We start from the raw sequence: 120,000 nt of genomic DNA, 5'->3' as shown, positions 1-120,000 counted from the left end.
CATATACATATATACATATATATATATACATATACACATATACATATATATACATATACACACACATATAATATACACATATATAATACATACACACACATATAATATACACATATATAATATATACATATATAATTATACACACACATATGCAATATATACATATACACACACATCATATAATATACACACATATATAATATATACATATACACACATATGCAATATATACACATATATAATACATACATACACACACACACACACACACACACACACACACACACTATACACACATATCTAATACATATATAATATATACACACATATATAATATAATATACACATATATAATATATACATATATATACACACACACACAGACACACACACAGTATTTGCTCAATTTTAAGATGACTAAAAGGAGGACCCTACAGGGAAAAAGTTTTACCAGTAAATATTAATTCATGTTAAGTATTTTTTCACATTTAATAAAAGCTATGATTGAGAAAAATATTTATTTATTTTTTATTTATACTTTCCAGGGAAGCGATAACTCCTCTTGCCGAAGCATAATTAACCTGTAATCCTTTCTTATTCAGCTACATCAAACAATGGCTTGGAATACAACAACATTATCTCCTTACGTCAACACAACCTTAACGAATGGAACTTACCCAACAATCTCCACAACCGGTATATTAAGCGTTTTTCTGCTCCTTATCACGTTTCTGTTTGGGCTGCTCATGAACAGTCTTTACCTTTGGGTCCTTGGGTTCCGAATGAGCAAAAGCGTCAACTCTACCTGGTTCTTCCATTTTACTTTGGCCAATTTGATTTATACTCTGGTCATACCCTTCGTGGCAGTTTATGTTCTCTGGTCTCCCCACTGGATACTTGGACTTTTCTTCTGTAAGCTCATCAATACGTTGCTCTCAGTTGGTATGTACGGCTCCAGCTTTCTTCTAACAGTGATCAGCTGTGACCGCTACATGTTGGTTTTCCACCCAGTTTGGTATAGAAGACATATGAAGCCACGTTATGCCACGGTCGCCTGTCTCTTTCTATGGTGTTTTGCCTGTCTGTGCAGCTCCCCTTACCTTGTGCTCCGTCAGCTACGTCAAGAAAACGCCACCACTCTCTGTTACAATGACTACTCTCTGCTCGGGAAATCATACGGCCAACAGCTCCAGGGCAGGAGAAGTATATTCGCCTTCCGTATTCTTGTGGGCTACCTGCTTCCTCTATTTACCATCTCGTTTTGTTACATCAAAATAGCTCTCAAAATGAAGAAGGAGAAACTGTCCAGGTCCAACAAGCCATTTGCGATAATCCTGATGGCGATTTCCTCCTTTTTTGTTTGCTGGTTACCATACCATGCGTGGTACGCGATGACCATTGAAAAATGGAAGTTCAGTACGAACACCCGTAGCGCTCTTTTAGTCTTAAGCATTGGTTTCATTTGCTTCAACTCCTGTTTCACCCCTGTACTTTACCTCTTCGTTGTGGAGAGCTTCAAGAAAGTCTTCAAAAAGTCTATACTGTCCCTCATTGAGTCTGCCCTTAACCAAGCCTTTGTGTCTTTGAAGAGCATGGAAGAAAAGGTAGTGCCACATACGTCATCCATGGTCAGGGAGGACAACCACTGAGCAAGCATCTGGAAAGGAACTTTCAACCGAGGAGATACATGGGCCTAGTCTTCTTATAATTACATCTCGTCGCATAGTCTTTGGCAAGGCAAGGCAAGAACAAACCACTTGCATCAAAAGTGGTCATCAAAGCGAAGGATTTCCTGCTCCGAGATATCTCAGCATGATATTCTATTCATTCCTATATATATATATATATCATGGAGGTCTCGTTATAGAAGTAGCCTGCGGAAACCCTAAAAAGATGGACTGAAGATGGCCCAAGGACATTAAGCTATAATAAAGATGGACGGATTGGTTTCAGCTCATAGAAAAATTGGTAAGCTGTTAAAAAATATATATATATATAAAAAATAAACCTGTATTTCTGTATTTTCGCATATTATGACACATTTGAGTGTTTGCTGGAATAAAGATGCGCCTACATGTCCCATAAGCATGTGCTAGTATGTAAAGCATACTATATGTATTAAGTGCTTACATATCAACTGTGCAAGAAGAAGGGAGAAATCCGCACACAGGATAAAGTATATTATAAACAAAAAAAAGTTTAAACAAAATGCAGTTTAGTTTAAAAAAAATAAATAATTATGGTACAATTTCAATTAATGAAATTAATTGATGAGATCTAAAGACAAAATATGGCAAAATTTGTTTTAACCAATTTTCTGTCCCCCCCCCCCAACGTATGCTTGATCCAATCAACAACAGCCAGCAACTTATCCATGGTGGGGAGAAATAATCATACAGCGCTCAAGAGCAGGAAATCAAGATGGCCGCCGCTCTGATATCCCGTATATTATATATTACGTATTCTATATCTACGAACGCCGTTAGAGATTTAGTTTATGTTGCAGGAAAATGTTTGGATTTGGAGAAATTCAGAGATCCGCTTTAAGCTTATTTCGAGGGGGGAAGCAGAATTTAAGAAAATACAGTTAAATTGGACACTTTTTAAAATGTTAGAGTGTCCCTCATCTTCCCGACACGGAAACAGGAAACCAGAGGTGGATTTTACTTTGGGGGGAAAAAAATAAAACAAAAAAAAATTATTATTTTCTCTTTTGTTAAGGCAGAAAAAAAGGGAACTGGGTACTTGATACACTTGAACAGGGTGCCATATGGGACTCCATTCTGATGTAAAATAGAGTTATTTTGGGAAATGTAGACCTTGAGAATATAATAAGACTCCAGATTACTCATTGTGTGCGAATCTCCATTACGCTCCATTGAGACATCTCCCGGGGATGCACTAAAAGCTCCTGGATTATATTTATTTAGGATCCGCATTTAAGCTTCGATGAGACCTCACTAAAGCCCCACTATATAAAAAAAAAAAAAAAGGGATTTTGAATTAATTTCCCGTTGATATTTATAGAGGAAAGCGTTTGGTTCCCACAGAAGGATGATAGTCTGTTGGCAGAGTATAAATGCTGTAATAGCCCGTTAATAGCAGAGCCCCCAGCAGAGTAGGAATGACAATATATTATATATATAATATAATATAATATAAAGCTCGGATCCTTTCGCTTAGGTCCCGACTGCCCCACATATTCCGAATTATCTTCACATTATTATCCCAAACCTTTCACCGCAGCCGTTGATTCTGTGTTGATATTAAGGAACTCTCTGGGTTTCACCCGGAGTCTCCAGGTCACCAAAGAGAATCTCCGGGTCGCGGGAACGGCGTTGCCAAATGCCCCATTCCCCGCCCACTTCTCATTTTACAGTGTGCGGGGCTAGCTCTGCACACAATGTCATTGGACAGCCCACCGACACCAGCAGGACCGCCCACCGACACCAGCAGGACAGCCCACACGGTTACTCCATAGGCTTTCATTAGTCAGAGTGTGTCGCTGGGTGATTAAGACTGAGCCATTCTATTGTTCCCCACAGGCAGTATGATAAGGAGTCAGGGGGGTTAGTAGATCGGGGATCAGATAACAGAGCGAGAACTCAAACAAAACGGCTGATATGCATCTGCCTGAAAACATGTTTTGGGACAAAAACTACAACTGGGGTTAAAAAGGAAAACAGAGTAATATTTTTAAAAATGTATTTTTAATCTGATACTGGATTCTTCCTTTGACGTTGTACGGATCGGTAACTCGTCGGTTGCAGAGTTTCAAAATTATTCTGGTTTCCTTTTTTTTTTTGGGGGGGGGTTATCTCCCAATCATCAGCGGATAGAATGTGCTCGCATCAAACCCTCAGTTGTTTATTAAGTCATCCTGCATCTCGGCACAAAAATCAACCCCTATGTGGTTTCACAACATTTTAAAAAGGTGAGAAATATTGCAACATCTTTTAACACATTACAGTTTAAAAAAAAAGCCACTAAACCAATAGTTAAAAGAAAAAAAAAAAACTTTAGTATATGTTTTTTGGCTTTTACAATTAAAATATAAGAAATACAGAAAGTTGGTCATCTATAGTTATTTTTACACTATTCCTATTCATGCTAAAGGTCAGGAGGTCAGGCAGCCTGAAATAGAATTGATGCGAGTTACTTTGTTAAAAAAAAACTAAATTAGAAGATCCCTAAATTATATTTGGCCTCCAACCTATAGATGACTACGCAAATTAAAAAAAAAAACAACAAAAAAACACCATGTTATGAGACATGCACTACCTACACTCACCACTAGATGGCAGCTGTGCAGCTCTGCCGTCCAGAGGCAAAATACAGGCAGACAATCCTTCTCAAGAAGAGACACAAGGTCACCTCTACCTAGCGCCTCGTGCAGAGTTACCCCAGAATAGGGGGCAAGTTATTGCTTTTGTGTTACAAAAAACATAATGTGACCAAAAACACCTCAAGGCTCCAGAACGCAACCAACCACGGAAACTCATGTTGGACACAGGTCCTTCTGTGAAGTTTTCTATGGCATTTTCCAACATTTTTAGAACACGAGCAAACAATTCCTCATTTCTCCAAATAAGAGCCTTGCCCAATCATATTATACATTTCTGTTTCCATTAACTTTATTGCAGTTTCTTTTTTTTTTTTGTAAGTATGTAAGAATAAAGATCTCCTCAACGCGCTCAGGACTCTACATTTCGATAACACGCTGTGCGGTGGGATCTTAAATGCCGACATCTCAAAGAAGCTTCGTAAAACATGAAATATTTAGTAGACCTCGTGAAAAAGCAGCGCCTTTGAGCTTTTTTTCGTTATTTCCAGAAGTATAAACGGTTTGGATTAGCAGCGCGGCGGTTCTCCAAGTTTTGACATTTTGTGTAAATTTTAAAAAAGAATTTGAGAACTTGGAGGAGTTATTACTGGGGACTAAAAGAAAGAGTAAAAAAAAAGATAAGAAGAGGAATATAAGAGAGACTAAATGTGTTATAGAGAGGTAAAGTTGTACCTCATAAATCCTCAAGTTTATTATAGTTGGTTGTTGAGGATCTGAGGGCCAAGTTCTCCCAGTCCGAACAGGACATCGACTCAAAGCCTTGGACCAAAGATGACCATGAGAGGTCAACATTCTTGTTCCTCTAAAGTATTATGGTAGCCTGCCTGAAGGAACATACTTATTTGGAGCCTTGGCCATACCCAAGGAGAGCGATAAGAGATCAAGTAACTGCCAGCTCTGGGATTCTGACCCCCAAACGTTCTATGAGCCCCACCATGCCCCCTTAACCAATAGTCCTTAAGACCCTGGTTTCCCACCATAGCTTTAGAGCCTATTAGTTGATTCTTTAGACTTGATGGTGCTGGCTTTGGGTGGCCCCTACTGGTAAGGGGACCTCCTCTCAATGCAGGGGACCTTAATTACGCCAGTGGCTTGTTTTTACAACATGAGAGCACAAAAACAAATTATTTTTTTTAAAATTAAAAACATCAGAAAATTGGAGACTTCCACCAAAACTATTTTTGACCGGGTCTTCCAATTTCTGTTCTTTTGCTTAGAAAACGATTGCACCGTTGGTTTCTCAGCAAATATTTCTTAGAACGGCTCGGGTGTCTTGTAATCATCTGCGTTATCTGCTGGTAGATTGGGTCACAAGGACCTGCTGGAACAGCTCAGTCATTACCTGTCCGGTGTTGCCTGGCAGCGCGATACAGACTGAAATAACAAGGGATCCGTCAGATACGTTTATAGCGTAAACAGCAGGGTGGGTTCTGAAGGGAACATGCGTTGGGGTGGAAATAGAGAAAACAAAAAAAAAAGGAGCACGGAAAAAGAAGAAGAGGAGAAGAATAATGTTTTGGAGGACCCTTAGGGTCAATCACTGTTCCAGGTTGGAATCCAAAAGCATTGATGTATAGATTTTAGACGATGGACAACATTCTGTACTGCGGAACGATCAAAAGTCTCTTTCATCAGAAAAAAAGTACATTGGAAAATAAAATACTCCAAATAAATAACACTAAATAACCATCGCGGAAGCAGGTAAACGCCTACAATCACCAAGCCTTCCAGACGCCGTAGACCTTCGCGATCCGTGGATTCCTCGTCACCAGCACAGAGAAGTCATTTACGTCAAATCGGAATACCGCCATTTTTCCTACATTTTTAGGATTACTTACGCCCCAAAGTAATAATAAATAATAAAATGTATGTTCTTCGTCTCGTCGACCGAGGCGGACGGTCCAATGTTTGAGTTTCACTAATAATTAGAAAGTATTTTGAGTTTCTATCCCGTCGATATTTCACGGATTGATTTGTCCGAATATCCCGAGTAACGCCGTTACAATAAGGTGACGAAAAGAAACGGATTTTTTAACCATCAGATTCAGCTTCGAGGACACCGACGACTTAACATTACAAAAACGTATGCGTTCCGAGGTCAAAAGGAGGGATTTTGATAAAAACCTGTTTTAATAATATTTTTTTTTCTGTTTTATATTGTCTCTCTAGTAAATAATAAGAGACAGAAAAGTGTGAAGTCCCAACATTCTTTTAATATTTAAACAAAATTCTGCTCCCTACGATCAAGAACACAGCTGTCGTTGGCCTTGTCTTAGATTCTGGAGCCCTATGCCTACCCCATGCATGTTTAAATCCCCTCACTGTATTACCCTCTACCACTTCTGCTGGGAGGCTGTTCCATTTATCTACCTCCTTGTCAGTACAGATATATATTTATCTACACTGCTGAGTACAGCTGAACTCAGTAGGACTTCACCACCAAGTCACAATCTACTCCATAAGCAGTGATAAAAAAAAAAATCCATCTTAAACAAAGAACGTGTTTTCCATCTGCATCTCACATCATAGACCAATCCTAATCGGCTCCAATCATTTTTGATGGAAAGGACAATAAATTTGGTAAACTGAATAATGTAAAAAAATTTAAAATGCAAATATTTATATTATACCGTGATGGGGTCAGAGACAGACGGAGCCGCAGAATCCGATTACTCGCATTAGGTGGCTGGGTGCCGCTTACGTCAATTATTGATATTCATATCGTGTGTGTGTGTACTCTGCTCCAGTATATGCATCAATACCAGCGCTGCATGCAAAAACACACGTCAGCTGTTATCTGAGCCCAGTCTACAACCCCCCCGACTCCTTATACTCCCTGTGGGAAGCTATAGAATGGCTGGGTCTGAATCACACAGTGGGACTCTCGGACTAATGAAAGTCTATGGAGGGACGGACTTCATTAGCATCGCCATAAAGCATCAGCTCAGTGTGGTGTTTGAGCCGGGGACCGAAGAATGGCGGCCTCAAGGTCTGCAGATAAAGGGAGTTTATTGGAGCGAAATGAGATGAAACCTAGGGGTTTATTTTAGTGTATACAGTACTTGGGAGGGGGGTATACCAGGGTATACACCCCTGGGGGTTGTTACTGTCTACAGTGCCGGGGTTTAATAATTTTATTTCCGCAGTTTTTTAATTTTTTAATCATGTTTTAAAAGAAAGCTCATCTTTTTTCTGAAAGAGGAAGCGGACGCGTCGAGGTCGAGCAGATAAAGCCCCGCGATCGCCGCGCACGGCGCTGGAATCATGCGGAACGGCTTAGCGCTAAAAGCGCATCGAGAGACGATACTAATTGGGATTAAACCTCCAGACCACCCAGCGCTACCAGTGGGGGTTTTTTGGCCGAAGGACCGGAGGAAAGAAAAAACGTATAGGCCACGTATAGGGCGCCACGCATAGGATACCACGTATAAGACGCCACATATAGGATGCCACGTACAGGGCGCCACATATAGGATGCCACGTACAGGGCGCCACGTATAGGGCGCCACGTATGAGACGCCACGTATAGGATGCCACGTATAAGACGCCACGCATAGGATACCACGTATAGGATGCCACGTACAGGGCGCCACGTATAGGATGCCACGTACAGGGCGCCACGTATATGATGCCACGTACAGGGCGCCACGTATAGGATGCCACGTACAGGGCGCCACGTATAGGATGCCACGTATAGGATGCCACGTATAGGCTGTAGATGTCCCCCCATTAACTCTTTCATCATCTATAAATAAGCACAGTAACTCTATTAAACCGTTAAGACTACGAAGGCGCGGAGAGAGCTTATAGCGGCTCTTTCTGCAGAGATGACGGAACTGAAGCGTGCGCCATTAACCCAAATCTACAGATGCTACGACCATATTACGCTCCATTAACTCTTTAATCACCACAAAACGGTACAAAGCATTATAAAACAAACTGATTGTTCTTAGTCATTATTCCACGTATAAAACGTAAATAAATCGTTAATGTAAAAGATTCAGCATTAACCCTTTCCTATATCCATGTTCAAAACGGGAATACCTTGCTTGGCACAACAATTACAATTAACCTCCTTCGACCTCATTATAAATGCGGTAGATTTTGCTTGCGCGGTCATGAACCCTACTAGAACCCTTTCATTAGCTATTATGATGTCACAACATCGCAACATTAAAAAGCTCCAACAACATTACATCAGTCCTCGCTTTCATCTTAGATTCAGGAGCCATATGTAGGTTTCAATTCATTCACTTCTGCTGGGAGGCTGTTCCACTTATCTACCACCTTTTCAGTAGAAGCAAAACTTCCTTCCATTCCATTGAAGCCTCCGACTCTCTAGTGTTACATCCAATACAGATCTTCCTTTCCCTCCAGACGTTAAGCAAGCAGTTAGTGATCTGTATAATTAATAACCAAAAAGACCGCAGATATTATCATTGACAATGGCTTCTTTCGCAACAGGAAGCTTCTTTACAGATTGCATCTCACGCTTCGAGTACTCCAGGACCGATGCAAACTCGTACGAGACTAAAAGCGCTCCTCTTTTCTTGGATAGACTCTCTTTTGTTCTTTTTAAGTAAAAATAATAATTCATCTCTTAAGAGAATATACATAAAAAGGATTTTTTTTAATGATTTCATTTATTTTTATAAGGATTCCTACTTCGGTTTTCCAAGAATCAGCAATATATAAACACACAAAATAAATAAAAAAATTGATGTATGTATGTATGTATATATATTGTAAATTCATTTCTAATTTAGGAGCCCCCCAAAAAATTAAATGTAAAAAAATATATATATTTTAAAAAAAAAAAGAAAAACAGGAAGTTGAATAATCTTATCAGCCAATAGAAAGCAAAGCCTATGTATTAAAGTGACAGAGATAATACGACTCTTACAATTTTAGCTTTCTTTCTTTGGACACGAGGGGCTTTATTACAGATCAACCTTATAATTTCATTTTCCTTGATATCATCATCTTCTCGCACAATAAAGATCCGGTTCGATTGAAAACAAATTGTACCCTTCGGCTCCCTGTAGCTCAGAACAAGGCTGGAGGACACCGTCTCCACTACCCTAGGATTTCACCATCCACGTCATGAATATACTGTACATCGTTGGCTTACTGGCCACCTCCTGACCCTTGGTGCTCATTCAACCGGAGGAGTCAAAGTTCATCGCCTGTCAGGTTTACTTGATTATTTCCCCGCCGGCCTCATAGTAAAATAAACCTGAACGGGTTCATGCTTGAAATATCAGGGAATAGACTTTCCGATACACAGTTTAAGCCGTTCGCGTCGACGTGGATACCAGCCGTCTTTCGTGTCTCGAGTATCTCATTTTTATGGAACGCCACTGGCCTGCGTGTTAAAGGAAAACGCGTCGACACAGCGAAGACAATTTATATTGTAATGTGTATTACCAACACACACACACAATACTCTCAGGCAGACTAGAAATCTCGGAAAGGCCTGCGTGGGCCACAAGCTCCATCTTCAGTTTAAGGGCCGTGATGCAGACTAGGCTAAAACGCTCGGAAACATCTTCTCCTTAAGGCTAAGTGCTTCTTCAACTTGCATTTCGCAATAAACATGATACTAAAAATATATATATATATATAAAAAAAAAATCCAATTTTCTTCTTCCCGTAAAAAGTACTTCACGTCCCCACCAACCACTAAACAGAAATGCCATCTCCTGCACACTTATCGTACGGCCATAAGCGAAGACCCTCATTCCCGTTGGCAACGAAGAAGCGACGTCTCCATGTTTACGAAGCGTCTGCTGCTCTGTCGTTTCTCTTCTCGTGCCAGGACGAGAAAGGCTGGAGTACCACGGTTTATAAACAGCCACAAAACAGTACGGTCTGTTTTCTATAACCTCTCCCGCTTTTCTCTAATTGGCGCTTTTGGCCGAAGGAGCCTTGAGGAGCTACAGACTTGAGTTATAAAAATATAACGCTAATTACCTAGCGCCTGTGCGAGTACTATATTAATCACGGGGGGGGTACGGAGGTTCACTTGATACATCGTGTATGAGTACGGCATTGAGTGTCCTTCATGTGTTGATCGATGAATGGTAATCAAAAGCACCATGTGGGGGAGGAATAACTACATTTGGACAGGTACAAATCGTGTGTCAAATTCAGTGAATTATAATGGGATTGGCAAGAAGTCTGTTCCCCGTCTTCGTTCTAGACTGAGAATCATGTATACGATATAAAAAAAAAATGGTTCACATTTTTGTCTATTTAAGGCAGATACTGCTTTTTATCTCTAAAGGCGGGAGGGCTGACAGCTTCTGGCCTGGGGGGCAGATAAAGCCAAGAGGCCACATTAGACAACACCCCCAACACACCCAGGTAACATACCCACTGGCATACACATTTACACACACACAGACATGCAACCATACACACACACCCATGCCAACAACCATACACACACTCATGCCAACAACAACCACACCATACACACACACAAACTCACTGCCCTCCATTAACTGTACCAGATTTTTCTCATCTAAAAATCACATTTTCATAAGTACCAAAATAGAACAAGCCATATTATTCTACCTCTCCCCCTTTCTGTGTGTGTGTGGGGGGAAACATTATTATTATTTGAAGTGTTTTTCAGGCTACTTTCTTTAAATGGTATTTAAGAAACACAGCTATGCCCTGGAAACGTAGAGCCTGACAAACAGCCATTGAGTTGTACCGTAGGCTGTCGCGAAAGGGGTTAATCTCATTAAGTTTGAAACGCAAGTTATTTATTATACCCGAGCACTGCGGCAATGTATAATAATATACTTTATTGTGCTGTACGACCTCCGTGCACCTGTGCTGCCGGTCTGTACCCAAAATTACCCAACTCTATAATTTACTCCGTGGCAAACAAGGAAATGATTATATATTATGGCTCCCGGGGGTAATTATCTGATGAACACACACGGAGGGTAAACAAAGCGCTCTACGGGGAAGCGCAGGTTGAATGTCTGTAGGCATCCAGTTGTTACAGACTCCAGCACCATGGGTTCCACTGCCGTGTTTTGCCGCAGACCGGTAATGCGTCCATCCCGTGTATAGGTTAGGGTACCGGTAGCGCGTGTAACACGCTCCGGCACCTGTTCGACGCGTAGAGAGCCCGGCTACAGATTGACAATTTCAATTCCTTTATATGAAGTGAATGAACGGAACATCGTGTTTGCCACGTTCAGCTGCTCCCTGAATATTAACAGTTTGTGGCGGCCGAAGCATTTCAATCACTTAATCTGTTTCTGAAGTTGAAATAGAAATGCCTTGCAGGAGGTCCGGTACGGACAGAAGAGGCTTCACAGGAGTACTCCATGTTTGAAAAAAAATGAAATATTAAACGATGAGATGATGCTGTGTAAAGGGAGCGTGCGGTGCGAGGGATCGGGCAGGAGATGTAGATGTGTGTGTCAATCGAGGATAGGAGAAGACACAATGGGTTTCCAAGCATAGATGTAGGAAACAGAGCCTGGAGACCTTGAGGCCTTTGCCATGCTGGTAACCATAAGGCCTCGTTCACTATGCCCCACTTTCCGCCATTTTGTCTCGGTGCTGGTACACGCTAGGGAGTAGAGCACTTGGTTTGCACCAACACAAACCTCCGTTGGCGTTCTTCCATGCAGCACAGTAGGCAGGACCTTAACACACAGACACAAGTTCATTCACTAAAGGTCAAGCAGTTAGTTGAATTATGGCTGTAATTCAACTAAGGACGAGTCAACCCTGACAGCGGCAGGACTATTGACAAGAAGCTCCTGTCACGTCATACTCGACACCTGCCAAGCTGCATGTGATTATCGTCACGTTAATCATTAAATTGATTGAGTTAGTCGCCTGAGTCTAGTCGGGTTGGTGGCCAAAGCGGACAAATAGAAGAGCTGATAAGATTCACATAACTCGTCGTAAGCAGGCAGTTGTTTTGACTCAAGTCAGAATATAGCGGTCAAGTAGGTCCTATCCCGACACATGATTTTCTACCCGACACATGGTATAAGGGACTATAACTGGTGCAAGCATGGTTCCTACCAGCGAGAGATGAACCAACTCTCCAAAAAAATAAAGTAGGTATGAGAGGGACTTATAAAGATGAACATTGGGAAGCCAGCACTGGTGGAGGAACATGTCATGGGACGTGAGGCTATTGTTGGCGCTCCTACACCCCTGGGTGTATTTAGATACACATTGAGGCAGAGATGTTTAGAAGTATGAGGCCAGACGCATGTTTAGAGAAGCTTCTTATCATGGATCACCCATGATCTAGGATGCGGTTGTAGGCAGTAAACCCGGCAAAGGGAGCTTTACTGATCCCTCTAACCGAACGATGACTGTTCTGCCGAGACTGAAAGCTACTCCTCCGATTAATCCCCTCCACAGTCCGCAATGTCTCTGGTGGCCATCACAAATACATCTGCATCCCTCTGAAAATGGATGCTAATTACAATTATACTAAACGTCTTAATGAGTAATTATCATGCCTCAAGCACTCATTAATTGATCCCGCAACATCTCCGGCTTCTTATTGCACCTAATTAACATTACATTTATTCTAATTTTTCCCCTTCCTACATTAGCCGTCTCCTGTTCAGTTTATCAGTTTTTATCTCTCCTTAACACTCTTCCGTACTTGTTTTTCTTTTTTTTTTTCTTCTTCCTCTTTTAAATAAGTCTCTAAGTTTCACCAAGGCCCACCATTTCTTCACAACCAAGCAAAGTACAACTTTTTACATTGATTTTTTGTTATACTTTTGGTTTAATTTACAAAGTAACAGGGCTTTTCCAAAAATGCTAAATTCAAATGCTTCTATTTAATACATTAAACTACGGTCCATACAAATGGATCAAAGATTTTCGTTGTGACATAATAACTAAGGTTGCAGTAGTTGCCCCAACAGTGGGACCTTGAATGGACAAGTCTTTAATTATTCCACCCAACTCTAGATTTCATATCTGGTAAGCTGGAAGCTTCCAGAAACGGTATAAGTAACGACAACGGACAGTCTAAATTTGCACAAAGTTTGGCGACAATCTTTTTCAGAAACAAAGTCTCCACAAGTTGAGAAGATGCGGAGTCACATTTACTTTCTCAGAGCTTTCTTCTGTAACTTAAAACCTCCGACGCGCCGAAGCCGCACGCGACGCTACAACTTGTTCCATGAATAAATCGGCTCGCTGAAAAGAATGGCAGACTTCTGAAGACGCCGTGTTCTCCGAAACCAACCCATCAATATTTATTTTCTTCTCAGGAGAGAAGATGCGCTAGGTGGGAAGGAAGAGTTAAAAAGGATATGGAGGACAATAGCTAATTTTCTATTTTGTGGAATGTACTTTAAAAGCACGAAATAAAACATAAGATCTGTAAGGTTTACCACTCATTGAAATGAACATTCCAGCTTTAAAAACAAGAATGGTCCAAATATAGACCTTCGCCAACCCATGGATCCAACTAATTACCAACTTTTGGATTGATTTTATGGATTTTTGATTATTCCTCCTCAAAACCATGTGTTTGTAGGCTTCAATTCATCTGAGGATTGACCACAAGCCAGACTCGGAGGCTCTGGGGCAGCTGGACACCAGTTAAACACCTGGAGACCCACCTTTGGTCAACCCCAACCTCAACGGGTTTTCTATCACGCGATCTACAAGTCATTGGAGTTTTCAAAAGGCGTTAAGGTTCTCAGAAGTCTTTTGAAGATCCGTATTCAAGGAATGTTGCTCCCAAATAGCAATAATGCTGCTAGTTCTCAACTTTTTATCTATATTCCTCCTTAAAAACCACGTTTTATGGGCTTCAATTCTCTCAGAAGCTCCAAGACAGCTGGACACCATTTAAAATTTGATGTTCAACACTACCGGGAGATCTACCTGTTGGTCTCCCCTACCTCGGCAGGCTCCCGATCACATAAACAACAAGCGATTGAAGTTTTCAGAAGGCAGTTTGGGTTCTCAGAAGGCTTTTGAAGATCCATATCCAAGGAATGTCTCTACCAAGCAGCAGTAATGATCTCCAGAAACTTATGCAATGGTCCCCTTTCCCAAATGTATATTGACTTAGTTCCCTTGTAGAGTTTGATTGATTTCTTTATTTATTTTTAAGGCTTTAAAAACTTTGTGGGGTATTTTAACCAAAAACCCTATATTTATAAGTAAATAGTCCTCCAGACTATCACCGTTAAGACTATGAACATCTGGGATTCCGCTCTGAGACGGTCATGTGTTTCTACTAAAGCCATCGAACATCCAGTGGTTTTTATTACCAAATATTATCAAAACAGTCTTGACAAACCCCAACGGTATATTTTATTACAAAAGAACGGGGTGGGGGGGGCATAATTACCAGTATTTTATTTTTCCAGAAATTTTCCAGGACGATTGTGTTTGAAAAACGAGCCTCAACATTTTGCAACCCATTTCATGACTCGCAAATTAGAAACATGCTGGAAACCGTTTATTTATCTTGAGTTTTTGTTACAATGACTTCCATTCCTAAACAGCCCGTGGAGATGGATCCCGCCTCGCTCATCAGGAGGGGAGAGGATTTGCCGGCAGATCGGCCCCCCTATTCTGCCCGTTTCTCCTGCTGTAAAGACTCAAACCTTCATCAGTCGCTGGTCTGGTCTTCGATTCAGGAGCCATATGCCTATCCCATGCATTTTCACTATATTAGCCTCTACCACTTCTGCTGGGAGACTGTTCCACTTATGTACTACCCCTTAAGTAAAGCTATATGTATCTATGTATAAAGAACCTTTTTGTGGGAAGCTATGTATTATAGAAGAACTTGATGAAATAACATACCCCTGGAGCTTCTGTACTTGGTTGGGTATTAGAGGGACATGGTGGACACAATGAGAAGAACAGATCCCTTTTCTTCAAACACAAATCACATCCAGAGAGAACTGCGAGACTGCGAGTCCTCAACCTTTGTGCTTTTAGCCAGCTGCTATAGATTGCAAGCTCACAAGACCAGAGCTCTCTTCTCCTTCTGCCCCAGTACGACACACCTTGTGCTCATAATATTGTCATTCTAAATTGCCTTTGATAAATATTGTAAAAGCGCCACAGAATCAGCTTTATCACTCCCATCACTCCTGTGTTCCAATGGCTCTTTATCACCCCATCACTCCTGTGTTCCAATGGCCCTTTATCACTCCCATCACTCCTGTGTCCCAATGGCCCTTTATCACTCCCATCACTCCTGTGTTCCAATGGCCCTTTATCTCTCCCATCACTCCTGGGTTCCAATGGCCATTTATCACTCCCATCACTCCTGTGTTCCAATGGCCCTTTATCACTCGTATCACTCCTGTGTTCCAATAGCCCTTTATCACTCCCATCACTCCTGTGTTCCAATGGCCCTTTATCACTCCCATCAATCCTGTGTCCCAATGGCCCTTTATCACTCCTGTGTTCCAATGGCCCTTTATCACTCCCATCACTCCTGTGTTCCAATGGCACGTTATCACTCCCATCAATCCTGTGTCCCAATGGCCCTTTATCACTCCTGTGTTCCAATGGCCCTTTATCACTCCCATCACTCCTGTGTTCCAATGGCACGTTATCACTCCCATCACTCCTGTGTTCCAATGGCACGTTGTGTTCGCTGATCCAAGTTTAAGTTTAAAAGGTTAATTGATGGTTAGAAAACCCCTTTTTGTAATTATGTTACAGACATAAAAACAGCTGAGTGACCCCAAACGTTTTGAATGACGGTGCGTGTATGAACTATAATGTGAAAATAATGTGATATAATGCATTTGCGTTTCTGTATATTTTTGTTCTATTTTTTTAAGCTCTGCTGTTCTCTGCTAACCGTCTTTTCGGATTTTTTGGGGAAGCTCCAAGAAGTAACTTTGTGTTTTTCTCCATTTGTGACACGTCTCGCTGTAACAGCGTGCAGACAAACTCCATAACCTCTCAAATATTAAATGATGTTATTCACCCGTTCAGTGCCGGGGGGGGGGGGGCATGCGACGCGTTTCGCAATAGTTTGCCTGGAAACATAAAACCGATCGGTAAACAAACAAACAAACAAACAAAGAAATGAACACAATTTTGGCGGCAGAGCCTCTCGAGTTTGAAATAAATCAAATCGGTGTAATTGCAAGCGATCGTTCCTTGTTTCCAATTTAAAGAACTTGTTTTTACAAACTCGTTGGCGGATTCGCGCGTTTCACTGGACATTTTTCATTGTTGTTTGGAAACATTTCAGCTCATTTTTTTTTGAGTGAAATGATGTTTGTTTGGCTCGGCTTTATTTGTTTTGTGGAAGAATAACCAGAAGTACATAGTTACAGTTATATAACCGTTATGACTCAAGGAGGACCAATCAGAGTCCACAGGGGGCAGATATTTATTTTTACTTATTGAGGAGGGTGGTCGATAAGTGGAACAGCCTCCCAGCAGAGGTGGTAGAGAGTAATACAGTGAGGGTATTAAACATGCATGGGATAGACATACGGCTCCTGAATCTAAGACGAGACCAACGACCGGTTAAGGTTCGAGTCCCGGTACTGGGAGTATCCGGCATTTTGCCCAATGTGCCAGATAGGCAGTCCGATCGGGTCTATAACCCGTGGATAGGGGAACAATTGCCTCCTAAGGGGGTCCAAACTCTTTTAACAGGGGCAGTCCAACTCAGGCCAGCCTGCTATGGTAGGTGGGAGCGCGGGGGGGGGGGGGTCATGTCGCAGTGCGGTACCTGTGCAAGCAATAGGCATGTATTTCCATGTACATGGGGGGGGCAGGTGCCAGGGGGCCACATGGCTTTGTTTGCCCCCCCCAGTGGAAAGGCGTCAGCCGTCGCCTGGTCCTCCAGGTGTTTGGAGTAAAGGCGGGTGGGGGGGGCAACTTTAGAAATAGTTAAAAAATGATGGAATAACTTTTATAAATCAGCCTCATATCGCGTATCAACAGCCAGCGACTGGGAACGGACGTCTCTCTTTAAGATTAAAAAAAGTTATATTTTGGGTCAGAGGATAAATTGTATTATTTTGCCTCAAAGTGAACTTTTCCTACCGACAACAGCCCTTTGTTTTGACATCAAAAAGCTCAATAAACGTTAAAATCCCATGATCTGAAACGGTCAACAAACCACAAGCGGACTTTCTTTTTTAATGAAATCCCGGATTAGAATTCAAATCTTTCATCAGACAAAAACACAAACTTTTTCAGTGTCTATGGCAACAACCTATCAGTGCCTGCCATGGTGTCACATGACAATTAAGCATTCCCTGAAAAAAATCTCAATCGTATAAAACGCAGCCTGTGGCGGGGCGCCGGTAGAATATCCGTTAATAACGCGGCCGGGCGATTCTTACATTCCTCCGACTAATCCCGGAACACGAGCGCAAATACTAACAAAACAACTCAATTCCAATCCTCAATAACAGCGGCAGAAAAACAGCCAAACGAGACGTTTTCACCCAATTTCCGTTAGTATTTTCACGAGAAAGCATCCTTTCCGTAAACCCGGCGGCGACGCGCAGACTGCAATTTACCAACATTTCAATATTTCCCCAAAAAAACTAACAAGAACGCAAAACGTGAAAATCCAAAATAGATCTCGCTGATTAAAATAAATATATCCATTATATATAAACACACACACACTAATATACATATATATACACACATATCCATCATATATAACCATATACATACATGCGGCATATATAACATAACATAATATATACACACACACATCATATATAATACACACACACACATATATATATACACACACACCCCATAGACACACATACAGCATATATAAAACATACCACATATATATAACAACAATATCTATTTATATATATATATGTGTGTGTATATATTGTTGTTATATATATGTGGTATGTTTTATATATGCTGTATGTGTGTCTATATTATATATATATATATATATATATATATATATATATACATACACACACAGCATATAACTATACATACACACATAATATCTACACACAGCAGATACAACATACATACAATGCATTATATATATCACACATACAGCATATGTAACCATGTACATACAACATATATATAAATAACATACAGCAGATAACTGTTACATACACTGCATTCTATATATCAGTATAAGTATAAAAAGGATTTGTTGCGAGTGACATCGTACCGTCTCCCAGCTGCCGATTAATTAAAATGTTTCAATGTTCTGTGGAAAGAATGTTACTCTATAGAGGTCGCCGGAGCGCTAAACGCAGCGATACAAACGATACAAAGTAACGGCGGTCCGCGGAACCCACCTTACTTCCTTCCTTGAAGACAGGTGGAGGAGTTCGGTGCCTCTCAGCTGGCCGTCCCAGCCAAGGAGGTAGTAGTCGATCTCAGCCTCGGCTCCCAGCCTGGCAGGAAAGAAACCTCCCAGCTCCTGAAGTGTGTGATCCATTCACACAGCCCAGCCCCTTTAACCCCTTCCTACCCGCTCCCTCTTCGTATTAACCACGTAGTGACATGATAAAGCTGAAGATTATTATTATTATTTCATTAGACGGGGAGGTACAGAATATCCCGGTAATGTATGTTAAGGTGACCCCGTTACCATGGCGATGTGTCACCCTAATGCGGGTGTCTTTATCAAATACGATGCGCCGGAAGATAATAAATTGTAATGGAAAAAAACATAAAGGTTGCTATTGTTCTATTGTTCAGCACTGAGATCCATCAAAGACACAATCAACCGCTTCTGCTGGGAGGCTGCTCCACTTATCCACCACCATCTCAATTAAATAAAGCTTTCTTACATTCCACCTCAGTCTCTGATCTTCTAGTTATGCCTTCTTCTGTGAAACCTAGAATTTGCCAGCAGATCGCCCCTATTCAGACCCGTCTAGTTGCTCATGCATGTTTAAATCCCCTCGCTGTATTACCCTGTACCACCTCTGCTGGGAGGCTGCTCCACTTATCCACCACCCTCTCAATTAAATAAAGCTTTCTTACATTACACCTAAGCCTTCTCCTGTGAAACCTAGAATTTGCCAGCAGATCGCCCCTATTCCGACCCCCGTCTAGTTGTACATTTTGTTGGTCTCGTCTTAGATTCAGGAGCCGTATGTCTATCCCATGCATGTTTAATCCCCTCACTGTATTACCCTCTACCACCTCTGCTGGGAGGCTGCTCCACTTATCTACCACCCTCTCAGCAAAGCATCAGCAAGCATCACAGCAAGCAGAAGCACCCAGCCCCCGATGTACACATCAATTACTGATATTAAATAATATTAAACAGTAACAACAATTATTTCAATATTTACCCAAAAGGATCAGATTCCAAATAAAATAAACAGCACCTGCCTCCTCTCCGTAACCCGCCAATAATTCACTTTCTTCTTTGCATTTCCGCCGGGGTCTATTCATCGCCCGTCGCGGCTTCTCAGAGATAACTTCATTTCGATGGATTTTATCGTTTTTTGGCTCCTTACAGTCAAACATTTCATTTAATTAAGCGCATTTTTGTTAAATTAAAATTTCTTAATTCTGGCAAAACCCTCCATTAAAATCCCCGAATAACCGACCAATCAGGGACCTCCCGAGAGAAGCACCAGCTACGAAATTCATATTAAGAAAGGGAGACTCCGGCCGCCATGACAGCTGCGCGGTCCCTTTAGATTTTCACGGTGTCCCACTTGCAAAATGTATGGGCGTATTCTGCGGAATCCCCCAAATGCATTTGCCCCTTCCCTTGCCCCCCCCGGCACGGTTTGGCCCTGCACGTGATATACCCACCACTAGTCAGCTCCAGCGCTGGCTCTGTGAATACTAGGATCCCCGACGCGCATGCTTGAAAAATGCTCCAAATGATTTCAATGGGAGCACTTTCCTGCCCCTGATTGGCTGCTGGAAACAGCAATCAGTGGCAGGGAATGTTAACTAAAAGGAGGGCAGATGCAGCAACAGGGCTGCAGCTTCTAGTCCAAGTAAGGAAGAAAGCATATTAAAGTCCTCACAGAGGCTCAGGTGGGGGGGTTGAGGACACTTAACAGTCCCTTTAATGTAACGTCCGACTTCACGGACCCCGATCGCCGCCCCACCGCCCTCACCGAGCTGTCTTCATTATGAAATATTTCCGTATGAATAAAGGAGATGGAAATCACGCTGATTTGTTTGAATTAATGAGCTTTGTGTATGCGCAAGAATGATCAATATCCCCATTCCGTGATCCCGTGAGAGATCTGCCCACCGCCGCGCCTCCTGCAGACCCCTTTCTCATTAGAGAGACGTCCGTTGGCGCGCTTTAATTGCATATTCATCCAATTAAATCGTTTAAAGCGCCTGCATTATGCTAATTTCCATACTTTTTAATAACAATTCTAAACACAATCGGGGGGCAGCCAAATCGGGCAATTATTGTCAAATATGATTTTTTTCCCCCAGATTTATAATTAACGGCTAGAATTTAAAGAGATCGTTCCATCATCTCTCTTAAATTAACTTCTCTCTCCGCTGAGTCTTACATCTCGACTCGGAAATGTCCCTGATAAGCAACAAGCTAAGAAAGGAGACGTTGGCCCCCAAAATACGTGTAAATATAATATAGAAATAAAGTAAAAAGATCGGCCCCCTTCGGCCCCCGTCTAGTCTGCCCATTTCTCCTGCTGTAAAGACTCAAACCTTAATCAGTCATTGGCCCTTGGACTCGTTGGGAGGTTAGGATTCCGCATACCTCATTCCTCATCTCGTATTGAGTAAATTGTCATGTTGTTCTTGTTTTGGGAGAAACATAACAATTTAGCCAATATGTGGATTTCTATGCGGACATCTTCCAGGGGATGTGATATGGAAAGAATGCTCGAGCGCCCAACCCTATTCTCTTAATTTTAAGAAAGTTCAGCAAAAAGTAACATTCTTCTCTTAAAGCTGCGAAAATATTCATTCTTATTTGGTCACGCATGAGGGGTCCAAATACTAGACTTGTGAAATGGGCCAAATTCTGACACAATTGTTCGGTTTATTTTTGGCCCATTCGGTTTGGCTGAAAATTCAGGAGCATCATACAGAAAGGAAATTCATTCCCTCATTCTCTCACACTCACTCATTCTCGTTCACTCTCTCACGCTGTCTTCTGGATCTTCTTCTTCATTTTTCACCATCTTCTTCTATCTCTCATCTTCTATCTGCACGGCATACAGCTAGGGGATGGGGGAAGGGGCAAATGCTTATGGGGGGATTCTGCAGAGCCCCCCTCTGTGCATTTGTAAGGAGAGCACCATGAAGATGTAAAGAGACCACACGGCTATTATATGCATAAAAGAGCATAAGATGGCTGGAGTGCCCCTTTAAGTGAATTCTTAGCTGTCAATATGATGCCACCTCTAATCCCCAGCTTCTTCACCAGTTACCCCATTTAGTTAATGGCCCCTAATAAATCCTACCGAACCAACTGCATGGAAAGAGTTATTCAAATGATTAAACCAACACTAACAGCTTCTGTTTCCTTATCTGCTGCCGTCAATAAGAAGTTAACTGTTTGCTTTTCAAACAGGAACTGATCTCCGTCGGTTCCTTGAGACTTTTTTTTTTCCAATTTCACAGGAAATACAATCGATATTAAAATAAAATAAGAGCTTTGAAACGAGGATTTGTCTTCATCTTTATTTGATAACATTAGTGGTTAACGTCAACAGTCGCTTTAGATAGTGTCTAGAACAGTGATGTCGAGAGTTCATTAGACCTGACGTTCCAGAGCAGAGGTGGACATCTTTTGTGTTATCTTCAAAAAATAAAGCGGATGTTTTAGGATGTACAGGTGGGAATTATATAAGACGACCATGTCCTCTTTGCTCTTCAATCCGAATCAACCTCATTTTTGTAATTACAGAAGCCAAATGGCCAGATTTAATTAATTCTGATTCCTTTGTTTCTTCTGGATGGAAGCCCCCATTATCCTAACCTAGAGGACAAAGACTAGAGTGGAGGTCCCTCCATTATCCTAACCTAGAGGACAAAGACTAGAGTGAAGATCCCTCCATTATCCTAACCTAGAGGACAAAGACTAGAGTGGAGGCCCCTCCATTATCATAACCTAGAGGAGAAAGACTAGAGTGGAGGTCCCTCCATTACCCTAACTTACAGGAGAAAGACTTGAGTGAAGGTCCCTCCATTATCCTAACCTAGAGGAGAAAGACTTGAGTGGAGGCCCCCATTATCCTAACCTAGAGGAGAAAGACTAAAGTCGAGGTCTCTCCATTATCCTAACTTAGAGGAGAAAGACTTGAGTGGAGGTCCATCCATTATCCTAACCTAGAGGAGAAAGACTAGATAGATATATTTTTTCATGTTAAGAAATCTCTTTGTGAGCGTTCCAGCTGTCTAGTCCTATTTCCTCGAAGTATTATTAGCGACAAGGAAAATAACCATTTCCCGTGTTACCCGAGGACACGTTCCGGACAAAGTTTTTTTTATGGTTTCCCTCATTAGTTCCTCTTTGTAATTCAGAAACTTAAATGATTTGTTTCTCTGTACCGTCTTCACCTTATCATTGCGAAATCAGGTCTAGGAGAAGCTCGCCAGGGTTTATTATACAATTAGAGAGTTCAAATGTAGACCTGTCCTGCAGGGCCGGACTGGCAATGACACTTTAAGGCGGCGGGCTCCAGATGATATCAGTGCGGCCGATGGCTGGATATGCGCGACCGCATGCTATGTTTTTAAGCTCACATAGCATGCGCTTGGGTATATCCAGCCGCACAACACAGTCGCCCATCAGCCCACTGGGCTTTTTACCTTGGTCTTCCTCGCCCTCCTCACCCTTTTCAAATTGAAAGGACAAAGATTCCGACATATAATGTCCAATGTCAACTGGGCACCATATTGGAGACATGTATTGACCTGATCACGTCAAAGTCCTGTCTACAATAAATAACCCAATCACTTCCACCGTTATCTCATTGAGTCTCCCTTAACTCTATAAGTGACCCTTTGTGTCCCGCAGTAATTGCATCCAGTAATCCACCAGCCATCTCATAACGCCCATGGTTTCCTAATTAAATGAAGCCGTCGGGTTGTCAGTGAAAGTGTAGGGTGCGATGGCTTTGTCTGGATTTGGAGATAGATTGGTAACTGGATCTAGGATTAGCGGAACCTTGACAATCACATTGAGAATTTCATCATTTGGACATCTTGCCTTCGGAGCTTAATTGTCTCAGTGTCAGGTTAGCGAGTGTGAGAGTGTTTTAACGTTCTCCCAATTCATACACTAATCCCTGGTATCAGACCATAGATCAGAGGGACAGGTGGAAGGTTCAGCATTCTGTTCTTACACGGTAACACAATGATCCAGAATACCCGAAACGTTTATGAGTAACACCTGGAATATCGGTTATGTCTCTCGTACGCTCTACTGATAATACGGGAGCGTTAAGGACAGTGTGATCAATCCCAAAGCTGGGAGATCTGTAAGTGCCCCATGTTCCCAGGCCAAGTTGCTTTACACATGTCTAAATTAACCCTTCAGAACTCAAGATTCTGAACAACGTCCATATCTTGATTGGCTATCACCAAGCGTGCCGGCCTAGGCTTGAGCACCAGACCTGTCTCAGTCCAACTCATCAGGTGTGAAGGAACCTTACATCGTGGGCTTGCCCAGCTTATGTTCAACCAGACGTTTCACCCACCTCTACCTTGGGTTATGGGAGAGTCTCATGTCCTCCCATGCTATAGGAGGTTCTTCGCATTCACTTAAAGCTCATTCCTCGTTCAGATCCCGATCTCAACGGTTTTGCGTGTAACTCTAGGCTGTAACGTAGACATTCCGTTTGACTTGAAATTCTCGACCATGGACTTTGGCTCCTGGCACTGGAAATATAATTTTTGTCCAAGATTTCTAATTACAATGGGGCGGATTAAATATTAACTCTCAGCTATTGTGTCTGAGTCAAGTTTTGATAAAATCGCCATCAGGTTCCTTTTAAGAAAGTGCTAAACTGCTTAAAATGCAATTAACCATCCCGACCACCGGACACCCCCCCATTACCCCCACCAACACACACATTTTCTCCGAAACTCTGTAAGTGTGACATTGACACATCACATATAATACACGACAAGCGTTATACATGCTACTGTTCCACTATATTCAGCCAATACTAACAATGCCTAAACAAGCTTAGGAAAACAAAGGAGAAAAAACACAGAAAATGTCCTAAATTAGCTTTTTATTATAATAAAATGAATTAAATTTTAAAGTTTTTGTTTCCAAACATAAAGGTTTATTTATTTTGTTTTAATGCAGTTTAGGTTTCTTTAGTCTTATAAAATGATAATTATGTTATTTAAACATTCGGAAGTAAATAATCAGATCAAATCTGATCCGAGCTTTTATTTGTTTTATATCCGGCATTGTATACGATTGACCCGTCTTTTTTTTAAAAAAAAAATACTTATATTATCTACTGTATCTCGATCATATTTCTTGATGTTTTAATTCCTGGCCCGTTTGTGGCCCTCCAGGACTGGTGTCGTGCCTCTCCTTATTTCATAAATCAACAAGTATTTGAAAAGTGAAAATTCTAGGAAGTTTCCATTACCATGTTTGATAAATCTATATTTTTGCTCTAGCATTTATCACGCAGGTTGTTATCACTATAAATATTACAACTGAAAACAAGAATCTCTTTCAAACATGATTTATGGTTTTAAAAACATGAAAATAAATCCATTAGGTAAAAAAAATATATATATTTTTAATTCGACTCCAAAGAATGTATCATTTCTACAAATAATTCGTGTACAACACTGCCACCAACAGCTCAAGCAAGGAACTGCACATTGAAATGTATCTCTTGTAGAAATATATTTTGTTCCATCTATCTGTCTTTTTATCTGTCTATCATTTATCTTTTCATTAGCGTTTGCTATGCAGATGATTACAAAACAATTATAGTTGTTATTACTTATACATATATATAAGTGGAGCTTGTTGTCATATAAATGGTAACCATGGACTTGGGGTTTTCCGATAAATGTTCTCGAAACTCACAAATGACATAACGGGGTGAGTCGTTACACGTTTGTCTTATTTCGGTAGACCCCCGACTTGTTCTTAAACGTATAAACCGGGAGATCATTCTCTGGAGACGGACTATGGGATCGGTGGTTGTCGTCTGCTGCCACAGGATCTTTCTGGCCAGGTTTATTGGCCGTCATTATACATGGCGAAGTCAGGGCAAGAAGGTGCCAGCACACCCCTGTAGACTGGGAAAGCAAAATCATCCCTGGGACTTTAAATCAAAAAATCACACAAAGGTAAGTATGAGGGGTGGTTGGTCACTGGCCCATCTGACCTTTGACCTGTAGGCCCTGTGGACCAGTTGGTCAATTCAGGCATGGTTTTAGGTATTCATATAACCTAAACACAGCATATTCTCTTGGGTCCACAATTGTAACAATTATTGATATGTCCACCTACCTTGATCACGTAAATGATACCAGAGCAACTTCTCTGTCCACCATTTAAAAGACTATATGAGTGTTTTTGGGTGGGGGGTTGATTTACGTAATGAAAACGTAAAATAAAATATACAGGATGTACAGTTTAAGGTTCTTTGGAAGATAGAAATTCCTTACGAGCATCATGGATGAAAAGAAACCAGTTCAGTTCCAGTGACGCTGCGGTCATGTTGATCCTTGTCCTCAATGTCCCACTTCTCCTTGAAGGTGTTTTCCAAAATAAAAGGAATTGACCTTATGAGGCTTTTCTTGAAGTCGCGTCCGATGAAGACGTAAAGGATTGGGTTGAGGCAGCTGTTGAAGAAAGCGAGGCAACAGAAGACGTGGAACACTATGAAGTCGTAAGCGATGTCCACCTTAACGTCCATCAACTCTACCAGAGGCCAAAAATGGAATGGAAACCAAGAACAGAAGAAGCCGAGTACAATGGCGGTGATAACTCGGAAAGGTCGATTCGACCCAGAGAGGCTTCTGCTCTGTCGCAACCGAACAACGATGAGCGAATAGCAAAGTACGATGATGGTGAACGGAATGACGAACATGGCCACGAACTGAGTGATAACCATAGCCTTATAGTTCAACCCATTCGTATGTTCATCAGCAAACACCGGCAAGCAGCGGTTAACGCTTTGAAAGGGATCGGGGTGAACATCGTAGAAAGAAAGGTATGGACAGCTCAGGGAAAAACACAAAATCCAGGTTACTATGGAGACGTTCCGCGCTAATCTGGGCGTGCGGTGATTTTTGGACCAAACGGGACACATTACAGAGGTGCAACGGTCAATACTGATGATGAGCAAAAACGAGATGCTGACGAAGATGTTTAGGTAAAGAACAGTAAATATGACCTTGCACATTATCTGACCAAAGGGCCAGTGTCCGTCCATGGCCCACTCGGTTATCTGGAGCGGAAAGAACATATCGAAGACGAAGTCGGTCACTCCAAGGTTCAGGAACCATATTGTGGTCACCATCCTCTTCATCTTGAACCCAGCGATCCAGATGACCAGGCCATTACCAATAATCCCCATGACGAACGTTATGCTGTAGCATATTATAGTCATTATCTTCACGAAACGGAAGGTGCCTTCACCCAAAACATCATGGCGGTGGTCCTCCGGGGGGTCTTCGCTCGTAGCGTTGACGAGGAAGTCTGCATAAATGTCGTTTATCTCCATTTCGTCAGCAACTCTGCCATATGCAAAAAAAAAACACAAACATGGTTCAAACAATATGGAAATTATTAAAGTAAAAGGTTGTGAGGTTGTAGAGACTTGTCTTGGCATTCTAGGATAGTTGGCAGTTGTGTCACTTCAGTAGGGTTAATAAAATGATAGGGGTCTCACAACAATCGAAGACCGCTCTGCTAACCAAAACTCACTCTCTTTTGGCCGTAATATTTAGCACGGTTCTAGAATATGCTTTAGTAAGCAACAATTACTGAGCGGGGTGGTGGATAAGTGGAACAGCCTTCCAGCAGAAGTGGTAGAGGATAATACAGTGGGGGGAATTAAACATGTATGGGATGGATAAGACACAGTCGGTCCCATCTAGTCTGCATGTTATTCAAACCCTGATCAGTTGTTGTTCTCGTCTTAGATTCAGGAGCTGTATGCCTATCCCTTCCATGTTCCCTCACTGCATTAACCTCTACCACCTCTGCTGGGAGGCTGTTCCATTTATCCACAATTCTCTCAGTAAAGCACAATTTCCTCATGCTACAGTTTTAAAGGAGTGAAGGTGGTGGTTAATGAAATATGGTTTTTGTATTTCTTACCATTAGGTAAATAAGTAAACAGGGAAATAAAAAGTCAGATGTTTTAAGCAGCAATGTTAGTTTCTTTATATATCAAACAAATCGAACAAAATGATCCGACAAAATGATCACTGATTACATATTTGCTTAAAAATATCTACAATTATCCCGAATCTCATCACGATTACCATGCAGCTCCATCAACAGGTAGTCAACTCCCTAACGTGAATATTATTATTATTATTATTATTATTATTATTATTGACATAAAAGTCAAGCACCTGAATGAGAGCCTTAGGAAATGAAGTGGTTAAAACCAAGATTCGCTTTCATCTCAGAGCCCAAGCGCTCCGTACCTGATCCACCCGGTAGGTCCTGCCTTGTGCCGATGCTCCTGGGAAGTGCCGTCTAACTCTGCAGGACGAGAGCCCTTCTTGTGAATCGCTCTAATCGTTAATCTTCATGATTGTGAAATGTGATTTCCCAACGACTTTAACCAAATGTGGATGTGACGGTCACTTTCAGACAGCAGTTACTCAGATAAGAGTGTATCTGATGCCTTCACACGCGGTTTCATGTGCAGCCGGCCTCGGTTTAACCATCTGTGTTCACGACCTCCATCACAAACCCCTGCTAGAAAGAACTGGAAATTAACGGGACTTTTTCCTGTCCCACCATAGAAGAATGTATCGCATCCTCAGCTGCTTCAGTCCAGTCACACCTACTCAAGTCTCTGAGGGCCTCTCATCTCATATGAATTGGCCAAAGCATAATTAAGCTTACCCGCCACGTCAAGGCACACTCTCAATAGGGTGACATTTTTTCTTTTCCCTCTCATCCTACCACCTCACCGTCTGTCCCCTTGACCCGGCACTTTCGCATCTCCTACCATCCCTCTCTAGTGTCCTTACTCCAAACCTAATCAACATCTTTAATCCTTCCTTTTCCTCTGGTGTATTTCCATCCTCATTCAAGCATGCCATCATCTCCCCCATCCTTAAGAAACCTTCCCTCGATCCCACATCCCCATCAAACTAATCAATTAGCTAATTTCCCAACAAGGTCATTATATTTGTTAAAAATTCCCTGGTCTTATTTACTTTAGACCACAACAGGTCTCAAAAGTACATTATTAAGCAGAGGCCATATGTGTGAAACACGCCATGGATGGAGTAGCTTCCCAATTTTTCACCCCAATTAAGTCTCTACTTAAATCATGGCATCGTGACTCGAGGAAACCATGGTTAATAGACTTGGGCATTCGGATTCTCACACAGGAGAAGAAATGCTTCCCTTTCCCTGCAAATCCATCTTCCTTACGCTGGTCTCTCGGAGTACTTCAGCAAAAGGGAGGAGCCATGGGGACACTCCCCATTCCTCCAATCCAGGGGAGAGGGTATGTCTGGAGGCTCCACCCCTTTGTAGAAGTGCTGTGGGAGGCCTGATTAACAGAGCTAATGCCGGGGCAAAGGAGACAGGCACACGGAAGTGGTTGGCGGAGATGGTTGGGAGACATTAAGGGTGTGAGAGAATGTGAGAGGGCGTGAGAGAGCATGAGATAGCAAGAGAGAGAATGAAGGTGAATGATAATAAATTGTGTTCCAAATGGAGAAGGTAGTAAGACGGTAAGAGAAAGAGCTTGAGAGAACGGGTGAATACGAGTATGTGGGAGAGAATGAGTGAGATAGCATAAGAGAGTGAATGAGGGTGAGTGACAACAAATTTTGTTTCCGAATGGAAAAAGCCCTCCGGATTTTGTCCAGAAGGGCAGGAAATAAAATTTGTTGTCCGAAAATGAATGGACCACAAAATGAAACAAAAAATGTGTCCGAATAGTTTTTGGTGAAACACCCCAGTAGTTCCATCTGTGGCCCAAAATATATGTAAAATATCTTGAACAGCCCCTTACGATTTTGATCAGCCCTGAACAGGCTGTGATATGCGGAAGAACCAATACTTTAAATATAAGGGTGATATCTTTATTTTAACTTGTTTTTCTTACATTGTATGTTATTTGACATTTGCATGTCGATTCATTATTAAGTACAAGAAAGATACAGAAAGCAGTAAAACAATAAACTAAAGGGAAAACAAATTCTTTTTTTCTTTATATATTCGTACATTTTCTTATGTCTAATATCACTGCTACGTTCATTCACAGCACAATGACAATGGACGACTGATCTACGAAGCTGGAAACCGCATATCGGTCACGATGAATGGCGCAGATCATGCGTTATAACTCTCCAGTTCTGTCCCCATAACCGTCTGATCACCTTGATTCTCAGAGTTACAGTCACATCTCTCCCGAAACGTGCTTTCCAGGAGAAACGGGATCGATCTTATCAAGCTCTTTTTGAAGTCGTGTCCGATGAAGACGTACAAGATGGGGTTGAGACAGCTGTTGAAATAAGCCAAGCAAATCGAAAGGTAATACACAATCAGATCTGTTTCCCAGGTGGTATCGAGGTACACAAACAGAGGGCAGAAGTGGAAAGGAAACCAACAGCAGAAGAAGCAGAAGACAATAGAAACGATAACTTTGAACGGCCGATTGGACACAGACAGATTCCTGCTTCTTCTTAGTCGAATGATAATGATGCCATAACAAACCAGGATGATGAAGAATGGAACGATGAACATGGACACAAGTCTGGTAAGGAGCATGGCCTTGTGAGAATCCACGGAATACAGAGCAAAGCAGTAGGATTTATTTGTTTCAGATTCGACAATATCAAAAACAGCAAGGTATGGAGAGCTGAGGGTCAGACACAGGAGCCAAACGATTATTGAAACTATTATGGCTAATCTGGGGCTTCGGTGGTTTTTGGACCATACTGGGCACACGACGGAGACACAACGGTCAATGCTGATGATCATCAAGAAGGAGGTACTGACAGTCATGTTTAGAAAAAGGACAGTGTTGATAACTTTACACATTATCCACCCAAAGGGCCAGTGCCCGTCCAGTGCCCATTGGGTTATAAGGAGAGGTAAGAATAGGTCAAACGTGAAGTCGGCGACTCCCAGATTCAAATACCAGATCGTGTTGACCATCCTTTTCATCTTAAATCCGGCAATCCAGATGACCAACCCGTTCCCCACCACCCCCAAGACGAACGTTATACTGTAACCTATGATAGATATGATTTTAACCAACTCTACATAATAATTATAATATGCTTCTTTCGGTGCAGGGTCAGTAGTGGCATTGTCGATGTAGGAAAGGAAAGGATCTTCTGTCGCCATTTCCAAATCCGCTCTACAACAAAAGGAAAAAGTTACCTCGATGTAACAAAGTATAAATGTAATCACACCATCGATTTAATAGCATTTAGAATGTTAAAACTCTGATACTGGTTTAGGTTGAGCATGAAACCTCCTGGATGTTGATGTAGAGAAGTCATAAGACCATTTTCAGAAGATGGCGGGATAAGCTGATGTGTCAGAATGATGGATCCTTTAAGTGTTGCCTTTTAGTAGTTACTTACTACTTTAGCTGTAACTTTGAGACCTTCCAGAATAAGGAACATCACAGCGTGACTGTATGATAGTATGATTGGGGGGGGGGACCTGCTTGATCAAAAAGTAAATATTTTACATCTACCATTTGTCCCTTTTTTTCAACAAAGTTTAATGTGCTTCTTATATATTTCCTCAGCTTCTCAGTTTATGTTTTTGAGGTTTAACCAATCCGCCTTCATTTTATCACAGTTTGCTTCACACAGAGACCACGCATTCACACAGCAACTCCTCCTTTTAGTCGGGAGAAAGGTTCATGGGTGGTAGATGTTCACACACACGGCTTTTCACATAAGACATATTCCAATTAAGTGGAACGGACTCTTGGCACCAAAGAGACAACACCTGCACAATGTTTTCAGCTCTTCTCTAACCTTCCTACAATGTCCTACATTAACATCAAACCCAACAGACAGCAAAACTACCCACACCTAGAGACACCCGTAGCTACATAGTTACCCCTTATCTCAAAGTCTGCCAACTGCCCGCCATATTACATTATTAGAAATACAATGTAGCAGCACTAACGCCACTTGGTAAACCCGATCAAGGTTAATATCTCCACCCACGGAATGTCCACGTCCTTAGAATTCCTTTTCTGCGTTCTGTTTACAAACAGTCTGTAAAGCTAAGCCAATCATATCTTACCTGCCTTATTGTCGGTCCTGAAACAAAGCGACCGTCTTCTCTCCGTCCAAGCGGTTTATTGACGACTAACTCTTTAAAAAAGGACAAATAAAACTGTTGACATCACAGGAAGAGCGAATGGCTGGTTGATCGTAGAGATCGTCTTCGGAGATACCGTAATATCTTTAACTCAATATGGACATGATAAAGACGGAGCTATTAAAGTTCTCAGGGAAGAAAATGTATCAAGTGGGTTTAAATACAAATTCAATGGAATCCAAGGAAAGACTCAACACACCCCAGATGGAGTACAGCCAACATCATTCTTTCACTATTACCATTGGGATTTATCAAGACCCTCAACAGTGACTCTTATTTTTATCCTGGAGTATTGGCTGAACATTCCTAAAAAGATTTTAAACAACTTCTGAATTTTGATAAAGAAGAATAAGCTCATGGACCGACGCCGCACTTTGTCCTTGGACTTGAGCGATAGAATGAGAAGCCAGTGATGTATGAAGGTAGCCGGAGAAGGAACGCATATCCTCACAACGCGTTGTCAAAGGCACTAAAAAGTCCAATACGGAGCAAATTGGAGGGGAGTAAAGACTCAATTAGACAAAGATCAGTTGGGTTAGATTTTAGTGGTTATGGTCAAGAAGCCCCTTATGAAGATATGTCATTTTTTGTGTTTCCAGCCCTAAAAGTAACATTTTGTTCTAATAAAACAGTCCCCACGTTTGGCATTGTATGAAATCCCTTGGGTTTCTGGTTTGATGTCCCGTGAACCTACCCCAGGGCTTACCTCCTCATCAACGTCTACTTTATTAAATATTATTCATGTATTTGAACCGTAGCGAACGGCTGTGCAATAACAGCGAGAGCAGCTCTAATGTCTCATCGTACGTTACTTAAAGATCAGAGAAACTAAGTTGCTCGCGGCCAGAAAACTCCGATAAGGAAGAAGATTCTCACGCAGCGACAGATAACGATGACCACGAGAATACCAACAAAAAATACTAAACCCAAAAATGTGGGCAGAGACAGGTTCTTCTAGATCGAAATACCCTAGAGGCAGAACACGGGGGTACATTAGTAAGGATAAGGCTGAAAACAAATAATTCCAATATAATTTTTGATCTTTATTTTAACATTATATATATATATATATATATACAGGTATCATTATCATTATCAGCCTGTTGATAACGGTTACAGACGATTACATACAAGATAGATACAGAACGCAGCACAAAAATAAACTGAAGACAAAACAATATCTTTACTTTTTTTATATATTCTGACATATTCTCATGTCTAAGATCACTGCTACATCCATTCACAGCACAATGACGATGGACGACTGAAATACGAAGCTTATCGGTCACAACGAATGGCACAGATCATGCGTTATAACTCTCCAGTTCTGTCCCCATAACCGTCTGATCACCTTGATTCTCAGAGTTTAAGTCACATCTCTCCCGAAACGTGCTTTCCAGGAGAAACGGGATCGATCTAATCAAGCTCTTTTTGAAGTCGCGTCCGATGAAGACGTACAAGATGGGGTTGAGACAGCTGTTGAAATAAGCCAAGCAAATCGATAGATAATACACAATCAGATCTGTTTCCCAGGTGGTATCAAGGTACGCAAAGTCTAACAGAGGGCAGAAGTGGAAAGGAAACCAACAGCAGAAGAAGCAGAAGACAATAGAAACGATAACTTTGAATGGTCGATTGGACACAGACAGATTCCTGCTTCTTCTTAGTCGAATGATAATGATGCCATAACAAACCAGGATGACGGAGAATGGAACGATGAACATGGACACAAGTCTGGTAAGGAGCATGGCCTTGTGCCGTACGTTATACTTCTGGTAATCCTGGGCATATACAGGAACGCAGTAGGATATATTTTCCCCGAATTCTTGTTCAACATCAAAAAAAGCAAGGTATGGAGAGCTGAGGGTCAGACACAGGAGCCAAACGATTTTTGAAACTATTATGGCTAATCTGGGGCTTCGGTGGTTTTTGGACCATATTGGGCACACGACGGAGACACAACGGTCAATACTGATGATCATCAAGAAGGAGGTACTGACAGACATGTTTAGAAAAAGAACAGTGTTTATAACTTTACACATTATCCACCCAAAGGGCCAGTGCCCGTCCATTGCCCATTCTGTTATAAGGAGAGGCAAGAGCAGGTCGAATGTGAAGTCGGCGACTCCCAGATTCAAAAACCAGATCGTGTTGACCATCCTTTTCATCTTAAATCCGGCGATCCAGATGACCAACCCGTTCCCCACCACCCCCAAGACAAACGTTATACTGTAACCTATGATAGATATGATTTTAACCAACTCTACATAATAACTATAATATGGGTCTTCCGGTGCGGGGTCAGTAGTGGCATTGTCAATGCGGGAAAGGAAAGGATCTTCTGTCGCCATTTCCAAATCCACTCTGCCGCCTGCAACAAAAGAAAAAAGTTAACTCAATGTAACAAAGTTTAAATGTAATCACACCATCGATATTAATAGCATTTAGAATCAAAATAGCATTTGATACTGGTTTAGGTTGAGCATGAAACCTCCTAGAAGTTGACGTAGAGAAGTCATAAGACCATTGTCAGAAGACGGCGGGATAAGCTGATGTGTCAGATTGATGGATCCTTTAAGCGTTGCCGTTCCTAACAGTTTAAATACTTTTATATCTTCAAGAATCACAGTGTGACAACGACTGAGGGAAACACCTGCACGATCGAACTGGTTGGACATCGGGCTGGGATGTTGGGTTGGGCAGTTGATGGAATCTGGACCTGTTTTGAAAAGTTCTCCGATTTACAACAATATACCAAAGATCATTCTTATCAAAGTAAATCTTTACCAATCCCCAGCCTTCCAGTCCATCAACAAAGTTTAATTATTTTATATATACTTTTAAGAATCTAAGACAAGAACAAGTTTAAGGTTGGGGTCTTTACAGCAGGAAAACTGGGCAGGTGGTGCTGATCTGGTGGCAGGTTCTAAGAAAGGTAACCGTTCATTTATGACATTTCTTCAAACAATTATTCCAATTTAATTCTAACGTTTTACCACCATATTATATTGTTAGAAATACAAAACCACTTGGTAAACCTGATCAAGGTTAATATCTCCATCCATGGAATGTCCATGCTCTTAGAATTCTTTTTCTGTCTTCTGTTTACAAGTTTAAAGTTAAGCCAATCATATCTTACCTGCTTTATTGTTGGTCCTGAAATAAAGCGACCGTCTTCTCCCTGTCCAAGCAGTTTATTAACGACTAACTCGTTAAAAAGGACAAATAAAACTGTTGAATTCACAGGAAGAGCGAATGGCTGGTTGATCAGAGAGATCGTCTTCGGAGATACCGTAATATCTTTAACTCAATACGGACATGATAAAGACGGAGCTACTAAAGTTCTCAGGGTAGAAAATGTATCAGGCTAATGTACAGTGGGTTTATAAACTAGGTTAATGGAATCCAGTGGAACACTCAACACACCTCACATGGAGTACAGCCAACATCTCAGCCAACACCGAGCTATTCTATTACTATTGGGATTCAGCAAGATCCCCACAACCGGAACGTCCATGCTGGGGTATTGGAGTGTGGCTGGATTAAAACAACTCATGGATGTTGATGAAGAAAAATCATTACGGGGCCGCCACACTGTCCTTGCATGTAAGGGATAGAATGAGGAGCTCGTTGTGTACAAATGTAGCAGAAGAAGGATATAAGCTTTAAGTGGAATAAGAGACAAGACATACTTCCACACAATGCATTACTGAAGGCACTCATAGGTACAATGCCGAGCACAACCACTGAGATATTTAAACAAGGCTGTGACACACGAGCCCAAACATCATCCTTCTGGTGGAGTCTCAGATCCCCCTGGGGAATTAAACAGTCCCCACATGGTATGAAATTCCTCGGCTCGCTGGTTTCATGTCGTGTGTGTGTATCCGCAGGGCTTTCCTCATAATCAGCTTTTAGGGGAGTCCTAGCAGTCACACAATAAGCATCACGGTAAAAATCCGTTTGTAGTTTTATTTTACTTTCACACCTGTTTTCATTTCTTTTATTCCGCATTAGGAATTTAGGGAAGTCAGCCAAAAAACGAATGCACATATTTATACAGTAGATTAATAAAAACAGAAAAACACTGTCATGATAATATACATATATATATATTGGGTTGATACATATACATATATATATTCGTAAAAAATGTATTGCGGTGTGAACAATAACCCAGGTTACTGAATAAAATAACAAAAAAGTAAGGGTCATAAATCCAAACTTGAACAATGTCAGGAATAATACATTTCCAAAGAAAATCTCTCTCTCTCTCTGTATATATATATATATATATTATATTTTTTCCATATATATTTATATATCATTTATTAGGCAGAGTGTATATTATATTTTATAGTATAGCTCTTTATATTGTATAGTGCAATAAAGGGGGTACAATAAGTGCAGACATATAATAAATACAGCGGACTACTATAGCTATGAGTACATTAGGAAAAAAGGCCCCTGTGCCACAGATCTTACAGCCTAAGCTTTAAAATACACGCCTCATTTGTAAATGGATGAGAAATAGGCTTTAACCGGACAGCATAAAAACTTAAAATGGCGGACCGTACTTAAAATGGCTGGGGCCAGTGGTGAGAATTTCGTGGTGCTTTTGCTCGACATCATCTACTTTTGTCAGACTTTTGTTTTCCGCGCAAGCAAATCCCTAAACGCCTCGAGTGGTATTGAGAGTCTCGGCGTACGCTTCCGCGTCATCGTGACCTTTCATCGACATACACGGCACAGCGTTGGCGTCATCAACCTCTCCAGTGTTGAGATCGATCTTTTCGCTCATGATAGTTTCCAGTTTTTCTGGTAACGACTTCAGGAAATTATCCTTAAATTCCTGGCAGAAGAAGACGTAGATGATTGGGTTGATGCAACTATTGACGTAGGCCAAGCAAATGGAAATTTCGGTCGTTAGCATGTCTACTTTCCAGTGTTTGCCACCCAGCGGTACAAATGGCCAGACGATGTACGGAAACCAACAGATGAAGAAGCAGACCACTACCGCGGTGATGACCTTGAAAGGTCGAAGAGAACTTCTCGATCTTTTGCGGTTTTTCAGTTTGTAAACTATCAGGGCATTGCAAACTAGGATAATGAAGAAGGGACCAGCGAACATGAAGACAAGTCTAAAAACTAACATAGAACTCACACGTTTTCTTTCCAAAGTGAGAAGTGTTGTCATATATCTCGGAAAACATTCTGGTAAATAGGAATCAAATGAATAAGCTGCTCTAAACCATATACTGACCACAAGAGACCCCAGCCAAAGAGCCCCGGAGATTATTTTGGCCAATCTGGGTGTCCTGTGAATTTTGGACCAAAGTGGCCAGAAGATGGACACGCAACGATCGATGCTGATGGTCGTCAGAAAAAAGATACTAGTAAGCATGTTGAAGAATAAGAAGCTTTCCGCAAGAGCGCATAAGCCTTTTCCCAAAAATGAGCCGCCTAGAACCAGCGCCCATTCTGCTATTCGGACAGTGAGCGCAATGTTACAGATTAAATCTGTTATGGCCAGGTTGAGGAACCACACGGAGCTGACGCTCTTCATCCGGAAGCCAGCAATCCAGATGACCAGGCTGTTCCCCGTTATCCCGACGAGGAAAGTCAAACTGTAGCAAACGATGCAGATTATTTGAACGGAGAAATATATGTAGAAAAATGATGAAAATGAAACATAAAATGAATCATCGTTGTAGTTATAATCCCGAAGAGTCCAGTTATAGCTGTCATAATCGAATGGAGCTGGAGTTTCCATGATGGACCTACCAAAAAAAACCCAAAAAAACAAATAGGACTTTACTTTTTTGTTCTAGATCTATAATGACGAAACACGTTTCTATTTCATGGCAGCCATAGAATTATATCGAGTTATTTCTAGCCATAAATATGGAGTTTGAAGTCAGCTTCATAACTGATCCTTCAAGGGGCATCATTTATAACCCCCCAGGAGCAATTCTCGTTGGATGTTAGTATTCCTTTTATTGAATGTAAATCAAATTAAGGCTTTTTACACAAATGGTGACTCTGGACAGACCCTTTCTATTAAAGCGTGACTGCGCCCCAGCACACAAAGAAAGCCCCGTAAAGACATGGCTGGATGAGTTTGGGGTGGAGGAACTTGACCGGCCAACATCAGTGTCTGACCTCACAAACGCTCTACTGGATGAATGGGCAACAATTCCCACAAAAACTCCCCAAAATCTCGTGGAAATCCTTCCCAGAAGAGCGGAAGCTGCTATGGCTGCAAAGGGGAACCAACTACATATTAATGTCTGTGTAATGTCTATGTACACCGTTGGTGTAATGGTCAAGTGTCCCAATACTTTTGTCCATACAGTGTATGTTTGTTGACCTTTATTTCCCAACCAAGTATTAGTAATAATTGGTTATTCCACCCCAGTACCCGAGCATAGACATTGATGGTGCACCCCATGTATTCCAAATAGACAGAAACTCGATACGAAGTCCTACCGTGATCTCTGGTACTCCACAGCGTCTTCCGCGCTTTTGTTTTTGTCTCTCGTTCGTAGATGAAGTCCTCTCTAGCAGGGTTGCTGGGACAGTAAATTTCTGTCGGATTATGCCTTTTTTTTGTTTATTTTGAACGGTGTTATCAGATAGTTGCTAATCTTAAAATGAAGTTTTCTCCTTCAGTATTCTTTTTTGGAACTATAATCTTATCACATAAATGTTCTTGGTCTCAGCTGACTTGTGCCGAGATAAATTAACCGTTGTTTCTCTAAAGCCTTTTATTTATTTTAATGCTTTAAAGACTGATTTGCCAAATAATGGTGGAATTTAGGGAAAAATTTATATATTTATAGCTTTTCATATTCATAGTGTCTCACCACTGTCCGTCCATCTGGTGGACCAGTGAGCCGCTAAGTTTGTTGCTATCTTGATAAATTAAAATGGAGAAAAATATTTAAAAATATATAATTTTTTTCCCCTTCAATTTCACAAATAAAAGTCCTAAACATGAAAACATGAGCATGATGCGTCAATTTAGCAAAACTCTAAGTAATATATATTTTTATTATATCTTTATGATATTGCAATACAACGTGTTCATTTACAGATTTAGTGGTAACTACAATTTAGAATTTTAAGTAAAATTGTTAAAGCATTTGTAAAGTTATAAATCAATAAAACTACTCATCACATGAGTTTCGATCATTTTTAAACGCATGTTCCAAAATGTAATAAATTATTCGAAAATCCATGTCAATATAAACAAAAGTATAACATAGATAAACTGCATTCTACTTTGGTTACTGTCCAACAGGCATTTCAGTGGAACAGCCTCCCAGCAGAAGTGGTAGAGAGTGGTAATACAGTGAGGGTATTAAACATGCATGGGATAGACATACGGCTCCTGAATCTAAGACGAGACCAACGACTGATTAAGGTCTTTAAAGCAGGAGAAACGGACGACTAGACTTATCTGCTGGCAAAATATTTGTTAACCAAATAAAATATTAACAACTTCTATTCTCAAATCAATGCTTCGATCTTATAAGACACAAAGCAACATTTGCCAAAATATAACCCGGCAAAAATACACTGTAATGAAAAACATATTGCATTTGGGTAATGACAAAGGCCTTTACGCACAGGTTTTTTTTTAGTAATTACATATTTTACCAGAATACCCCCAGATTTCTTTCATTGTGGAGCATTCCTGCTAAAATAAGTAAATAAGTCACAGGAAAGTTACATAAAATGTAATATGCGTTAGCTTGTCTTTGCAGAAGGTAACGTTAGTTCTTGTGACACACACAAACGGCCACCAGAGGGCACTGTTGACGTTCGTTTCTGTAGAACTCTACTAAATGAACACTTTACTACAGGATCCCACTTCTTGCCCCTGAGCCACACTACTTCCAAACACTGGATTAATTATTGTGCATTATACAGAGGCTTTGCTATTCTTAAAACAATCGAATATGTCTTGTTTAGTTTTCACAGGCACAAAATACGACCACTTTTTAACGGGTACCCAATTAACTTGGCAATTAGTCCACAAGTTTATAGTCTGTGTAAGGTAGGCACAGCATAAGGCAAAGAGAAGGTGGTTGAATAACCCAGTGCGCCACGTGAAGGTGGAAGTAGAGAAAACATTCGAGGGATCTTTAAAATCAGAGTATGGCCCAATCAGTTAGCATGTATGGATCCGTGTCTGTTCTTAAGCAGCTTCCGCATTACCTCCCTGCAAAGAACTTACTGATATTCAAACAACATGAGATTCAGAAGATGACTTTGTTTTGCTCTTGAGGTCTGTCTGCATACTATCCTCGCTGAAGGCTTTCTCAAAGATAGACTGGATCGAGGTCCTCATTTTCTCCTTGAAATCTCGACCGATAAAGACGTAGAGGAAAGGGTTAACACAGCTGTTGAGGAAGGCCAGGCTGGAGGCGAGCGGGACGCCAACTTGTAGGACCCGATCAAAATACGTAACAGAGTGAGTTACGGCATACAATTCCAAAAAGGAGAACACATGATATGGAAACCAACAGAAAAAGAAGGAGATCAAGACAGCCAGAATAACCTTGTAAGGTTTGGTAGACGTGGTCATGCGATTTCTGTAGAGACGCGACGCAATCACGCTGTAGCAAGCGATGATAACAGTGAAAGGGATGAAAAAGCCAACGATGAACCTTGTAATCACTGTAGCCCTATGTCTTAGTAGAAACAGATCATTGTATTCATCATGGAACTTGTTGTAACACCCAATGGTTCCATCTTCAAATTGATCTGTGTCTCTGAAGATGAAATATGTTAAACTGAAACATACTGCGAGAACCCAAACAATCAGGATAACGACATAAGCCAACCGAGGCGTCCTGTTGTTCTGAGCCCACACGGGAAACACCACGGAAATCCAGCGGTCTAGACTGATGACGGTAAGAATGAAGATACTTGCAAATAGGTTCAGGAAGGCAACCGCGCTGTTTAGTTTACACATGAAGGTGCCGAAGGGCCAGTGGAACCCCATGGCTGCGTAGACGATGCTTAAGGGCAAGAAGAAAGTAAAGATAAAATCGGCAATGGCCAGGTTAAGGAACCACACCACGTTGACGGTTTTCTTCATCCGGAATCCAGCGATCCAGATAACCAGACCGTTTCCTGCTGTCCCCAGCAAGAAGGCCACCGTGTAGATACACAGAGTAAAAACATTAAGGCCATGTATACCGCGGTCTCCGTCTTCATAGTCATAATAACTATAGGTGCCGGTCGGACTCACGCTGGTTATGTTCTCCATTGCCCAGACCAAATCTGCCAGAGAGAGAAGAGAAGAGAAATGGAAAATGGTTGAGAAAACGCAAATCCTTCTTAAATGAAGAATACATATTTGTATATAACCCAAGTTATGTTTTTTGGGGGGTTTATGGGGTTCCATAGATAGGATTAGCATCCATAACCACCAGATTAGCAGCCACTAGTTGCATTAATGTGCTTATCGGTCGTCCTCAATATGCAATCTTGTTGTGTAATACATGTTGCGTGTTGCGTGGACACACATGTCGTTTATCTCCTCCCGCCTAGTTCCACTTCTAGGAGATGCAGAACGAAAACATAACACAATAGCAACACAGAACGAATATTGCTGTTAAAAAAAATATATATCTTTACTGTAATAAAGATATTTAGGTGCGCTAATGACCTAATCTTTATTTCATCCGCCATAAAAATGATGCAAATGTATAGATAAAAAGACAGCTTCTCAAAATTATTGAAAAGGACTAAATTCTTAATAAATATTTGATGCATTATCTGCCTAGAAAGTGCGTAAATATCTATCTATCTATGTAGCCTATGTTCCAGATTCAATTACTGGAGATAAATTTATCTCAGGTTTTAGGAAATACATTTTCTAATAAGTAGCAACATAAAAAATATGATTAAATAACAGATACACTTTATGTCGGGTAATAAAACATAACGAAACTACTAATACTGGTGATAATGACAATTCTATTATCACCACTTACTGTTTGTTGGGTAACGGCACCTTCCTCTAAAGCCTCGTCACTCTCTGTATCGCATTGTCCTTAGCCGCTCCCGTTATAGATATATATATATACACACTCCCAATGATGACATCACAGTTTGATTTCCTAAGCATTTTCAGGAACTGCTGAGAAGTTAGTTTAAAACTCCCCAACGAGGAACCAATTGTTACCCATTTTAGGAGATCATCTCTTTTGCTGGATTATATCGCCTGAGATTGATGCACCTCTATGGTAATTGGTTAATAGATCAAATACATTGTATAACATTTCAAATGGTAGAATCTATCCCATAATTACAGATTTAGTTGATTTTACTTACTGCCATTTAGTATTTTATTAAAAATATGTTTTTGAATATATTGGGGTGTTGTCTTCATTTACCCCATAATATAATGTTTTTAGGCAGCTGCATATCAGCCGTTTGTATGATTCTCGCTCTGTTATCTGATCCCCGATCTACTAAACACCCCGACTCCTTATCATCATGCCTGTGGGAAACAACTGTGGCTCAGTCCTAATCACCAAGCTGGACTCTCTGACTAATAAAAGTCTATGGAGGAACGGACTTCATTAGCATCGCCGTAAAGCATCAGCTCAGTGTGGTGTCTGGGAAAGTCACTCAAAATATCACATGACTGACAGCAACGGCGGCTCCAGGTCTGCAGATAAAGGGGGTTTATTGGGACAAAATGGGATAAAACCAGGTTTTTGTCGCTGACCGACATTACTGTATACAGCACTGGGGGGTTATATTACTGTATACAGCGCTGGGGGTTATATTACTGTATACAGCGCTGGGGGTTATATTACTGTATACAGCGCGGGGGGTTATATTACTGTATACAGCGCTGGGGGTTATATTACTGTATACAGCACTGGGGGTTATATTACTGTATACAGAGCTGGGGGTTATATTACTGTATACAGTGCTGGGGGTTATATTACTGTATACAGCGCTGGGGGTGTTATATTACTGTATACAGCACTGGGGGGGTTATTACTGTATACAGCCCTTGGGCTTATGCTCATGGGGAAAATATTTTTCCATAGGACTTCCCCATCAAAGAGAAATATAAAGGTAAACGGCTCTTTATAACTTTACATGCAAAATGTAACTAAAATAGGTTTCTCCAGGTTTGAAATTCTAATAATAACGACCACAAGTAACACAACAGATATTTCCCTTATTGTCCGATTACACAATAAGCTGGGGATTGTGAAACACTCAGTGTACTCAGTGCTGCGTAACCAACACAAGGCTTTAGAAAGAGTGAGGAACTGTCACGGTCTCAGACCGCATCAACGTCCTCCTCTCTGTCTCACCGAGAGACACTGAGAGTGCGGTGGTGGAACAGCCTCCCAGCAGAAGTATATATTTCTTTAACATCAGCACAATTATTATGTCTTAGAACGGAGGGGCATCAGGGCAGGAAAGAGTGGCCCGGGGTCCCAGTAAGGCCATCTGCCCCCAGTAGATCGCCAAAGAGCTGCCACCGCGTCAGACGTGTCACAAGAAGAGCTGCGGTCACGCGCAGGTTAATATGTTCCCGTTACTCCCGCTAAAAACGGATCATAAGAGCGTGAAGTGAGTTTGCGGGATACTAGAAAGTTCGTGGTTCAGGCAGACTGGGCTTTGCTTTCCCACAAAATATTTTTGTCTAACCAGCTGCTTGTCGCACCCTTTCCGGTTAAACGGGACTCCCGCCACCCTTTCCCTGTCCCCGTCCTTTCATACCGTCGTATTATTGTCCTTTAGGGATTTTAATGAGATAAAATAGGGCAAAAAAAACAATATTCTATCACATACACCAAATTCTGGTGCTTTTAATCGTTGTAGGATCTCATCGACAATATGAATTTAACCCCTTAATGACAAAGCCCATACATGCATTGTTTTCAATGACCGCCCATTGTCCTTAAGGGGTTAAGGAGATTCCCTATATATTATCTCTGAACCCAAATCTTTCCCGATCACATGTCTTATTTATCATCCATAGCTTCTTAGTGATAATTTTAATACTATAAATTATATATTACATTTATATATAAATTATATTATATAAATCATGTCAAACTTCAGAAAAATATACCAAATTCCAGGAAAAAATACCTTTTTACATCATTGCCGTTACGGGTTATAAGCTGCAGTCTCACAAGCCGTCATATACAATAATAAATTATATTATTTCCTCAAAACAGGGATAATCGCAGACAAAATTCACTTCTATTCAGAATAACAAAACTCCATTGTATTTATCGCCACGTGTTGCTGGGGTCCAACTGGTCCCGGTCGATCCAAATCAAGGTTCAGGGGAAAAATTAAGAGGAAGGAAAAGTATCTTTCTTAAAATTAGGCAATTGCCATCAAATTCCAGTTGGCCAGGAGATGGTAAATATAAAAATGATTAGATAATCAAAGTAATTAAATCAGAGTAAAAATATGGTCCTAAATCTCGAAAGCCCAAAATCAATTCTTTCTCCTCCCCGGCTTTGTCTAATAAACGTTTAAAGACTTTGCTTATTACCATAATCTCCACCTATTGATTGAAATCCTCCAATCAGAATTATGGATGTTACTCATTATAATTAGAAATGTCATCGTGTATTTTTTCCCGTTATTCACTTCCGAGAGGCGCTCCGGTCCGAGGAATCATTTCCAAACATCTGGTGTTTCTCCTTGACCAGATAGGGAATCTCTAGAAGAGAATTCCTTCTCGGTTATGAATCGGTCTGAATGGTGAAGCAACCTGTGGAATTCACGTTCGGAGAGATAAGCAGTTACTACTCCCTAAAATTCCTCATACTATGGGAACTATTCATTTAAATAGGAAAGACTTGCTCAAGCTGCTATTCACATCAAAGCTTCTTTTGTTCGGACTCCATTTTGTTTTTGTTTCTTTGGCTCTGGCTCCATTTTTGTGTTTGTAGCAGACAACTTATGTGCACCATATTTGTATGAAAAAGTCTTGAAATGTGCCCTGGTGGGCCGCTGGCCATTGGTGCCCCATACCCACCACTGGAGCGGCAGACCGGGTGTTGTAGTTGGATAAGCCTGGTGGAAGATCTGGCTGTGCATATCCAGCCTCAGGCGACTGCTGGCCTTAAAGTGCCAGGGCCACTTTGTCATCACCAGTCTGGACCCTGGTCTCAAAACATTGTTTGGCCTCAACAAAGGATCTTTTCCCAGAATCTCACTGTCTAAATTCAAAAGCTCACAAGCAGGGAGTCTTTGTGTATTGCTCAGAATTTCTGCCCCAGTCTCAGGGTGAAGGGGCAGATTCTTGGGGTCACAGAGCCGACTCCTTCCTATTCTCCCCGCTGTGATCATATATAAGACTCCCGGTTGGTGCTTTTGTTATGGCTGATATCACTGCTTGATAAGTGGCCGAATTAAAGGGTTAATATTTCAAAAGCCTCGGGGTCAGCTCATTTAGAAAGTTCCCAGGTATGCCGATAACGTAACTGGCCATGTCAGAAGTATGACATGACATCATGAAACACACAAAATCTTTTTTTAACATTTTAAAAGATTTGGTAAAAACACTAAATGAATACTCATGTTAACTCATCCTATGCCAGGCGCCTGTTTCATTTGTGCTACAGGTCCAGCTAGGTCTCTAGAGTTTATAGCTGTTCTCCTTTAGAGCTTTTTTATGAATTCTGACATTTATCTAAAATGAATGACTACAAATGAAATTAAATTTCAACCGGATAATAACTTTCCTTTGAAGATATAATCTGTAAAAAATGTTTAGCTTTTTTTTCATAAATTTTCTCTATTTGTGATTTATATGTGTTTTAATCTGACGCATTCATTTCAGGGCCAAGCCATACACGGATTTGGTGCTGATTCACACAAAATACACGAGCGAGAATAATTCTAGTTGCAGCGGTAACAGCTGCGTCAACATTCAGATCTCGGGTGAAGCTGTAAGAACGCGGTGGTTAGTTTAGGGTTTTTCCCCTCCTAAACGCAGGAATGTAAAAAAAATAAAATAAAAAGTCAAAATTGCAACCTTCCCATCTGCTGTTGCTGGTAAAATATCCGACAGCGGTGACGACGACCGCTGCTAAAGAGTTCAGCCAAAATTCTATAAAAACAACCCAAAAAAAAGTTTTTTGGTAAAGCTTCAAGTAAGGCTAGTAATGGGCAGCAGGACTGTGCATCAACTACTACGAAGACCTCTCCTACTTTAAGAACATTCATACTGGAGAAGACCTGACTCTTTTGATTCAGCCGACGAGGCCCTACCACCAGGGCACCTACGCCTGTGAAATCACAGACCTGGACGATGATGTCATTGCCATAAAATTCTTTTCTGTGAACGGCAAGGTTCTTAGATTATGGACTTTGACGTCCTTTAATTTGTTTGGGTTAAAGACACAGACCATGCAATGCCCTTTTTTTTTAATTCATCCATCTCAGTAGATGGTCACCACCATCCAGTGGGACACATCGGGCAGGAGGGATTCAGTGGAGGGCAATTACATTTTAAGTGTCTTCTGAAATCTCAGCAGGAAGGAGACTGGATCTCACCAAGTCCGCTGGAGAGGGAATGGGTCAGCTTTCAGATCTTGTGGGTGGCAGACTCATGTGTGTGCCTCGTAACCTCTGAGGTGTCTTTCCCCAAAGCACTTCCCCTTTCACTTCCCCAGCAGCTCTGAGAGGCCGGAATTGGACTCAAGCAACCAATACTTGGAGGCCCTCAGTCCTACCAGAGGTTTAAAAAGTATCTATTTTGTTAGCTTGAATGCGTCACAGAGAAATGGACCAAAACATTATTTCTAAAGCTAAATGTTTTATCTTGCACCTGCCCCCCCCCAAACGGGGTATTGTATGCATTCTTTGAAAATAGCATATTTTGTCAAAATCCCGTTAACCAAGACAGAGAACAGGAACCAAGCGAGCACCGGGCGCCACCAAAAACCACCGCCTCATAATTATATCTGTCCAAACATCCGACCAGTGAATCATCGTGAATTAAGAGAATTGTTGCTTTGATACTGACAATAAAGCACGATGTTTTTTAGTATGTGGTCTCTACTGTTAACTCTTTTTTTCTGCAAAGTGCTTTCTTGGAGTTAACGTTACTCAATACGTAACAATGGCAGAAAATGTCCAACTGGCCCTTCTAAGCTGCTCTTTCTCTTTAACATTTCACATAAGGATTCTGTAGGGTATCGTTACGCATCCCAAACCTTGCTGTTACTGGTGCTGGTTGTCCCTTCCAGTGGAAAATGGGACCCATTCTGAGATACTTTGAGGTTTGAGGATGTCCTCATCTGGCTAGTACTCCATCATGGAACTGAGTTGGCTCGAGTTGCCAAAACTGATCCTGCTCTTTAGATAAAATTTTAGTAAGTAACAGAATTACTAAGAGGGCAGCGGATAAGTGGAACGGCCATTGAAGGAACTTAAACATGCATGGGGTAGCCATATGGTTCCTGAATCAAAGACGAGACCAAGGGCTGTACATCGGGAAACACGGACAGACCAGATGAGCGTTAAAGATGCCAGCAGTAAAATCCTACTTGAAATACTAAGAATCAAGAAAAAAAAAGGAGCACTGACAAAAACCTGGATAACACGTATGTTCTGAACATATCACACAATAAACAATGCGCGTGTGTTTGTTACATTTTGTTGCTTTTACACTTACTTCCTTCTTTTTGGCAGCTCAGGACACAACAGAGATCTATTTATTAACGTGCGAGCCGTGGTCCTCTCATGTCCACTATTACAATTTTTTTTTTCCTCCTTTTGTTAATGCCTGATTCAGCCAGAATTAACCATTTTTCCCCTGAATACATTGTCTCCATTATTATTATTGCTATTATTTTCTTTCGTGATATACAATGTTTCGTTCCATTTATTATTATTATTATTATTGTTATTATTGGTAGTAGTATTAGTATTATCATTATTTTCTTTCAGGATATAATCCATCATTCCAAATGATCATTATTTATAATAAGAATTGTATTTATAATCGTTTCCGCAGAGCTTCTCACAGTTTATACACTCAAAGGGTCTGACCAAACTAGAACTGATTGGATAAAGAGGGCCCGACTTGTGAGCTTACAATCTAAACCCCCTGAACATTTGGCACATTGTGCTGGTTATTTATTCCTTTTCCAGCTGGAAGGAGCTCTGAAAATATATTTTGCGGAGAAAAAGTACTTAAAATACTCTTTTCAGGACGTAATCTGAGTAAAGAGCGTGAAACTGGATATTCGAGTTTATCCACTTAAATATACAGTCTCCGCTCCTGTGCCGATTTTAACGAGTTTGTAATTAAAGCATATTTCCAGTCCTGCTGAACGTCCAAAACCTCCCCCCAAAATAATTTTTTAATGACTTAAGCGGTTGATTGCGTCATTATTTTTGCACGGACCCACCTAATTATCATGTGATGCAAAAAGCAAGCACTGATAGGCTGTTTGCCAAAGGAAAGAGACAAATCTGCTAAGGTTTATTAGCTGCATTAATGGTGGTATCGTTGTAGAACGGCACCTTTAAAGTTTCCCAACCGCAGCCAGCGAGTTCTGCTTTCGGGGAAGTTTTTACAATTCCCCTCCATCCATCAGAGGTGATAAAACCGCTGGTGATTCATCTGTTTTCAAGATAATGTCCTACAAACAAAAGGTGTTTAGGATTTTCCAGCTTCGCAGTCCTGGTACTTTTTTAGGGGTCCTTGGGTGATGCAACAGCTTTAGATGCCACCAGTGCCCAGCTTGGGTAACGGCTACCCAACATGCAGCTTTCCACCAAAAAATGTAACTACAACTCCGATAATGCTCAGCCAAAGGTTTGGTCTCTTTTTTTCTTCTCCTGAGTTGTCATCTCAGAGCTCTTGCAGCCAAAGAACAAACCCTGATTTCCTCGATTAGCCGGTGATATTCTAGAGCTTTTAGGGTGCAGCTAAGGACAGAAATGCATATTTTTGATTTCCTTTTGTTCTAGAAAAACATACTTCTAGCCCAGCCACAGCTGGAATGGGATGGCAGATCTCCCGGAGAACATCCCAGTTCTTACAACCAGAATCTGGAACGGCAGACTGGAGGACGCCGCAGCGCAGGTGCAGACAACCTACAAGTCATGCTTACACTTAAAGGAACATGTCTGGATAATTAAGACCTATGAGCATTGTGCTTATTAAAGATCGCGTTAAACCCTGCTTTGTCCTTATCTCATAGAAATTGGATGACGTTAATGAATTAGGAAACGGACATTAATTAAGTGGAAAAGTACAATAATGTATCGGCGATCCCAAATATTACACGGTCCAACAGGAAATATATGCAACATCAGATGGTCCTTTGGGGCGTACTCTGGTGCAAAGTTTGAAATCTAGTGTAATCACCATAGCGATGTTGCCGATTTCGAAACTTTTTTTTTTTTTTTTTAAGACAAAACCCTCTTTTGTTTCTACACTTTTCCTGTCTTTCACCAGTTCACAGAGTATATTACATGAATACGTTTTTGATCCATACATGTGCTAGCATTTTAGATCTTTGTGTTATAATTAAATATTAATTAGGAGTCCCTGCCCTAGGAAGCCATATTTCCATCTACTAATACTATGTATGCAATTTGAACTGCTTCTATAAAATCAGCTGATTTTATATACATAATAAGTAATAATTACACAGCATCGCCATCCTGTGAATGTACGGAAACAGAATTTTCAGTCTCCACCAAGAAGGGAAGGGGTTACACGGGGAATGAGTCACAAAAGGGAATTGGGATCTGGATATATCCTCAGATCCAGACAGCAGGAACCGCAGAACCAGGGAGGACAGAGAGCGAGAGAGAGCTAAGCGCAGCAGGTATGTAATGCATGCACACAGAGAAAGAGGCAAGCAATCACATAGACAGGTCAAAACACAGACAGGCAAGCACAAAACTACACAGGCAAAGGCACAATCACAGACAGACAATCACAGAGTCAGAGAGGCAAGCACACAATCAAACTGGCAGGTAAAAACACAGCCAGGAAAAGCACACAACTACTCTAACACACGATCACATAGACAGGCAAGCACACAAACATTCAATCACATACACAGACAAACACACAATCACATAGAGAGGTAATCACACAATCAAACAGCCAAACAAGCACACAATCAAACAGGCAGGTAAAAACACAGACAGGAAAGTACACAACTACTCAAACACACAATCACATAGACATGCAAGCACACAATCACATAGACAGGCAAACACACAATCAAACAGGCAGGTAAAAACAGACAGGAAAGCACACAACTACTCAAAACACAAAATCACATAGACAAACATAGAATGACATAGACAGGCAAACACACACACAGACAAGCAAAAGGTAAAAATACAGACACATTCACTAAGACAGACAAGCAATCACAGACAATCACATTTATGAGTTTATAATACATACACAGGCACGCAGTTAGCATTACATACAAGTTACAAGAAGAATTCTGAAAAAAACAGGCTTTGCTTAGTTGTAAAAACAAATTGCAGCCCAGAGGTGAAGATATCAGGACACGGAAAATGTAATTCATAGAAAACTACCCATTTTTCCCCGGGAATAAACACATGAGATCGGAGCTTCCCCTTGTCTTCTGACGGAACAAAAGGACGTCTTTAAAAATGATGTGAACTATGCATTTTTTGTATAGAAATTATTCTTGACTTAAAATATATATCACCGTGGAGATATGTACTGTATATAGTCTGCGTATTAAGCCAGTAACCCTATGTAAACCTCACCCATAAATGTTTCCACACCAGAAGTTCTTTGAGAAGTGCTACCTCTGAGGTGAGCAGCCTAACTGGAGCAGTTAGAACAGAACTTATTCCAGTTTCCTTAAAGTAACTTTATTTGTGTTGGTGAATAATTTGTTATTTAGAAGAATTTTATCTGTGACCACCATCTAACACCCCTAGTTTCTTGCATCTTTTGGTTCTTCGTTATATGAATGGCGTGAGGTATGCTCAGGAAATGTTAAAATAATAACTATATTACTGTTTTACAGGATTCAGCGACATGGAGAGCTCTACCTCCTCAATCTTCTCTCCGGGTTCCTCATTGTCGGAGTGGGAGGCGGAAGAGGACGAACTGGATATCAACGAGATTCCCTCTGAAGTGGAAGCCATCCTTCGCTACCTGTCCATTGTCATTTACAGTATCGCTTTCATCCTAGGAACAGTTGGCAATGGTCTTGTTATCTGGATTACTGGTTTTAGGATGAAAAGGACAGTCAACACTGTATGGTTCTTGAACCTGGCCATTGCTGACTTTATCTTTACATTTTTCTTACCTCTGAGCATTGTCTATACGGCTCTTGGCTTTAACTGGCCATTTGGTACCTTACTGTGTAAGCTTAATAGCACTGTTGCGTTTCTCAATTTGTTCGCCAGCGTCTTCCTGCTCACTGTTATCAGTGCTGACCGTTGTGTGTCTGTGGTCAGACCTGTTTGGTCCCAGAACCATAGAACACCAAGATTGGCTTCCATAATTGCTCTGTTTGTATGGCTGACCGCATTCTTCCTGTGCTCCCCTTACTTGGCTTTTCGAGACACCGTCAGAGATGATGAGGCCAATGTTACACATTGTTATAACAATTATGCCTTCTCGAATGACTTTGATGACGTGGAAGTGGTGGCTTTGAGGTCCATGAGACATCAAATCATGATTTCAGTTCGCTTTCTGTTTGGATTCTTGCTTCCGTTTGGACTTATTGTAGTTTTCTACTCTTTGATGGCCCTGAAGCTGAGGAGGAGTCACCTCTCCTGGTCCAGTAGGCCTTTCAGAGTCATGGCCTCAGTGGTGGTTGTTTTCTTCCTGTGTTGGTTTCCATATCACATCCTTTCTGTCATGGAGGTAGTCATGCATCACTGGAAGAATAAGACTCTGAGCATTGCTGTCCTTGTTGGAAGCCCCCTTGCCACGAGCCTCGCATTCTTTAACAGTTGTTTAAACCCATTTCTCTATGTTTTTTTGGGTAGAGAATTCAAAGAATCATTACGGAGGTCCATACTTTCTGCATTCGAAAGTGCTTTTAGTGAAGAGCAGGGGAAAACTAACGATAGCCAAGGAAAGTCAAGGTCCCTTTCTGACCAGGAGTTCCAGTTTACCTGATTGAACTTTGACAGCACTAAATATCTTCTCAAATGAGAAGGGTTATGATCTCAGTGACTGAAAGCAATGTATGTAACCCCTTCTTTAGATGACGTTGACTTTTTATCTTCGTATAATTTACTCCAGTGACAGTTGAGATATGACAAGTAAGTACCATCCTGCATCAGTCTACTAATCTGGATTTTTTTATAGAAAAACCAACCAGTGGTTGATTTAATAATCTCAAAACAGCAGCCAAGATAAGGTGCTTGAAGCGTCCAGCACAGCACGATATCTGCATTTATATATTTACCAAAGAGCTCGATGGGTCTGTGCTCAAGAGTTTATAGGGTTAAAACATCCCTTAAAACGTAATAATAAAGTAAATAATCGTCATTTGTTACTTAATATTGATATTTTTGAAGGTCAATGGTATATTTGTGCAGATTCTCATGTATGCATAAAACAAACACTGTTGAAGTTGTCGATACCTAAGAAAAAAAATGGATCAGCCTTTCTATTCAACATTTGGCATAAGGTCTAAAGATGAAGACGGGGTTAAAAAAAACTGCAAAACATTGGATGCTTTTAGATGTTAGTCCAGTTTTGTTGAAGTTTCAAATGGCCCACAAAAAGAATAGAAAAAAATATTTTAGGGTCACATCTTTTAGAGAAACCATGGAAACGGACACAAATTAAGGACATTGATAACTCCATTAATGGAGACCTCTTCTATATTGTAATGTCACTTTAAGGTGTACCAACATTCATCTAATACTATTGTATCGCTTGGATAATTATTCCATATTTATAATAAAACAGTAATTCTGAGTATGATAATGTATGTTTTTTGTAATTACTTTTGGGCTGACAGCATGAGTATGTTGAAACTTCCACTTTTTGGTTTCATAAAATGGAATTGTTTGTGGTAAATCCAAACCTCCCATTGTTTCTTTCGGTCAGTATATAGATCATGAACATCCTGTTATCTTCAATAAACTGGAACTCTGAGGGGTGAAGTGGACTCCTCTTCCTCCTAGAACTTCTCCTAATATCTCGGTCTTCTATCTCTAACCCTAGTTCATAAGGAACAGAACCCTCCACACCGATTTCCATTGGCTCCAATGTGCTCCATGAACAGAGCTCCATGAAAAGAGTCTCCTCTTCCTTTATTGACTTGATACAGGAGAGGAACTGGCGGCTGTGTCCCCCTCAAGGCCACCGACATCACCTATATTGATCAGTCAGTGGTGTATTTAAGTCACTAATGTCAACATGCCACAAAGTCCGTCTTGGTTAGTTAATAGACCAGTTACAAGTACTGGAGATGTGCTGTTGGTTTTCCAGCAGGAGGCCTACCTTACCTGGACCCGCTGACCTAGGCCAGCATACCCCACTCTCACAGGTGCTTTGACTATACTGCTTTTAACCCATTTCACTCCATTTGGACATGTTCAGTAAGCATGTCTTCTTCTTCTTCACCTCGTTCTCCACCCTACATTTGCTTCTTCTGAGATCCAAACTCTTTTTTCCATCTATCTTCTACAATCTCAACTAGACCCCTATGAATGGGAAGGACAATGATAGCATTAGGTGGAACAAGATCATTTTTAACTTTGCTTTACCTGATATGCATGTGGAGCACGGGCCAAGTCTTGGAAGACTGATGTAGGATCTACATCTGAAAGTTATACAGCTGCAATAATATACCACTAAATGTATTGTCCATGATGGTACCCAAACTCTCAAGGTTTTTTTGATATTTATTATATTTTTTATAACCTTATCATAACCAAATTATGAATATATGAACTCTGATAATCCATATTTGTTTGCATCTAATGTTGTTTGGTCTCCGAGAGTTATTTAGAAAACCAGTTGGCATCCTGTATGATGTCCACAGATGCAGATTTAAGGATGTTCTCAAACGGGAAACCGATCTTGTGACAACGGGCGATTGCGACATTTCCGGATAGAATCCTACCAAGCAGCCCTAATATTTTTTTAACAGTATATAGCACATGATGCCAAGCGGCAGGGAAGTATAGGGAACGTAAACTGATTGCAAAGTGTTGAATTGATCCTATGGAAGATGCTGTTAAGGTGCTGTTCCACCTACGTTGCTGGATTTTTAACATTTTTAGCTGGAAAAAAAAAGAAATTAGGAACTTTTTTTTAGCACTGTTGAGCAATAATCCTTCAATCACGTCAAGCAAGAGTGACTCACGTCAAATATTGCCTCACTCAATCATCAAAAGCTGCTGCTGCTTACTAACGTAACATGCTAGAAGAAGCCTCTAAAGGTTCAGTAAAGGGTGTTTGTAGGATGTACGTATTATGATTATTTTTCTTAGTCCAAGTGTACCCTATAAAGTGTGACCTTAATGGGGCCCCATAAAATAGTTTTCCTTCTTTCTTGCACAGGTATTAATGTTAAGTCTTACTTGTGAAATATTTAAAAATATATATTTTAAAATAAGGTATATATTAGTAAAAATGGGGTGCAAATTTCCCACGGTGGACATTTGTATTTTCGGGGGTTAGACGAGGGCAGGAAGATGGGGCTTTGGCGAGACTTTTTGGTGTTGTTTGGAATGCACAATATCAGTCATTTGATTTCAAGGCATCGATATCCTGGAACTTGGGCAGGAACATTTGTTTACGAAAAACAGGGTTGATCACGCTTACCGCTTACGAACATGAATTACTATCCGCTGTCCAGAGGTGTAGTTACATCCGGTAAATAAACATTTTCTTCAGATTCCTCAGGGTATCTAGAACACGGTGTCTGTACATTTCTAGAAAGCCAAGCCAGTGGAAGCACGACATGTGACATCATTCAATGGCGTCTTCATTAACAACATAAAGCCCCATGTACAAAAGCCAAACCTTGTAATTGATATGATTGGTTATCGATACCATTTTCATTTGAAGCATAATGTAGAGGACTGCATCGGGATGCGGGTCCCTGCCTTCACGTTGCTCGCACACAGCGTCTCTTCTCAAGAGCCTTGCGGGAGTGCGCGGGAAATCCGTTCAGGTAAGACGGTGGGGGAGTTTGTATGAACGAGTATGCGTGATTGGAGGAACGAATAAGTATCTGAATGATTAGTATCTGTGAATGAGGGAATGAATGTTTGTGAATGATGTTTGTGGGAGCAGGCGGCATTGGACACGTATGTCGCGGGAGCGGAAGACACACATTGCAGGAGGGGGCAGTAATGGTCAGAAATTCAGCAGGAGCGGGAATAAGAACACAGTCCCGTGCAGGGCTCTAGCATAATTTATACAGTGCTGGGGGTTATATTACTGTATACAGCGCTGGGGGGTTATATTACTGTATACAGTGCTGGGGGTTATATTACTGTATACAGCGCTGGGGGTTATATTACTGTATACAGCGCTGGGGGTTATATTACTGTATACAGCGCTGGGGGGTTATATTACTGTATACAGCGCTGGGGGGTTATATTACTGTATACAGCGCTGGGGGGTTATATTACTGTATACAGCGCTGGGGGGTTATATTACTGTATACAGCGCTGGGGCGTTATATTACTGTATACAGCTCTGGGGGGGGTTATCACTGTATACAGCGCTGTTTTTCCCAGTGGGACTTGCCCTTTCAGTAGTGAATTCTTAGAGGATAAGCATAAACCTAGAAATCATTGACAATTTGCAGCCTGAGTTCTCCTGCCACTGACACAGAGGGTGTGAGATATGTGTCAGCTCTTTGACACGTGAAGGGTTCGTCCGTTTGCCATCAGAGCTAAAGACTGGGCAGGGTGCGAGGAAGTGAGACACGGCAGCTAAAAAACACAAAGAAGCACCAGCATGTATAAGAAAAACATATCGTGAAGCCGCTGCTGGGATTGGCTCAGGGTCAACGAGGCTCTCGCCATGGAAAAAACTGACAGTTAACGTTTGCGGTACCCACCCAGGTTATGATATATTTTAAAGCCGTAACAGCAATGATGATACATGATGATACATGACGCGTTCGGGACAATGGGTGTGCTAATAAAAGACCTTATCGTCACATTGTGTCTATTCACATGGAACTTTCTCTGATGTCTTCCTATCAAAAGGTCTTTATGAGAAAAACAAACACAGAAAGGATCCAGTCCAGCCACAAATACAGGCTTTACATTATTACTTTAATGAGAGGGTGGTAGATAAGTGGAACAGCCTCCCAGCAGAAGGGGTAGAGGGTAATACAGTGAGGGGATTTAACATGCATGGGATAGACATACGGCTCCTGAATCTAAGACGAGGCCACCGACTGATTAAGGTTTGAGTCTTTACAGTAGACTTTTTGGGCCAAATGGGTGAAAATTCTATGTTTCTGACAACACTTGTGAATAAATTTCTAACAGGTTTTGGACATTAAAAAAATTCAACCTCCAGCCTAGGAATTTAAGGGCATTTGCTTCTTGCTGGAAGGATTGATGTGTTAAAGTTGAGTCATGAGTATCATCGACAACACTTCAGCGCCATCTCCCCCGGGGATATCATAACGCAACGTCTAATTATTGTGTTGGAAATCATGTAGGGATTGAGGATAATGATGCCTCTAATTGCTCAATTACTAAAAAGAAAATGGCATTTATTTACAGCGTAGATCCAACCACATCCCAAGAATCCAAACATTCTTTTTATCGGGATACCTCGACTGTTTCTGGATATATTCCACCCATGAGACGTAGAGATCCACGGCTGTAGACTATGATAAATAGACTTTTATGAATACTGTGTTTTGCGCTCAGCGGATCGAGACGTCCCTTGGGTAAGTTTTTATTATTTTATTTATTTATAGAATGTATTAAAAAAAATAAAGTCGGTAAATCTATGTCTTTACAGATCACTACAGAGGACTGCAGGGGGTCTCACCGACACAAAGGGGCTTAGAATTCACAATGAATTGTAAAAAAATAAATAAATTAAATTTTGGAGCAGAAACCACAAATGGCATCTTTTTTGTTGCTCCTTTGAGGAATGTTGTTAGGAGTGTTAATTGGACAGGTCAGGTGGCTTAGAACCCGATGCGCTTCCCTCTGGGGATCGACAATCAAGCTGTCTTCTCTGCTTGGGGGCGGAAGGCTGTCACAATAATCACAAACAAAATGATTAACGTCTCCAGTCAAAAAAACCTACGTAAATATGCTAATGTTCAGCTACATCAGAGGGATTCTCATGGATTTTACCCCCATTTTAAGGTCTCTGAGTGAATGGGCATACTCATCACAGTCTAGAACTGACTATAGTCTACTCTGACATAATGATAAAGCTATTATCCCTGCTTGAATGCAGGTGATTTCCTTCAGGATATCTTCATATCTTGAAAAGTCATGGTTTCCATAAGAACTTTAGTTGCCATCTTTAGCTGCTATAACCGAACCTTCATGATGGACCGTTACAGTGCAAATTAACGTCTGGAAGGGTCCTGTGGTCACCTCATTCAAAATGTTTCCGGTATGGTCATCCAAAGCACAGTTGAAGAAGGCTGATGACCGCAGCTCAAGGAGGCTGAGATGTCACACTGTTCATAACAAGTCAAGTCCAGGGTTGTACACAAAATGAATGTCACATAGAACACTGGGCAAGAACACAAAGACAGGTGGAGATGATGCTGGGTTAGTCCTTTGCTGTTAAGATGGGCTTGGTAGCTTGAGGCTTACTGAATTATTTTGAAAGATTTCCATGATGAAGATAACACAGAAGGTCATGTGTCACTTTAAACCAAAGTCTTCGGTTTGAAGGCCCATTTGGTCATCATGGTCAACAGGGCAGCATACCTTATAAAGAAATTCTTTAATTCCTATTAATGGATCCCAACCTATAACACGCCAGCTTTACTCGCCCAACGCACACATCCCGGAGCAATCGCCAGATTCTTTTTTTTCCGGGGGGGAGGGGGGGTTGGTTGTTGGAGCTGCATGGGATTGATGGCTTTTGACATTTCTGGAGGAACTTTATCTTTTTTAGGAGGAATATTGTCCGTTGTGCTCCGAATCCTGACCTTGAAACACATAGCAGTAGAATAAAAAATCTACGGTGAGAAAATGGGACAATTTCCACTTTAGCATTTCCACCAAACCTAGCGATCGGATGGCGAGGCGGCCTCACAAACCCCAGAATCGTGAACGTGTGTAACACTAAACATCTCAAAAGGTGACAAAACCTCTAGAGATGATTTCTTTGAGAACGCTGCACCTTGACATTCTCCAAAGTAACAAGCAGCTCGTTCCATCCCACACCTTGTCAAAACACAGTTGGTATCTGTGTCGCAACTTTCAAAAAGCTTCAACTCATGCCTGAAAAGGACTACCCTTTGATTCCGGTTTGCCCACATCATGTTGCATGACGCTATGCGCTCGGATTTAGAACCCAGAAATAATGGCGGGTGAGCGTATAGAATAGGTAAAAATGAAATGACATTGTGCCGCTGAGACGGGGTTCCCATTGGAGTAAGCAGGAGGAAAATTGTATTGGTCGCTATGGTGATTGTGAAGATTTTACAAATTTGCTCCAGAATGACACCCCTCCCATTGTGTTCATATTTACATACTTAAGGGACTCGCCATCAAACTGAACGGTAATTCACATTATAGCTATAGATTGAAACAAGGTGTTGCCCAATAACCAGATGGGTTTGAGTCAATCGCCTTCTCCGTAATTGCGCAAGCACTAAGCATTACATTTGATACTGCAAGCTCTTTTTGACCTTGAAGAACTAGAAAGTGTCATCACACCCAGTGGTTCCCTTAGAAACCGTATGTCACTCAGTGAGCTATGACCTAATAAAACTTTATAATAACCCGTGGCTACGTCTTAGTAGCTGAACATTAACGGCAGACTTGCTCAGCTTATATCCCATAGGGTGGAAGGTGTAATACTGCAAACGCACATCGACCACCAACCCCCAGCCATGAAATATTAAGTTATTCCATACTACTGTGATGGCACTAAGCCTTTTGTGACAATTGATGAGCCAGGTGTGTCAAGGAAAATCATAACGTTAACAACAACCGACATGCTTGGCACATCAGATGATCTTAGAAAGCGATCAATGATCGCTTTCTTCGCTCGGCTGGTGTCGCTACAATGCTTCGATATCGAGGCATTTAGGGCGCCATGTGATGGGTCTGCTGGTTGGTTAGAATCCAAGTTAAATCGTTCCAAGCAGGTAGTTCCAGACACTCTGTGATCAGTTAAATATAAAAATGAATATTATATTTTTTTAAATGTGATAAAATGTAAAAATATTAGGACTCCAGAAATGTCACCATTACCTCACAAGGGGAACCAATCAGTTTCAAGAAAATGTAAAAAAAAAATAATAAACTTGGTAAAAAAAACCTACAAAAAAAAAAAAACACAACGTGCCTCCAAAGTCCAAGAATAAGAAAAAAAATAGTGTAGGGTAGGGGCATTTATTGATTTATTACTAGTTATTGATTTATATAGCACCATCCTACTCCGCAGCGGTGTACCCTAATACTATAAACAGAGGTAGAATGGAGGGTGGTAATTAACCAAAAAAGAAAGAGGTGGGAGATTGAAACAGGGGACGCTGGGCTCCTGCGGGGTCCCTGAAATAAGTCAGTACTACAACTAAATGAAATGAATTGTATAAATTGCTACAAATGTATGTTATGTAAACCGTGTCTAGTCATTCCAGGAATTACGCCAAGGGGAGGACTAAGTGTCTAGAAAGACCGACGTCTTCCCCCAGCCCTCGTTTTATGAACGTTGACGCTTGTGCTGGCTGAAGGAGCGGCTGCTGACATTGATGACGTATCTTTAACTTGAACTGTATGTTCTATAAACTTATCTGGAGGAGCGGAAAGGAATGCGTTTCGTCGTTCAGGATTTTACGGGCTGAGAACAGCTAAATGTATAGAGGGAACGTCTGTTTTGCCGCAAGCAATTCACAACCGTTGCCGAGGGCAACCCGTTGTACAGCACTTCGGAATCCGATGGCGCTATAGAAAACAATAAATAATTGGGAAATATACGACTGCATTTCTTTGAAAGATAGAAGAAAAAAAAACCCAATCAAAAATCAGGACTCCCCAGTGATACAAGGATGGTTGGGTGGTATGATTCAGTAATAGAAGTACTAATTAACTATAAGGAAAACTTATATATAATTTTACATCAAATTATGGTCGTTTATTCAAAAAAAAAAATTTACGGACCAGAAATTCACTCAAATAATGTAGTAAATTATAAATTATTAAATTAAAAAATAAAACCAGGAAAGTGATTTTTAAACAGGTTTTCTCAACCCGTATTTCTTTACTTCTGTCGGCTTCCCCGGAGTTAACAATTTTATTTATTAATTTTGGGTTCTAATTAAGAATAAAAAAGTTTCAATTTACTGAATTTCCCAAAACATTCCGGAAATACGTTCCACATCAAAGTGTTTCTAGATATTATTCAGTCATCGGGGCCAATCAATGGATATATCATGACGTATCGTGACGTATTTAATGAGTAGAAATTAGGAAGTAGAAAGGAAGGGTTAATGATACTGAAAATATATTTTTAACTATTTCAAGCCCAGTGGTTTCTGTGTTATGTGAACACACGTGGCACACGGCTATAGAACACGTAGAAATTGCCTGATCCTGCATCATTAAGGGGTTAATCTAATACTTAAACTGGAATGCTGTTTTACAAATATTATTAAAATTATTCATATTATTATTATTATTATTATTGTTTTGTAGAATGGGAGTAAATAAAAGACTAAATAAAAATATCTAGTAAAACCTAAACTTTTGATATTTGCAAAACAAAAAAATATATTACTATTATTATTATTATTATTATATGACATTATATCATTACTATTATTATATAACAATTATAATAATTATTTTATCATTATTACTATACGACATTATAACATTATTATTATTGTTTCTATTATTATATGACATATTATTATTATTGACATTTATTTATTTTGTGATTTTATATGAAAGTACCCCCCCCCTAACCCTTTGAGAGTAGTTTAATATGAATTACAAAAATAAAATAAAATAATTAATAGAGGTAGAATCACCCAATCGGAGGTAAGGAAGCTTTTATACTGATTTTTTTTTTTTTACTTTATACTCTTTATTAGATTTTTCTTATAAACAAGAAAAAAAAAAAACATAACAAAATATTTAATTTAATTCACATTATAGCACTTCTAATTTGCCACAAAAAGAAACGGGAGCCCCTTCCATGCATGCGCACAGACCCCAGCTTGCAGCCAACACACACATATGATGGCTGGGGTGTCCCTTTACAAGCAGTGCACCTGCAGCGGGGGCAGCTCACGTTACTAGAAATCAAGTAAATGTACGACAGAATGGGGTCTCAGGGGCCCCACCACCACTCTGGGAGCAATTGCCCCCCCCATGTGCCCCCAATATGAAACATGGGAAAAACATGAAGAAAATGGGATTCAGGATTTTTTTTTCACTTAGTAAAGGGATTTTTTTGTTGCTTAAAACATCCGCTGAACGCGATCGTGGCTGCGTTTTAACGCCTACAGCCAGATTTTTTTTATTCTGTAGAATGAGTGTTGAGTGACCTTTTTTTAAGGGTGTGAAACGGGGTGTTAACCTTCATTCAAGTACATTCTGGGCCACTTACTAAAATGTGACATCACCGAGCCGCCTGGCTTTAAAAGAGACTACGAGACAGCTCCCGATTGTGTTTGTAACTCGGTCTCTCGCTGAATCTCCCACCGCCTCTGCCATGTACTTTTAGGCGCAGAGCAGCAGCCCCGGTAAGTCACCCGTTACCCAGACTTCTAATAATTTCTTCTTCAAAAGTACCAGAGGATTATTAATTGTATTAATCCAATCATTTATTCAAATGTAGAATTTTATTATAATTTAATATACATACATTTTTTTTTAATTATTTTATTTTGACTTTATTTTTAATTTTATTTTTACTTTATTTTTTATTTTATTTCATTTTTTGTCTTTAAAAATGGAATGTTAGTCCAATAAAAATGTATTCTTTTATATTATACTATTTTTTTTTAATATATATATATATATCTATATATATACATATATATATACACATACATAATCTGATTAGTGTATTTTTGTCCCTTAATTCACTTTTATTAGAAGTTTTGTTGCTCTGTTGCCGTATGATACGTTGTTGCACAATATGTTTGTTTGTAGATATATTGAAAGCATGTTTATAAATAAAACGTAGAAGCCCCATCTACTCTAGTCTCGTCTTAGATTCAGGGGCCATATGCCTATCCCATGCATGTTTAAATCCCCTCTACCACTTCTGCTGGGAGGCTGTTCCACTTATCTACCGCCGTTAATGCAGGTGATATTTCCACCGCTTCTATCTATATAAGTAATTCTACACATTCAATTAAGATACCCTTGGTTAGGAGAAGCAAGAATTAGTTTAAATATTGTTGCATGTTAAGTTTTCTATATAATTTGAGGTATATGCAGCTTTTAGGGGGCTTTTTCCCAAAGAAAGGGAATAAAAGGTGTTGTATATACCGAAGAATAATATTAATGTACATTGATTTCCAATAAACTCTTTTGGAATGGAAACTAGCTGTTATTATCAAAATGACCAAATTTCTACATATTTTAAAATCTTGCAATAAAAAAGGAAAATAATACTAATAATAACATTAATAATATTTCTTAGTTATGGATAATCCCCAAATGGACCCATTATTAAGAGCCACATGGGAATAAGAGGGAGCCACTTGCTTTTTGGTGGTCTTGATCCGTTCTGGGTAGGGGGATATATGTTATCCAGTGTTGATGGACCCCCATTTCTCTCTTCCCACTACCCCACCAGAAGGATGACCTATAGACTAATTCTGTATAAAGACATAAATTATAAAAAGAATTCAGCTAAAGACATGTTTTTTTTGCAAACATTCACAGAATGTCCATTTTTAGGTTAGTTTGTCTGCAGCAGCATTCCGACGCTTTGTTTTTTTACCGCTGTGCTCTATTGCATAATATTTCGTGTAATATTTCCCTATACAGAAATAGAATAGATTTAACTCCTGGAAGACCGGGGGGGGCTATTTAATCTGGTAATTAAGGAAGCTAAGAATGATGAAGTTTAAGGAATCAGCCGTATCGCAAGAAAATCATTTGGACGTTAATGACTATCCTCTTTTTTTTTTTTACAATATTTAGATTGGTTGTCAATATAGCCAGTGATTTTTTTAACTATATCCCATTTCGAGCGACCTAAACATTCTTATCCAATGTGCTCATTGTGGGGGGCATTATGTTAAAATTATTTTATTTAATTATTCCATTTATCGATTTCTACCACTTTCCTTTTGATAACCAAAACTACATTTTACTCTTTTGTTTCCCATCGGCAGGACATTTGTTGACATATCTTTGGCCTTAAAAAGACCTCTGCAGAAGAATAGCTGATATGGAAAAGAAAGAACGGGCTTGGGCTGGCGTGGTTCGTAGGATAGTGACATTTTCTTTTGCTTTCCTGGTCCTGGCAGGGGTAACATGGGCATTCGTCGACAGTATTCCCTTAGTAACAGATGAATACAGAATCTTGGCGTTTGGTATTTATGGAGCCTTTCTTGCTGTCCACCTCATCATCCAGAGCTTCTTTGCATTCCTGGAACACAAGAAGATGAGAAGAAGTGGAAACTCTTGTTCTTACACCAAAACGGTGGCCTTGACTATCTCAGCCTACCAGGAAGATCCAGCCTATCTTCGAGAATGTCTGGAGTCTGTCAAAAATACAGACTACCCGCCGGACAAACTTAAGGTTATAATGGTCATTGACGGTAACAGAGAAGAAGACCAATATATGATGGACATGTTCAAAGAAGTGTTTGCAGGTGAGGACGTAGGGACATACAACTGGAAGTATAACTACCATTCATGGGATATAAACAAAGAAGCACACTGCTTCACAAGCGATGAAAATCAGGACATGGGCAAAGACACTTTGTGGATGACACCAGGGCTACCCGACGATGGAATGGCATATCAGACGGCATCAGACACCAATCCTAGCGAAGGAGTGTATGACGAACTAGAGGAGCCAGATTTGCCTGCATACACCGATATTTTGATTGAAGATCCTGGAAGAGGAGAAGTTGAACATCTCATTAAAACCAAGAGATGTGTGTGCATCATGCAAAAGTGGGGAGGAAAGAGGGAAGTCATGTATACCGCATTCAAAGCCCTTGGAGATACAGTAGATTATGTCCAGGTAGGAGAGGTTTGCCTCTTTCTTTTATGCTATTATTCTGTATTAGAATGCCTGTGAACTTTAGGAACTTACACACGAAACACCTTGCCAACCTTTTCATTTATTGATGTTGTCCATCTACCCCAAGTGAAGTGTCTATCAGATGTCATGTAGTTGATCTATACCCTTGATTCTGGGGTGTCGTACCCTTAAAAACGTAATCAATAATAACGCAGATTGAGGACAATACAAACTTGGCGGGTTCTTGGGAAAGTCTATTTCCTACTGCGTCCCCTATAGTTATGCTGCTAGGAGGACTTACCAGAGTTCGACCTTTTTTGATGGTAACCATTTTGATTTTCCGATGCAGGTTTGTGACTCAGACACCAAACTCGACTCCTTGGCCACCGTCGAACTCGTGAAGGTCCTGGAATCCAATGATCGTTATGGCGCAGTGGGAGGAGATGTGCGGATCCTGAACCTCTCAGATTCCTATATCAGTTTTATGAGCAGCCTGAGGTACTGGATTGCCTTCAACGTGGAGAGATCCTGCCAGTCCTACTTTGACTGTGTTTCTTGCATTAGTGGGCCCCTCGGTAAGTTATCTTATGGATTGTCATTTAACATAACGCCCAATTAGTCTGTACCAGAAACACTAACCACTTTTTTTCTTCTCAACTCTCTAGGGCTTTATCGTAATGACCTTCTCCAGGCATTCCTTGAATCCTGGTACAATCAGAAGTTTTTGGGAACCCATTGCACTTTCGGAGATGACCGTCACCTTACAAACAGAATGCTCAGCATCGGCTACGCCACCAAGTAAGAATTTGACCAAAAAAGTAATTTTGTTGACCAAACTCATATAACAAAATACACAATTCTACGCTTTAGAGAAGGAAGGTTCTGATAGAAGACCGATGTTTTGCCTCTTAAGCATAATTTCAGAACTTTTTTCATGAGGACCACTTGAAGATATCATAGAAGTGGCAGATTACGAGGTTTAAAACATGTTTTTGATCTATACATACAATAGGGGGTTTTGCCACCCAGGCATTTTGGGTGCTGTACACTATAGTACTATGAAGCAGGTAAACCAAACTTTATGAGACAACAGCTGACTTCCCAGACGCTTTCATCTTCCCAAATACATTCTGGATCTTTCCAGAACACTGATTAACACTTTATCGTTCTTTATATATGAATTGCTTATAGGTTTACCTGAACATGGTTGAAGCAATCAAGTTGACTCACACCAACTGACTCACACATGCTCATTCCAATCTTTCCCTAAAACATGGTGTATTGGATAGTATTTGATGACTCGTGTGCTTAAAGAATGTTCCAAGATACACTAAGTGTTCAGAAACCATATAGTTTTAATAAAATGTAGATTTAATAAGAGGTCCAAAAAAGTTCTATTTATCAAGATTCCATTTAAGTTGAGTGTTGCCAACTGGCTTATTGTTCCATAAATAACTTGTAATGTATGAATAGCTGCTTTGCATGAGTCAACCATAACAAATGCTAACACTTTCTCTTTTTTTTTAGATATACAGCAAGGTCGAAGTGCTACTCGGAGACACCTGCCCAATTCTTGCGTTGGCTGAACCAGCAGACTCGTTGGACCAAGTCTTACTTTCGAGAATGGCTCTACAATGCCCTGTGGTGGCACAAGCACCATCTGTGGATGACCTACGAGTCTATAATTGCCGGTGTTTTCCCATTTTTTGTCACTGCCACTGTGATTAAGCTCTTCTTCAGCTGCCATTTGTGGGACATAATGTGGGTCCTCCTCTGCATCCAGCTCATTGCCACAATTAAGGCCTTATATGCCTGCCTTCTTCGAGGGAACATGGTCATGATATTCATGTCTCTTTATGCTGTTTTGTACATGGTGGGTCTCCTTCCCACAAAGTACTTTGCTATTCTGACCATGAACAAGAGCAGCTGGGGGACATCTGGAAGGAAGAAGATGGTTGGAAACTATATGCCTCTACTCCCGCTATCCATATGGGGTGCAATTTTACTAGCAGGCCTAATATACACCATCGTCATGATGTCCATATGCAGTAACTGTAGGCTGATAGATGTAGAGAAATATTACCTTATATATGGATCTGCTGCCTACATTAGTTACTGGTTGATAATGATTAGTCTCTACTGGTTGTGGATTAGACGACTTTGTAGGAAGAGATCAGACTACTACGACATTCACGACTGATGAACTTCTCAAATTTAGAACTGTCAGCTCTACCAGAGAACACTACTGGCTTTTGAAGACTAAAAAAGAATGAAAAAATATATATCTTCAACTACCTGTTTTCAACCACTATCCAATAGATTTTTCCCCATGAATAAATAATGCTGGACTTTGAAGTCTTCTACATTGAAGGACGTGAAGGAACATGTTTGGATCCCACCAGAAGACTTAGTCTATATGGCCCACATTGATGTGTATGAATATTTTAACGAAGAAGGAAATATTAGACATGTAACTAATTGTGAAATACCTGATTTGTGTTCACGTGCAGTCTTTTCTCAACATATTCTTATATCATACTATGTGCCCTCTCATCTCCGGTCACGTCGGGAAACCCCACCGTGGACCTCTGTCTTTGGGATGCATTGGGTTGTAATAATAGTGAAACCGTGAAGACTACCATATTTATTAGGCTAGAGTCTACGTTTACAGTCAACTACTAATGTGCACTAAGGATTGTTATTTAAAAGAAAAGTTACTTGGAAATATATGGAAATGTTTTATATTATTTATTTTAGTTTTTGTGGTTTATGTGTATAAGATTATTATTTTTATCTGTATACTTGTTGTTTTCTTTGGAAAATAAATGCATTATTTTTATTAATGGTGGTGACTTTGCCTGATCATTTTGGACAGATTCGTATGGCTATTTCTTACCCTATTTTGGATAGGGGATAAAAGAATTATGCATGGTTTGCCACTCAAGGCAAGAGGTTTGCAGAGCTTGAAGACCCGTATTTTTTATCTTATCTTATTTTAACATCAGATATCCTTTGAAGAAGCTGTTCTAACAAGGCTTATAAAGTACATTTTTGCCATAAAATTACTCTTAGCAGATCTAGTTCCAAGGAGGGCTGGTTTGGGATTTAGGACTTGTGGAGTTCAATGGGGTTAAGTCAATGTTCTAGCCCCCATGTTCTAACCCAATAGGATTAAGCGTGGGCTGCAAAATCTACCTTAACAGGGTCAATGTTGGCTTCAAGATGTAGCTCAACGAGGTTCACTCAAAGTTCTAGCTCAACAGAGTCAAATCAACACCTTATTCATCAATAATAATCTACCTAAATGCAGTTAATAGAGGGTTCTGGTCATAAACTCCGTCCTTAAATGTTCTATCATAAACACTGTATGAAGAAATGATTCCTCTGTAAATATCCCATTCTCAGATACAAATCATCAAGTTATTTTGTTCTCAAGACCAAAGAAACTGCTAGTGAAACGAATTAAGGGATAAGTTAACAGACCTCCTGTACCACAAAGAGATTACATAAATTCAACTACCCTATTTCCGATAATTTGGTATATTTTTCTATGTTTCAGTGCAGGTCTAGATTCCATGAAAAGCAAAGGCTATAAAAAAAAAGTGCAAAATACGCACGTTTGGAAACACTTATCCAGCGCAATGGAATCGATTAACAAAAACTGGCAAAGCAACATTCCACCGCAACTTACGCACTCGCAAAGTGAGCTTTTTAAATACTTTTTTGACTCAAGAATGCAAGTTTTAGTCACTTTGACGAGCGCATTGCATCAAAGTTATGATTGGGACTGGTAAAAAAACGCTTTTGTCGGTGCGCAATCACTGGCTACTTAAAAAAAGTATCTTCCTCAGATGGAAAGTATACATAAACTAAAAAAAACGACGAAGAAATCGCGGTAATCTTGTTTTTTTTTTTTAATTTTCATTGTTATTCACATTATTCTCCACAATACAGAAACACTTGTGGACAAATGAAATCATTGTGTGCAAAAGAAATATAATAGCTGGCTTCCACCTTGGGTTTTTTTTGTTTTGTATTTAAAAAGAACTCATTTTTTTTTTTTTTACAATTGTACAGAATAATTTAAAAACAAACATTCAGAATATTTACCTATTAAAAAGTAATAAAAAATATACATCCCTTCTTTCATTTAAAGTAGTTTCCCTTTTCACATTTTTGTAACGTTGCCAATATTTAAAATAAACAGTTTTATTTTTTTTGCACTGAATAGAAGTATGTAATGCGGTCCAACCAGATTCAGGAATGGAGACGTCAAGTGCACCTTCAGCAACACACGTCAGGCTAAAAGAAAGATTTAGCCATAAAATGTAATGATTTTTTTTTAGAACCTGTTAGACGTAAAGCCGCTGGAACATAGAGATCCGCACTGAGGCTGCATGTACATTGTAAATGGTAAGAATGAAAGGATGATTCATAAGTGGAACAGCCTCCCAGCAGAAGTGGTAGAGGGTAATACAGTGAGGGTATTAAACATGCATGGGATAGACATACGGCTCCTGAATCTAAGACGAGACCAACGACTGATGAATGTATTTTTTGCCAATTTATACCCCATGCATAAAAATATAAGTTGTGTAATAGGTAGTCCACTCCCTTTAATAAATAAAATGATCGTGGTGACTTTTGGCACTGATGTTTCTAAGCAAATCTAGTAATAGTTAAAATTTGAATATAATTACATTTGATGCGAGTCAATTACATTCTTAATTTGCTCGGAGGATCCTTCCGACGATCCGTATAAACGAATGATGTAAGAGTTTACTGGATAAGTGACCAAATTAATTAATATTAATTAAAATGAATATCATCATCATTCATAATTTAGGGAACGAAATGGAAATTCCACCCCAGAAAAACACATAAAAAAAGAGGAAATTATACCACTCAACGACCAAAAAGGGTCTATCGTGTCCTTAAAACCAAGACACGGAGGGGTCTTTGATGATAAAAAACCTTCTACTATATTAGCGTCAGTAGGGCTCTATAAAGCAGCGACCGGTAAGTGCGTAGAAGGCTCCATGGTGGCATAAGGAGTGAAACTTTGCCCCTTAGGAGGCATTCAGCTGCAATTTCCCCTGAAGAAGGCTGCCTAGGACCCCGGAGCGTCCCTTTAACTAATCTTGTAACAGTTGTAGACACAATTAAATAGATCGGAGACCATGCGCAAACGTTGGGGACGTAGGGCAGCATTTTAACTCTGGGTTGGTCGCAATTAATTTGCCAACTCACTTCCTCCGCAGACATTAAGTAACTTTTTGGATCTGTCAAGCCTGCCCCAAAACACTGGGTGGGTTTCCCTATTAACCCCCAAAACTATATGCCAACTCACCAAACCATGAAGGAGTGGATGCGTATGTACAGCACGCACCGGCTCGCGGAGAGGTTATTACTAACATAGTCTAGTCCAAGCATTAGTCACCCACTTTTACGACTCTGACCTTTAAGCAAATTTTGGCAACCAAGTTTCTCCCAATTTTCAGCATCTACTAAGCATTACCTTTGGGCTAGATGAGTTGTTTGGCTGTAAGCGTGTGAAGGATGAAGAACGACTACCCGTTTATTATTGGAAGTCAAGCTGGACTTCCAGAAGATCATACGTCCTTGATGATGAAGATGTTTTGATGTTTAAACATGTCACCCATCAACATTCAGTTCTTCTCGTCCGCACACACACCTTTTACTCTTTTTTCCTCTTTTAAAAATCTTAAGACCAGTTTCCTATATAGCTTTGGTATTACTATTGTTAATATTTTTGCTATTATTATTATTAACACTTTTGTATTTTTTCAGCTCATCTTATAGTGTTTGTTACAGCTGAATATCTGATTTATTAATTGCTGTTTGAAGTATTTTATGTGTATTTTTTGAACATACAGATAAAGCATAAATTAAAAAAAAACAAAAAATAATAAATATTGTGAAACGCAATTTAATTAAAAATACATTTTGTAAAGTGCAATGTGAAGAGGTATCATGCTGCCACCCATTGGTCATTTATATATTACACAAGCTTTTTGTTTGCTTAATAATATAAATACGTGGGAGTCTAAGGTTAAACTGACCATTCTTTGGATGTAGAGCAGCTGGGATACTTAGCGCTCCTGCAAGTTACCTCTTCTTTGTAAATACTACCCAAAAGCCAGGTCATTTAATGATTACGTGGATTGGAACTCTTACAAAACCTGTTACAAAGGGGAGCCCTGGTACACCATGGGAAATGGCAAATACTGTATGTGACTGCATTTAATTGTATATTTACAAATGTGTGTGCCCAAACCTGGACATTTACTGACTATCCTGAGCCACATCTCCCCCCTGCATCTCCCAATGGGTAGCTAGCGCAGGCATGGCTAGCCAAATATTGGGGTAACTAGCCACACAAATGTATAAAGGCATCAGAAAGCCAAGACCCCTCTGAATCTATCTCAGACAGATCAAGGGAATTCCTAGCATATTAGCATAACCCCCAACACTTCCCTACAATCCTCAACTCATATTAAACATCAGAAGTTCTTTCCAACTGGCCCATTATCCCCACCACCCGCAAAAGCAGGAGCATGAGGCAGCTGCCCCAAAAATCAGGACTTTTCAGTGAAAACAGGGATTGTTGGGTGGTATGATTCCGTAATGGCAGTACGAATTAACCATAAGGATCAAGGAAAATAAGAAAAAATATATATTCTCGTAAACTAGACTAATCCCAGATGTCACTGCAGCCTGAATTTATATATTTATATATATATATATTTATTTTAAATATAATTATGGTCATTAAACGTTCAAAGCAAAATTTAGGAACCATAAATGAGCTCAAATGATGTAGTAAATTACTAATAGTTTAAAACCAGGAAAATGATTTTTAAACATGTTTTCTCAAACAGCGCCCGTATCTCTTTAATTCTGTCGGCTTGCCCAGATTTAGTAATTTGGGGTTTTAATTAAGATAAAAGCTAAAATTTACATGATTTCCCAAAACATTCCGTCAATATATACATCATATATATATATATATATATATATATATATATATATATATATATATATATATATATATATATAGGTATTTAGTCATCAGGGCCAATCAACGGATATATCAATCACGACATATCGTGATGTATTTAATAGATATTGTAATGAAGTGATAATTTAGGAAGCAAGGGTTAATATGACACTGAAAATATATAGTTTTCAACTATTTTGGCCTTGTGGCTTCTGTGTAACGCGAACACGCGTGGCACATGGCTATAGAGCACATAGAATTCGCCTGCTCCTCCATCATTAAGGGGTTAATCTAATGCTGAAACTGGAATGCTCTGTTTCTAAATATTATTCATAATATTATTATTATTGTTTTTGTAGAATGGGAGTAAACGAGTGGCTAGATAAAAATATCTAGTAAAAGCTTAACTTTCAATATTTGCAAAACAAAAAAAGAAAGAAACAAATCTAATTTCTGTTGTTAGTAAATAAATAAACAAATAAAGATCGCCTCAGAGAAGGTGCGGTGAATGTAAAGGCCGCATTAAGGAGATTGGGGGCCCTGGAGCATTTTAAAAAAAAGTTAAGTATTTTCTATTTTCTGGTTTCCACGGAACCCTTCCAAAAAACCCTAATTAAAGTAAAATAAGGTAAAAGTGGTGTGGGGCCCACAGGCCTCTCCCCGGCAGGACAGAGCCTCCGGCGTGTCTGACAGAAACACAGAAAACAAAATGAAGGCGAGGGAAAAAGAAGGCAGTTAAGACAGGGAAGAGGGAGACTGAACAGCCAATCAGAATGCAGCCTGTAATCAAAGCCCCGCCCACTGCCTGGATGGAGCGGGATGCTGGAATTAAAGGGACAGTAACACAAAAACATGATATTATTAAATTATTCTATTATCATTATTATTCTATTATCATTATTATTCTATTATCATTATTATTCTATTATCATTATTATTAATAATATATTATCCTTTTTATGATTATTATTATATTATTATTATGATTATTATTATTATGATTGTTATTATTAGCATTATTTCTATATGACATATTATTATTATTGACATTTATTCATTTTGTGGTTGTGATATGATGTGGTGTGATGTTACTCAGTATTTTAAGACCTCAAAAGTCTCTTCTTCATATGAACAAAATATAATTAAAACATTTTCACGGTCACAAAATACTTGTCATTCTGAAAGCGTTTTTTTTTTATAACGTGTAACATATAACATTAAAATGTGTCTGATTTATTCACGGTTTAACCATAATCAGCCTTTGGTTTCAGGAGCCGTATGTCTATCCCATGCATGTTTAAAGCCCCCTCACTGTATTACCCTCTACCACTTCTGCTGGGAGGCGCTTCCACTTATCTACCTCCCTCTCAGTAAAGTAAAATCCGTCATTCTTCCCTGATAATTTAATTAATAAACCCTTTTTTTGTTGTTTAGAATATCCGCAGAACACGAGCGTTTTCAGGGTGTGAAACGGGGTGTTAACCTTCATTCAAGGACATTCTGGGCCACTTACTAAAATGTGACATCACCGAGCCGCCCGGCTTTAAAAGAGCCTTTGGGATTGTGTTTGTAACTCGGTCTCTCGCTGAATCTCCCACCGCCTGCCATGTACTTTTAGGCGCACGGAGCAGCCGCCCCGGTAAGTCACCCGTTACCCCTCCGACACATTCTGTGTCCTCTGCCACTTAGTAGACCGAGCCCAGACTTCTTATCGCTCAAAAAAAAAAGAATTTCCTCTTCAAAAGTCCCAGAGGATTATTAATTGTATTAATCCAATAATTTATTCATTTTTAATGTAGAATTTTATTATATCTTTAATATATATTTATACATTTTTTATAATTATTTTTTTATTTTATTTTTATAAAACGTAGAAGTCCCGTCTAGTCGCCCGTTTCTCCTGCTGTAAAGACCTTCATCAGTCGTTGGTCTCGTCTTAGATTCAGGAGCCATATGCCTATCCCATGCATGTTTAATACCCTCACTGTATTACCCTCTACCACCTCTGCTGGGAGGCTGTTCCACTTATCTACCTCCCTTAATGCAAGGGATATCTCTACCACGTCTATCTATATAAACAAAGCCACACATTCTTTACAGCAGGGCAGAATAGACGGGGGCCGATGTATGGCAGCCTGAACTCATATATCAGAAAATATTTATTAAGATATTACTAACAAATTAGCGTTTGAAAAACCTTTAAAGGCCTTGGATGAGGTAAGAAAATAGTGGCGAAAAAAACATATTTTTTTAGCCAATTTATACCCCTGTATAAAAATATAAGCTGTGTAATAGGGAGTCCCCTCCCTTTAATAAATAAAATGAACGACTAGTAATAATTAAAATTTGAATATAATTACATTTGATGCGAGTCAATTACATTCTTAATTTGCTCGGAGGATCCTTCCGACGATCTGTATAAACGAATGATGTAAGAGTTTACTGGATAAGTGACCAAATTAATTCATATTAATTAAAATGAATATATCATCATTCATAATTTGGGGAAAGAAATGGAAATTCCACCCCAGAGAAACACATAAAATAGAGGAAATCATACCACTCAACGACCCAGAAGGGTCTATCGTGTCCTAAAAACCAAGACACGGAGGGGTCTTTGATGATACCAAACCTTCTACTATATTAGTGTCAGTAGGGCTCTATAAAGCAGCGACCGGTAAGTGCGTAGAAGGCTCCATGGTGGCATAAGGAGTGAAACTTTGCCCCTTAGGAGACATTCAGCTGCGATTTCCCCCAAAGAAGGCTGCCTAGGACCCCGGAGCGTCCCTTTAACTAATCTTGTAACAGTTGTAGACACAATTAAATAGATCGGAGACCATGCGCAAACGTTGGGGACGTAGGGCAGCATTTTAACTCTGGGTTGGTCGCAATTAATTTGCCAACTCACTTCCTCCGCAGACATTAAGTAACTTCTAGGATCTGCCCCAAAACACTGGGTGGGTTCCCCGATTAACCCCTAAAACTATAGGCCTACTCACCAAACCATGAAGGAGTGGATGCGCATGTACAGCACGCACCGGCTTGCAGAGAGGTTATTACTGACACAGTCTGGTCCAAGCATTAGTCACCCACTTTTACGACTCTGACCTTGCTCGTTGTGATGTTATTTTTAGTGACTTCTGCACATTCCCGCATCCCGTATCATGGAAGAACGTCAAAGCATCTCTCGGTATTTACATAGAATCTAGAATTGGGGCGCGTTTGGCCACTTGAAAAGTCTGGAATCTCCTCAAAGATCCTAAACAGATTTGTTTTTGGCAATGTTGCGGTTAAAGAAGTTAAGAACGTGAGAACGTGAAGAACGCCTAACTCCCAGAGCGAGAGAAGTTATAAAAAAACACAAAATACCGGAAATGTGTTTTTAACGGCCTAACTGGTTTTGGAAGTCATTACCGTGCCCAGCCTGGAAGTAGTCATTGCCAAATGCTCGCCAACCAACACTTGCCCTCTGCCAATCACCATTACTGCGTACAGACATAGGCCGGACATTTAACCTTTAAATGACTCCATAGCCACGGTCACAGCACGTCTTGTAGTTCGGCTTTGGGTGGGGAGCAGTGAAAATGTCAGCACCATTTCCAAGCAACCTCCCTCGGTTGGCAGTAGATGCTGGCATCGCTCGTAAACATCCGGTCCAACGGGTCATCTATGATGAGCAACAGCCCTACATCGAACACATCAACCGAAAAAATAACACTCACATGTATTTAGGGATAGCTCTGAACACCATGTTTCCAGGTATGATCACTCTTCTGGTGGAAATCACAGGACATCTCGAGATCAGAGTTTAGCAAGCGTTGTCTCCTGCTGCCGGATTCTGTTTCTTTAGACATAGGTACATACATACATATACCCATACTAACACCTTACACATACATGCATGCATTCACACACACAGCCACATACACAGCCACTCTAACACTACACACTTTTACATATACACACACTATATAAGTATAGTGGGGGATGTGACATTTAACTTCACCCACTTAACCTTTGGTGCATTTTCCCTTTTTAAAATCGTGTGGTCAGTTTCCTTCTCAGCTTCTGAATTATTATTATTATTTATTATTATTACAGGCGCACTTGTCTCTGAACATCCTTCACCCAAGAAGCATCAAAAGTTAATTATCTTATTATCTCCCGCCTTGGCTATTGCAACACTCTTCTGGTTTGCATCCCGTTGTCTCGACTCCTCTGCTATCCATTCAAAATGCTACCTTTAGGGTTATCTTCCTTACATGATGCTCTTCTTCTGCTTCCCCACTCTGTGAAGCTCTCTACTGGCTCCTTATTAAGAATCCTCACACTAATTTACAAAGCCCCACATGGTGCTGCAGGGAGCACCATGCCCTCGTAACAAATTACTCCCCTGCTTGATCTCTATGTTCTGGTCATGGACTAAGTCTCATCCTCCGTTTGGAGTTGAGGATTTGCTCAAAATTAAAGGCAGATACTTATGCATCATGTAATACCATCAAGGAGGCATCTGACTGACCCCAAAGTTACATCTGCAATGACCCCAAACATACAGCCAAAGCCATTAAGAACTATCTTCAGTTAGTTTAAAGAGGAACAAGGCGTCCTGGAAGGGATTATATGGACCCCACAGAGCCCTGATATCAACGTCATCAAGTCTGTCTGGGATTACATGACGAGAGAGAGGCTTCCTAATTCAGAAGAACTGGATGGGTTAAATGGGTCTGATCTGTCTGCAGGTTCTGTTCTAGCTAACCAGCTCAAATGCTGTGTAATTTGTCGCCACCTACTGTTCAGTTAGTAGAATGCACTTAGCTCTCTAGCACACATAATCCGGTTAATTAGGGGTAGCAAATTGACATTTTCAGTTTGTTATTACTCCTGTCCCCTAATGATAATATATATTAATTTGCATTTATTTAGTCAGCATAGTTTAATCTGAATCAAAGCCTCAACAGATTTGCCATTAATCCGGAACAAGAAGATGTTAAATTGTGTAAATTCATTTTTTTTGAGTATAAGCAACTAATGCCAAGCAATATATGTCTACATAATGAAAAAAAATTCCTAAAAATGTTGAAACTTCATTTATAATTTCTGTGGTTGGTCCAAAACACTATAAAATATGTCACAAACTGAGTTAGCGCTTAGAATTCAGTAATAGCCTTTGTTGTCCTTCATGTGATATTTTGGGTGACTTTCCCTTTTCATTAGTCAGAGTGTCCGGCTGGGTGAATAAGACAGAGTCATTCTATTGTTTCCCACAGGCAGTATGATAAGGAGCCGAGGTGTTTGTTTAGTAGATCGGGGCTTAGGTAACAGACAGAGAATTTATACAAATGGTTAACGTGCAGCTGCCTGAAAACATATTATGGGGGTAAAAACTACAAAAAAGAAAACAGAGCGATATTTTTGAAAACTTATTTTTAATCTGATTCTAGAAATATTTTCAGACTGCTTGCTGGTTTCAGAACGTGAGATGATGTCGGATGGAACCCTTCAGCTCTTTACGGAATCAGCTTTGATCTGGGAACGGTCCAAGCTGTGGGCTGTCTGAGTTCATTCAACCAGTTCATGGTTTAAAAGACCAGATTGTTCTTTAGCGGAAAAGAACAAAACAGCATTAGGTTGCAGGAATGATTGCATACACCTTAAAGTCTTCGTATTTTGTTATTTTTCACCTGCTGTTAATCCCGTGTATCTGAGATCGTTTAAACCTCAAATATATTTAAAAATATTTATTTCTGAATCCAAGGAACTATAAATCCATGCCTTTCTGCATATGACTGTTCACCTAAACGCTCTTTTTTCCAGATCTTTCCTCGAGGCGCTCGAAGGGTGTGAGACTACAGTAACGGTTTTATATCGCCATCTGTTGGCCATCTATGGTAAGTACAGTTTATGAAGCCATCCATTATTTACATTACATTCGATATGATTTATATAGCGCCAGCAGGTTCCGTAGCGCTATTACAATAGGAGTGAGAATAAGCAATACATTAAAACTGACAACTTGAGAAGGCGAAGGGAGCAGTATTTAATAATAATAATAATAATAAGATTCACTCTATCCATTTTAATCGAGCCAATGAAGGTATAAGCCTAGTCCAAAGAGCTACCATCAGAGAAGGAACGTCCAATTGGCCTTTTACGGCACTTGCATCAAATTTAATACTTTTGCACTTGATAAATATGTCAGAAATGTTCAGCTGATCCCCCATCTCCGAGCCATTGATGCCCCCGTATATACATTGCCAGACCTGGACTGGCCAGCTGGCATTAGGGCCACATATTTACCAACTGGGTCAGTGTGGCCACATGCCGCGTGAGCCTGTAGGTCATTCGGCAGCTGCTGGCCTTAAAGTGCCAAAGCTGTTTAGTCAACCCCAGTCCGACCCTGTGTATCGGACAGTCTCTTAAAAATAAACCTAGTAGTTGATCTGTTCAGCATGGCGAAGTTATTACAGCTGAAATTAAGAATGACGGACGACTCCAACATCAGAGTACTTCATTCAAAGAGTATTCCATAAGGGCCGCAAAATTTATTGGCCAAATCATTCCACGGTTATTGAATTCCCCGGAACGCCGTTGCTCGGCTCAGAAAAAGTAATCATGTATTGTGATGGGCTGGCAATAATAAAATCTAAACATATCCCATAAAACAGCTGAAATACTACAAATCATGATGATGTATAAGGTAGATGGACACAAAAATATGAAACGAACCACCAATAATGACCCTCCAGAGAATATTCTATATTCGGAGTTTGTCCTGCAGGATTTTTTACGGCGCTAGCGCCGGTCTACGTTAGAAACTCAAGCCACCAGACTTTGGAACTGGAATACAATTTCTTGATCTGTTTTAGATGTTAAATGGTCCTTTAAACTAACCGTTTACAAGCCATGGTCCCCGGACCACCAGTGGTCACCAAGTCCTTTGGAGAAGGTCACCCAGATGATATAAAGAGCCTCACGGAGAATGTGGTTTTAATGAAAAAATGCGTGGTAAAAAACTAGAATTCTAAGCTATGTAATAAAATTCAACATAAATTAAAAACTAAACTAAAAAAAAAAATCATAAAAATAAAATAAAATAATTCATATTCTTAAAAGTACAATTTTGATCGTCTAACCCTTTTGGGCTACATCTTCACCATCATTAAATGCGGAAATTAAGGTTCCCCTTACCTATCTGTTTGTTTTGTATAAATAAATTAAAAAAAACAATAGTTCAGGATATTTGATAATTTATTGAGAATAAAAAAGCTAATAAACAGCAGCGGAATGTAAGCGCGCATGTAGGCTTATTAAGATGGCTGCCCGCGTCCGTTTCCACCCTGACTAGTTGTATCGGTGTACTCACAGCAGGATTAACATTTTCTCCTGCGTTAGGTAATGATATAGACATATTAAAGTGGTGGGGGAAGCCAGCAGGATACGCCACGGATACAGCTGATTGGCACGCTGGCGGGGATTTCCACGGCGACGAATTTGATGGAATTTGTCGTAAATTCAATTTACGTTTTAGAAACTCGTAGGAAAAGCTAGAGAGCCATCGAGAAGCCTATTATTGTCAAATAACGTGTGCCGTACATCGCTTAATGAACATTCATCCGTTCTTCTAGAGCCAACCAGCAGGTCCTCCTTCGTCATGGTTGGGCTTGACCAAGATGGACAAGAAGCGGTGGTCGGAGAATGGAGATGCCAAGGAAAGGTTGGAGAATAATAACTCGAGCCTCACGTTCCAGACCAGGAAGCCACAAAAAAAAAGTGGCCAATAGATCGTTAGCTAACAATTTGTCTGCTTCTACATCATTACCCACAACAGCTCGGACACGGCGGGTGGCATTTCCGCCGGCCAAGTAAGGGGGGGACCAACCTGTCCCCTGTATGATGTCCAGAACCAGTTGAAGAAGAGATAAAAAGGAGAGATCTATACCGTCGGCTGAAACCAATTAGCTGTAAATGATGAGGAATATACTGTTTATACGCTGAAAATAAAGAAATAATGCCATTTTTTTTCGTTATCGATTACCGTCATTTTCTGTCGACGGGTCGTCTTTAAGAGACAACGACAAAAACAAATCTATAAAGTGTTTGTTTCCAACGACTATAATTGGAAATGCATAGAGATGCCGCATAGTCTCTTTTAAATGAGCCATCAAATACCAGATGCGCTATACTAAATATTTTTTTAACTTTTTTAATGCTAGACAATTTTATTTTTTATATATTTTTTTTTCTTTCATATTATGAGTTGAATCTATTTTTTTTTTTATTCGCTAACTCGTCCACTTCCTATTTTAAACTTTTTGTTAAAATTTTCCTTCGAGGGATTTTTTTTTTCCTAATTTTTTTTTTTTGCCCTGGATGCCCTCGAAATAAAATTGTTTTTAAATTTCAAAAAAAAAAAAAATTAAAATAGATGTATTTATTAACGTTCTATTTCAGGTTCACGAAAGAGAAAAGAAGAAAAGGAGATAAGAAAGAAAAACAGAAAACGAGATAAGAAAATAGACAATAAATCCTGTGCCGGATAAAGAAGGCGTCTCTACTTATAGACACAGATAGGGGGGAAAAAATCTAATTGGGTAAAAATAAACCGCGCTCCATCTTAGCCGATATTGAATCCATTTTGACTACGCGGGCCATATTAGACGGCCGTAAGAAATAGGCTTAAAAGCGCTCGCGGAGTTTGTTGAGATCTCTTTGAAGCAGCCTCATGTGCAAAGGGAATAATAATGAGTTAAGGAACAAGTGCAGAATGTAAACTACTTTAAAACGTCTACAAGACGAACTACATAGACCACAATGCACTGCACTGTACAAAATGGCCGACTCCTGAATGCCCGTTTTGCGCAAAAAAAAGAAATTCGGATGCCAACGTGTAAAACGAACGCGCAAAAGGGCGCCGGAACTTAGAATCCGAGGCGTTAAGGGTAATATTTCAAGCATAAGAACATAATTCAGAGCGTAAAGGGTTAATTTGAAAATGATTGCCCGTCGGGAGGGCAAATGGAAAGCCGGGGCAGCGGGGTCTTATGGCTCTTATAGTTTGGAGTGGCCGAAAGGTGGACAGCGGTGCTTAATACATGAGCTATGGGTGCGGGGACAGCCTACAGGCACCGGAATGTAACGTAGAACGGGACACCTCTCCAGCTCAGGCACCACGGGGCGGAAAAATATATTTATATAAAACAAGATGCGCCAATAGGACCCGCATTCCTCTTTTGTCTAGCACACGATTGCAGCTTGGCACTTTGCCTAAATATACAGCGTGACAATGTGCTTCGTAATTCACGACTGCCCTTCCCTTATTGCCTCGCGACAAATTTTATGAAGTCGCCGAAATGGGGTTTTTATTTTGTCCGAGACAAGGTGGCAGGTGGCAGCTAAACCCCCATTGTGAGGACGCTGCGGAAGGGAGAGGGTTAACCACGCAAGATAATCTGCCTGGCGGAGACAAGATTTTTGCAGCAGGGCGGGGACATGAAACAGATATTCAGCGTCCCAAAGTGACCTCCCGCGAGAGGGAAGATTAACCTCCGAATTGCCGGTTCCCACCACCTCTGCAGTCTTTATCCCCCGGCTTGCGGGAGGGCAAAAAAAAAAATTCAGAAATGCAAGCGTTTTTCGATAATACGCAGAATTTTATTTACAGAAAATATGTAAAAGGCGTTGCTAGAGGATCTGATCTCTTAATATACAGAGAAAAAAATATAATAATAATAAAGGCGGAAAAAAAACAAAATGAAACAAAATATCCCAAAAATTCTGATTAAGAAAACAGTGTGATAAAGAATAGCGGGTCTGATGTATAAAAAAATATGCAGCGCTAGACGTGTCGACTTTGTTGTGGGGGGGCTTTTGGGATTACAGATTGGGGGGCTTGATTACAAAGGAAAAAGGGGGTTACTGTAACAGAGACAGACACTGCTTGGTTCCAGATTCTAAAAGCTCGCCGGATTTCTTTTGTCCCCAAATTAAATAGCGATGGAGATAAATCTGTGTGTGGGGGGGGTAACAATAAATATGAAAAGGGGGAATGCGTTTAAGGAAACGATGGGATATAGATACATTTGCGATATAAATATGGCGGATTCTTGAGCAATTTTCCTTTACCCCCTTGAGAAATGTGCTCTTCGCCCCCTTGGGTACTTAAAGGGTTAAGTAAGGTCAAAACTGTCACTTAAATAGAAATGGTTACACAAGGAGATACAATGGGGGACACTGAAAATGGAATAAGCGGGAGGAATGGGACGCTAGAGGAAAAATGAAGGTTAAAAGACGGATGGAGGGGAAAGGAGGGACGTGTGGAAGAGAGAACGCAAAAAAAGGATGAGAAGAGTAGAACAATGAGGGGTATTAAAGAAAGAAATAGAAAGAAGGAGGGAAGGAAGTGAGGGACAGTGGCATTGGAGAAGGAACATGGGGAAGAATGCAGGAGTGGTGCATGAAGCGAGGTGCAGAAGGGAGGGACAGAGGAAGGAAGATAGGGTAAAGGAAAAAAAGAGAGAGAGAAAGGCAAGAGAGCGAGGGAAGGGGAGGGGAACACTGGGAGGGAAGTGGGAGGAGAGCATAGAGAAGTCACAGGGAGGGAGAAAAAGAGAGATAGAGATGGAGAAAGGAGGGAGAAGAAATGTAGAGGGCAGGAAGGGTGGAGGGAGAAGAGAAAGGAAAAAAAAAGAGAGAGAGAGAGAGAGAGCATAGGGATTTGGGGCGTAATAAAATGAGGAGACGGAGGGGTGAAAAAAAGAAATAGTATTAAAAAAAGGAGAAGAGCACTAGAGGATGAAAGAGAAGAAAAGATGTATTGGAGGAGAGGGGAGCGCGGGAAAGAGAAACGCACAAGAGGGGACAAATAGCTGAGCTGAGGGACAGAAACAGCAAGCGAGAGAGCGCTAGCAAGAGAACGCCTCGAGGAGGAAAAGAGACAGACACACAGAGCATCTTGTTACATGGCAGCCCGGCTGGGAGGCTGAATCCCTGCCAGGGAGGTAAGCATTGCATTCCATCTTTATTTCACGTTAGAGAGAGGCCTGGAGAGGGGACTGCACCGCTAACTGCCTACATGCCCCTACGCACCGCGTTAACCCTTATTCTGCAACACTGGGGGGGGGGGCATGCAAAGCAACATTAACCAGGGGCAGATCTGCAGAGTATTACAGCCGCCGTCTCCGGCTGCAGAATCCGTGCAGAGCTTCACGCCAGCCCCGCGCCGCATGGGGCTGCAGCCGTAATGTAACCCGTGCTGCAGAGCATCACATGGTTTTGCAGCACATTTCCAGCCCCTGCACCAGAGGCCCTGCATGGATGTCGCATGGGGTCTACAGCATTAACCCTTTCCTGTCACTTATATAGAGGTTTCGATAACGGCCGCATGAGCGGGCTGACGCCCCACGGACGATGGGGGCGATGGTCAGTGCTCCCCACCCAGTTCTGTTTCAGCAAAATGGCCCATTTAGCTCGCCCTCGCCCAAATGTGCCAAAAAAGCTTCCTCTGACCTCATTTTATAAGAACGCACAGGCAAATTACCCAAATCCCGCCACTTTTAATCCGGTCTCCTAAATCATCTCATTATCCCGTGGGATCCCTCTTACTAATAATGCCCCTGATTCCCCACATTCGCTCAGAGACCCCTTAAAGTCACGCCATCTCCCCCCCACCCTATCTCTCATTCAATCCCCGATTCTTTCATCTGTTCGCAGTTAATCCAAATATTCCCCCCATCTTCTATTCCCCTACAGGCCTCAAGCACTCCTCCCCCCCTCTGCTATTCCTCCCTCTTAACACTCCTAAACCTTTGCAATTCCCTTACAGGCCCCCAAACACTCCTCCTCATCTACTATTCCTTTACAGGCCCCAAACCATTCTCCACCCACCGGTATACCCTTACAGTCCCCCAAACTCTCCCCCACTCCCTGCTGACAGCATCCAGGAATCAGGTGCGATGGATGCCGGGAGGCACCTCCCTCTCATATACCATCACTTTACAAAGAGCCGGGTACATGGGGGTCTCTTTCACCCATTCGGGTGGGCAGCCAAGTTTCTCATCTCCTTTTGATGAGTGGCCGAAGGAATAGATCTAGACAGAGCCAACAGAAAGGGGGCAGACATGGCATGCCTGACAAAGTAGAGAATACCCATGAATAGATTAAGAACAGAAATGATTAAGGGATACATTGTATCATTAAAGGGACACCACCCCGCACCCGTTACCTCTAGGAACCAGTCAGCAATGGAAATGGATGTAGGCCGGTGCCTCAACGAAGGGTTTGATGAATTAAAACGTACCGGGGATCCTAATGAGCCTCTAAAAATAGATGGGTCTGGTTAATGACACTGAAAATTTCAAGTAACGTGGCAGTGATAACAAACCTTCCGGAGCTGTCAAGGTGACCCAAGGTTCTTTTAACCCTTGTATTGTCAGTAAAGAAAGCAAGCTGGTGAGAAACAAAATGTTACCCGTCCTTCCGGCTATTGAATAGTTAAATAGCTCAAAGGACTAACTCTCCGGGCGAAATATAATGGGTTTTAAGGGTTAATAGCTAAGTCATTGTTCATGACCCATAAGGTTTACTGTTTAGTTGCATTATATGTAGAGGCATTGTAAAGTTTCTCGGGAAACGATCGGAAGGACATAATCGCGGAAATAAAAATGTCGTCGATAGACCGTATTTTATTAATAACTTTATCTCCAGAGGCTAATAAATAAAATATAAAATTTATACTCGGTAGACACGTATTGTCTATGAAATTCAAGATGGCTGCTTTGTGAACCCTTGTTCACGATGGCTTGGTGGACATTGACTATATATGAAAGGGCCACTAAGAGTAAGCCAAACCAAGGGTCACGGGCATCTCATCAGATGTTCATGTATGAATCCTGAATATTCACCACCATCTCTTAAAACATTTATATTTCCCTAAGCTTTGTCTCAAAAAGCTCAAGAATAGAATAAGGTCTTCTTCTTCTTAGAGTTAGAAGCACTGGGCCGTTGTCTGCTTGTCCTTAAGTCCTGGAGGCTCTGGCTTGGACAGAAGTTGCTCAGTAGAGCTTCTATTGCTACATGTAACAGATAACAGTCACACCTGCTGGTGCCTCTAGGACTGGCCATACATTTACTACAACTAGGACTAAACAATAATGATAGGTCATTGGTAATTAGTTACTAATTCTCCCCCTACGTTGGTAAGGAGGAAGGTCGGACAGGTATAGGATAGCTTCATTGGTTAGGTACTTGACAAAGAGTTACAGAGGCTAGTAACAATGTAACTGCAGTGGACAAAGAAAGGTAACGCCTAACCTTTGGTGGTCAGGGAGTTGTTAAGGCGCGTGCAGCAACTCAAATCCACTGGTTGCCCACCCGATAATATTATTAAGTGGTCGCTAATGGAATTTTATTTAACTTACAGGCTTCGTTTAATATGTTGCATTGTTCGTTTTGTAACTTTGCGAGCCACACGGTTTGGTCGCCTTTTGAGCGTCTCTTGGCCATAACTCCTTGAAAACCAGTAAGAGTTGTAATAATACAACATAACATTCTTTAGATAGGTTGTAAGAGATTTTGGAACCTATATACTGATTCTAGGGCTTCTCGCAAGCCTAGACAGTATGGTCTTCAAATGGTTAGACTCATGGAGGACTCATGTAATGGTATGGGCTTTACTGAAGCATGCTAGGACTCCACCGTCATGTTTCGTCAGTTTGCTTCCCCTCCGATATGGGGTTATATGGGGCAGCAGGATAAGGGCAGGAAGAGCTGCCGGGAGATTCTGCTGCTACATCACATACTGTTAAGATGTTTATATCCTGCTGCAGACCCGGGTTAACCTCTTTACTCCCAAGGAGCCCAGATGCCCTCCTCTCGCTTTGTCTTTTGTCAGATGATAGTCAGCTGCATTGGAAGCTGATGTAGTCATTTTACTGATGCACGTTAAAAACAAAAATATTTTTCTGTAAATAATTACAAACTGTTGTCATGTTGAACAGATAAAAAATCAACATAATGAAGGATAATAGAGCTTTTGAGAATGTTCACCTGTCTAGCGAGTAGACAAGACGAGGAAATGCCAGGTCGGACCATGAGATTCGGTTACGGAACGTCTGAAGGCTGCAGACATTTTACTCAATAATTCATCCGAACAGGGACCCGACGCGTAGGGATGGGTTACTTAAGGAACCATTGAAAAGGCTGCACATCTTCACCACTTGAAGAACCCAGCAGAACCTGTGTAGCTAAAAGGTGGACCCTTCTGCCTCAAATGGGTGGGCAGCATGGTCCGATTCAGATATGAGTCAGGGTAATTTAGGAAAACGATAAGAAAATATCATGTCCTGCCTTGAACTGCTAAAACATTTTAGGGGAAAAGACATTTCCCCTCCGCAGCAGGTAGAACGTTGGATAGAGGACGAACGTGCCGCATAACTGGCAGCGAGTGGGCTCGAGCAATTAAACTAGGCATAAATATTCCCCCAATGTAGGCAAGGACAGGCAGTGCCATCCCGGCTGCTGCGAGATAGCACTCCAATGATGCGGTCATTGGGGGGGGGCAGTGGCTACTGGGGACTATGGAAGCAGTCTGAATCTTCTGAAGGGATTGCCCACAGCTGGCGTTGGCTTCGTAGAGCTTGAATGCACTTTAAGAGTTAACCCCGGTACCCCAGGGGTGAATAAATGAATGATAGCGCTTTGGCCATCAGAGGAGGCAGTGCTTGTGTGCCAGAGTTATCCAAGGACAGGCGGCACAGCCCTGTGTATCAGTGCAGTTCTCCTCTTACCCCCTCCCTTGTCTCGTCTCAGTATCCCTTACCCAGCTCTATCATCATCTCCTGCCTTTCTCATTTCTGTCCCTCTGCTCCTGCCTCTCGCTCCCCCCCCCCCACTACCTCCTGCTATATTTAGCCTCACTCTGTCCTAGAAAGATCCTGTCTGGCTATTCCCATCTGAACCAAACATCTTCCCCGGCTCTGTTCCTCCAGTCTCACCCCGGTCATTCTGCTTGCACAACCTTTTGCACAGTAGTGTATCCTCGGCAAGCAGCATACTCCGCAGAGCGTCGCGTCCCGAAACCTCACTCTGCAGAGTGCTGAGGAATACACCTTCTACCACCTTCCCACCCCCCGCTTAACCCTTTATGACTGAGCATGCTGGGAACCCGAATTCCGTTGCCGTGGTCGGTTCTGTTTTATTAACTCTAATTCTGCGGCCAGAGGACCTCTCATTGGCAAACCTTTGCTCCCGTTCCCCTTTTGGCATTACCCCTGCACTATAATCCTATACCCGTTAATGAGCTACTTGCGGGATTTGTTACCCTGTAGAGCATCAGCTCCTTCTATAGAGTGTTTGCTCTAGAACAAGGGTTCCCGACCCAGTTCTCAAAGAATACTCAACGACCCAGTTGTTGTTTTTTAATCTCCCTATTGAAATAGAACATGGCGGATACTAAACCCTCTGTTAGTGCGCCTCGAGCACTAGGTCTAGAACCACTGCTCTAGAACGTGTTAATTCATAGTATTAATATCCCATTTTTTCCCACACTGACCCATAATTCCTTATATATATTGTAATTTCCACATCCTTACGTTATTCTCTCTATATAAATCATTTCCATTCCCTAATTAAATACTCCGTGCCCGCCACGGGTCTAAATGCCTCCATTGAATGGGGGCATAAAGTGTATAAAGAAAATGTTGGGATCGTGCTGGCGTCCCAGCGATGACCATGCTTAGTACCGGCACAAGTTCAGGATGTATTAAGGCGAGCCCGGGGACTAGAGCGGGGTCCTGAGCGGTAATAACCTCTCGACTGCCCCGGGGGTCTGCAGAGAGGAACCAGCTACCCCGTTCCTAAGGTGTCAGGCTGTTTAACTAGCCCCCTGAGCAATGTCCGAAGCGCGAGGAAGCGTGTGATTGGTTGGCTAAGTATATTAGAAGTTGTAGTCCAAATACAACAAAAAAATTGTGGCCCCCTCATCATACAGAGGGGGGCGGCCAATATTACTCTGCTGCTCTGTTTTTGGGTACGGCTGTCTTTGGACATGTCTGACACCCCATCTGAATCTGCCTAGACTACATGATCCGTCCTTCTTTTCTTCCTCCCCAATGCTCGGTGATTTTTTTTATTTCTGTGCCTCTCCATTCTTTGTGTCCCCCCTTTTCTGCCTCTCACCTCTCCCCTCCCCCTATGTCTCTCTCCCTCCCCCCATCCACTCTCTCTCCCTCTCTCTCTCTCTCTCTCTGTCTCTCCCTCCCTGCGGCTTTTCACTGGATCAGGAGATGGAATTTTTTTCCTTGGCCATGCGCCAACGCAGCCTCTCCAAGCAAAAAGGGAGAGAAACAGGGAGATACAGAGGATAGGGGGAGAGAAGGGAGATGCAACAGAGGTAGAATGAAAAGCGAGGGGGGGGTGGATAGGTTGGTTGAGGAGTGAAAGGGTAACAGAGGGACGGAGGGGGTAATCTAAAGAAACTCTGGAGAGAAAGTGAATGGAGGTAAAAGAAGAGCGATCGATAGGATTATACAGCGAGAGAGAAAAGCGGAGGAAAAGGGGATAAGGAAAAGGATTAGCCTGAAATCTGCAATAACTTTACTTTCACCTGCTCCTCATACCCCGGCCCACCGAGACCCCAGTTTACCGTCTGCGTTTTGGAAATCATTGACCCCCCCACCCCCCCCCCCCGGTAGAGAGCTGAGCTTGCATTTTTTTTTCTCATATTCATATTTTCAGGTTCATTTTGAGGATTTTCAGCGTCTTAAAAGTTCTTCCTTAAACCCCTTTCCCAGCCAGAGGGGCCCTCAAAGCCTCCTCTGTGTTATAAAAAAAAAAACTAGTCTGACGAGTTCATACGCTCCGACAGTCCTTTTTTTTTTTTTTTTTTTTTTGGAAGAGAGAAAAAAAGTAAAAAAAAAAAAAAATATATAAAAAAAAACTATCTCGTTACACTGAGCTCGGCCAGTAACCTCTCCTCCTGTTAGAAGGATCATAGGAGACGATCATACAGCTCGGGGTCCCCCAAAAAATCATAAGGACGCCCCTTTGGGGAATTAATTAACTCCGCATACACCGTTATCCCACGAAAAAAAAAAAAAAAAAACAGGAAAGGAAAAGTTTGAACTTGCAAAAAAAGCTGATGAGTAAATTTTATTCTATCAGGGAAATGTGAGTACTCAGCACCTACTAATAATATCACGACGAAATTACCGCTTCAAGGGCGCCTCGGTTATAAATCGATATCAATTCTCCTTCCCAACGCACCCACTATATGTTAATTCCATCAGCCGCCTGCCGCCGTGTCCCTATATCCTTATCTCTCTTTACAGAGCATTATAAGCAGGTCACTCAAGGTGTTGGACCATGAACCCCTTTCGTCAATGTCCGCATTACCGCCTTCTAGTCGGGTAAATGTGGCGGGTCGGGGTTAATCTGTTCTTTTATTAGTTGGAAGCGTATGAATGAATTAACTATTTCTGGTGCTATGATCTCATTCCTTGTTCTTGTTCATAGTCAGACCTTTATTTATTATTTTCTAGAAAATACATTTGGGGTAAAAATACGTCCTGTCGTCGTTGAGTTCTAAAGTATCGTCGTTTCTTTTGGCAGGTAGAGAGAAGATGTCCCCTCTCTTCGTCGTAAAACTGCGCGGGTTTACTGATTTGGGACCTACTGATCAAGACAGACCTTCAGGTAATGCGCCTTATCTGTATCTCTGCTCATTGATTCTTGGAGGACGGTCAAGAGATACCTAGACGACCCCCAAAAATGTTACATAGGTCACTTCGAAAGCTAGAGCCCCGTGTAAATGTAGCATTTATGAGGGTGTATGGAACTGTACGTGCCCTTAAATATTAAATATTGTATTCGATAAAGCTGAGGACCTTCCACTTTCGAGCTTCTGTGATAGGAGAAGACCTAGAACCGTTCTAAAACGTTCAAAAATGTAGACTAGAGAATGGCTCTTCTGAACGTATAAGAGAAAGAGGATAAATGTTAAAGAAGCTGATCCCAGGAGAGAAACTTGCCCGGATTGGCACACATATAGCATAATGAAGCCGTCAACTCTCCCGCAAACTCCCCGTTTAGTAAATAAACCCCAAGATGTTACCTTCCCACTGTATACATACTAGTTTTGTGGCAGTAGTTTCAGAGTGCATTTTTTTTTCCTTCAACTTTGCTGGATTTCTGGCCTCCTGGAGCACTTCGGCATCTGGGCTGAACCTCAACGAGCACCTCAATGACAACCTCCAATCGTGGGGGGGGGGAGGTTGTTTAAGGACCCTCCTCGTTTTCTGACATTTGTGCAAATTAACCGAATTGGCAAATTTAATTAAAGTTCAAATCCGTACGATTTCAAATGCAGAAGTCTACAATTTATAACTCTTTGGGCCATGTTCTGGTGAGGCATCTCCATGAAGCCATATTCGGTCTTACCACTAAATCCCAGATACCATAATGTCCCCCTTTTTTGCTTTCAGGACAGGTTTAAGGAAAATCATCCCCTTAATTGTCACGTCAATGAACATTGAGTTTTTCTCTTCCAGCATTCCATAAAAACCTTGACATGAAGGTGCTTCCAAGAGATTAATTTACCATCAACATATCTTATGGATCTGGATCATTGTTGGGGATCTGTAGAGTTATGACATCACTAACAAGTTTTTGAAGTCTGTCATTGTGAAACTCGCATAAACATTTTAAAATTAATTGTTTTTATCATGAAAACATTATAATACGCTAAATATAATGCTACTAAGATGCGGGTTCTGTCCTCCATGGACCTTGCATGGACCTTGTCACTTTGGAAGAGATACAAACTTCCAACCTCCACAAGAATAAGGAATCATAGTTTGGATTTATTTGCATGAAATACATGTTTTGGGGGAAAAATGGTGTTAAAAATGTGTATTTTTTTGTTTTTGTTTGTTTCCAGGATCTGTAGAATTGCTGATAATATCTGGAATTCCAGATGTAGGAAGGAAAAGCAGACGGGAGAAGTTCTGGAAGCCCTTTATCCAAAAGACAAAGGTAGATTCTATCCCAATCGTTGTATGCATGGATGCTGTTTCAAACATTTGTAGAAAAATAAGAGTGATTCTTCTGGAAATTGGTAAAAAAAAAAAAACAACAACAAACAGATGCTGTCGCCATAGCAACCAATCAACTATCTCTGCTGGCTGCTTCATTTTTTTTAGTTTTAGACCGAAACCCCAAAATGTGGCCCTCACAATAAAGATTTGAGATGAATTAATATTTAAGTATCGAGGACACTTAAAGGACAAACCGTGCTAATAATAGCGCAGTTTGGACCCGTTACGTACAAAAAAGTATAATTACAAATTCTGCCCTATTTTGTGGATAATAAGACCAAGTTCCAATGAATTTCTACTGGAAGCAGCGAAAAATGTTCTGTGACTGCTTATGGGATCCATCTTGCATTTTAGATGATACAGTATGTTTTTGGTTATGTTTGGGTTAAAAACGGCATGCGTTTTCCAGGCTTTCCGCTGTTACGTTCTGCGGTGTTAGGATTAATGGGGGTCTGTGTAGGAGAATGAGAGTGCAGACACACATACTAATCCCTGTGTATATGCGGTCTTCTTATTAATTTGTTTTATATAGCGCCATCATATAACGTAGCGCTGTACAACGGGTGAACAGGACATAACAAGTAGTATATAACTTAATTTGACTTACAGAGTCAAGGGGTAAGGAGGGCCCTGCTCACAAGAGCTTACAATCTAGAGGGTCCTGTCTACAAATAACTGTAGGCCACTATGTCCAACGGTCTCGGGACATTGCGTTATACTGCTGGGGGAGGAAGGAAGGGATATCTCCTGAATTTCTATTGTCTTGGAGCAGACAGGCCCTGGTCCTGCGTTAAATGTCCCCTTTTGTCACCTCGGTGGGGGAAGGCCGGTCGCGCAGATGGCGGAGTTGCGTTACTGTTGCCCTTTTGCCGTGGAGATGCGGGGGGGGGGGGATATGTCTGTCGCTATGTCACTCTACGGGTGGATAAGCGGCATAATCTGGGAGTATCATGGATCTTTGCATCCCAGAGCAACCTCACAAACAGACCGGATAAACTCAGTGGGTTAGAGGCCACTTCCTATCTCATGTGGCATGTGAGTGGCTCAGCTGTCGTCTGGCTCAGCCGTCCTAACCTCCATTTGCCTTTTGACCTTGTCTGCCGTCACAGACAGTCTGCAGCTGGGCTTTTGTCACCTTTGACCCCCTAGGGTCTTAGCCTGTCTCAGATATATCCCCCAACGGCCGACCCTTCCCCCGCTAGTTAAAACGCTTTCCTATTCTCTGCTGGGGGTATATAAAACGTAGTATCCCACAGCCACGTAAAACAATTCTTTAGCACCGTGAAAAGGCGCTGCGTTGGTACGAAATAGGCCCCTACGAAATCTGCTTGATTTCTTGGACCCAGAAAGACACAATGTATCAAGTTCCAACATACCGACGGGGGGGTGGTGGTTGGGTTTTAGAAGGCCACCGATGGAATTTTATGGAATACTTTGTGGAAAAGTTGATTTAATACCAAAAAAATGGAACATTTCCATTTTTTATGCCGCAGAGTTTGCATTTTTGTAAGCAATATGGATAACGCCAGGTTCTAGACCCACTGGGTCAAACGTCTTCGTAGTTAGAAGTGGATCCGTTGGTGGCTAGACCTTATATCGCTAAAAATGTGAGATAATGCTTAAAACAACAGTGATAGGTTGTCCATCACCGCTAAAAAAAGAAGCAGGTGAGACGAGCCCAGCGTAATGAAACAGTAGAACATATCTGGGCTTTACAATGGCAACCCTTGGGTATTTGTGAGGGCCATAAGTTGGGGCTAGACCCAACGCACAAGACTAGTCTTGATGGACGCCATTCACTAAGTAGCCAGCTCCAGTTGTGTAGATGCTTGAGCTGCAGTTACAACACGAGACCTTTGTGTGGCGCTGTTCCGATTTCTTTAGGTGGACGATCTTAGCGCTTTTGGGTGTTGATAGGCCATGTAATGTGTTTCCGGCTGTAAAAGGGCCAAATTGTTACTAACTTAAGAAAAAAAAAGTCATGTGAAAAATCAACAAAAAGAATCACCTGAAATTCTAGAGCCCATGGCTACATTGTAGAAAGTTAACCGTCTCTTATTGACCTCGAAGCATCAAGAGTGAGAGTTTTGTGAGGCCTAGCAGACGGCATTGTGCAGAACGGGCATTCTGACGACTCCCCGCAGCTGCTCCCATGCTGCAGTTGGAGAGATGCCACCATTTTGTACGGCTCGGGATTCAGGGAGCTCTGAAATGGCGTCCGCCTGGCACGACCCCGTAGAAGGCAGGGCTATCGAGTTGGTTATCGGAGGCCCATTTGCGCTGCTGGACCTGTCGGCAGAAAGGTTTCTGTGGTTACAGGAGGGAAGGGCATAGCCCGGAACACAGAGAAACGAAGGAATAAGAAAGAAAAGAAAGAGAGAGAGGCAGGGATTGAAACGTATCCTGGCACACGGAGCGGGCGATTAAACGAAAAGAAAAAAAAAGAAAAGGTGCAACGTCTCGGAACCTTTAGAGAAAGAGGGAGCAGGTTAAAAACACCGAGAGGGGGTAATGTCAGAGTCTCCGAGCCGAAGGAGGGAAAGGAAATAATAGCCTAAAAGGGGGCATTAAACAAAGCAGTTAAAAAAAAAGAGACAATAAGCCGGGCACTGGTGTGACGTTTAACCCTTGTGCGATGGAGCGCTCCGTGTATAACCGTACGCGCAGGCACGAGGGACACACAGAGAACACGGTTCAAATTATACAAGTCCATGCCAGCATTTCTTCCGAGGCCTGCGTGTTTATAACGGGCTTTGTTTATTTTTACATAGAAACATAGAACCCCTCGGCAGAACGGCCCCCATTCGGCCCCCGTCTAGTCTGCCCGTTTCTCCTGCTGTAAAGACTCAAACCTTAATCAGCCGTTGGTCTCGTCTTCAGATTCAGGAGCCGTATGCCTATCCCATGCATGTTTAATACCCTCACTGTATTACCCTCTACCACCTCTGCTGGGAGGCCGTTCCACTTATCTATCACCCTTTCAGTAAAGTAAAACTTCCATTCTATCTGAAATCACTTTAAACATTTAAATGCTTCTTTCCCATCCCCCGTCCCTTCATAGATACAGATAAGAACGCTATGTCAGCCTACAATCCGGAAGTTCTTTTTCTGTTATCTTGTCAATGAAAGGTTAAAGAACCTTACCTTCATATTGGGTTAATTTATTCAAAAATTGGGGTTGAAGATAGCATTCATGATATGAATATTTGTTTGTGTTCCTGGAAATGATTCCATTCCGTTTTTGGTACCGACATGGTCGAAGATGGTGGGGATGTGGGGCGGAAGAATTATATTGTATGGTTACATGGGGCAAATGAGGTCATAAAGAGGGGCATTTCCAAAATGATAAATTCATTAAGGGCAGGGCTGGATTAACTAAAGAGGCACATGCAGCAATTGCTCCGGGATCCAGGAATGGAAGGAGGCAACAAGCATGTATAGACCTTCTTGGGTTGAGGTTCTCCAGCCATCATGTGCAGAATCCCTCCATATGCATTTGCCCCTTCCCCAGCCCTTTCCCGTCTGACCAGGCACGTGATATACCCCCCCCAGTACGCTTGAGCTTTAGGGTTATTTTACATTATTTCACAATAATTATGTTTTCTTTGTGTTGACGTGGAAAAATAGCTGGGCGCGAGGGGCCCAAGCTCTTGAATCTGCCCTTGCTGTAAGGCCTTATGACTTATAACTTTAAGGATGTAGCTTTATGAATAGATACGTGCATTACAAGGAGAGAAGATTATGGGGTCATTCCAAAGGGTTCTAGAGCTTTCAAAGAACAGAAGGGAAAATAATATGTTCTAGAACCACATCAACACAGCGACATCTGCCATATGGTCACTGCGTAGCTTAGAATGGACGCTTCCACCGGTCACTGGCTTTAGTAACCCATAATACTAGATTTATGTCACGCTATTATGTTTACATTTATTTTAGCTGAATCGACACCTTGAAAAAGAGGCCACGGCTGTCTCCATCTGACACCCAACAACATGAATTTCCGTTCTCTTCACACCTCTGCCTTTTCATACAATGATTTAGTTCTTTATCGAGCTCCGTTCTCTTTATCTCCCCCCAGTCCGACTTCCCTTATTTCCTTTGTTTAAACCCTTTCTCCTTAATCCAAACTTTATCTAACTTCATTCACTCTTCCGGGTCTGATTTGAAAGAAAAAAAAAAAAGTAATAATCACAAAATATCTAGAATAAAAGTAAGACCAAACCCAGAGAAAATTAAGTATTTTTTTTAGATATAGGATACCAAGATGATAACCTGTCAAGGGGACCAACGGCCCCCGGGCCACTACAAGGACAGCTAGAGGTGTGTGAGAGCTTTCGCTCGTATTCCGACAATGGCGGAAACAAAAAGCAATGTTGGAAAAAGCCACGTTCCGCCCGGCGGAATCCTTTGTTGGAGAAAATGTGTTTCCACCCGGCTATGTCGAGGTTCACATCGCGTGACATGATGTTTCAGGAAGTAAATAGAGTTGTTGAGTGTGTTGTGATGTCATTGAGAAAATGTTAATGGTTTTCATAGTACTTTTGGGGTCATCGGTGGTCCAGAAGTGATTACTACAAAAGGTAACTTCAGTAATCTGCTCCAGTGTGAGCCAATAACGAGGAACTACAACACAACATACGTTCTTCCATTAAAGAAGGTCCAGTGAGGATACTTCTTTGGTCTAATAACAGGAGCTTAGGTGGATTCATCTATGAGTTACGAGCTATATATAAAACCATACTCAGACTGGGTCAGATTTACTAATAGAGAGTTTCAGGAGAGGTTCTGTGACATAGAAACATAGAATGTGACGCCAGATCCGACCCATTTGGACCGTCGGATCTGCCTGGTTTTCCTGCTGTAAAGATCGAACCTTAATCATTGGTCTCGTCTTGGATTCAGGAGCCGTATGTCTATCCCATGCATCTTTAAATCCCCTCACTGTACTAGCCTCTACCACTTCTGCTGGGGGACTGTTCCACTTAACTACCACCCTTCGGTTCCATCTAACCCTCTGTACTTTGTTAGATCTATATAAATGCTTCCACCATATCCATATAACATTTTAACTGTTCTAAATACAGAACTGAATAGAGCTTTTTTCCCCTGCTAACCATAAAGGATGACTCTTTCAAGCTGTTTCTGTTACCTCTCTATGGTTCTATACAGTAGGAAGACTAGTGTTGTGACAGTAGCCGAGCCTAAGCACACTGTCGCCATTGTATTGTGTCGTGCCATAATAAGCCATCATCTGAGAGCATTTACATGTCCCCGGCAGCTCGTAAACCTGCATTACCAGCAATTCCACGTTGCTACGGCATCCGAGCATTCATGGGAATGACATGCAAACCATAATCTTGGTCGATCTGTAGCTCAAACATCTGCATCGTCCACTAATGTTTCCACACATTTGACACTCGGAGCCAGGTCTGGACAAACCCAACCTTCAACAGGTCAAGCCAAGTGGCCTCATTTGCCCTATGCATGGGACAGACATACGGCTCCTGAATATAAGACGAGACCAACGACTGATTACGGTTTGAGTCTTTACAGCAGGAGAAATGGGGACTAGACGGGGGCCGAATGGGTCTATGACCCCTAAAATGTTGCACCTGCTGCTTAAAGTTATTCCCGTCTTGTACTGATCTCTATGAAAGACCCCCTTCTTGGTACAAAAGTTGACTCCAATAATTGACTTTTCAAGTTTAATGTATCCATCCCTTGAGAAAGCCATTGGTTAATCTCAGTCCTACGCTGGTGCGTTAATACCCCGGGGGGATCTCTTTAGGGTATCCCTTGGGTTATTTTGGCAGGGGCTGAGTAGATAAGAATCCCTCCCAGCATTACTAGAGATTTTGGAACGTATACAGAATGACGAGCCAGAACAGTTTGTATTATTATTTATTGTTCTATATAGCGCCATCATATTCTGTAGCGCTGTACAATGGGTCAACAGAACATAGGAAGTAGTATGGCCCACGGGCTCAGGATACGGGGGGACGCCTGCCTATGAAACTTGGCTTGGGATCCACGCTAGAATTTATTTCAATGTATCCATCGGATAGAAATGTTTCTCTTCTACTTTCTAAAACATTACTCAATGAAAAAAATAAACGGGGGGCCGACGTCACAAAGTAACAAGCCCCTTCTTGGCCTTTTTTCCCCCGCATTTCCGATGTATTTTTTTTGTTTTCTCGTTCTTTTCTCCTTTTCTTTTTTTTTTCTTTCACCTTCACCTTTCTTTTATCACCCTCTCTGCCTTTATCTGCCCGTCTCTCCACTCCCGCTCGGTCTTTCTTCTCCCTTCCCACCCCTTTCCAGTCTCCTCTACACATTGTCAACACCAATGCCACACTGGTCCTCCCTGCAGATACCCCCCCCCTCCAAATCCCTCCCTCCTCTTCCTCCCACACCCCCTTCTCCACTAAAACACAGCAAGCGGCCATCCAGAAAGACAGATGAAGGGAAACGCAATAGAACTGGCTATGTTTAATCCTTTCTGCCTTTCATCGTTAGAGAGAGGGACTGCCAAAGCAATGAAAAGAGACCCAAAAAAAAGAGAAACGTTCATGCTTCTACACGCGTGCACCCCGTACCCTACCAAAGACAACTAGCGAACATTGTATCGCAATGTTTTCCGCAGTTCCCCCAGAGCCGATGGGGTTAAGTCAGCCTGCAACAAGGCCAGCTCTGTTTTTCGTATGGGGGGGGAGAAAAAAATTCAAATTCTTCCAACATCTGGCTCGATATTGCGATTTCGAGGCAACTTCTTATGTGGATTTCCCAAAAATGTTACGACCGGACATGGAAACGTAAGTTTTTTCCTCCTTTTTGTGAGCAAATTAAAGTAACTAGACCACAAACTTAAGGGGGGGGGGGAGTTGATTGAAGGTGTATGGGGATGGGGGAGATGACCACGAAAAAAGAGCTAGACGATGTACGAAATGTATTCAAAATGTATTAGAATTTTGTTTACGTGTTCCTTCTTCCTTTTTTTGATCATGGTGGTGTTGGGGGGTAATCAGGCAGAAGAAGGTAGAATCAATGGCATCCCATGTACTTGAAGAGGGGGTTTCTTCATTTAGAAATGGGAGCTGAGATCCTTGGGAGTGCAGGAACGGCGTTTGAGAAGGTGGCACGTAGCATCCGATTATAAAATTAGTTAAAAATCTGATTTTTGGGGGGCTTTTTATTGCTTTTGAGAAGGTCACTTTGGGCCTTGATGAATCCCTTAGATATTTTTTTACCTACAAAGATCTGCAAATAATATTATCGAGAGGCTAATCATACATTCTTTCACATACAAGGTGCACGTGGCTCTGGTACGGAAGCTTTTGTGCAGAATGCTTGACAATGGGGATGTATTCTTCAAGGTAGGATCAAGGAGATGTCCTACGACGGCTGGTGGAGTTACGCTCATCCTTCTGATAGCCTCCCCCAAGAAGCTGCCTATTTATTCTACATAGGGTCTCGGTTAGAAGGTGTATGGGGGATAAATCTTTTAAGGAAAATAAATTCCCACCATTGTATGGAGCATGTGGTGGCTGAACGAGATGTAGAGTTGTGGGCAAGATGAAGCTTTCCTCTTTTACCTTCTTTCTTTAACGCTTTTTCATATTGGCGTATTGTAGACCAGCGTGGCCTACTGGGAATTGTAGTAGAGGACCAGATATTCATTTAGTGAAGGAGTTAAGCTGGTTTCTGTTGACGGGAACGTTCTTCCTCCTTTTGAATTATGGAGTCACATGGGTTCCCCTTCCTCATAAGAACCCACAATTCATTCAGAAACCACTCGCGGCTCAGTCTGGCATGGAAGAGCTGATAATTACTAGGGGTCCTGGTACGAAAGGAAATGGTTGGTGTGAGGGGTCTTTATGAAAGGATTCATGCAGAAAAAAAAATGGAATCACTAGGGACGATGGAACAAAGTAAAGAAATGACATGTTCTCATTCCAAAGCTTTTTCTTCTGCAGTAACAGAACATTAGTGAAATGATACATTTGTCATTGAGGTGCACCAGATATGGGCACTTGGCTTTGGAATGTAGGGTAACCCTCTTTGTTTTACGGGCTCTTGGTTGAGTAGGTTTGATCTGGTCTTTGCAGTTGAGGGTCGATGTCCACGTACCTGGAGGAGGCCACTCTGATCCCAGCATTTTTCATTTTATCTGTCATCCATTCCTCATGGCTATCATTCCTTCGCAGCATTCCCAACCCTTCCACCATTACCCTCCATCTCACCTCACTGCCAACGTTCTTGGGGTTCTCCATTCCATTTCTTCCTGGAAACATCAGTCCGCCATACATTTGAGTTTCGTTGGATATGTGAAAATCAGAAATCGCATTGAGTTACCTGCCCAAGGGTGGACAAATTTATGGACGACTTTAAGATATTTTTAGGACCAAACTTGATAACAAAAAGTCACGGATGATGGACGTATGCGGTTCAAGTACAAAGCGTAGACAGATGAACAAACATCTGTATGTCAGGATTTACAAAATGCTTTTTTGAACCTACCCGTTGTACATTGACGGTAACGTAATGGCTTTTGGTGGGAACGTGTTTGCTTCTTGTGTCCCTAGGAGGACCAAATCCTATCACGTACATTTATAGGCCTAGGTACATGGATAGATAATATATATGTAGTATTAGTGTTGGGAAGATGTATTCGGGTGACATGTGTAGATAGAACTCATACCTAAGGCACCTTAAACAACCTTTCCTAAAGGATAGGGTATTGAAATTCGCGTTGACGTCTCTGAATGTGAAAAAAACCGCCCTAATACATTCAAGAAGGGAGCAATTTGGCAGATGAGGTGTTTCTATAATAAAAATGAGCCCCTTATGTAGAGCGATATTTGAGCCGGGGCTTGGGCAGGGATTTACTGTACCAATGACGGCAAGGAATTTAAAAACAGCTTGGGACAGATAGAAGGATAGCTAAAATATGAAAAAAATCCAGGGATGAAACGCGGATTTGAGTTTTCTCAGCTGGTAACAGTCTGAGGCGAGGGCGCGATCTGCTAAGTAGAGACTCGTCTCAGCGGGAAATATTCGATTTTTTGGCATTAAAGAGGCATTTTTTAGGGCAGCGGTGAGCGTAAAATATATAAAATTGCTGTACATCATAATTTAAATCATTATATTTCATTAAAAGCAGATTCTGTTGCCTTTCTATACAGTAACTTGAATGTCTGCATTGGGACATGCTTACTGGGCTGCAGTAACAAAGGTTAAAGCCCTGCAAGTAATCCAAAATGATTTCACTGTCGCAGTTAAGTTGGCGTCAACTTTGCTCCGGTCCTAAAAGTGTAACACGTTAGCCTTTATATATCATGGAATGCTTTACTTTGGCACAGAAACCGGGATTTAAATCTAAAATCCAAAAATAGGATAAAAATACATGTTTTTCTGTTTACTTAGACCTGCTGGAAGGTCAAATCAGACCAACCTCTTTCTTTATTCATAATTTTAGTCTGGAACCATCCTGAAATAGCATGTTGGTGGTGTATATATATATATATATTTTACTGAAAGCTCAGCTCGGTAAATATCAGAGTAAACACATCAAATATTTTAATCCGGGATTGCATATAACTGTGTGTCTGTATAGTTCTAGAGTATATATATATATATATATATAGTGTATATGTGTATACCAGTAATTTATCATAATCACTATTATAATAATTCTTCTTCTTCTTCTAATTATTATTATTATATTTATTATTTATCATTATTATTATTATTTATTATAATTAATTATTGTTATTATTATATTTTATTTATATAGCGCCAAACAATCATTTCAGGGTATCTGACAAGCCTATGATTGACAGACTAAAACAAACCGATAGATAGAGAAGGCTCGGCTCCCAAGCTTCCAGCTAGAGAAGAAACAAAAACCACAGAAGTCTTTAGGGTGATTTTGTAAGATATTTTTAATAAAACTCTTTTTGTCTGTTACCTGAATTTTCTGTGTAAAACCTAAAATTATGCTAGAATGACTGGCCTCTTTCTGATAACTCGTCCCGATGACATCATTTGGCCTCAAGGGCAACACTTTCTAGAATGTCACGGGCCAAGATGTTTTACCAACAACGTAACTTCTCTAGTGGTCATCCACCCTGTAGTTTAAACTAGGAGCATTAATAATAATCAACGGATAGGTAGATCAATGATAGACGATCCTCTAAATGTATCCCCAAATTGTTGTGATGTAGACAATTAAAGTTAAACTGAACTTTTACCACTTTACAAAATAATATGTAATCATTTTAGGGACCATGTTTTATATAATGGAAATCTGCATTACAAAGTTCAAAACAGTTAGATATCTGCAGTAGAATGTTAGGGTCTATAGATATTGGCAGTAGAATGTAAGTGGTTCTAGATGTCTGCAGTAGAATGTAAGAGGCTATAGATGTAGGCAGTAGAATGTTAGTGGTTCTAGATGTCTGCAGTAGAATGTTAGGGGCTATATATTCTGGCAGTAGAATGTTAGTGGTTCTAGATGTCCTCAGTAGAACGTTAGTGGTCCTAGATGTCTGCAGTAGAATATTAGGGGCTATAGATATTGGCAGTAGAATGTTTGAGGTCCTCGATGTAGGCAGTAGAAGGTTAGTGGTTCTAGATGTCTGCAGTAGAATGTTAGTGACGATAGATATTGGCATTAGAATGTTTGAGGTCCTCAATGTAGGCAGTAGAATGTTAGTGGTTCTAGATGTCTGCAGTAGAATGTTAGGGGAGATAGATATTGGCAGTAGAATGTTTGAGGTCCTCGATGTTGATGTGACCACATCCAATATGAGTGGCTAGGTTTTTCTGATACCTTAATTAGGCTCCAAGAAGCAGGCATTCTGCTTTTCTAGAAGACGTTTGAAGATAACATTCCTTCCAAATGTGTTAATATCCCTTTTTTTGCTTATCTCGGGAATATTTTGAAACAAACAGAAAATAAATGAGGTCTTGAAGGTAATATAAGAGCTTGGCTGAAGTTCTTATAGAAGCAAGAGAAAAATATCTATGTTTCTTGCAGAATTATTTTGCTATTTTTCCACTTATTATAAATTTCAAAATTGCACATTTTTATATTGGATGTATATTTTAAAAGAAAGAAAAAAAACTTGTGATTGCTGAGTAAAATAGACAATATGTGTTAAAAAAACACCCACCCTATGTGTGTCAAATGGGCAACCATTTTTAACTTTCTGTTATCAGGATCTGCATACTTATCACTCCCAATGATGTTAGGAAGTTTTACTTTACTGAGAGGGTGGTAGATAAGTGGAACAGCCTCCCAGCAGAGGTGGTAGAGGGTAATACAGTTAGGGGATGGAAACATACATGGGATAGACATACGGCTCCTGAATCTAAGACGAGACCAACGACGGATTAAGGTTTGAGCAGCAGGAGAAAAGTGCTGAATTGAAATATAATAGAAAATGTTTGCATTTAATTATTGTAGCCCATTTTACAAAAATATATATTTTCCAAAAAATAGCTAAATAACGTAAAGCCGTACAACGGCAGGAAAAGCTGCTATTCCACAAATTCATTGTTCACTCCAGATTGCAAAGCAAATAAACCACAGAAAGATTGTTACGCTATTGTTTCCCACGAAGGAAAGGACACATTGTAACAGCTTTTTGTTTTCAGTTTCTATGGCAACAAGTGCCTGGCTTTGTGTCACATGACAATTAAGCATTCCCTGAAAAAAAAAATATTAACAATGCAAGCTTTTTAGACAAATAAAGACTTATTTCCAGGTTTTGGGGCTGGAAATAATGTTTAGAATGTAACGTTTAGTTATAAAAGTTGACACGCTAGATGGAAGAGTACCTTCGTGGGATGTATAGCTTTTCTTCAATGGGGGCTTAATAGAGGGGCTTATTGGCTGGCATATGGCCTGCAAGATTTTTTACATATGGTGGGTAATCCTCATGGGGGTATCATGACCAAGCTATCACTTGTAGGAGCGGGGCTATTTAAATATCGATTCCCTTGGGAACCGCGTTCCTTAATGCTTCGCCTCTGTATTGCGCAAAGGATTTGAAAAGCTCAGTTCCCCCTCGTTAACATTTGACCCGGGTAATTATTTTCTGTAATAATGCTCAATTCAATCTGTTCCTAGCACTGCAAGCATTCAAGGGGTTAAATGCCACCAAAGGGGTCAGTGGACCATACCATTATTTTCATAATTGCAACTGATTAGCAATCAACAAACACCCGCCCCCCCAACACAGTCACACTAAGCCCCCTCCCGACAAACGTAGGCGTCCGGAGCGCTGTAGTGAATTTTTTTTTTGCTACACTTAAAATTAGAGACAATTTTTTTCTAATATTAACAAACAGAGAAAAAAAGAAAGAAATTGAATTTTAATTTTAAGAAAAAAAATATAAACAAATAAAAAAATATGAAATAAATATGAAATTTAATAAGAGATTTTTTTTCTAATTTATTGGCTCTGTTGAATGTTTTTTTGATGTTTAATTAAAAAAAAAATTAAATATTTTTTCAAGAAGAAAAAAAAAAAAATTATTTGGAGAAAATCAAAATAAAAGATTTTAACCAATAAGATTTTAGAAAAGCTCAGATAAAATGGTGTCAACCTTTACCCGAAATCTATAAAGTTCATAGAGAATATTGAAAATTAAAAAAAATTGTTTCAGTATCATTTTGTTTAGAATGTTTGGATTAGAATATTTAGATTAGAATGTTCAGAAAACTAGAATATTTCAGAGAAAATGAGTCATTTCACGTAAAATCAATGGCGAGAAAGTGTCGTGGGGAGATTTGGTCAGCGTAGCAAAGGGTAAGCTTCACGTTGCTGAAAGCACCGGGAGGGTTGTAAGGTTAAACTTCCAGTCTGCTGCCATGGCAACGAGTCCTAATAGCAGACATGCCTCCTGGTCATATTGACTTAGGAGAAAGTCCCTTTTTTTCCAAACTCCAACTTATTTGTGTACACAGAACGTAACTGCGGCCAGTATCACGGCCCGCGGCCGGCACACAGGACAGAATATCTACAATCGGATCCCTTTATTATTATTATTGATTTATATAGCGCCATGATATTCTGCGGCGTGGTACAATGGGTCCACAGGACATAACAAGACATGCATGACATAACAATTTGGATTTACAGAAATTAAAGGTAAGGAGGGGGGTCTTGCTCAAAGAAACTAAGAATCTCGATTTTTTTACAATCCAAAAAGTTACTCTCATTTTTATAATTAAAGTTGTAACATTTTCTAAAATTTATTATTAAATTTTTAATAAATACATATTATAAACTGGGGTCGGCGGACTGAAGACGGATTTTTTTTTTTTGGTGATTTTTGGTTAAGTATAAATAATTAATTTGATTAACCAAAACAAAAGGAGGGAAAACTGTACCAAAAATGATGTGATTTCATTTAAAATTAAATATTGATTATTTTTTGTAGACGTTTTTAATTACTTTATGTCTAGTTCAACTAATAATCCGTGCTTTCATTGTAAATTAGTTTTAAGTCAAAATAGGCACATCTGCCTAAAAACAAATCCAAATTATATGAGTTTGAAAATTTAGGAAATTTTTTGAAGAATTTAGAAATTGTTCTGTTATTTTCTATAAAATTCTATAATTTGAAATTCCTAAACAAACGTAGAAGAGTTAATAGAAAAAAAACATTTATAAATATACAAATATTCGGCATTGATCTTGTACAAGAGATTTATTGATAGATAATTTATTGACAGCATCAGCAGAGGATTATGGGAGATGTAGTTGTGCATTTTTGGGATTTTACCTATCTATACTTTGATTTTATTGGTATTATTGTATTATTATTTTATTAATTTTTATATTGTTGTTTTTTTTTGGGTGGGATGTACTGGAACCATGGATTCATGACATTGCCGACAAATTCTGTTTTGATTTGATTTTTGACTTGTTTGTTAAATTTTCTTTGGCAGATCAGCCGACAAAAAACATTGTCTGCCCTTAACGAGTCAAAAGGTCTTACTAGTTAAATAAAAAAAAACAACAAAAAAAACAAAAAAAACAAAAAACTCCCGCTTTATTGGCTAATTACATTGTCAAAAATCAACCAAAACCCGTCCAGTATTTCTACATTAATTAATAAATGATGAGATTGAAATTATAGTTCAAAAAAATAAAAATTCTGCTATATTCATGTACAGCGCTACGGAATATGATGACGCTATATATAAAACAATAAATAATATTCGGTTCACTTTCTGCATTGTCAGCTAGATATTATTTTAAGAATATACTCTACAATGAATGCTAGGTTTATGTTACGTTATGTTATGCTAGATCATGAGATAATATGTGAAGTATCTCATTCTAGCTAAAGTATGTATTATCAATGCTAAATGGTAACTTATATTATAGATAGTATATAGATATACTTTTATGTTATTTAAAGAATTTCTAATATCTGTTTTACTGTTTTGTATTTATGTTGTAATAATAAAAAAAAAAAAAAAAAAAAAAAAAAAGAATATACTCTACAAAAATAACCGACATAAAGGAATGTTGTGTTTTATTGGATTTTTCATATTTAGCAAACATTTTAACGTAATATTACTTAAAGACGTATTATTTTACAACAGTCCCTTTAATTAGCATTAAAATATATTTTATTGATTTATTTTAAATTATAAATACATAAATTTGTTGTAAATTTTAAAGAAACGTTATTTATGCAAGGCTTGCTATTCTAATAATCGATAGATTTATAGGTTTTATTAAATGCGGCACATTGTCTTTTTATAGGTTGACAGTCGCATTTTAAGTCGAAAATATGAAGCCTTCTCTTTCATTTTGGCCTAAACTACTGACCTCAATTTCCCTTTTTTTTTTTTTAACCAAAATAACTATTAAAATATGTTAACAAAGTAAAATATCTTATCAGAAAAAAAATAAATAAAAAAATTGGGGAAAACCCACCAGAAATTTTTTTAAAAATTAGCAACGGAGAAGCATTTTGGGCGGATTATTTTCCATAACAAGTTCCTGGCAGATTGTCCTGTACATTCCGGCAGGAGGCATGCTCCGCTGGTCAGTTAAGTAAGCTTCGCTGCCCAGGAAAGCAATGCGTGAAAACAACTGCCTCTCGTCTCGTTTTCATAGCTCCTATCCCCCCTAAAATATCCGTATCCACGTTATTCCTCCTAAAATGTTATCATCTTCTGGGGAAAATACTGCTTTTATAGTCTCAAGTAGGAGCTCTACTTGATAATAATGACCAGAAGAGACTACAGTCCTTGCTTCATACCAAGATGGCGTCTTCTTTAACATGGGTAATAGAATAGGGTGGGCTAAGCCCCTCCTTGTTATTGCCGTAGTCCAATCATTTTTGGCCATGGTGCCATTTTCTCCTCTATGCTCCACCCAAGTTTCATAGGATCATAAATAATATCTTCTAGGCAGCCATATGTTAACGAAGGCATGAGGAGAAGAACTTTAGCCTAGTGATCCAATGATAACGTCTTTATGTAGGGCGCAAGAGTGACCCCAATGTGTCACCTGGTCGGGGGGGTGTCGAATGGCAAAAATTTAGCTCTAAATAATTTTTAAGGGTATTTCTTACATTTTTTCTAAACCGTTTAATGACATACAGAAAATAAGAATTGGAATCGGGGGGGGGGGGGATAACTGGAAACGCAGTGGTTTTCTTTAATTCTATGCAAATCCACCACGTGCTTTGCATACAGCCTCGCGTTGATGTGTTATGATTCTCTTGTTCTATTCTACATATTGTATCATTTTTATTTTGTACAAAAATGTCCCCCCAAAACAAGTTGTTGTATGTAATGCCAAGTCCCACAACTGAAGATGGGACCTCAAAGGTACCAAAAGCTTGTGACCGAGAACATTGGTGTCTCTATTGGGACTGATGGTCCTTCGGAAGTTCCAAAAACTTGTGAAGCTTAAGAAGGGACCTCTGAGGTCCTGTTAGGAAATTAACTGGATATTTGAGTCAACCTTGTCTACATATTGCACAATGTGCACCGACAGCTAGGGGAACACTGTAATTCTCATCATGCGGGAGATAGTGGGAGTTGTAGTCCTGGACAACTATGGAGAACCATGCGTGACCCAACCCTGAACCCGCTGGTTCGTTAGATTTGAAATGATCTACGTGCTGCTTGCCGTATATTTACGTCGTGCATTTTACACTCTTGTCTTCCCTAAATATTGCAATATTTTGTAACAAAACTTCAGTCACCAACACTTGCTTTTCCATTTCCTTCCAGCATGCGCTGCCGGGACGATCACATCTCGATTTCTGCAGACAGCGCCGAGACAATTCTACAGATGCCAGGTAAATATACAAATATACAAGAGGAGAGCGCCAACCTTTTCGAGGGAGGCTTGCACCATTTGCCATGTTCTTATTGCTAATTTTAACAAATGCAGTTGTGGTTCTTATGACGAGGATCGAGAAAGCTTGTTCGGCCATCGATCATACCTGGGGGGGCACACAGACGGCTCTTCGGTCTGTCTTCATACTTGAAACATTGCAATAAATGTATGTATGTATGCATATGTTATGGCTACTTAGACTTAGAGATCATCCCCTTCGTCTTCCCTTCCTGCCCTGATATTTATTTCTACGCGGAGGGAGCGACTTCAGCTTCACTCCACGTACCTCAGATTAGATTATAGATAGATTATAGATTATTGTGCGAAAATGTACCCTGCCAGCATTACTCCAAAGTTACTGAACTAGTTCCTTGTTTCGTAATGTCTCAGCCGGTTATCACTGAAAGATCGTTCTGGGTCTGATTTGCTGCGACAGCATTAAGAAGTCCTGTCGGCACAAGAAGACATTGTGTGGAATAGCACGATTTAGTTAATACAGCCCTATGTTGGCAGAACCGCATTGCCGCCTCCCGTTCAGGGCTCACTAATATTCTACAGAGCGAGCCACTTAATTATTCAGATATCTCCTTCTCTCCTGGCCACGATCCTGCCAACAGACAACAGCATCCGGAAACCACCCTCTCTTCGCCTTTGTCGGAGTATACGTGCAAGTCCAGACTGGAAGGTGTTAAAAACAGCTTGAGACAGGGAGCTAGCTCCGGGAGAGGTGCCAGGGTTCGGCGTTGCCAGGGAGCTGGTTTCCCCTGGCAGTCTGACACGCCAGCCGGTGGCATGACGGGAAAGTGGAGGGGGGGGTGGTGGGTTAGGAACGATGGAGCATGAACGACAGGGCCAGGAAGAAGACAACCAAGGGGAGATAGAGCAAAAATCATGGCACAGGATGGTTCGTTGGACTCTGTCTATATTTTAATTTATGCATGCAATCATTTGATAATAACGGTCATACAATAATATACGATAATATACAATAACGCCATACGTAGGTTAGAAAGACAGCCGGGCAAGATAAATCTGAAAAATGCTTAAATTAACCCAATTCTAGCACCGATTGAGCGTTTCACCACCTTTTTTTTTTACTTGGTCGAGAAGGGTCGACAGCTTTGAGCGGTCTGGTGAAGCCCATGGGACTTCTACAAAGATTCTGGGCATGAACATGAAAGATTTAAGATGATTAGAATCTGGAATTCTGTAAATTGTTTTTTTTTCCTGGTTATTTTATCCGGTTGGGACGAGGGTTTGGTCAAGCGATGTAGATTATGTTGGGTTGAGGCTGGATCTCTATGGAACACCAAGACATGGAAAGGTTCTAGTTATAGACCTCCTGACTGGCGACGTTCTGAGCAGATGCACATTACTAATTTTTAATTCATTCTTGGAATCCAGCAAAATTTAGCTTAAAAAGGCATCATTGAGGGCAAAAAATAGGTCATGGGGAGGTAACTATTCAACAATAAGTGGGCACCAAATGCAGGCGTGGGCAAGGAAAGACATAAGAGTCTATAGATTGGAAAGGGCCAAGGGGTTGACTAGGGGACAGCATTATTAACCTTAAAATATAAGAGACGGTCAATGCCGGCGGCCATTTGCAATGACTGGTTTCTGCGTTGTTGTTGCCGTGGGTTAAATCAAACCTTTATGCGGATAATGGTGACTTATTGTTAATTCCAAGCGGTGCGCTGGGGAGAAAACATGTCTGTGTGGCATCTCGCGAGCTGGGAATTCATCGCGGGTGCCAGGCTGGTATCCTGGCATCAGACGCATAGCTCCGTGTTATGAATTAATGAGAGGAGAAGGGGGGGAGGGGAGACGATAGGAATGGAGGGACGCAGTAAGGGAAAGGAGAGAAAAAAAAAAAACGAAAAGAGCGTGACAGTAGAGCAAAGGACATTTAAGAGAATACGAAACAATACCTACAACGGAAAAAAAAACCCAACAAACAACATACAAACATTTAAATATTCGGAGGAAAGAGAAGAAGGAAAAAAAGAGAAGGGTAGACTAGGAATGGATACAGGGAGAGAAAGGGATGTGAGACAAAAAGGTGAGAGAAATGAAAATAGAGGTGTGAGGAGCATAAGAGACTAGACAGACGGGGAGGGGAGCGAGGAAGTGTTAGAGCGAGAGAAGAAGGCAGACACAAAGGAGGAGAGATATCTGGGCATGTGCCCAATATAATGCGGAATGGCTCGGTAAAAATCAGCTCCCATAGCAACAAGGACCAGAGACGGTGTCCGGGGCAGCCTTCCGGGCTCCCCACCACCCTGAGCTATATCGAGGGGGAAACCTGCATTTAATGCCCCCGTACGCCCACCTTTAGATCTCCTCCAGGGTTTTCATCTCAGCATTCCGCTTACACCAACGTCCGTTTCAGTGAAAATGCACAAAATTCTATTCTTTCCTGTATCTTGGCTGGTTCTTCTTCTTTGTTTTTGTTTTTTTTTTTATCTTCCTTATTTTTTTCATTATTCACTTATTTATTTTTACTGGCAGTTACTGCTGGACAGATCCCAAGAGCCTGCTTGGCGCAGGTCCAAACATTTTATTGTTGGTGATGTGTTTTATTGGGCGGTATATATATAGATCCGTACGAAGGAACCGGCTGTTCTGTTGACCGCATTTTTAGCTTACAAGATGAGTATCGGTCTCCTTCTCAAACCAAACTATATCTATATTAAGTGTGATGCTTTTAGCAAATGCCCTTTGTATGAAGTCATCACATCCAGTGGGCCAGCAAAGATCTCATTTTTAGGAATTTCAGAGCAAAAGATTTGGAATGAAAAAGATATGTTGCAAGTATGAAGAGCTTTTGGTCATACGTGGGACATCATTTGACTCCTTGTTAAATAGATGTCCAAACATGCAAATTATCTACTGAAATTCCATGATCTTCTCTAAAATGGAAGAAAAAGTATGTAGACCATCTAACAATGTACCTATAGATACTGATCATACTGCCACAGTGTTCATATATTCTATAGTTGCCCAAACGATGGCCACCAAAGCCTTTTCAAGGCCCTCCACACTATGGGTCTTATTACATCTTAGGTTTGATGGTCTCCTTCCCAAAGTATCCCATCCAACCTATATGTATAAATGATACATAAGTGAAGTGAAGAGCTTCAAAGGGAGGATTTAAAAGAAGATTATTCACTATAGAATGTGACATCATATCATCTGACGACCCTAAAGACTTGAACCTAAAGTTGTCTTTAGTGAATTGCGGATGTTCTATAGGAAGACAGAGCTTGCAGAAGATGATAAGTACCAAAGAGAGATGGGAATTCAATATAAAAGGTTTCTAATTAATAATGTATCACTGGCCACATTAATGATATGCAATATACTCCATATATCATGTACCAGGAAAGGAAATCAGGACAGTTCCTAAATCGTTCTAGGCTTCTACTGTATAATTCCAAGATGGCTGTCCAACCATTTAGCAAAACGAATTGCCTTTTTCGGTATACGTTGGATATTATTTGTACAATGTTAGATCCTGAAATACCTGGTAAACCAAAAGCATTGTAGATTAACACAGTCAAAAAATAATAAGCCAGGTCCCATGGAAGATGGGGCAGACTCAGGTTAATCGTTGGGTTCCCCAGGAAGTGGTGGAGGTTGCTGCTCCTGAAATGGAAGCCGAGTCGGCGGCATAAACTGCTGCTTGGCTTCCATCTCCATTATCAAAGGTCCATCGATTCCCCAACACATGACCCATATTGATTGCTTTTAACTAGAAGGAAGACTTTCAGCCCACAGTCATCATTGGGGTCCTGCTCTATCAAGCAGTACTCAGGTGCCCTACTTGGCATGTCTTGAAAGATTTTGCCGATTTACCTCTCCTCAGTCTATATCCAGGTGTAGCAGGCGCATACACTGCCCAAACCTTCATAAAGATAGTGTTTTTGTTCTATTTCAATAATCTTTTTTAATCTTTTTTTTTTTTTTTTACTTTTAGGGTCTCCATGATGAATTCATCCCAATTGCCGGTTAAACAAAATGGCCGTTCAGGTCAGTTCGCTAAATGACTATTTTCTTTGGACTTTAAAATGACAAATGTTTAATTTAAAGTTCTGAATTCATATTTCCGTATTACAAATCCTTAGCTTTAAAGTTAAATGTTATAGTATATTATACCTCAGCGGAGGTCCTCTGCCAGATCAAAATGGCTGCTCCGCTCCTTCCTGTTTAGACTGTAGGTATCTACATCGCAAGATGAAAACCACTACCACCACTGAGACAGAAGGTAGGGCTAGCCCCAAGACATAAAGCAATGATGAATAGCCATTTTCATCAAGGTAACACCAAGGAAATTTTGGGGTAAAACGGTCAGAATTCTCTAGAATTCTCCTTTGTCATGGAATTTCTCATGCCTTGCCTTAGAAAGGAACCTAACAAAAATAGAATCTGAAGTTTAGTGTCTGAAAATCGACGGCGAATATTATTTCCAGGAAAAGTAAAGAATCTAAGCTTTTGGTAACATTGTTTATGTTGAATTCAAGCATTTTTGGATCGGTTAATATGTGAAATTGGCCCGGAGAACTCTAATGGTTACACCTTGTTCAGTGTTATGTCAACTCTCCCTGCCACCATGCCTATCTTTGAGATACTAAAACTTTATTCTGTTCCAGAACGTTCTGTTCTGATTGAATTATTATCAATGTTCATAGAGAGCCGTCTCCCTTTCTTGGAAACGAGCTGTAGGTAAACTTTCAAAATTAATTTAATCCGGAGACTAAAGTTCTTTGTTTTTTGATATAAGGTGAAAGGAAAAAGGAAAAAAAAAAGGAAAAAGAGCAAAGGGAGGGAGAAAAGGCTGTAGGAAGTCAGGAAGGGTGGGGAGAAGGTGGGGCGTGAAGGAACTGGAGGGGAACGAAGACTCATGTATCAGAGGGACTGGGAGAGACAAACGGGTCGGGAAAAGGGAAGTAGAGGGATGAGGAGACAAAAAAGAAAGTACGTGTTTAGAAGGAGGAGTAAAGCAATTGACTTGAGGGAGGGTAGAAAAAAAAATGAACAATGAAAGAAAAACCTGAGATGAACCAATAGAGCCGAGGGATGATGGGGAGAATGTGGGGATGGAAAATCAGTGAAGGTAAGGAAAATAACGATAAGGGATTTTAAAGACGTAGAAGGAGCGCAGGGCATTACAGAAGAGATAGCAGAGAATGTGAGAGCAGAAAGCAGATTTTTTTTTAAGAAAGAAAGGATTCCTTGTTTTTTGGGGCCTGTCGCTGCCAGGGTAATCGACTTCCAGCCCGTGCCAGTGTACAACCTGCGTATCTCCCCTTTTCTCTCCTTTGTTCCTTTCATTTGCGTTGGGGACCGTCCAGAGGGAGGGAGTCGGGAGGAAGGAAAGAGGGGACGCGAAAAATGCAATACCGCTCCCAGTGTCATGGCACGGGGCCCAATACCTCCGCCCCCATCGGTCAGCATGTAACATGGCCGACACTTGCCAAACTAATCCGACATGGGTGGGTTTAGGCAGAAGAGATGCGTGAGACAGGGGTATAAAAAAAGACCGGACACATATACAAAGCAGCAGGCAGAAGCCTCAACTTCTTATTTCTAAATAACATGCGCAATATTGGAAGTTTGGGGCAGTGTTTCATTTGCAAGACATAAAAATATAAATGAGGGTAAAAGCAGGGAAAGCCAACGTTTACCGCATCTTGTCCTTCTATGCATTCGGTTCCTCGCGATCCACTCCCTTAAGTGCATCTAGGTGGTCACTTTCTGTAGATCGTTAGATGTTCTGCTGGTTGCCATAAACCCGTAGATCCGAACTTGTGCTGTGCCCATCTCACAAGCTCGAGTGTGCGGGTCTGTGTCGGCTTAGCTACGGCGGCGTAAGCGATATCACAGCCAAAGCGTTGGTTGGTGACGTAAAAACCTCCATTAATATTGTGTTCTCCACGTGCTTCCAGCAAGCTTGATGTTCTTTGTTGGTTATGCACTTGGCTTGATGTATCTCTGCACCGACTCAATGTTTACCATGTGCTTAGTGTCTCAATGTTCTCACTCTGTCATCTCAACGCTTCCATTTTCGCCTGCCATGCTGAATGTCTATCGTCTTAAGGTTTTGCTGCTCATAGCCGTCCTGGACCCCCAAAGTTTTGGGCTGTATATTTTATCTAGGACGGCCCTCAAGATTTCTATTTTGCCATTGCTTGTAGTAGCTCCCAACACAAGTCCATTTTTCTCTCTGTTGAGTGATTTCATGAGATGACCTTGTGCGGGGTCTTCTCCTCTGCGGGTCCTGCCAACTTTCTTGTTGAGTTCGGTGGGTTCCGGGCTGAGGTAGTAGGTTGTATAGTTGAGGATAACACCACAGGAGATAACTGTACAGCCTCCTATCTTTCCCCGGGGCTTGGCCATGACGACGAAGCTGAAATCCAAGAAGTGGTGAACAATTGACAAAAACCTGGAGTAACCTGGAGCAAAAGAATAAGCGCACGTCCGTGTAAAAAGGAAAGGTGCGAATATTGGATGATGGAGGTCAAAAAAACAGACATTGTCAGCTGAAGTCGAAGGTTAATGTTATTGGCCTTACAGTCAAACATCAAAGAAGGCCGTAGATAGTACTGTTGGGTTTATAAGGATATAAATGGGCATCGACGAGGGGTGGAAGAATGTAGTCAGGAAAGGGGCAGAGAGGAAAACCTGGGTTTTATTCACCAATTCTCTGTTAGGAAATCAAAAGTCAAATGCAGATCCAAGTTGCCCATCAGAGCATCTCGAGACACATATTCTTACGGCAAGTCTCGCCACATCTGCATCATAAAACAAAGACAGGTGAACAGGATGTACAGCAAAGCCGCAGGGCAATTACCGTGGGTAAAGCCAGCCAATGTGCTGTGGAAATAGATCAGTAAGTTACTTCAATGATGAGGACAATTCAACCAAAATGAACCAGTTTCACCCATTCCAAGCCATGGGCGAGTATGTGGCAGGCTGGGCTAGAGGTAGCCATTTTTTTGCATCCTGCAAGGACTGGGATACTTCATATAGAGTCAGTTGGTAACAAATGTTTCTATTCCCACTTTAATGTCTGCTCTGATAGGCAGCAGGAGGCTAAATGATGTTTCAGGTACCCCGCTGAACACGCACGGTTACATTATTACTCCTTGGTCTTTTGGCGCCCTCTGCTGATCCTAGGCTTGATGTGCGCTAACTCACACCCTAACCCATTACTAGTCTTCTAGTGCCCCTTGCTGTGTCAGAGCTCAGTATACTTAGTGCTATTAGCAGACTTTCCCAACAGCGCCACCCACTGGTCATATATGAGTAATACACAGAGCACACACACGGATTTTAGGTCTTATGTCACCCCCTGGTGGCTGATATAGTGTAAAGCAGCTAAATTTATCACTGCCTCTCGATGAACTGAACCAGAGACAGACAGAAATTTCCATATATACAACTCCAGCATTATGCAGACATATGCATCGAATAGGATGAATCCAGAATCTAGACAGTATAAAAATATCTAATGTTAAAATAAAATCGGACACCAAAGAGCACTCTGACACCGTCATACAGCGTTATGTATCCGCATAAAGCCGCCCAAATTTATTCAGGCACGTACCCGTCTAGACACAGGGTGGGAAATATATGGATAGCTTTATAGACGAAAACGCTAGACATGGATTAAGTTGCCGGTGCGAAACTATCAAATGGGAAGGATGCACGGCACGTTTACAAACAGGCGTAATAAAATAACACGGGATAAAAAAAATCATGCATCAGAAGAAGCTGGAAACACAAAAGTCATTGTTACAAAGGGGAGAGAAGAGAAGTGTCCCAGGGACCGACGCGTTCTGCAATCTGTAGGGCCATAGGGGCATGTTAAAAACAGAGCCTATAAAAAAACCAGACGAAATAACATATTTTCATATTAAACGGCCATTTAACACTTAAAGAGCTGGGAGGGGTGCAGGCATGGACAACGCGTGCCTTATGCCGAAGGAGATAAATGGGAACTTGGTAATCACGAGAGTCGATAAATGGTGTATTAACTATCTGGCACACAAAGTGTTAAACCTTCTGGCACACAGAGTGTTAAATACTGTGCAGCCCAGCAGAACAATACCACATTGCTCTGATTAAAAGGAATAAAAGGGTTAATAGTTGTACCCAGCATGCACAGAAAATGTCCCCATATCTCCTCTCCCATTTTTTGGCCACCCAGTCCTCCATGTCTCTCCCCCCCCCAGCCTATGTCTTCCCTTGGGGCTCCTCTGCCCCATCACCCCACATGCAGACGCACACCCTCCCTTTCTTTCTGTCTTGGTCCAGACAAGTTTAATAAATTCCCCCATCCTGAGCAGAGCCGCATTGCGCTTTCTGCCTGTCTGGAACTGAAAGGCAGCCCAGGGGCGGGGAGAGAGAGGGAGACGGGGAGGGGAGGGAGGACGGAGAGAGAGAGAGAGAGCAAGGGGGGGAGAGAGAGAGAATGGAGAAAAGAGCATAGAGGAAGAAGGGAGAGAGGATGGACTGAGAGACAAGGAGACAAGAAAAACACCAAGAAGAGGAAGGTAAAAGAATAAACTAAAGCCGATCGACCGACAACAAAGGAGAGGGATAGGGTAGAAGAAATTTTGGAGGATAGAAGAATAATGAGATTATAAAAAGGTAGACGTTATTATGGCTTCTTTATCATTGGCATCAAGAAAAAAAGACAGAGAGAGAGAGAGAGCCAGGGTAGGGGATACGGAACGTTATTAAAGACGATGAAACGCCATCGCCAAACTGAAAAATGAGGGCAAAAAGTGTGGCCAAAAGACTATGGCGGTGAAAGGCGTAGCGATGGTAAAACTAGAAGAAGAGGTATAGGAAGGTGGAGAGGAAAGAGACAGCAGCAAGATGAAAGGAGCGAGACAAAGAGGTAAGGGGAGGGGTAGAGCAGCAGGTAGAGAATGAACAAAGGTGAAGGAATGTGGAGAGAAAAAAAATCTGATCGAAGGGGATAGAACGACAGAGACAAGAAAAAAAAGGAGGGAGAAACAGAAGCGAGGGGAAAACGAAGGGGAAAATAGGATACAAGGGAAAGCCGAGTCTTAGCGATGGAGAACCCTGGAGGAAAGATGTTAACGAGTAGGTAACAGGTGAAGAGAGACGGGTTCCAGGCGAATGCTCTTTGCCTTGGCTCTGGAGGCCTTCTACGCATCGTGAGCATGGATACCGAGTACAGATATGCTACCTGTTACAGAGGCAGCCTTGCGCTATACACGCTGCTCAGCGGGATACGAGCCTCTGGTTGCCAGGTTGATGGGAGGGAGAAGGGTGAGAGTGTATGTGAGGGCAGACGGAGGGAGGGGAGGAGCGGGAGGAGGGGGGGCACCAGCCTCTCTCTCTCTCTCTCTTATGATGCTCTCCTTTAGCAGAGTCAGAGGATGAGAAGACAGACAGCAAACAGGCGACTCGAGGTCAGGTACCGAGTGTGGATGGGCTTGAGTGGGTATCACCGCTCTTTGTCTGCTTCTGTCTTTTGTGTTCCTTCATCTTCATCCAAGAAAGCAGACGAGAGCGTTGCGGTCTGACACCTTCTCTCTTTTCACGCCTCGATTTCGCTCTGAGATTAGACCCTCTAATTATTTCTTCATTTTTATGTCTAGCCTCCGTTTCTGCATGCCCTTCCACGTCTAAGTCCGAATAGATATATGTGTGTGCGCGCGCATGTATGTATAGCCTCTTGCCTGTGTGATGTTCTATGTTGCCTCCAACGCACGGACGATCGCTGGCAGGTTAGTCCAATTCCAAATGTCTTCTTTTATGTCTGTGTGAATACCGTTCTAGGCACAGGACGCACGGGTGATTGAATGCCATGAATGTCTCCATACGCTGCTCTTTGCGTGTTCTATGCCAGTTTCCGTGTAGATCTGTGTTTTCTGCCTGTGTTTCCCGAGTCGCCGGTGGGTTGGCATGAGAGTGCCACACTGTAATCCTTTGTGCGTCTATTGTGTTTGCGAGTGTCGTTCTATGTCCGAGACGCTCGGCGGGGATTTGTCCCCCTTTTTTTTGTTTTCACTTGGTCGTTCCGTGCATTAGCTCTCGAGTTCTTTGTTAATGTAAAGGTACACCTAGAACATCAGGGCTGCAGTCGATACCTAGAATCTAAGTTGTCATCTGTTGCTACTTTGTTACCTGCGTCCGCAGTCTGTCTATTCCTTTGCTGTGTCTCAGACAAGGTGGGTCATTGTCTTATCGTCTTAGCGTGTGTGTCAGTGCTAGAGCGTGTGCTCCCGGGTACCAGCTGCATGTGTCTTATTGTTAGTATGTGTGCGTGCGCGCCGGTCTATATCATTTTGTATGTCTGGGCTGAGCTACCTTAAATCTTCTCGCCATCGCTTTATGTCTGCCGATCCGTCTGTTGGCCTGGGTGTAGACCCCCTTGGTGACGGTCCGTCTCTGCCTCTCGGCGGCACGTTAAATCTGTCCGGGGGGGGGTTATTATAAATAGGAATTTATTTTAGTTATTCCCAAATTACGCAGAACTTATTGTGATCGCGTCTGGGTTCCTTTCGAAACACAAAATCCACCAAAAATCCACTATTTCCAGCGGAATGCCTCCATTTAACTATTTGCGATACGAATCAGGCTTCGACTCGAGTATCATCTTTTTGTTGGTTGGTACTAGACATCTAAAGAGTTCCGTATTACAAAAAAAACCCCCAAAATGTAGGTATCGTCAGGAAAAGAAACGGGTCTGGATATCCTGTATGTATAACAATGGAGGAAGGTTTAACGATTAGTCTTTAGGGGTCTTCTGAGCTCCTTGTGTCTGCATCAGACGTGAGAGGCGTGGAAACCTGTCCCCAAGCTCTCGGCGACATGCATATGTTACCCAGACTGCTTAGCTGCGCTCAGACATCACACCATTTTGGACGGCGAGGGGACGCGGCTCATTTAGGCCACTCGACGTCTTCTCGGAGCATGTGCTCCGTGACACCACTCCCTAAACTGCAGTCTAGCACACGCAGGGCAAAGTAAGGACACGGATAATGGATGCGCTCCTCGTAAGCCAGGAGCTCTGATGAATAGCTCTTGGGGCGGAATAGGTACGCGCTTATATATCATCCTTGATTACATTATACTTGCGGGAAACCGTTGGGTTAGAACGTTCATGGGAATTACCGGAGCCACCAAAGGGAGGTAGACCAGGAGGTCCCTTTAGGTAAAGCCTTTTATACTTATTTCCAGATATCAAGAGACTGAGTCGTTCTAATCGTTCTTAATTCTCATATTTCTCCTGATTTGACTAATCTCATCCTGTGTTTCTTAGTCCATGCGCGCTATTGTTCCGTGAGATGGATGCGGAGGAGCAGGACCTCGGGCAGGTAAGAAGAACCCAACGAGACGCAGTGAGCCCCATTTTATATGCTTCGGTGGGATCTATTGTTTGATTGCCGCGTTTGTCTTCATACGTGCATATAGAGATATACGGATGTGCATGCGCTTGCCGTTGGTTCCTTAAAGGTTCCAGACGGCTTCTTGATCTGTCCGTCTACTGAATTTTGTTTGACTTAGTCCTGATCTGTATTCACAATCGAAAAGGACCTGCTAATCCGCCCCGTATAAGAGACGCGCAGACTTAACATGCCAACCCAATCTGCCATTTCTTAAAGGACGACCATCCATGGTGGCCCCAACGCCCCGTCCGCCGGCAGTCACAAAGTAACGCTGCTGTCCCTCCGCAGCGTGATTCATTGTATCACAGTAACGTTAGAGCGCTAAGGTACCTGTTACTTCAATGATCCTTGCGCGGGATTGATTAACGACTTTCTAGACAGCCACGCAAGGTGTCCATGCGGCAAATTCAGGAGATAACGGCAATGCCGCTTACCGAGCGACAAAGGAAACAGATCCGAACGCAAGCTTCCTGAGATAGGGGTATGCAGGGCCGGGGCGGACGTTGGAACAGGTGGTCTCCGCATATAAATCAGGATATGAAATATTCTGGAAAGCACCCCTTTGTTACATTCGCAGGAGAAAAACGTACATTACGCCCCACAGGGTCCCTCAAAGGTTCCAGGGTCCCCTCTGGCAGGAGCTGGGTTTTGATTTATACCTTGTGCTGGTCAGGCTGTTGACCAAAACATGGACTATTGGAATAAAATTGGGTTTTGAACATGAAGCCCCCTTCCCAGTTAAGCTGATCTGGTGGCTAAACAGTTAAACAGTTATTTAAATGTCATAAATAATAGGGTATATTCCTATTTTCTACATTGTTTTATTATTCTAAAATATTTCCTAAAAAGGTTCTTTTTTTTTATTTTTCTAAAAATGCTATACTTTTAAGAATAAAAAAAAAATAGTTTTTTTTTCTCCCCAATACTGAGCAGACTCTGTGTAAATAATCAAAATAATAATAATATAAAAAAATAATAAAAATAATGAGCATTATAATAATAATAATAAAAAATAATGAGCATAATAATAATAAAAATAAAATAATAATAATAATAATAATACGTACAGCTCATAAATCTCGAAATGTTTCCAAGGTTTATGCAGAACCTGGAGAGAGGGAGACACGGAACGGTTCTCGATTTGTGGTTCTCATAAAGTCCTCATTCATGCCGGTTGCTTTAGTGTTATGTACTGCTGTACTATTGTTTCGATTGATAAGTGATTAAAAAGGATTATTGTTAATCTTTTATTCCCAAAATAAAATAAATTTTCCTTGTCAAAAAATACATTTTAGAGCTCTTGACATCATCATGGAACAGACATTATACAAAATTAAACAAAAATGTATCTGCAGGATCCTAGAACTAGAATGAATGGTGGGTAGATAAGTGGAACGGCCTCCCAGCAGAAGTGGTAGAGGGTAATACAGTGAGGGGATGTAACCATGCATGGGATAGACATACGGCTCCTGAATCTAAGACAAGACCAACGACTGATTAAGGTTTGAGTCTTTACAGCAGGAGAAACGGGCGACTAGACGGGGGCCGAATGGGGCCGATCTGCCGGCAGGTTCTGTGTGTTTATAGTTACTTGTTCCCTTTTGAAGTTGTTTTTTCAGGCAGGGTTTGTAATTCTTTTAACCACTTAGACTTATGAAACCCACCCATGTGTTGCCGGACCTTTAATGCTTGTTTCCCTCTCTCTCTCTCTCTCTCGGCAGGTAAGGATGGGGTGGGGGGGATCAGTCCGATATGCCACGGTATGGGATGACCTTCCCAGCGTGACTCTCTGTCCCTGAGACCCTTAACCTGTGAGGAAGACAAAT

General features: G+C 41.1%; 8 protein-coding genes and 2 long non-coding RNA genes across 10 annotated transcripts; 5 read left to right on the top strand and 5 right to left on the bottom strand.

The window, feature by feature from the left end:
• The first annotated feature begins 614 nt into the window (after positions 1–614).
• On the top strand, positions 615–1,748 carry LOC128469732 (probable G-protein coupled receptor 33). Its single transcript, XM_053451533.1, has one exon. It carries the CDS (start codon positions 615–617, stop codon positions 1,647–1,649), a length of 1,035 nt encoding a protein of 344 aa, XP_053307508.1. The 3' UTR covers positions 1,650–1,748.
• Positions 1,749–25,974: 24,226 nt separating this feature from the next.
• LOC128469731 (formyl peptide receptor-related sequence 3-like) lies at positions 25,975–27,030 on the bottom strand. The gene has a single exon (XM_053451532.1). It carries the CDS (start codon positions 27,028–27,030, stop codon positions 25,975–25,977), a length of 1,056 nt encoding a protein of 351 aa, XP_053307507.1.
• A 2,702-nt stretch (positions 27,031–29,732) lies between these two features.
• Positions 29,733–30,857, bottom strand: LOC128469730 (chemerin-like receptor 1). The gene has a single exon (XM_053451531.1). The coding sequence runs from the start codon at positions 30,855–30,857 to the stop codon at positions 29,838–29,840; it is 1,020 nt and encodes a 339-aa protein (XP_053307506.1). The 3' UTR covers positions 29,733–29,837.
• A 2,256-nt stretch (positions 30,858–33,113) lies between these two features.
• LOC128469729 (formyl peptide receptor 2-like) lies at positions 33,114–34,534 on the bottom strand. The gene is made up of 2 exons (XM_053451530.1): positions 34,348–34,534; positions 33,114–34,227 (listed from the first exon to the last, which is right to left on the bottom strand). Exons 1-2 carry the CDS (start codon positions 34,532–34,534, stop codon positions 33,161–33,163), a joined length of 1,254 nt encoding a protein of 417 aa, XP_053307505.1. The 3' UTR covers positions 33,114–33,160.
• Positions 34,535–36,528: 1,994 nt separating this feature from the next.
• LOC128469727 (C3a anaphylatoxin chemotactic receptor-like) lies at positions 36,529–37,629 on the bottom strand. The gene has a single exon (XM_053451529.1). The coding sequence runs from the start codon at positions 37,627–37,629 to the stop codon at positions 36,529–36,531; it is 1,101 nt and encodes a 366-aa protein (XP_053307504.1).
• Positions 37,630–40,026: 2,397 nt separating this feature from the next.
• On the bottom strand, positions 40,027–41,140 carry LOC128470302 (chemerin-like receptor 1). Its single transcript, XM_053452167.1, has one exon. The coding sequence runs from the start codon at positions 41,134–41,136 to the stop codon at positions 40,105–40,107; it is 1,032 nt and encodes a 343-aa protein (XP_053308142.1). The 5' UTR covers positions 41,137–41,140; the 3' UTR covers positions 40,027–40,104.
• Positions 41,141–50,922: 9,782 nt separating this feature from the next.
• LOC128470339 (chemerin-like receptor 1) lies at positions 50,923–52,830 on the top strand. The gene has a single exon (XM_053452216.1). It carries the CDS (start codon positions 50,923–50,925, stop codon positions 52,015–52,017), a length of 1,095 nt encoding a protein of 364 aa, XP_053308191.1. The 3' UTR covers positions 52,018–52,830.
• Positions 52,831–63,415: 10,585 nt separating this feature from the next.
• Positions 63,416–67,097, top strand: LOC128470038 (hyaluronan synthase 1-like). The gene is made up of 4 exons (XM_053451867.1): positions 63,416–64,254; positions 64,604–64,829; positions 64,920–65,052; positions 65,782–67,097. Exons 1-4 carry the CDS (start codon positions 63,451–63,453, stop codon positions 66,452–66,454), a joined length of 1,836 nt encoding a protein of 611 aa, XP_053307842.1. The 5' UTR covers positions 63,416–63,450; the 3' UTR covers positions 66,455–67,097.
• Positions 67,098–81,730: 14,633 nt separating this feature from the next.
• LOC128469556 (uncharacterized) lies at positions 81,731–90,419 on the top strand. Its single transcript, XR_008345961.1, has 3 exons — positions 81,731–82,272; positions 88,880–88,963; positions 90,207–90,419. It is a non-coding gene; the product is annotated as an uncharacterized LOC128469556 (long non-coding RNA).
• Positions 90,420–112,950: 22,531 nt separating this feature from the next.
• On the top strand, positions 112,951–114,501 carry LOC128469557 (uncharacterized). The gene is made up of 2 exons (XR_008345962.1): positions 112,951–113,524; positions 113,559–114,501. It is a non-coding gene; the product is annotated as an uncharacterized LOC128469557 (long non-coding RNA).
• The last annotated feature ends 5,499 nt before the right edge of the window (positions 114,502–120,000 follow it).

The sequence above is a fragment of the Spea bombifrons genome, chromosome 12, assembly GCF_027358695.1.
Source record: "Spea bombifrons isolate aSpeBom1 chromosome 12, aSpeBom1.2.pri, whole genome shotgun sequence".
Classification (NCBI taxonomy): Eukaryota; Metazoa; Chordata; class Amphibia; order Anura; family Pelobatidae; genus Spea; species Spea bombifrons.
Note: the sequence above shows the minus strand (reverse complement) of the source record. Positions and strands in the feature narration are given on the sequence as shown.

What these genes read in the sequence shown, in the direction of transcription:
- LOC128470302 (XM_053452167.1), bottom strand. Translation starts at nt 41,136, where the DNA reads ATGGAGAACATAACCAGCGTGAGTCCGACCGGCACCTATAGTTATTAT.
- LOC128469730 (XM_053451531.1), bottom strand. Translation starts at nt 30,857, where the DNA reads ATGGCGACAGAAGATCCTTTCCTTTCCTACATCGACAATGCCACTACT.
- LOC128469729 (XM_053451530.1), bottom strand. Translation starts at nt 34,534, where the DNA reads ATGTCCAACCAGTTCGATCGTGCAGGTGTTTCCCTCAGTCGTTGTCAC. An exon ending in TCTACGTCAACTTCTAGGAG is followed by an intron (nt 34,228 to 34,347) that starts GTTTCATGCTCA and finishes CTTTTGTTGCAG; the next exon opens with GCGGCAGAGTGGATTTGGAA.
- LOC128469731 (XM_053451532.1), bottom strand. Translation starts at nt 27,030, where the DNA reads ATGGAGATAAACGACATTTATGCAGACTTCCTCGTCAACGCTACGAGC.
- LOC128470339 (XM_053452216.1), top strand. Translation starts at nt 50,923, where the DNA reads ATGGAGAGCTCTACCTCCTCAATCTTCTCTCCGGGTTCCTCATTGTCG.
- LOC128469727 (XM_053451529.1), bottom strand. Translation starts at nt 37,629, where the DNA reads ATGGAAACTCCAGCTCCATTCGATTATGACAGCTATAACTGGACTCTT.
- LOC128470038 (XM_053451867.1), top strand. Translation starts at nt 63,451, where the DNA reads ATGGAAAAGAAAGAACGGGCTTGGGCTGGCGTGGTTCGTAGGATAGTG. An exon ending in ATACAGTAGATTATGTCCAG is followed by an intron (nt 64,255 to 64,603) that starts GTAGGAGAGGTT and finishes TTTCCGATGCAG; the next exon opens with GTTTGTGACTCAGACACCAA. An exon ending in AGCATCGGCTACGCCACCAA is followed by an intron (nt 65,053 to 65,781) that starts GTAAGAATTTGA and finishes CTTTTTTTTTAG; the next exon opens with ATATACAGCAAGGTCGAAGT.
- LOC128469732 (XM_053451533.1), top strand. Translation starts at nt 615, where the DNA reads ATGGCTTGGAATACAACAACATTATCTCCTTACGTCAACACAACCTTA.